Below are 121,896 nucleotides of genomic sequence, written 5' to 3'. Positions count from 1 at the left end.
AGTAGCAACAACAACAACAATAATGCTGATGAAGCAAGGAGTTTGTTGCTGCTCTCTCACTCGCGCTCACACACGCCATGCTTAATTGAGGCACATATACACATGCACGCACTAACTCAGCAACAACAACAACAAATATGGTACTAATAAAACAACAACAACAACAATCATATGCTGAGTCTATGAGTCAATGCAGCAGAAATGTTGGTTGTGCGGCGGCCAGCAGCAGAGCGGAAACGGAGGTGTAGGCAAAGCGGATTTGAGGAAACAAAACGCCTCAACTCTGCGCTGTTTGTCTCTGAGTGTGTGTGTTAGTGTAAATGTGTGCGTGCTGCTGTGCTGGGATTTCAATTTCTTTGCTGAGCAGTTTTTGGCTTATTGGTCTCTTTGTTGTTTGCCTGCCGAGTTACAGTGCTGCCGTTGCGAACACCGATACAGCGACGGACCAGCGCGCCAGCTCAGTCGACACAACGACGGTAGTCAATTTGGAAATCATTCTGTAGTCTTAGGCCTAATCATTCGGACGGTAAATGGTAACGCGCACGGAAGTGTGAAGAAAATCGCTCAAATCATAATTATTTTTGTGAAAATATCAAATCAAAAAACGGGTTTTGAATACTATTCGATTCGAAAGAAAATATTCTCACATCGTCGGTTGAGTACGCATAACGACGATATGTCGAACGGGTGAACTCTCGTCAAGTGTACGTGGTTTTTAATAAAAGTGAAGTGAAATTTTTGAAAAATTTTAACTTTTCGAAAATGATTTGAAAACAAAAAATTAAATTAAAACTAAGTTTAACAATTTTAGTTAAAATTATTAAGCCTGACTGCGATCCACACTGTTTGAAACTCATTGAAAATATTAAAATTTATAAAATCGAAGAAAAGCGATTTAAAAAAATTAATCAGTTTAAATGTTAATAAAAACATATTATTTTCTATAAAGTTCATTATTGGATTCGAATTCGACTTGGAAACTAATTTCCTAATAATAAAGATTTAATACAATTAAAGTGTTTTCCGTTCGAAGAAGTGAAAAGTTCGCGGAAACTCAGAAGGAATACGACTTCATTATCAATTCCTTAGCAAGTTTGTGATTTCGATCTGAAGGACGTGAAACCCCCTAAATAACAACCAAATCTAATATTCCCCCGCCAACTGGCTCCCAACATCCACACTGGGTAGCCCTTATTTGCCAACAACGCCCGCGGGCTCCGAAAGCCCGAATGCAACAACCGCCGTTGCACATATAACCGCCGTGCAGCCGCTACCGCCTACGCTGCATGCCTACAACAGCAATCACAGCGACGTACCGCACAACAACAACCAACATCCGCTGCTGCCGCAGAAACATTTCCAGCTTTCGGAGAACTCCGCTTTCAATTTAGCCGCTACAGCCATCGCTGGTGCCGCGGGCTTCCCGACCAGCGCGGCCGCTTTCTATCATCGCCTCAATAGCTTTGCCGGCGCTAGTGAGAGCACGAGCACCTCATCAACCGACTATTGTCTGCCAGCGTACAGTAGTGGACACGGCAGTGAACAACAGTTAATTGGAGCAACAAACACAGACAACATGGATCTCATAAATCCCTACATGCGCCATCACAGCTTTGCCACGAGCCAGAGCAGTTCACCGTCGGCTATGGCCATGGCTTCGATGGCAAGTCGCAGTCCACCAACGGGCGCTGCCGCCTTGCATCATCACCTCCCAAATGCCGCCGGCTTGACGAACGGTTTCGCCGAAGCGGCCGCCGCGGCTGCTGCGGCGCATCACGACTATCAAAATTTAGCCGCCGTAGCGGCGAGTCGCGATCACTTGCTGGACTATCACAATGCGGCCGCTGCTGCCGCTTATGCCGCCAACAACAATAATCTTACCAGCCCACTCATGCTTTTGAAGGCGCCGTCGAAGCAACTGCACAGCCACGAAGCTGGTGGCACAAAGTCGACGCGTTCGGCTGAGGATTCCTCCACGCCGCCGCCATTGCTCTCGGCGAGCAGCGGCGGTGGCGCCGGTGCTGATCACTCCTCCGTCGCTTCATCGTCCCGCCTGCAATCCGAGTCGCCCGACAACTGCGCCAACTCGCTGCATCACCGCAACCGCTACGACAATAACTCCAGCCCCGGCGTAGATAGCTCCAAATCGTATCCGGTGAGTCAGCGCAGCGGCAGTGGTGGCGATGAGGCGGGCAATAACAGTGAATCGAGTCCGCCACCGCCTGACTATAGTCCCGAAAATCTCTCCGCTAATCGCGCCAAATACGCAGCACATCACAACAATAATAATAACAACAACATCGGCGCTATGCATCCACTGGGCGTGCATCACAATAACAATAACAATATGCTGGAACATAAGCTGCCATTGAGCTTTCTGGGGCCACCGCTGGCCGCGCTACACTCAATGACCGAAATGAAGACTGGCGGCGGTGCGTCGAGCATGATGAACGGCTATGCGAATAATCAGCAGACGCACTTGATCAGTGATGGACGCGGTGGTGTGGTGAGCAGCGGTATGTCCGGGTCCATTACAACCACAACAACAACACACACACAAGGTGCGGCCAATCCGCACGGCATCGATACGATATTGTCGAAACCGCCGCCGGTCACATCGGCGGGTCTAAGTGCTTTAACGGGAGGTGAGTGCGATCTACATAAATCCTTGTGAATCAAAAACAAAGTGTGGGAGGTGATCTCTGCCTTTATGGTAGAGCTAGTTTGGAGGTTTTCGAGGGAATAGAATTCTAATCAAAATGGTTGAGGTTATGGGAGTTTGGTTAAATATGGAAAAAAGCCTTAAAATTGATGTTAAAGAAATGTAAGGATATCGTATGCTGCCTTTGAGCCGAAAATACTAAATTTCATATCCATAAGCTTCAGAAAGTTGGTACATTATCACAATATAAAGTCAAAACAAGGTCGAGGGTTGGTCTTGAAATTATTTTTGCTTTCAATTTCGGAAAATAGAGGAAGAGGGTCCGTTTAGTACCTCCGTCTTAGAAGCTAGCTACAGTTTGAGTTCCTAAAACTTGTCCGAGGTCCATATTTCCAAATTGAGAAGTGTTTCCAGACTTAGGCGACCAACTTCTTTCTCAGTGTAGACAATCGCCTCTCGATTTTAACTTACAAAACCTCACATATTTCTCTAAGTGCAGAGATGTACTCATTTTGATGCTACTCATAGAGGCGCTCGCGGTCTGAATCCGGTTTTAGCAACAAAAAAAAAAAAACAAAAATCGTAGAAGACACATGAAATTTGCTGACAAATATTTTATGAGCAATCATTTTAAACGTTCAATTACCGACATTTGTGTTGCTAGCTTAAATTATTTAACATTTTTTTCAAATTGTACAACAACAACAACCATGAGTCATTAAATCTTTTCACGATTTATTATCTAATATTTATTGTTGTCACATTTCCAAAAAAATTGTCAAACAAGTTCGTTATATTCACTAAATTATTGTAGCTTAATTAAGTGGAGTTATTGAGTGACAACGGCCAAGTAGACGAAGAAGAAGGGGACGCGGCAAGCAAGCGGAGCGAATATTTTGTTTGTTTTTATTGTCTTCGTGTCTCGATGGCTGGATGACCGTGCGTTGACAATATTTATTTTCAATATTATATTGACTACAACTCATAACTAATTAAATAAATGACAACAAATTCAATTACAACAAAAATCGAAATGAGACGAATCGAAAAGCAGATCAAATCGATTACATCAAGGCGTTAACTATCATACTTACATATATTTGTGGTTATAAAAATAGTGTTAATTGACGAGCTGGAGACAGATATTTTTGGAACGAATGAAGGCCTAAAAGATACTACAGAGACCGCCATGTAGGGTATACCGATATAACAGTAATGTATGCTAGGGACTTTCACGCGAAGGAAAGGAAATAATTTATCTCGAAAATTTCCGATGTCAATCTCACATTCAATACCATTTGAATCTGTTGTATTCAAAGCCCTATCTCCAAGACTGAAATAATCTCTTACAATTTATCAATATACATACTCCAATTTTAGGTCTTTAGCCTGCTAGTTTGTGTTTTTATAATATCAAATCTTATTTTTAAATAAAATTGGTTTCTAATAAACCTCTCTGATCCCATATCAAATAACCCTTATATATAATTTTTTTGTAGAAAGCTTCTCTTACTCTTACTAATCCATTCTTCTTCCTTCCAGGTGGCATACCGCGTTTCTCGATTGCCGCCGCCGCTGCTGGTATGGCCCAATATTTGTCGCAAAGTCAAGGTGGTCCCTTGAAGACACACGCTGGCCATATTGTAGAACGAACGCATCTGTATTGGCCGGGACTGCAAGGATTGGTCGCGAATCCAATAGCGTGGCGTGAAAGGCTGTCGAATACAAGTAAGTTTAAAATAGTATTACGTTACAAAAAAAGTGAGGTTTCGGTGAATTTTAGGTTTATTTTGAAACAAATATTCTGATATAATTTGTATTAACCTGGATATGGCAACAGTCCCAGACGGGATACAATTTTTTGTTGTTTTAAAATTATCTGAATTTTCAATGGATTTTAAAGTTCTCTAGTAATATGACGACGAAAGTTCAAACTATTTTTTTTTTTTTAATTTGGGATACTTTGGAACTCCTAATTATGGAAGTTATTCTGGGAGAGATTATAACTGACTAGTTTTTATGATAAGTCTGATGAACTTTTGACTTTGATATGATATATACAGATATCGGCCTTAATAGCCTATTAAGCCCATATTTAATTTTGCTATTGTTGTTGTAAAGCGCTTTGATCGTTCTTAAAAAATGCAAAAGCAGCGAAATAGCAAAAAATAGTGTATTAGTCGCAAACTAATAGTTAACTGTTATAATAACTTAACAGAGTATTTGCTAAATTCGCTTGCTTAAGCGAGTTGTTACCTGCCAAGCTGTGCGTAGTGTTCTTTTGGGATTTGACAGCAAAATCATGTAGCCAGTATATAAGAGCACAGAATTGCTTACTCAAAACCTTTAAGATAGTTCGAATATGTACATATGTGATCAGCATACTGAAGCAATGTTAGTCAGCTTAGCAGTAGTTTCTTACAATTGTACCAAAAATACATTCCAAATGTTTTTAAAGCAACAGAGTGTAAAATGTGCACTTAACAACAATCAAAATACTCTTGATACCAAAAACAACAAAAATATCGCTCACAAAATTAATGAGTTAACCAGCGAGAGCCACTTGAGAATCGCTTCTGCACTTCAGTTACTGCTGCTCACAGCTTCACTGCCTACACAGTTCATTAACAAGTGTGTTGTTGTACGATTTCGATTTGCTTTTATTATTATTTTTTCAATGTGTATTATTGTTGTTGTTGTTGATTTTACACTTTTGTCATTGATTACCTACGTTGGCAGGAGTAAATTAATATTTCATATGCCTCCGAGCAAAGGCGAAGTAGAAGTGAAATCTGGAAGAGAGTGGATCGTGCATAAGTGCAGCCAACAACAACAACAGCAAAGGCAGCAACACAGGAATGCATTGCGGACAAATGTTCAGCTCAATGTGTATTCAAGTCTCCACGTTATTGCGGAGCAAGTGCTGAGGCATCTTCTGGAGTTGTTGTTGTTGCTCTTGTTATTGTTACTTTTGCTGCTGCTGTTGATCTTACTTGCGCTGAAAAGCAAACAAGTGCGCAATGATGATCTGCACAAATTTCGAGCTGCTCCCGTTGCAGTTGTTGTTGTTTGTTTTAGTTTTGGTGGTCGCGCATGTCTAAGTTGTTGACAATGGTCCGTTACGTGTGCTCAACAGTTTGTATGTGTGTGTTTGTGTGACAGTGCTGCGTTTTTAATGAGTTTGACAATGCAGCAGATGCGTCAGTCGCACATTGTTGTTGTTGTTGCTGCTGCTCGAACGGTTATTAATGTTATTTCAGTTATTTATTTATTAATTTGACTGATTTTCATATGCAGCGAGCGTTGAAAATTTCTTGCTGGATAAATGTACATCCAAAATGACAAGTCATCGTATCGGCCACAGCTCGTCAACGCATTAACGAATCAATGCAAGGCGAATGCGTGAATAAATAATAATAATAACAGCAACAACAATATGGGTTATTAATACAATTTCACTGTTTGTTGTTGACAGGTGTTGATCATTAGCAGCATCCAATTGTCATCGCGGTGTGTCAGGTTAATATTGCAGACACACATACAGATACACACATATGTACATGGAATGCCACGCTTACGTATACATATAGACATGCATTTAATATTGTGCAATGCTTTTAAAAATCATTGTTGTTTTTGCTACACATTTTTTTCTTGTTTACTTTAAATGCATTTTTTTTTGTTTTTGTTTATTTTTTTCACACTCGCATTACTCAAACATCATTAACTAGTTCGTTGCTGCAATTGTTCCCTACATATTTTGGAGCGGAAATACCTTTAAGCTTTCTTGTTTACTTTTTTTATGCCTGTAATTATCTTGATATCTCTTTGTGTGACTCTGAGTTTTGTGTCTTTTTTGCTGAAAAATGCTGAAATTACCATTTGATTGCATCGATTTTCAACCTTTGATTGATCTTCAGTTTTTTTTCTTCCTTGTACGAGGAGATTTTACAACTTATAATTAATTTGAAGCTTGGAAGCTACTTGAAAGGGACCTTATTTTACTCAGAAGAGTTTTTTTTCTATGATGTATGTAGATATCTTCAATGAATATAATTGAGTCTTTCAAGAGTTTTCTTTGCGGTTCCGAAGGTCTTAACCATCGACTTAATCGGAAAACTAGCCTCTCAAGCCAAATATTTAATTTGTTGTTGTTTTTGTAGTAGGATAAAATATTTCCGATACAATTTGTATTAAGGCAGTAGTCTGCTTTACAGGCTTCAAAAAATTGATTTTTTTGTTTTGTTTTAAATCCCTTCCAAAACTCTCCAAGAATATGTCTTTAAAACTCCAGAGGCCAATTCGACATATTTTCGAAGTTAGAGCAGTTTTAGTGGCCGAGCGTCGAGCAGGTGTGAATGCTCAGGCAGACCTTCATTTTCACAAGTGTTAGAAAACGGTGCCGGCGATAGCAAAAAGAATATATTTCCGATCGAAAAAAACCAAAATGATCTAGCTTCAGTATTAAATTATCTTCTAAATGAACTAAAAAAGTTGGACTAAAGTATTATTTAAACTACTTGTTTTGTAACTTAAAGTCAATTTTTTTTTTCTTAAAAAAGTGATTTTTTTTCAAACTTCGAAAAAATTTGCAATTTTATAACTTCTTCGGTATTTATTTAATTCATAAAGAAAAGAAACCTATAAAAATTAAAAAAAAAAAAATGGTTCGACTGTTTCAGATGCATCGCACGACCCCCATTACCGACACCGATTTACATGTGCAGACTAAAGGCGCTCCAGAAAAATACTTACAACTTTGAAATAATTTCAATATTTTTTAATAATAAATATTGTTTTTAAAGCCTTAAATTTAGTACACTATCGTCTTAAAATTCCGTTTACCGCAATCATTTCCTTCCCTTTCAAAAAAAATGGTTGAAAAAACGCTCTTTGTCGACTTCTAAAGCAGACTACTGCCTTAACGTGGATATGGTAACAGACTCGCACCGGATGAAATGTTTTGTTGTTTTAAAATTATATTAATTTTCAATGGATTGTAAAGTTCTGTAGTAATAAGACGACGAAAGTTCAAATTATTCTTTATTGATTGTGGGTATTTTGGGACTCCTAATTATGGAAGTGATCCTGAAGAGATTCTAACTGATTAGTTTTTATGTTTAGTCAATATTACCTTTGCCTGGATTCATAAGATCCCCTTTTCTAATTATTTTCTTTTTATTACTAATATATATAGTTCCTGTTACTCCTGCAAGGAGCATAGGGCCACTTTATTACTAATATGTGATATTTTTACCAGAACCAAAAATATATTAATTTACGTTATTATTTTCGCATATTCTATAGAGGTCAAACATAATATTTCTGACTCAAAATTTTTTTTTACTTTTTTCAATTTTTCAACAAATACTAAAATCAAAATTTAACAAATTTCCTAAAAATAAATCCAAACGCTCTTCATTTCCACTTCACATACATAATTTTCCTATGTACCCCATTTTTCTCCCTAGTTGGGGTTGCTCCACATTACACATAATACATTACATGCAAGCTAGTAATCATCGTCAACAGCAATATACAATTTACATTTAAACAAATTGATAAACGTTTATGCGATAGTGTGTTCGTATCGTGTAGAACATGACAAGCAACATGCGCATAAACAATGACAGCAGAAGCAGCCAACAACAACAATATAGTAACTGAACAGCCTCCATGTGACACCATAGACACACCGCCCTCTCACTGTATGGGTGTGTGTGTGTGTGTGTGGGACATGTACCGTTTGCGGATTTATTATACGAAAATGGCATTAAGAATAAGAAGGACTAACTTGCTGACTGACAGGCGAGCGGACGGACGGACGGACGGACGAACGAGCAAAGCAAAGCTGTAAGCTGCAAACTTTTCGAATGTGGCAGGTGGCTGTTAGTGGGAGAACGGGAGTTAGGAAGCGTACAGCAACCCCTAAAAGCAGACTACAGCAGCAGCAGTATGAAGTGAAAATGTCTGCTCCGAGTACCGAGTGGAGCAAATAAATGGGGCTTTATGAGCATAGTACAAACGGGGGACAACTACAACAATAAAACTAAAATGTTGTTGTTTTTGTATGTATGAGTGTGTGTGTTTCTATAACGAGAACATATGTATAAATATGTTCTGCTGTATAATAATGTGGCAGCGAATTTCACTTCATCGCTTCACGTAACGGCACACCGGCTGCCTTAGCAAGCGCTTGCTCTTATTATTGTTGTTGTTGTGCATGTTTTACTGTTATTTTTTATGCAAAATGGCACTGCTTTAAATGTCTGCGTTGCCAACGCAACCGACGTCTTTCGGGCTGAGCAGAGCTGAGCTGGGTTGTACTGACTGTCTGTCTGTCTGGCTGGCGAATGAAAAATGCGAAAATAACAGTAAACTGTGGCGATAAAACGGAAACGGATGCGAAAAACGAAAAATAAAGTGTTGCATATGCACAAACATACATATATACAGACAGACATGTGGTAAATAAGCATGGCGCAAACATTTCAAATCAGATTTTTCATTGTTGTTGTTGTTGTTATTTTCAAAAGCTGCCTTTCTTTTCACATTTATTTGCTTTTATTTTTTGATTTTGTTTATTAAAAAGGCGAAAAGCTGCAAGTTGCGAGTATGAAATTCGTTTGGCAAAGACAAAAATAAGTTGTGCCGTAAGCATTTGTAACGGTAAATAGAATATGTAAAATATAATTTAGTATGTGTGTATTTGTTTTTTTTTATCACATTTATGGCAGCACAGCTGACGCGCATGAATTGCGAAATTTCGATAGAAAAATAGGGAAATATTGCTTGAGAAGTGGTTGAGCATATTTACATACATACATACAGACATACAGACACGTATAAATAATGAATATGTGTTACTGAAATTGAGCACATATTTATTTATTTACATATACTCATATGTAGATTGGTATGTTGTTGTTGTTGTTAAGTGCGCTAGAATGTGGGTCGCCCAATCGATTTGCTGCAAAATGATGTGGAAACAATGATGAAATCTTCTAACAGCAAATAAAACATTGTTTTTTGTTTATTTTTGTTGTTTGTATTTTCACGTGATTTGCATAGAAAACATAGACAAATAATAATCAAATGCAATGAGTTGGAAAGTGAAGGTCGCAAATTTAGAATTGCGAAATTTAATTTTGACAACATAAATTGCGCTTAAAGTGTTGTATTAAATATAAAATTTATTTCAAATAATTTAAAAAATATTAGTATAGTTTGTTAAAAAATAAGGGAATTCAAGAAATACAAAATTTTGAAAATGATGATTTAATGTTAAAAAAAATATATAAAATAAAATAATATTTTATTTTTATAAAAATAAAATTGATTATTAATTAATATTAAAATATTTAATTTTTTTTTATTTTTATATATTTTTTATTATAATTTTTAATAAAAATTAAATATTTTATTATTTTATTTTTTGATTATGATTTAATGTTAAAAAAGTATATATACAAAATTAAATAGAAATAATATTTTATTATTATAAAAAAAATTGATTATTAATTAATATTAAAATATTTATTTTTTTTATTTCTCATCGTTTTTAATAAAAAAAATAATTATTAATTATTATAATTAAAAAATGATGATTTAATATTATAAAAAAATATATAAAATAAAATAGAAATAAGATTTTATTTTTATAAAGAAAAAATTGATTATAAATTAATATTAAAATATTTATTTTTTTTATTTCTTATCATTTTTAATAAAAAAAAATATTAATTAATATTAAAATATTTAATTTTTTTTATTTTTATATATTTTTTTTATTATCATTTTTAATAAAAAATAAATTTTTTATTATTTTATTTTTTTTTTTATTCATTATTTTTTATTTTTTTATTATAAAATATTTGAAAATGCCATTTTTGCTTTTTTTATATAACAAAATTACGAAATTTGTTTGTTCAAAAAATTTTGATATGGCAACCCTACATTATTATTTTTTTTATTATAATAATTTACAAATCAACGCTAATTTCAGTTTAGCATTTCACTTATTAATTTATTTTAAATTTCACTGGAACTTTCTCAACCACTTACTCAGTCTTCAGCACTCCCCCCTCCCAACAAAAGCAATATTCACTTCATAATGCTGCTCATCAATAGATAACAAATGTGCTTTTAATATTTTCACCGCTATGCCAGAGGAGTGTCCCAGCTGAAGGATGTGAGGTGTTAATATACCACCACCAAGTGAAATACAGTTGCTTTTGCTTACAGCATAGGCATACTTACAGGCGCCAAACCATTTGTTTACACACATTTATAATACGCGCTTAAATATTATACAAAAATATATGTGTATGTGTGTATGTGTGCCGTTACAATATAAAAAGACAATATTTCAAATAGAACTACGTACATTTGAGAGCCATTAAAAGGCGGAAAATTGTGAGGACGCAAAGTAGAAATGAAATGAAAAAACGGCAGTGCAGGACTCGTTTGTTTTTGGAGGCTATGGTGAGGGTGACTTATGCGATTATGCGAGCCAACTGTGCGTATAGACACAAAGACAGATAGACGGACAGACATACATAGACATAGACACAGTTTGAATAACTGGAGAAGCAGATGAAACTGATGAAGCGCCCAGAAACGCGTTACTTCCGAGCGGCCAACCAAAATTTTCGTGCAGAGTGAGCTCATGAGCTCAGCTTTGTGCTGCTGCTGAGGTGGTAAACACAAATAAACGCTTCATATTTGTCATAATTTATGAGGGTATTGGGACACAGGCGAAGTCAAGCGCACACATACAATGCCACCTTCAGCTATGTATGTATGTATAGTATATACATATGTATGTTTGCCTCCTAGATTGCGTTGAGCCTCAGCTGTACGTCGCTAAACAATATTTTCATTCATAAAAAATAATAAAAATGCTGACGAAAATGAGAATAGCGGTGCATTACACTGTGTTCCGGTCTTTTTCTTCATTTTTTCCGCATCCCCCGCTCTTATTTGCTGCTGCTGCACCGTATTAGCGCAGGATTAGCCTTGTTAAAGCGTTTATTTTGTTGTTTTTTTTATTTTTTTTTTGTTTCTTTGGACGCACGAAACAATGTAGCGCGCGCCAAAGGACAATTGAGTGCTGCACTTGCTACGGCTGTGCCTGTACACTTGTATGGTTGGCTATCTATTGATGAAGCGTTTGGCCGTTTGGCGACTTAGCGCCAGCTCATTTTGTCAATGCCATGGCTTTTTACATCATGCACATAATATTTTCATTATTTTTTATTTTTCTTTTTTTTTATACACACATACAACATTTGTGAATACACAAACACATTTCATTAGCAAATATGCGCATTCTTAGCAAAGCGGTAGTGAATTATTGATTTCCTTTTGTTTGTGTATTGTTGTACCTTGTTTGTGTGGGCGTGTGTAACATGTTTTTATGTTTCAGTTTTTTTTATTGCACACTGTTGTCGTGTAAATGGAATCATAAATTTTATGTCCTTACACTTTTATGAGCTGTTGCATGCGCCGTAATTGAAATCTTCATAATAGACAAGCGGAATTTGTCGTAAAATAATGATGATATTGAATATTTAAAGTAAATATGTTAAAATATTGTTTTATATTGCGACGTTTTCCAATAGATGTCTTTAGGGTGAAGAACTGGTCGATTAAATCGATTAAATCGTTTTATATCGATCTAGGACATTTGTGTCAACATTAACCCAACAAAATATGTGTAGAGATCTGTTTGCATCCCAAACTTATTCTCAACTGAAAATGTCACTTTTTGAGCCGAATTCTCGACATTTGCACGGAATACGCATGCTGCCAGAAAGATGGTCAAAAGTAGTAGCCTTAAATTTACAAAGAAACGGCGGAAGCAAAGTAGGCCAATACATAAACGTGTATGAGGTGTGTTCAAAAAATAACGGGAATTTTCGAATTATGAAAATATAATTTAAAAATTTTTTTTTGTCAATTGGACTCTCTAAACCTTTAAAAATTCCCGTTATTTTTTGAACACATACATTGTATACTATACCTTCATGTAAGTCCTCACTTTTTCGAAATTATGTTTCATTATTCAATTATATTCCGTGTTTAATAAAATCTGTTGAACTTGTGTCACAGATTTCTGCATCAGCTTTCATAAGCCCCTAGACGCGTGCAACATTTCAACGATAAAACTGATTGAATTGCCCTTACAATGATTTTATATATTTATTTGTTGTTATATTGTATGCGAGTGTGTTTGTATGTATGTATGTATGTACATATATTTGTATGTATATGGGTGTAATATAATTAATCAGACTGCAATGAAATCTGCAATGCAAACATGCAATTATACGGACAATTTTTGCGTAAAATGCAAATTAACGGCTCGCTTGATGAACAGCAACCACACCACGCACACACTTGCACCTACACACTCAAATGTACAGTAGTTGTTGCTGTTTGGTGCCCTTTCCCCAAGCGCATTGCACTTCATTTTTATTACAATGCAATTAATTGCAATTTTTTGCAATGAGATTAAGCAACATATATTCACACATATAAAACTACTACCATATATTTTCACATATGTGTGTATGTATGTTTGCGGCAGTGGTCAGCACGTGCCGACGCGTGCGCGAAATCCACACAACCGTCAGGGTGTTAAAAGGCCACCAATAACCGGTGGCTGCATTTATGTAAATATATTTATGAAAATGTGTGTGTGTAGGTGTGAAAATTATGCGTTTTTTGAATATTCAGCCATTCGTTACAGGTGGGAAAGTCAATCAAAGCGTTGTCTGTCTACAAAAAGCGGTGGCTTAAATAAATAAATATGCCTGTGGTTGGCATATTAATAAACAGTCTTTATTATTATTATTATTATGCAATTTAATTGAATTTTATTATCAGCACTTTTGTGGATATCACAAGTAAATAAAACCATAATTATTGCAATAAAAAGATAAACAATAATGGATCGACTGTGGTGGCAGTTGCAATTAAAATGCAGCAAAGCGATTATTATACAATGCAGATATATAAATCTGTCAAACTTAATAGATAATTCAATTATATATAGTGCGAGAATTGATATTAATTGTGGTTAAATATTAGTAAAAGTGATATTGATTAAAAGTGTAGCAGATTTGATTTGTAGATAACTGTGAAGATAATTTTTGTCGTTTATAAAAAATCTGAGCAATAATTTTTACTTTATTAAGCTGGCAACTACTCATAGTTTATTTGAAATTTAAATTTTTTTTATAATATTATTAAAAATTTATTTCACTCAAATGCAACCCTGTTGCGTAGAATAATATTTCGATAAATATTTTTCAAAAAATTATAATAATATTGGGTCTACAACTTTGCTTCCGCCGTTTTTTTGTGTAAATTTAAGTTTTTTTTGTATAAAAACGGTTACAAATGTCGATGAGCCTCAGCCGCACTTTTCTTGGAATTAAAACAGAAAAACAAAATTTCCCGCAAATGTCGAGAATTCGGCTCAAAAAGTGACATTTTCAGTTGAGAATAAGTTTGGGATGCAAACAGATCTGTACAAATATTTTGTTGGGTTAATGTTGACACAAATGTTCAATATCGATATAAAACGATTTAATCGATTTAATCGACCAGTGCTTGACCCTAAGACATCTATTCGAAAACGGCGGAAGCAAAGCTGTAGATTATTATTATACATAAAAATTGTAATAATATTACCAAAATTTATTTCACTGAAATGCAACTCGGTTGCGTATATGGAACTTTTATATTTTCATATATTTATATATATATTTTATCGATAAATATTTAAAAATTTTTTTTTAAATATATCTCTCTTTATTTTCACCATTTATTTTGTTAGGTAAAAATTAAATTTTTTCACATTTAGTCGTAAATAACCGTTAAATAAATTTTTTTAAATTCAAAAATTTCACTAAAATCAATTATAACCTCAAAAGTTCGATATAACACGACTTACATGCAACCCTGCACTATAACACACGCTCCCAATGAACCTTTGTGCTCTACTCTATAAAAGAGATAAATAATAAAACAAAGAATATTTATTTCATTACCCCCAGCAAAGAGCGCACCAATTCAATCATGAGAGTCCCAAAGCAATCCAATTAAATATTTAACACACTTAACATTCCACCAGCCATGAACTCCTTGATTTGCCTTTGAATTCACACAATTAAATTTAAAACATTTACGATATGCAAAGTAACCTACACACACATACACGCATGCAATGCCCCCGTAAGACAGTCGTGGCGCATATAGCAGCTATAAACCATAAACCATAAGCTTGAAGTGCTTGAAGTGCCACATGAAAATGAGCCAAACACACGAAGAGTGAAAAAAACATATGCGAGCGAGTGGCAAGAGAAAATGCATGTTCACATGTCGTTTGGTGAAATGATTTTTATCTTTTTATTAGCCATGTTGGTGATAATAAAATTTGCGAAAATTATAATGAAAGTGTAACACGTAAACGTAATAAAATTTTCAAATGCCGCTTGAAAGGAGTAGACAAATGATGGAGAGGTAGCGGAGAGGGAATGGCGTGAGTGAAAGGCACGTTGTTGGAGGCTAATAAGTGGAAAAAGTAACAAGAAGTGGCACTTCTTATATATGTATGCATGTGTAAATATGTATGAATATATATATATATATTATATATAAGTATATGCTCCCATGTAGCCACATACTGCACTCAAATCATCAGCTTATGCTCGCCTTCATAGGCTCATTTACTTGCTTATCTGGGAACGTGCTTTTAGCCTAACCTTAAGCGTGGAATTGTTCTTGTATTTTGTATTTGTAGACGCTAAGCATTTTCTATATGCATAATTAACCCTTTAAGCGCCACATGAGTCTCATTTTCATTCATGTGAGAGGCAACTTAGTTGTCTTCTTCTATTTTATAATTAATTAAGATACTTCTTCTAAAACCGTCCCACTTCTGCTCGCTCATTATACTTAATTTCATTATTATACTTGGCAATTAGCTTTAAGATTATGTCAAACGTATGCGGATCTACATTTCTAGATACGTTTCTTCTACATATGTATCCACTAAAAGCATATTTATAATAGCTGCTGGTAAACATGAATCCTTGTCCACTCAGATATACATATATACCTATCAGTGGCGGATCCAGAAATTTTATTTTGGGGGGGGGGGGGGTTTACGAAAAGTTTTATTACTCAAGTTTTATTACTTAGCAGTTCCTTCGCGGAAATTCAGTTATTATAGGACACGTTTTGTGTTTTTTTTTGTGTATTTTTCCCAAAGTATCTACGAATTTGACGCTAAAAAAGCTCGAGAAATACTTTATTTTTATGAAAGGGTGATCAACTGTTCAGAACAAAACTTTCTAGCGGAGGTGAAAATGTGGAAACAGCGAACTTCAGGCAAGCATTTTCGGAATGCTCTCGAAGCTTTAGAAGCAGTGAACAAAACGTCCTTTGGGAATGTTTTCAAGATTTTACGCATATTGGCGTTATTGCCTGTTTCAATAGCATCACCGGACAGAAGTTTTTCAAGTTTAAAGAGAATTAAAACCTATTTACGTAATACGACAGGTCAAGATAGGCTCAATGGTCTAGCATCAATGAATATTCATAGGGATATTGATCTGTCAGTTGATGAAATACCTGAAGAATTCTTCGAAAACCAAGGACAATATAACATGGAATGTGAGATCCCGTGTAATCCTCAATTAATCACTGAGCATCAGCGATACTGCTTATACAAATGTAGAGAAAGTTCGAATTATATGAATAACAACAAAAATCTTGTAACTTCTTATGATTGCTTATAATTTGACGTGATTTTTTTATCAATAACCTCATTCCAAACCCATATCAACACATATATATTTTTCTCAGAGTTTAGGGGGTGTTTTAACACCAAAAACCCCCCCGTGGATCCGCCACTGCATACATACATATATGTACATGTATGCTGTAGCTGTTGGAGTGAGAGGAGAGTAGAAACATTTATTGTACGCACTTAAGTCGATTTACCTTTTTAACCACATTTACGTAACTCAAGCTCCTTCAAGCTCACGCTCCCATCGTTATTCTCATTATATAAGTATGTATGTATGTCTATATGTAAGCTTGTGGCCCAACAATTTTAATGAGCCCTTTTCAAATGTGGGTCGCTCGCTTCACATTCTTTGTTTTTTGCAGATTTTGATGTTGTTGTTGGTTTTTTATTATTTGCGCATATACCTTTTGGAATTTTAATTAATTGCGCGGTCTGGCTCCACCTTAGCTCAGCGCTTGGCTGGATTTTGATTGCTTTGAGTAAGCGAAAGGATTAAATGGCGTTCTTTCAGCGGAATTATATAATATCTGCAGCTCACAATATTATTTTTATATGCTGGTATAATTGCTGGCATGGTCTTCATTACTCAGTCTTTTGACTTTGTTGTTTTAATGAAGTGGAAAAGATGTGCATGAGAATGGTACATTGTTTTGGACTTATGGTACATTTTTGAAAGGGTTTTAACTACTCTTGACTATCATGAATTTTTGTAGAATTGAATAACTTCAGTTGTGATATTAAATTGTGTAAATCATTTATGTTTTTTTATTGAAAAAAAGAAAATATTTCAATACAATTTTTGAAAACCTCTTTCCAGTCATAACTGTTTGCCACGTATTCTAACATATATTCACTCAAATATTCACAATTTTCCTGAAACTCATTTAGCGTCCAACTTCGCAAAACATTTCCAATATTGTCATGTTCGAGCGCACTTTAAAGGCCATGTTTACAAGCTACTTAAAAACTTTTCGAAAATTCTCACAAAGTCATTATTTCATTATAAATTTTATTATGCGAAATTTGTACGCAGCGCAAGCGGAACGGATGGCGGCATAAAAGACACGTCTATAGCTACAACTTGATAGTTGTTGTTGTCAAGCGAGGTTACAAATACAGGCAACAACAACAGCAACCAAGCAATGCGAGCAAAAACTTTGTCGTTTGTTTTGTCATTTATTAATTGTTTATAAATGCGAAGCACAGCTGCTAATTTAAGCGGGGTGGCGTACCAGAGGGGGGACTCGCATAGTTGAAGTGTATGAAGTTGTCGAAATTCTCTGTGTCTTTTCTCAGAGGGTTGAGTGAGTGCGACGGACGGAGACAATAAAGTTGAAAACAAGTTTCGAAGCGCTCGTGGCGTCGAATCTCTAGTGCTGGCATGAGGTTAAACGAAGTGGTAGAAAACTCTGAAACTGGTTGCTACATTTTGTTAGCCTTCCACGTCCAATTCTGATATGCTAATGAGGTGAAAGACAGCCATTTTAAAATTATGACAATTAAGTGGGAATGGCACTAAAGCAACTGCAGATTTTAATGGTGTTTTCATGTAACATTAATGGCAGTGTGCCGACTAAAAAGTAGAATTGATTAAAGTTGATGATTTGTTTATACGATTTTTATTACTTGTTAGTCATTACTTAGCTAAGAGGGCTGTCCAATGAGCTGCGTTTAAGAGATGGCGCCATTTAAGACCGTAAACAAATGATTTTAAATATTTTTTATGGTTTTTAAAAGTGCGTTGAACCTTGTAGAAACCGTAAAATACTGAAAGCACTAACGCACATTTTCAGAGTACCGTTATTTAGTATAACACGTCACAATGGTCCCCCTAAAGGCCTAGGTGTGTCATCTTACATTCATTATATTTATCTACTATATCCCGTACGCCAACTTCACTCAGATAAATTCATTTTAATATTTCATCTAACCTTTGACCTCTTCACAACATTTATTGATATCAAAATAATTAGTTACAATTCTTGCAACCCATATCCATCTACGATAAGTCTTTTTTGCTATTTAAATACAAATGCTGACAATCTAATATCAATATCAAAGCTTCTACCTACAAAGCAGCCCGCCACCTCTTCTCGGTCTACAAAATTTATCGAAAACCCATACACATAAATTCCATTGTTTTTGCTTGCGCTGATCACCCAAAATAATAATTACATACTAATTAGGCATTTAAAGTAAAAAATTACATGCAGTAAATCGAATCAATGCAAATGGAGCCGTCCAACCAACAGAACCACATTTGGTAGCGCAAAAATAACAATACAGGCAATTACAACCAACAGCTCCCTTAATGAGGCCCAAAAGCAGGAGCAATTGGAGCCAATTGCCTGAGAAATGCGGACATTTAGTGCCGCCGCCCAATGGCCATCAAATTAACAAACGCAAATTGTCCGCAAATTAATTACGTCGCTCGCATAGAGAATAAACATTTTACTGCAGGAGACCCACCAGCGCACATTCACTCACACGTATATATATCCTATTTACAACAAATGAGATTACAACAAATTCTGTATATAAATATGCATGTGCGCTGTAATTTGTAAAAGCGAGCGCCCTCTGGCGTCATTTTCATTTTCATTCTCGTTTTCATGAAAATAACATGAGAATCAATTAGCCAAACAGGCGACGTACAAATTCGCACGAGCCCTCTCCACCCCCAGAGCAGGTGGAGTGCCGTTTGAGTGTTGTAAGCCCACTTTTATACGAGTGTAAGCCAATAAAACGAGTATAAATAAAACGCCCGTCGTGCCTTTGTCATGGCCGGCTCCCTCATCGCACGTCGTACATAAATCCAACGACCTGTGCGGCTCCCTGGTGTGAGTTGGCGGGCAATCATTACAAGTGAGCGCTACCTTGTTGGCAAGCGTCCGGAGTTGTCTGTGTGTGTGTGTGTGTGTCCTGGTGGTGGCGGCTATCGCCCACAATGCCGCAGCCAAATCTCGAAGGTCTGCTTCGATTGCCTTACAGCGGCGCTAAACCGCACTCATAAAGCTGTGACAACGGGGGTTGTCCTACGCTCTCCAACTGGTTGACGGTCCGTACGGTCTCATACCCACGACGCTTTGCTGCCTCCGTTGCTTCGGTCCGTGCTTCGGGCCAATTAATGTCACCCCATTATTAAATGATCCCTAATTATGTGAAATGATTTTAGTTGGCAGTAAATGCTCAACACAGTTATTTAAATTGCCAGCACAGAGGGTTGCTGGGCGCTGGAGTTGGGTGGGATATTTTTATAGCTCAAGTATTTATGTTTGGCTTCCGATTTCTTTGTTGTCGTAAACAATTAAATAAAACTAGTTTACGACTTCAAATTGGAGGGGGTTGAGATTAAGGTTACCGTTTTCTCAGAGAAAATAAAGGATTTCTCGATATTCTAAACCTTTTTAAATATGCTCCGTCTAGAGCTTAGCAGAAGTGATAGCTCAATGGGTAAGAAGGAATGCTATATAGGAATAGACTGGAACAGCTAGAGTTCAAGAAAAGAAGCTACGAAGGAATACTAATACTAGGAGTAGGTTGAGTATGGCAATAAATTGACTCTAGGAGCTCGAGTTTGAGAGAAAAAGCTTCTGGATTCCAGAAATCGCCGTTTCCTACAAATTTTTAGATTCCAGCGAACAATAAATTAAAAACTCTGAGCCAAAAGCTATCGTATTTCTGAATAGTTCTTTCCTCTGGACCAGGTTTAGCCTTTTCGATTTGATCAGAGCCTCATATGTGTAAGTTAAGGTGTAATAGGTCCCATATTTTCACTTCAAAAAGATCGTTATTGGACCGGAGCTCCCTAAGATGGACTTCGAGACCACTTTATTATTAAAATAAGTTTAATTCCATGTTATATAAGCTCACATTTTATATTCTCTTCTCTCTTCCAGTGTCCGCGAGTCTCTCACAAGCGCATCAGCATCATCAAAGCAACGACAAGGATGGCAAGAAGAAGCACACCCGCCCAACATTCAGTGGCCAGCAAATATTCGCGCTGGAAAAGACATTCGAACAGACCAAATATCTGGCAGGACCAGAACGGGCGAAACTCGCCTATGCCTTAGGGATGACCGAATCGCAAGTGAAGGTGAGTCACAGTATATATACATACATACATATAAGGGGTATATATTAAATTAAATTTGGGCACTCAGAGGGTTAAGCACTGCTAAGCTTCGGCTGTATATAAAATAAAATATGAAAACTAAAAATGCGGACCGTTACTATCTACAAAAGGCAGCACATTAAAATATTCGAAACTTTTTTATTGTTTTTGTACACGAGCGTTTCTTTTTTTGGAAAGAAATGCAGTTTAAAGCTTTAAAAGAGATAAGACACAGATAAAACGGTATATTCACCAACAGCCACAACAACAAAAAAACTCTAGATTCATACATATGTACATAGTAGTGCTATCTCGTAAGCGCCGTTAAAAGTGCTCAAAGAAATGCAAGTGAAAAGGAAATGCGCGAAGAAAGGCGTTGAAAAATTTGCATTTTTATTGAAAGGCAAATCCGAGTGGATTTCGTTTGGGAATAAAGCGAATGAAGTATGGCTAGCGAAAGTTTTGGCGGTTAGCAGGGGGGGACGGCGCGGAGGATGAGGTGGAATATTGTGAGCACACACACTCACTCGAACCTCGAGTATTTGGCGCAAAATGGCGGTCATAACAACAAAGCGCCCACACATACTCATTTGAATGGTTGTACTCTTGCCACTCAAGTCCCACCTTCTCCTCGGTGGTTGCCTGTCGGCTGGCGGCTTCATCGTTTTCGAGCGCTTCATTTTGTGCGCTAACCTTTTATGTGCATTTTATTACATTCTTCATTTGTTCATTTCACTTTTTGCTGTTGTTGTTGTTGCTGGCTTTCAACTTGTATTTGGTTCGCCATCGCTGTCGCCTGGGATTATGCGGGTCGGCTGTGGCTATGGCTGTTGCGGGTGCGCGCTTTAGTCCCGTAATACCCCATAATACGCGCCGCATGTCTAACTTTACAAAATACTTTTTTCTCCGTTATTTTTTTTTCTTTTTATTTTGTTTAAAATCTAAAATCTATGCAGACAGCGCCGTCGCTGTTGCTACTTAATGTTGAAATCCACAAGCTTCGGCTCGGTTTAAAGCGCTTCAATGTATTTTCCATTTTATTTCATTTTTTCGATTTATTTGCGGTGAAGGGGGTGGGGGGATATGTGTGTTGTCGCATTTTATACCGTTAAACACAAATCCTTTTGTCGTCAAATTTGTTGGGCATTATTGTGAGCATGTCAGGGCGCTTTATAAATGCTGCTGATTTGTGAGACTTGTCAGTGATACTGGTGTGTCTCTAACGGTGTATGAGTGAGAGTGTGTGTGTTTGACACACGTGCGCGGGCTTTGCTGCGGTTGTGTGCTGCTATTGTTGCACTCTCTTGATTGTTGGTGGTGTTATTGTTGTTGTTGGCGGTAACTATTTACCGACTTTTTCTTTTTCCCCACCGCGCGTGTACAGTTATTTAAATGAGTACTAATCCTCGCATTTAATTGGTGTCGCTTTCGATGCAGGTATTTCATATACACTCACATACAAGTCATTTGATTACATATATAACTGTAATATTGACTGAATGCGCTTAGTGACTTCAATTGTGCTGCAATTATGTGATTTTTGCTTATATGTAGGTGTTATTGTACGTAAATTGAGTACAATTGCTAGCCATACACCTTTAAAGCGGAATTTCAATTAATTGTTGTGCCCACCAATTGCCAGTTTTCTGCATAAATCATTGGTAATTGCATCTGGTGTAGGCGTTTTCTGCGATTCAAATTCAAGAAATCAACGCTTCAAGAGGTGCTAGTTTAGGTGTAAAGCATTAGGGTGTGCCTATAGATTGGGCACCGTAGAAAGGCATATACACTGATGGATAACACAAAGCCTCTTCATAAATAATAAATTAATGAAAAATTAAATAAAATATGATAGATTCAAAATAAATCCGAAATTCCTTCGTAACACCAGACGAATTAAAATATTTTATCCTAAAATAAACTACTTTATTTAAAAAACAAGAAAAAACGTTGACTTCGGCTGTACCGAAGCTAATATACCCTTCACAGGTGCATCTCTTTTAGTAACTATGTGTTTAAGCAAATCTAAAGACGTAAGAAAAAGTAAGTAAAAAAAAGGAAAAATTTTACTAATTATTTTTAGCCGGGTGTTTTGCTAGAAACATTAAGGTTATATAGTTAAACGATCTATTTATATATATTATTATATATTATTTCTATGAACAATAACTCACACCAAATTTCGTGAACATATGTAGTAAAATGCGGAAGTTTTCCATACAAGCCCTTGATTCCGATCGTTCAGTTTGTATGGCAGCTATATGCTATAGTGGTCCGATATCGGCAGTTCCGACAAATGAGCAGCTTCTTGAAGAGAAAATAACATCTGCAAAATTTTAATACGATATCTTAAAAACTGAAGGACTAGTTCGTATATATACTGACAGACAGACGGACAGACAGACAGACGGACAAGGCTAAATCGACTCAGTTCAACATACTGATCATTTATATAACTATATATTTTATAGGGTCTCCGACGCTTCTTTCTGGGAGTTACAAACTTCGTGACCAACTTAATATACCCTGTTCAGGATATAAAAATGACATACCATTTATTCTACCATTTAGTTGCTGAATTAGTATTATTTACTTAGAAATATGTATAGGAAATTTCGAAAAAACATTGAAAATTTTTATTCTATGATTTCCTTAAGAAATAAAGGGATATAATTCAATACACAGAAGGAATTTATCGGATAAATTTTGAATTTTCATCAATTAAAATAATTTGTGTTTATAAAAATCTGGCAGATTTCTGCAGCATTTAAACAGACTTTCGGTCGCGGTGCGTTTCTCAAATCTCATAATAGTATAATCCAAAGCCTTTAAATATTAAAAAAAATGTCAATTTTTTTTTATGTCACCATTGTCTATCATGCAAATATTAATTGAGCCTTTTCCCAAAATATATAATATTTTTATAAAACTCGAAACAAGCATATTTATTAAAATCACTTAATTTACAAACACTTCCGCCGCCACAGCAGTGAAAAGCTAAACAATCGCAAATTTCATATTTTACAAACGAGCTATTCAAGTTAAAAAGCTGCACGGCGGTGGCTAACGGTTGTTTTGTGTATTCAAAACGTGCTCGAGAATTCATATCATCAACACAACTCCCTACAGTCATTAATAATAACGGCAGCTAAAACAAGGCAAAAAGCTACAAATGGCAAGCAATTATACACAGAAATACATAGATACATACTGAAGTATATATATATACATTCATAAGTATGTATATTTATAGATATGTCAAATCTCAGCGCCAACAACAACAATGAAATCACAACATTATGACCATCATTATTTTCATTGCATAGCGCTTTGCTGTATAATCATAATTGTTGTTCTTGTTATTGTTTGTGGCGAAACAACTGCTGTCCGTGCGTATGTATGTTTGTATGTATGTGTTTGTGCGCTTACAAATGCTTTTAATTATGCGAACATGCAATTATTCTTGTCAAGATCATTTCTCATATTATGAAAGGCTGTCACACAACGGTTAGTTGCATTGGCAGTTTATGTTGTTGTTGTTGGTGGTGGTGGTGCTAGTGAGCTCTTTGAGGCTGCCACCCACACGAGTTCACTGAATATGCTCAACAAGCGCCCATTTGAACATGATATTGCTTGTTTTTTGTTGTTCACATTGTTGTTGTTTTTGTTTTTGTTAGTATACAAGTATTTGTGTGTGTTTGCTCGTCACGCTGCCATATTAACTAATTTGCATATGCAAGCTGTCTATATCCGGGGCAATAGCCAGACGATTGATGCGCCACCCAATTGCTGCTGTTTTGCTATTGTTTTTGCCACAATTTGCATACTAACGCATGCGAGCATGATACCGTTATACAGGCAAGCAATCTGAGCGGCACAAAACACGCAGAAACATCATTTGCCGTTGCAACATTTTTTCTTTGTTTATATGTGTCTGTGTGTCGATTTTCATTGTGTTTCCGCCTTCCACTCGCATCCATTCGCTTGCTAATTGAATATGTATGAAGCGTCTCGTTTGGGTTACGCAAGAATGGATAATAGATAAACCCACACATATACACATCCAATACTTATATGGACTATATAGCAGGATGCGGTCATTTGCCATTGCCGAATTTTTAATTTACCGCCAAATTGTTGCCATCGTCCTTTAGCCCTCATTATGTCGGGAGACACCCAAACACACTCTCACTCTTAAGCTTATTTGCACGCATCAATGAGCTCCATTTGTCGTTGCAGTTGTCGCACTCAAGCCAGCTTCGTCATTTGCCTCGCCTGCCGCTGTCTCTCTATGCTCATCCATGGCAGCCATTTAGTCGTTCATCCATTAGCTCAAACACACAGACACACTCATATACGCATATATACTCAATTTCACTTGCTTTGCATTCACTCGGAGTGTCGCAACTGTGCAACTGTCGCTTCGATTCAATTCCTCATAAAATCATAAACATTTGTCCGCCTCATTCTTCGGCAATTAATCATTTCCTCGTCATAATCGGCAAATGTTTGTTTCTTTGAGTGTGTATGAGTGTGTCTCACTGCATTAGTGCTTCAATTGTTGTCGTCTTTTAGGCGTGGATGCACTGCGTTTTAAATGTTAACTGTCTAAAAGCACAAAATTTATATGGAATTTAATTTTCATAATTTCAATAAATTTGAAAAACATTATTACTTTGATTTCATAATTAGATTAGTGGCTTCGCCCAAAAAATTTAAAAAAAAATTATTAAAAAAAATTATTAAAAAATTTTGTTAAAAAAAAATTTATTAAAAAAATTATTAAAAAATATATTATTTAAAAAAAATTATTAAAACAAATTATTTAAAAAAAAAATTATTTAAAAAAAAAATATTAAAAAAAATATTAAATAAAAAAATTATTACAAAAAAATTATTAAAAAACAAATTATTAAAAAAAAAATATTAAGTAAAAAAATTTTAATTATTGAAAAATCGAGTTCATTAAAAATACGAAATGTTAAGCAGTTCAGTGATTTAAGAAATGGTTTAAAATTAAAAATAAGAAATAAAAAAATTTAAAAATAAAAATAAAAGTTTAATGAAAAAATAGAAAAAACCTGAATTTAAATGGCCTCTCAACAACAACAACAACATAGCAATTGTCAAAACGTAAAATTTAGTCAATTTAAATTATAAAGTAATAAAATAATTCTTTTTTTTTAATTTATTCTTCTCACAAAAAAGCTTTTAGTCAAATGTCAAGTGCCATTATTATGATTCATTTAAAAAAAAATTAACATAATTAACAACAAAAGCGCAATTTCGTTGTCAAATCTTTTGTTATTGTTGTTTTTGTTATTGCTGTTTAAATGAGTCTGGCTCAACCCCCAACTGTAACATTCATCCACACTCACTAAGCATCAACATACCACACTGGCACACAACATTTATCCAAATCCACACCACTGATACATAACATTCACCACACTCACCACAGAACAGAAGAAAACTGTCACATCAACACACCCACACACATAACAACACCGTACACCACACAAAAAGGAATAGAAAGGATCGTCAATGATACCCGCGATTTCTTCTTTTTCGACCTGCGTTCCGATTCACGTATCTTCATTCGTTTTTCACCATCCATCCGCAGCAAGCAGTTGATTAAATCGACAACCTTTGTATAAAACTAACATTTAAAATATAAAATTAGCTAAACCATATAAAATCGAATAAAGACAAATATTATAAATTGTATTAGCACAATATACGTCTTTCATTGTTTTTCGGACATATGTACATATATGGATATTAACAGAGTGCGTCCAAAACTAGTGAGAGGCTATGCACCCTATTATTCATTGCTGTTCGAAGTTATAATTTGCTATTCCAATAATGAATTGCTTTATGTTCACATTTTCATTTGTTTATGACTTCCTTTTACCTCCGGCAAGCAAGCCAGCTCACGCCCTGTCTTCGGTCGCAGCTACAAGCAATAATGGAAATCTGTTGCATTAATAGCTAATGAATGCCTATTATAAATTCTGTTTAATTTGTTTTCAGTTTCAGTTTCATAAGCAAAGTTTTCACGAAATTATTGTATTGTGGCACAGCTGAACTGTAAAATTATATGGCAATCAAAGATTTATTGTTTATATCGACAGCCATTAACAGTTGAATATTACCGTTGTTTAATGGATGTTTTGTGAATTGTTGAAAAGCTATCTTGTGGAGGGTGGGGCAAAATATATTCAAAGTAAGAGGATTGTCAATAATACATACTTACTTCTATTGGCCAATTCTCTACTGATGATAACTTATTAAAATTGTATTTCCAAAGTTTCAGTCTCTATTTGGCTATGCCAATTTTTGGATTTATGCCAATTGCCTGGTCGATTCGCCAATTTTCATTGAAGACATATAAAGTGTTGCTTGTTTCATTCGTCTGAGGCAGCCTTTCCTCAAAGAAGTCCAGCGATGTTCATTCCTTAAATTATACTACCAATGATGGTTGACTTGATGGATGCCAAATAGATTCTACTATGGACTAACCATAATTTCTATAAAATATTGATTTAATTGAAATCCAAACACACCTTTTCTACCTTTTAAGTTTCATAACCAGCCCCACTGCCTTTCAATTAGCCACTCATCATATTTTATAACCAATTTTTCAGCTTAATAACTGCATGACCAAACTTAGTGCCCCACACGCTCGTAAAATTAAACTTAACTGCGCTTTTATTTAACAGCATTTAGCAGCAGTTACGCCGCAAAATTTATCTCTATCGCCTACTGAGCAACTTTCTGTTCGAAATTAGTCAACTGCTGTCAATCTTTACGATTTTTCCATGAAGTTTATTACCAACAAAACCGACAATAAATCAGTCAAGAACACAATTTGAGGTATACTTTATTTGGATGTTTGTATGTATATTAGGTGCATGAGTGTGTATATTTAAGTAAAAATTACGCTGAGAGAGTAAAGGGTGAAGTTATATGTATATCCTATAGAAAAGTGTTTTTTACCTGCATGTACTGCATATATGGACATAAATAATGTATATATATGGCTATATATAAAATAAATTAATTGCCTTTATCAAGCAACATAACTCTGTCATATACTCTTACTAGCACGCATGCAAAGCTGTATAAATGTATAAATAAAGACTGAAGGCTTAGGCTAGGAACATAGTGTAGCGGAGAGTGAAGGAAAATAAACATTTTTTATTATATACAGTGGCGGATCCAGAAAAATTTTTTTTGGGGGGGTTTACGAAAAGTTTTATTACTCAACGTAATTTCAATATAGCAGTTCCCTCGCGAAAATTCAGTTATTATAGGACACGTTTTTTTTTTTTTTTTTGTATTTTGCCCAAAGTCCGAATTTGACGCTTAAAAACCTCGAGATATATTTTATTTTTATGAAAGGGTGATCAACTGTTCAGAACAAAACTTTCTTGCGGAGGTGAAAATGTGGAACCAGCGAATTTCAGGCAAGCATTTTCGGAATGCTCTCGAAGCTTTAGAAGCAGTGAACAAGACGTCTTTTGGGAATGTTTTCGAGATTTTACGCATATTGGCGTTATTGCCTGTTTCAATAGCATCACCGGAAAGAAGTTTTCAAGTTTAAAGAGAATTAAAACCTATTTACGAAATACGACAGGTCAAGATAGGCTTAATGATCTAGCATCAATGAATATTCATAGGGATATTGATCTGTCAGTTGATGAAATACCTGAAGAATTCTTCAAAAACCAAGGAAAATATAACATGGAATGTGAGATTCCGTGTAATCCTCAATTAATCACTGAGCATCAGCGATACTGCTTATACAAATGTAGAGAAAGTTCGAATTATATGAATAACAACAAAAATCTTATTATAATTGCTTATAATTTGATGTGATTTTTTTGATCAATAACCTCATTCCAAACCCATATCAACAAACATATATTTTTCTCTGAGTTTAGGGGGTGTTTTAACACCAAAAACCCCCCGTGGATCCGCCACTGATTATATATATTTTTAATATGGTGAATTTTTGTTTTTGTTGTAATGTCCAACATTTTGAAATGCTCTTCTCTGCTCTAAACTCTTAACTAATCCTCACTCTACCTTTAGCATCCACATTACATAATTCGTGCGAATGTTTTTATCATATCCCGATATATCTGTTTATATTCGCACCACACAGGGGGGTAAGGATAAGGATATAAATTTAAAATTTTATTTGGTGCTCCAGCGACATATTCACACACTCGTATACACGTTGGCATGTCGCTTTCAAGCGAATTTACATATCAGTATGTTCCTTTGTGTGGGCGTGAGAGCGATATCCTTTTAACTGCACACAACAAACATATAACAAACGTAACACCACCACCAACAAAATAAAAGATAACAAGAAAAAAAGTACAAAAACATTTTATTGGCCACACTACCCGATACTCGTACCACCTGGCGACATTCCGTCAGCAGCCATTACGTTTGTGTTGACGGATTTCTCAGCTTTGGCTTTGTGCGCCTGCTGTTTTGCGACGCATGCGCGCTACACAGGAAAGCCAACAATATTTTGACTCTATTTCTTACGCCTTTTTGACATAACATGGCGTCCATTGCCACCACCACTAACACCACGCCAACCACAACAACTCGTCAACACCACCGAAAAGCCATAAAAATTTGAATACTTGACTTTTTGGTTTTATTGCACCCTTTTCTGCCTTTTGCTCTGGCTCTGCTCTGCTATTGTTGGCCATTTCGTCGGTTATTCCAGGTATATCCACCGGTCCATACATTCACTATTAACTGCCAGCTAGACATGTGGTCCTGCGCCGCTTTGTTCGTTTTCGGTTTTTCGTATGCCATGGTCATAAATCTATCGAAATTCGTTCGTTTGATGCGGCTCAAATGGCAGCGCAGCGAATTGATTGCAGCCGGCGACAATGTTTGATTGACTTTGACATGTTGCTGTCATAAAATTGACCTTTTTGGACTTTTGGAAACGGTGCGTCGATTCTGCAATTCGGTACATAAATAGTGACAGATAATACACGGGAGGTATTGAGTATATAATACCCCTATGATATATTTGAATCTTATTATATTGTATTCGGCCATATCTTACTATTTTTGTTCGTCGAATTAAATATTCTATTTTTTCCTATAAACAGGTTACCAATACTCACAATATTTTTGAACAAAAAGGTTCGATTTTGATTTGTTTTCAAACTTTTTTCCCTTTGTCAGCGGATCTGAGTTAGCTTATGGTTCGAATTTGAAGCTCCATTCATCAAATTCATTGGCTGAGTAGCATTTCAAACTGTTTCCAATAGCGTTCTTCCAGAAGAAAAAGTTACAATTTTGTATCTAAAGCAAGAGATCTTCAGACTTAGTTGATTATGAGACTTCATCCAAAGCAATTTCGTATAGACTAACGCATACATTATCCCCAATAATACAAAAATCCTCGAACTGCATATAAAATCCTTGCAACCTGCGTGTAATTAGCCATTGCACAGCACATTCATTGCATAATTTACAACTTCATTTGCACATTCGGGTAATTATTATAGGCGGCATTATGTGCAAATAAAAATGTAATTATTTTATCTTTATGACAACAACAAAATGAAGTGAGAAAGGCATATTGCAATTTGGGATTAACTAGAAATCATAAACTCATACAGACATATGTGCCACAAAAGATGCGAAAAAGAGTGTGAAGCAGCCACAAAGTATTGCTTCTTCGGCATATCGTACTCACACATACATATATACATCTATTGTATATTGCAAAGATTTTACGCTGAGTGAAAATATTTCATAAGCAAAGCTCAAGCAGACCGTCACAACACCCACCCACCAGAATTCTGATGCAGCAGCTGTAAGCTTTAGTGGAGTATAGCAACGGCATTGGCAGCAACAACACTGCTCGCAGACAACACACCATTAGATGGCATCATTAAGGCTGCTTTTCATGGTCATTATTTTGTAGCAACAGCTGTGGTCAAAAGATCCCTGAGTTGGCAGAAAAAAAGCTATGTTATTATACAGATAGACCACAGTGGTGTTAAAGAACTGATTTTTTCACTATTTTCGTTGAAATGATTTGTTGTTACATAAGTAAATATTGGTGTTGTCGTATAGATATATATTGACGAAGAAGCCTGTTCTTCAAAGCTTAGCTCTCATATCAAACGTGACTACTACTACTGGTGACTGATTGTTGTTGTTTTTTTCAACTTTATGCGCTCCCATTTTCAGACACCGTAGTTTATCTCTCGACATTTTCTCTCTGACATTAAGCTATGTGTGATTTCTGCCTTGGAAATGTGTCCAAATACACTTCCATTGTTTTGGACACGACTCTAGATGCTGTCTGTATGATTTCTTGTTATTTTCTTACGCCTGTGTTAGCCATACATTGCGTCTAATAGAAATAAAGATTACTCTTTCTTTCAGTTCAGTCAGTATTGCAGATATTGAGTAACAGAAGAACTAGAATGAAGATTACTAAAGACTGGTCTGAGCCCATTAGAAGTCCATAAAATAGTAAAGATCTAAACATGCTTTCTTCGCTTGAAAAGTCATGTGAAGAGGTCACAAAATGTTGTAAAAATTCCGAGGAACCACTCCTTGAAACCATTTCACTTGAACTTGCTGGAAGCAGAACCGCCCCCTAGGTGTATAAAGAGATTATTCCTACAACACGTCGACGAACTGAATTCATATACCGACAAGACTGCGGACGCAGGCAGTTTTAGGTACGCTCTAAACGCCATTCACAGCTATTAACACCTTCATTGACTCCCTTCCGGTACTTGGAACCAAACCACCACCTATAGCAGACGAAGAGCTCGAGTTGCCACGTGAAACCAGAGTGAGCCTTGCGCAACTTTGATCTGGATATTGTAGCAGGTTAAACTCCTACTTATCCAGACTGAACCCTGACATACAAAATACATGTCCTGCATGCAATGAGTCCCCGCATGATACTAACCACCTCTTTGCGTGCCCAACGAACCCTACTCATCTAACCCTGTCGAAACGTTTCCTGGGCCTCCCGATAGATGATTTCGACGACAACTAGATCTATTATTTTCTTTTCAGGCAGGGATAGATAACCGCTACAACAACAACAACCATTTCACTTGCACAACCCAAAGAAACCTAAAGCACCAAGCCAAGAGCTTGCCACAGAATTAAAAAAAAAAGAACTTGAAAAGTAATTAACCGTTGCATTGTAACCACATCACAACCGGCAACAGCTGTCGGCCATAAACTCGTAAGTAAGCAGCAAAGGGGCAGCCAAAGAACCGTCGAATCTCGAGATTTAAGTGGCATGAGCCAGCGGCACAGCAACTGGAGCGGCTGTGTGGCTAATGACGCAAGGGCAGTGAATTGTCTGGCGCAAAAGTGTGTTAATGACCGCCAAAAGCAGTAGCCAGCAGCAAAGCGACTCTCCACAACACAATACAGACGGCATGAATGTATCGTCCACATGGAGCATACGAAGCAAAAAAAAAAAATTTTGGTTAGGTCCACTGGCTCGTCCTTTACTAAGCAAATTATGTCGTCAACGCTGTCATTCGAAGCGCGCTCAATGAGCTCGAAAATGTGCTGTGCACACGCTGCTGCTTGAGTTACTGTTTTGCGAGCTCATTGTGGCTGCCACACAAAAACAACGCCTGAGGCAATGAGACATGCCTTTCGAAGGCAAGCTCGATTTTTGGCTGCTACAGGTTTTTCTCCTCTTCACACACACACACAAGTATGCATGTATGTATGTTTTGGGTGGCAGCATATGTTGCATGCCACACTATTAAGATCCTCAGTGATTTTTGCGCTTGCAAAATGAAGCTACACTCCGCACGTCGCCAAAGCGCAACCAAATTCGTTAGTCATGGTTTTGCGCTCAGGCCTCCCACCCACCCACTTTGCCACATTCCATTCCACGTGCTGCTGCCTCCTTTTGTCGCACCGCATGCCGGTTCGTTTGGTGCTTTATTTTCTCTTAATTGAGGGTTAACCGGCGTTGATGATGCTGCTTATGGGGTGGTGACTGTGTCTGTGCCTGCCGCACGGCCAACTGTGCCACTTGCCACAGCGCTGCATGCGTGCCACGGCTGCTGTGTTTTGAATTTCAGGGTATTATTTGGGCATATACCGTTGTTTCTGTGTGTGTGAGCGCCTTAATGCCAACAGCGACTTAATGACTTTACACATGTTACCATCAGCGACGGCGTCAACATGTGAGCTCGTGTGGGCGAGCGTAGCACGAAGCGTCATCAACGCGTTTGTCACTTGTGTGGCATTAAAGTTGGAGCTGCGCCTTGTAAAGGTTGAGACGTCACTTAGACGCGCAATAAATGCCAGTTATGGGCCCGCCCGGCCCACTTTTAATTAATTGCACACATAGAAAAGTTTAAATTTGTGACTTTTGAGTTTTTCGAGCTGACCCCAACCCCCGTATCCCTTACATATATGTAGTAATTAAGTGAAAATTAAATGCGAACCACACATCTACCTTTCCACTTTCCATACAACTTTTACTAATTTCCTTCTTTTCCTGTTGCTTGCAGGTTTGGTTCCAGAATCGACGCACCAAATGGCGCAAGAAACATGCTGCGGAAATGGCCACCGCCAAGCGGAAACAGGATATTATGGGTGGCGGTGGCGGTGAACCCGATGGCGACTGCAGTGAGACGATGGACAGTGACAACGAGAGCTTGGACATGGGCGAGAATCCGGCGCAGAGTAAACGCTGTCGCATGGGTGATAATTACCGTTAAATGCCGAAAGTCGCGCATATAAATTTATAAATACAAGAAATATATAAATTTAATAGTTAATGAACTAAAACGGTTTAATTATTTTCCTAACGGCATATATGTATGTATTTACTTAACGACGCCAAATGGTGATAGCAGCAAATCTCTGAGTTTTAAAGCAGTCTTCTGAAGGCCTACCTAAGTTAGTCTCACTTAATATAATATAATTTACAACAACAATGCAAATCTTCAATTTTATATTTTTAATTACTAAATTAAGTGTAAATTAGCAGTTTTTAAGCATTTTTCTTTTTTTTTTTTGGAATTGTAAATATATGTGTGCGTACTTTTAAACTACTTTTTAATCATGTAAATTGTGTATTTGTATAGCTAATTATGCATAAAGATTTTAGAAATTAACACTTTATTGACTTAAAAATGAAAAAATTAATGAATTTAAATAAATAGCAGCAATGCGGCTTCGTAGTTAGTAACTAAGTTAAGGCAAATCATAGCGATAAATAACAGTTTTTTTGAAAGAAAATTACTTCCAACGAATTACGGCAGTGTGTGCAACGCCATTTTGTATAAATTTCAATGATTTTCTACATTAAATTTTATAATTTATCGGTTCAATTAAGGTTAAGGCAATGTGAATAGTGAAGCGATGAGCTAAGCAAAGAGGAGTCTCATTTTCTTCCTGATGAACTTAGCCTTAGCCTTGTAAAGTTGTTGTGGCTAAGTTTAAGCCCTCATCCGCCCTTTGTTATATATATATTTCGATTAATATGTTATATATATATATATATATATTTTGTTCTAATCCTGTATTATATATTTCTTTATTTCATATTTGAATAGCTATGCTAAGGAACTTTACTTGACTTTTATGTAATATACAACTTAATTAAATTTATGCGTATGTGTAACTACTTAAAGTAATTAAAATTTAATCGATATACAAAAACTGAAAATTATGTATTTAATGCGAATACACGTAAATAAATATAATTAAATAAATCAATAAAATACGAATATAAAAATATAAAAAAAATGTATTAATTTTTTGCATAAACTCGACTTAAAGTAATAACTTGAAATGTTACGGAGACATCAACGAACAGCCGATTTAGACGAGTTATCGATACAGTCAACAGATTTTACATCATACATCTAGATCCAATTATCATAATACTTGCAGAAATTCATCGTGCAATTGAACACGAGCTCATCATACCCCTAATTAGGGTTGCATCTCTACAGACTGACAAGTACTTACTTTAATTTCTAAGCCGAATAATGTCGTGAGATCGTGACAAGTAAGAATCTTTCTATATCGACATCTGAGATATGAGTTAGTCGAATAGGTATTTGAACTTTCCCAAGAAGATCTCAGTTTCCTACTTCATCTTTTAGATCTCTTTGTTCCATCACATCCATAGAGCATTGATAGATATTTGGACTTCTTCTTCTTCTTGACTGGCGTAGACACAGCTTACGCGGCTCTCTCTCCTTTTGGCAGTTTGGCGCCAACTGGTAATACCAAGGGAAGACAGGTCCTTCTCCACCTGGTCCTCCCATCGGAGTGGAGGTCTCCCTCTTCCTTGGCTTCCACCAGCGGGTATTGCATCGAACACTTTCAGAGCTGGAGTGTTTTCGTCCATTCGGACAACATGACCTAGCCATTGATATAGCCGCTGTTTTTTTATTCGCGGTACTATATCAATGTCGTCGTATAACTCGTACAGCTCTTTGTTCCATCGTCTGCGGAATTCGCCAATGCCAATGTTCTGAGAACCATAAATCTTGCGCAAAACCTTTCTCTCGAAAACTCCTAGTGTCGTCTCAAGGGATGTTGACATCGTCCATAAAGTAGGACGGAATGATGAGTTGTTTAGACTTAGTAAAACTTAATAAACACATCGCATCAGCATTAAGTAGTCAGTGCTTGACGAGCAGAAACAGATAGAAAGTAAATATTTGTTGTATTTGTATCGAATCTATAGTGATCTTTGTCGGATTAATCCAAAAGTCTCTATTGAAAACCTTCAAATAACTGTGTAGAATAGAACCATGTTTCTTAAGCTCAAACGTATCAGCTGCTTCCACCAAAAGCAGTTTCCAGCAAAGCCCATATTCTTATTTACCAAAAAATTTCCTCAACAAAGTAAGGGTTAACAGGTGAAGTCATCGAACAAGTGAAGCACAGTGAATAATTTGTAGTCTAGCACTGTATTTATACAAGCAAGTATATATGTATAACTTCTAATAATACGTTTTTAATATAAGTTGATCTGATATCTCAGAACACATATCTATTTACACACATACATATATATACACACACCTGTGACTTCAACACATATTTGTATATTCAACATAACTGCCTACGCATTAGTCACTTTTCGGTGAAACATGCTCATCGGCGATCGCCCTCAATTACCACAAACACGCTAATGGCATGCGCATTTGAATGCCGAACATTGAAAACAGTAGTTGGAAGCAATGAAAACATTAGACGACGGAATGAAAAGAAAAGAAAAGAAAAGACACCGGGTCTGATGAGTTGTCTGCATATTTGCCAGTTTCTCGTTGTCTGATGGCATTAGGCAAATATTTCACAAAAAAAAAAAACACAGAAAAAGAACAACAACAACTGCGCGCAGCAGCAACCATTAACATTCGACCACCATTCGGCCATTGTGTGCCACTATATCGTGACATGATTAATGTCCATCAAATGTGCGCGATCGCTCGTTCGTCAGCTTCAACTACAGCAGTGGTAGTATATGCAGCAACAACAATGCATGTAGGTAGCATTAGCCCTTTCAGTTGTTAGATCTGAGACCATTAGCCAATAGCTTTATGCTACCAGCAAATGACTACGAATTTATATATTCTTGAAAAGTTTCTTTCTTTTCTGCTTAAGAGCTGCCAAAGTTACTTAATCATATGCACAAGTATTTGCTTACTGACAGCGTCTGACTTAAGTTTGACAAATAAAGTGAGCATATGAATATGAATATGCGGTTAGTTAGCTAATCCCGAAATTTTGGTATTCAAACATAATAATTTCGAGATCCCGAAAGTTTTTTAACTCAACAAGTAACAGTCGAACTTCATATTCTATCACTATTTGTATTGATGCTTGGGATCTTGACTGGTTTCTCCTTTATCTCAAACCTAACCTCGTCGGATCCCTAGCTTTGCACACGCTTGATTCTTAGCTTGACCTCACTTGACCCACAGTCTGAACGCGGTGGCGCTGAGTTTGACCGCGTAATTCCCCTTGGACTCTTAGTTTTGACCACGCTTGACCCTTAGATCTTACGAGACACATAGCTTGATCTTGTTCGTCCTCATTTGACTCCCAATTTGAAAGCACATGTCGTGAGCTTGACCTCGTTAGTCCCCAAGACCTCGTGGGCGTGGTTATTATTCGATATTCTCTATAGTTTTCTCTCCTATCTGTACAACTCTGAAATGCGAGTTTGGGAGCCAATTAAATTTTAATTTCTTCTAAAACATTTTCAGTAATTATTGTTGTTTTTATACCCTGTACAGGGTATATTAAGTTTGTCACGAAGTTTATAACACCCAGAAAGAAGCGTCGGAGGCCCTATAAAGTATATATATAAATGATCAGTATGTTGAACTGAGTCGATTTAGCCATGCCCGTCTGTCTGTCTGTCCGACCGTCCGCCTGTCTGTCTGTATATATACGAACTAGTCCTTCAGTTTTTCAGATATCGTTTTGAAATTTTGTAGCTGTTATTTTCTCTTCAAGAAGCGCTCATTTGTCGGAACTGCCGATATCGGACCACTATATCATATAGCTGCCATATAAACTGAACGATCGGAATCAAGGGCTTGTATGAAAAACTTCCCCATTTTACTACATATCTTCACGAAATTTCTTCATAGAAATAATTTAATCTCCGAAAAAATTGTTCAGATCGGTTCACTTAGCATATAGCTGCCATACAAACCGAACGATCCGAATCAAGGGCTTGTATGTAAAACTTCCGCATTTGACGTGGTATCTTCAAGTAATTTGACATGGATTACTGCTTAAGCTAATAATATAATCTCCGAAGAAATTGTTTTGATCGTTTAACTATATAACCTTAATGTTTCTAGCAAACAACCCGGCTAAAAAGAATTAGTAAAATGTTTTCTTTTTTTTACTTACTTTTTCTTACGTCTTTAGATTTGCTTAAACACATAGTTACTAAAAGAAATGCACCTGTGAAGGGTATATTAGCTTCGGCACAGCCGAAGTTAACGTTTTTTCTTGTTTCAACTATTTCTTCTAAACCAAAAAAAAAAAAACGCTTTCCAACAACTTTGGTGGCACAATAATAGGCGACTTTCAGACCTTTTCACTCGACGACTTTGACATAGCTGCTGTTTGACAGGCGTAACCCCCGTGCGTCATGCGCATTAACAGTTTGATGATTATGTTTGTTGTTATTATTATTTGATTATTATACTTGTTGTTATTTCAGTTATTATTGCGCAGATATACGCAATGCTGCTGTTGCTACTTAAGGTGATTCCAAAGTGTCTGCAGCGGGCGATACCCACACACCTATATAAGTAATTATTTCTATAAAGAATGTTCACCAAAGTTATTGATGAACGTCTGACACCAGACACATACATATATACAAACATATTGACGCATTGTAAACTCATTCATAGATTTCTAAATCCATGCTTATATGCTCGTACTTGTATGTTCAAATGTACATTCATTCATTACAATTCATTTGATCCATTCTTCTCGGCATATTCATTGCTCGCTCGAAAGCCATTCATTCATTCATTGCGCATTGACTCGCCTTCGCTCGTTCGTTCTTTCATTGCCTCACTTGATTGACATTCAATCAATCTTCGGCCGGTGTGCGAGACTTACGCACTCGCTGCTCATTCAACTATTTGTTGGGAAATCCCTTACACCACATAGATTTCACTGTTGCATTTCTTTTTGCTTTTGTATTTGTTGTCGTCTAAGGATTAACTCGCCTTTGGCTGCCTTTTGTGTGGAGTTTTCTCTTTACTTTTGTCTTAATCCTTTTGACTTTACCAAAGCAGATTTCCGGTACTTAATTGTTGGAACAGGTATTTCGAGGACCTGTAAGTGATATGCGTCCAAGGAATTATGCAACCTTTCATTCATATATAGGTTATACACAAATCTTTTAATTAAAAGATTTCTTTTGGGATTCACTATATAATAGGCAGAGATTTAGAATTTGAAATTTGCAAAATTTAATTTATTTGAAATATGTTAGACAAAGATGATGGAACTCTGCACTTTACGCAAACTACGATCGTGATAGATTTGTCACCACTTTAGAGAAATGTGAAGAAACCGCTTCTCTGTGACTGAAGAGAGCAACATTCGAAGTCGCTTTCAAATGATATCACACTATGGAACCATCAATGTACATCTATTTGATTAGAGGTTTGAATGGGTTCTGACGCTGGATTTCGCAACGGAATCACGCATGGACCGCTGAAACAACGGCCTTTCCTTCGAATCAGAAGTCTAATGTTATTTCACCAAGCGGTTTGTTCGATCGTGATAGATTTGTCACCACTTTAGAGAAATGTGAAGAAACCGCTTCTCTGTGACTGAAGAGAGCAACATTCGAAGTCGCTATCAAATGATATGGACTTTCAATGTACATCTGTTTGATTAGAGGTTTGAATGGGTTCTGACGCTGGATTTCGCAACGGAATCACGCATGGACCGCTGAAACAACGGCCTTTCCTTCGAATCAGAAGTCTAATGTTATTTGACCAAGCGGTTTGTTCGATCGTGATAGATTTGTCACCACTTTAGAGAAATGTGAAGAAACCGCTTCTCTGTGACTGAAGAGAGCAACATTCGAAGTCGCTATCAAATGATATGGACTTTCAATGTACATCTGTTTGATTAGAGGTTTGAATGGGTTCTGACGCTGGATTTCGCAACGGAATCACGCATGGACCGCTGAAACAACGGTCTTTCCTTTGAATCAGAAGTCCACTGTTATTCGACCAAGCGGTTTGGATTAACACAAATCTGTTGAGTCGGCTAACCTTGCTTAGAACTAGAAGCTCAATGGATCTCTAGGGTTCTACCTAACAATCCCAGCAAAGAGTATTTTTCGATACGAACGGAATCTCACATGGACCGTGGAAACAACGGTCTTTCCTTTGAATCAGAAGTCCACCGACCAAGCGGTTTGGATTAACACAAATCTGTTGAGTCGGCTAACCTTGCTTAGAACTAGAAGCTCAATGGATCTCTAGGGTTCTACCTCACAATCCCAGCAAAGAGTACGGATTTCAGTAGTTCGAAATTCCGTTCTTTCTTTTGTGGAACTTTTGGTCTTCTCCTCGTTTAAACTTTACGAAATTGAATTTGGTCTCGATAGTAAGTGAGGAGACTTAGTTAAAATATAACTTTCGGTATAAAGTTAGTTCTTGGGGTAGATGAGTATGTAGAATCTATGAAGTTCAGAAGCCATTCGGATGACAAATTGTCGACAGATGCAGTTTCGTATATATATGACAACTATTTCGGAACCAAATTACAAATCAATGTTAAACACACATTCTCTCTCATGTATAAATATATATACATATGTAAGTATGTATGTCTGTCCATAATTGGGTTTCAAAAATCGATCACGTCATTCAATCGAGAATCGTCATTCAATTCGTATTTGAAAGTCATTTGAAAAGCAATTAATCCAATTCTTCAAATTGTAGAGCACGTTGCGCCTAAGCAAGAAAAGATTCTACCCAGAAAACCATAACAAATCGCTTATAATGCTCTAAGAATATGTAATCTCTTTTCACTAGGCGCATTTTAACTGCTGCGACGTGATGTTCCAATGATTTTGCACAAATTTCCAACCAACACCGAACAGGCATTAGAGCTCATAGGTGCTAGTTAAATAGAGTGTTTGTGAAATGGTTCTACTATTAGGCATTTCCTGTGCTTCCTTCTTCCTGGACACATTCGACGCAGCAGGACGCCAAATAGCAGCACAAACACGTTGTCGCTGCGAGCGTGTAATGAACTGGAGAAATGCGCCGAACAAATGAGCTACACGCAGACGGACAGACAGACGGACGGACAGCTCAAACAAATGCAATTCACAGCCGCGTGTAAATCCGTTGGAAAATTGCCAATACTCACTTTGGCCAGCTGCGTCACTCGTTCGCCACTCACCGCAAAGGTGCGAATTCTCTCTGTGCGTCTCATCGCAAGCGTTCGTGCGTGCCTCCCGAGAGATTTGCAGCGCACAATGACACATTGAAGCCATCAATGAGGATTGTGAAAAGTCAGAAAGTCGCTTGCGAGTAGCCATACAACAACACAACAGCAATTTTTGCCTAAACTCAGCTCATCTTCTGCCCGCCAGCTTACCTGAGCGCGTGTGTTGTGTGTGCGAATTCCAATTAACTGCCGCAAAATGCAGTTCCGATTTGAGGATTTATTCTATTCTGCTGTTCAGATTCTTCTGTGTATGTATATATGTATGTATGTGTGTGTTTGTCTGCTGTGTGCTTTGTGCGTTTATTGTCCAGCTCAGCTGGTTGTCTTGCTCTGTTGTGCCTCTTTTGGGTTTAATTTGGATTAGTTAGTTTTTAGTACTTTGAATGGTATGCATGTGTGTTGTTGTTGTATGTTGCTATTTTACGTGTGAGTTCATGCGAAAAATGTTGATTAATTGCTTTTAATTGTTTTATTGTTCATTTGCATTCTCTGTTGACACTAATCTGTATGGATCAGCACAAAGTCAAAAGATTATACAAACAATCATACATTCGAATATGCAGAAGAATAGGAGATTTGGCAATATGCTAAGCGGATTTAGGAGTTGCATAAAATTTTAGTGAACACGTCTCGAGGTAGACGAATTTGATAGTAAAAATTATATATTCAAAACTGTTTTTTATATATAGTAGAACTCATACAAAACCAAACACCTTTTTGAGAATTAAAGAATCGCATTCTTGTACTTTCTGTCTGTTATCTCTCGGTAACCACTTTGAATTCCATGATGTCTTTTAGGAGTGTTGAAAAATTATTATTTTTTATTCCGCAGATCATTTATGATTATGACTCCGTCTATTTTGATTATTATAAAAATGAGTTCTTATACAAATTTCCAAAATCTGCCGCACTCTATCTGGTTATATTGTCTGCAGTTAAAGATGTGGTATATACGTGGTGTTGTGTTCAAAAAATAACGGGAATTTTCGTTTTTTTTAAAAAAAAAAAAACCTATTCATGCGTCTATATTAATGTTGTGTTCTTCAAAATAGTTCCCATTCGATGTTATGCACTTGTGCCAGCGCTTTTTCAAATCGTCCACCCATTTCTTAAACTCCATGTCTGGCGAATATGTTGGATGGGACGTTTCGGTATTGTCTTTGAGCAAAAATCCACGAACAAGCAACGAAGTGTGAGTCCAAAAATCAAAAATACGAGATGACCTTGTGGTTTGTTGTTTTTTATTGTGCTGATCTCTCTTTAAAATTTGGGAAGGCATTAAAGGCAACATATTGGTCTCCCTTAAGTCTTTTTGTCTTTTGAATTTCGCGGCTATGTATAAAGCGCTACAGAGCTTGTATCTGGCAATATTATACATCTTTGAAAGGTCTTGACATAACCTACAAAACGAAGCTTTGCATGTTTAGTTTGGATATTGCGTTCAACAGTTATAGACGTGTCAACATGGTGAACACTATCGCCGAAATTCGCGATATTTTAAAGTTTTCCTTCGTTAAAGGCAAATCCGCTAGAGAAACGTTCCGTGTGATTAATGGTGTTTTGGGGGAGGGTACTCTATCACGTCGAACAGCGGAGAAATGGTTTCGATGATTCAGAGCGGTTGAAAACGATACCATGGATAAGCCAGCCTCGACGAATACCGATCAAATCATGGAAAACATTGAGTTAGACCGGCCGGTGACTGACGACGAAATGCATTGTCCCAAACAGGGGCCAAGCCGGGATTGACGGCCAGGAAGGTTTTGCTGTGCGTTTGGTGGGATTGGAAGGCCAGACGCTTAATTCTACCATCTGCTGCGAACAACTGGATTGCTTGAAGCAGACGATCAACCAGAAGCGTCCAAAATTAGCCAGCAGGAAGGGTGTAGTATTCCACCAGGACAACGTCAGACCACACACTTTGTTAATGACTCGTCAGAAGCTAAGGGAGTTCGGATGGGAGATTTTATCGCATCCACCATATAGCCCCGACATAGCGCCAAGTGAATACCACCTGTTCCTGTCCATGGCGAACGTCCTTGGCGGTGTAAAGTGGAACTCAAACAAGAGGCTTGTGAAAAATGGCTGTCCGAGTTCTTCGCAAATAAGGAGGAGAGCTTCTACGAGGAGAGCTTCTATGAAGTTGTCGTCTATATAGAACAGATTATCGAACGAAATGGCGCACATTTGAACTAAATCCGTTCACTGTAACATTTTTTATAAAGCATTGAAAGATTTCGATTATGAAGATAGTCAGGAATTAAAGTTGTTCTCGGTCGAGCAGGTTTTACTAGCGTTATTTCAAATTCAGGACCACACAATAGCATTTGAGTAAAAGTACTTGAAGCCAAATAGTCTATATTATATAGAGAACACTACTTATGAAGTCTAATTCGGTTTTTTTAAGAAACCAGGAGCTTAAACAGCAATGTTTTGTGTGAGGTTTTGTGGAGTAATCAAAATGTAGTACCTGAGATACGTATTATTCATTATCATCTCCATATTTTTATCAAAATCCCTCAAATATCCTGTGTACACAACATAAAATCTACAAATTATTTCAACCATAACTGCTTGACTCTCAACAAAATTATTAAATAATACAAGGCAATATAAATTCGCTTCCATAACAATTCGAGAGAAATGAATGTAAATTACCAAATTTGTCGAATGTCGAAATCAATGCGTAACAAAATCGATAATCCAAATAAAAACTACAAATGAAAGCGCAAAAAGCCTACAACATCCTACAAACCAATATGAGTGGTAAAATGAGCAAAAAAGACATTTCATACGTTCAATGATCCACACCACCCAACTCGACAAAAACAACACAAGCCGTACAACAACCATAGCAGAGCTGAAAATAGCTTCGAACAGAGCGACTATATTCGCTAGTGAGTCTATTAGCATTTTGCCAGTTAGACAGGCAGACAGTGCGAGTATTAGGATAGGCATGTGCCCATGAGCGTCACAAAGATTGAGGAAGTGAAGTGAAGTGGCATTTTCATCGTAAATTCCCGTTGCTAACATATACTACACTTTCGAAGCGATTGAGCTGAATTTATCTGACAATGACAAGCGATTGGCTGCCAGGCTAACAGACAGACATACATACATATTTACTAGTAAGAATATATAATATATGTGTAAGCTGAGGCACCTAATGGCTGAGCTGATTGCTCGAACCAGCAGGAAATTGAAGGCAAAATGGACTGTGTGGTGCTGAGGGACTCTCTAGCCTCGCCTAACAAGCCTTTCGAATTGATGGAGCAGAACTGCTTAGCGTGGCAATAATTTTTTTGCAAGTTAATTACGCACACGGACACACAGACAGAGGAACACACTTCACGAGTGTGAATGCCCCATTGAAGAAGACCTCACTGTCTCCATCAGTTGTTGATGACAAAACTCCAGTTTCAATGTTGTCAGCGTTGATGAGACAGCGCGCAATGCCTTGACAATAGCAACATTTACAACAATAGCAACAACAACAGCAATAATTGCAACACTCATCAACAGCAAATAGAACGCGTGCGAGTTCATACATACATATCTACATACGTATGTGTGTCATCAGTAGATGTTGCCATTTGGAGAGTGTGGCAGCAGCTCACAGCCAAAGCGCAGGGCACAAAATTGGTTGGCGGTGAAGAAACGGCAAATTCGAAATCGATAAATGATAAAAATCAACAAAACTTCATGGTTGGCTGGTGCGCGCGTTCATGAAGCGTTTTATAGTCTCTAGCAAATACATCAACAACAACAACGAGATAGTAACGAATGGCTGCCGTGCCACTTCATATACTCGCAAAGCACTCTGGCACACACACACATACACGCACACTCTCATACAAAAGCTCACTCATATAACTGCATGTAGTCCGGGTATATCCCCAATCGCCTTACTTACCGTTACAATTTATCTGCCTTCGATTTGTGTGGGGAAGAGTGTGTGTATGTTTAAATGCGCTCAGTGCTTTTAGGGCGCTTTTGACGCCATTTTCTATGCTGCGCCAAATGTTCAAACAATCGAACAATTCAACTTCGTGTTGTTGTTGCTGTTGCCCGCTACTGCCACTGCCACTGCTGTTGTAATAGCTTTTAGCCCCACTTCATGCTCATACATTGTACATTGGCCATTGGCAGTCGGGCTGCCGTGCCGCCGCCGCCGCTTTTAACTCGTTCGGGGTGGATAACTTTTGAAATATTGAGTATGGATGCCATATATTCGGATAAAGTAGCGCAGATAGCCAAGTCCAAAAGGAAGTTACAACAACATGAAGTGAATGGTGTGTCCTTTAGCTGGTCTGTGACAACTGTATGTGTGTGTGCTTGCAAAGCTCTGATAGTTTCTGCTGCCGTTTTAAGTGAGCACTCGTTCCATTGATTAGATTGCGCTTGTTCAACGGCTTGTCTATGCACCACTAAGAGCTGTGTGTGTGCTTGTATGTAAGTATGTCGGACAGCTCGTTCATTGTGCCACTATATGATTGTATTTTATAAAACGGATTTTTATGGCATTCGATTTTATGTTTGTCTGCCATTGCGAGAATCGTATGTTTTCGTAATCGATTGGTTCATTTGTATTTTATTATCCTATCAGCGTTTTATTACATTTCAAGAGGATCATAAATTTCTGTCCTAGCATTTTAATGCCTATATTATGAAAGAAAGTAGTGAATTTAATGTTTTTATATCTTTAAAGCTTGGATTTTATCATTTTTTTATAGTATACTACTATTATAAAGCGGAAATATTTGTATGTATGTTTGTAATGAATAAGCTCAAAAACTACTGTGCTGATTTCAAAAATTCTTTCACCATTCGAAAGCTGCATTCACCTCGAGTGACACAGGCTATATCTATTACTATAATCTAAACTTTCTGGAAATAGTTCCCAGGTGAGGGTAGCAAAAAGAATCCGGAGAATCTTAATCTGAAACTGAAAATCGTCAAAATATTAGAAATATACAAGCTCACTTCATAATTCGAGAGAAAGACATCGGACACCAAAACAACACTCAAAAATGTTAACAAAAATATCACGTGACCTTGGAATGACTTCACGTGATCTGGGCGGGGTCAATGACCAGTAAACAAAAATATCACGTGACCTTGAAACGACCTCAGGTGATCAGGGTGGGGTCATTGACCTCACTCAAAATTGTAAACAAAAATATCACGTGACCTTGAATTGACATCACGTGATCAGGGTGGGGTCAATGACCTGAAAACAAAAATATCACGTGATCTTGTAACTACATCACGTGATCAGGGTGGGGTCAATGACCTCAATCTAAAATGTAAACAAAAATATCACGTGGCATTAAATTGAGTGCACGTGATCTGGACGGGGTCAATGACCTGTAAACAAAAATATCACGTGACCTTGATATGACATCACGTGATCTTGAAATGTCATCACGTGAGAGAGTGGGGTCATTGACCTCATGGGGTAACCGGATATGATGTTACCGGAACCGGAAATGGGGCACGAAAACGAATATGGATAACGATATCGCCGGAACCGGAAATGGGATGGCTGAATATTGGTTACTGAAACTGGAAGTGGGGCATCCGGAAACGGAATGAGCCAACTGAAACAAGATAACCGATGGAACCAGATATGGGAATGATGTGCCGGAACCGGAAATGAAGCAACCGAAAATATTTTACCGGAAACATTACTATATTTTTCCGTTTGAAGGTGGTCGAAATACATCTAGATGACATCGGAAGTTTCTTAAGATTTGTGGGGGTCAAGGGATATTTGTTCATCGGTCAAACACTTTATTGAAAGTACTCAGGAACCCAACGGAAATAACAAAATATGACGAGATATTAAATTATTTTAAACCAATAATTATTTTCGCTACTCCGTCAGGTGAGTATTTATTGCCGGAATGAGCTCCTAATGGGAATTCAAAATGCTCAAAGTCGACTTTCTAAAGTCTTTGTACTTAAAAGTAGGCTTATTGGTTTAATCCATATTGCATACATAATTCTTATAAAAATTGTTAAACTTCCTAACTCTTTTCAAGTAATATTGAACAAATATAAAGAAATAATCATCGTTTTATATGTAATATACACACACAAACAAACAAAGCAACCAACAACGTCCCTTAGAATCACTTGCCCATCCTCCAATCTCTCCCAGTTACCAATATCTATCTATAAAATGTGTATGACTATAATTATTATGTCCATATGTATGTTTGTATGCATGCGCAACCTTCCACTTCCCCTCCGCACCTTCATAGCGAGACAAGTGGCATTAAAAGTGCTGACAATAAGTTCAAAATGAAACACTCCAAAGAGCCCCGGCCACACAGCCGAAGCGAGTCCATAACTACCAAGGAAATCGCCGGCAGCCATGAACTGTTTGGAGTAACCAGAAGGCCATAAAATAATTCACCACACCACAGTGGCAGTGGATTGAGAAACAGCGGGACACAAAGCAAGCAAGCAAAGAAGAGTACACACAACCGTTGGCCACACAAACGTAAACAAGCAGCCGCCTGCAGTCGCAACAAACGGACCAAAAAACACGCTGCAGCACATTTTGAGTGAGTGCTTGAGCTGCTGAGTGACTCACGTGAGTTGAGTGTGTTAAGTAAGTGAGCGTGACCACGCCTTCCTGTGCAAACGTCATGGCCGCTCTTGAAAGATGGAAACATTTTGCTTAAAAAAATGCTTACAAAATCAAGTTGTTGTTGTTGGTTGAAATGCGCAGGTCGCAGCAGTGTTCCATTGCCACTGCATTCCTATCGCTTATTTGAATAAAAGTTGTTGTAGCAATGCTTTCGTGGCAATTGAGTTGGTGCTATTGCGCATGGCTTGGTAAGTTCTTGTTGCTGTTGTTGTTATCGCTTGTAAGCATATTGTTGTTTTAATCGCATAATTTTTTAATGGAAGGGGAATGTGCGGTCGTCGTGCTTGAGAATGTTGAGAATGAAAATGAGCATAAAATTTACGCAACAACAACAACAAAAACAATTACAACAAAAGCCACAAGCAATAACCGCACAGCAAGCTTTGCATGTGAGTGTATAAGTAATAGCAACGAGCTAAGTTAGCAGTAGTAGTAGCAGCAACCGCGCACTGCAGCTACATCAACAACAACAACAGTAACAAGAGCAACAACAACAGCAATAATATCAACGTCGGCGACGATGGAGTCCATTTTGAGTTTATTGTTTGATGATTTGAACATTTTATATGTTTTCGTGTTGCTTTGTTGCTATTGCTGTTATTGCTGTTGCTGTTATTTCATGCTTGCTTGCGTGTTGTTGCTGTTTTTGTTTTATATAGTATTTGCTTACTTTTCTTTTTGTATAAGTATGTATTTGTTTTATGTAGTTTTTAATAACTCTTTTCTACCGTTATTATTTTGGTTTGTATGTTTATGGCATCTTTCTTTCATGGTATTTGTTTAGGTGGTCTTCAATACAGACATACATATAAATACAGATCTACATATACATACATATATATGTGTTAAGCTCTAATGCTAAAGTATTTATGTGGAAGAAGAAGATTTTCGGTTAAATTATAATTAATTTTCTTCCATTAAATTTACTTAAATTAAAGCTGTATTGAAAATGATCTTGCCTGGATGAGAGAACTTGCTTCAGATCAAGCCTATATGAGTCAGTAATCGAATATTTGGCTTCTTTAGAGTCAAGTTAGGTTAGGTTGTATGGCTGTTCCTAAAAAGGAAACTCACTGAGACTGTAAGAGACGGTCCTTTATGAAGCCAGATTCACCACCTTTGATTAGATATTAAAACTCTACAAAATGTTCTGAATCTTCTACAAATGAGCAGAGATTTTTCACTTCTATATTCGCTAGTTCGCTCGGTTGTTCATAAAAATGAGATCCATGAAATTTTTGATTCTGAAGAATCAAGAAGAAAGTAATGAGATGATTCTACCTTCTCCTCTTCCAAGTCTTTTTAATGGATTAAGGCAGTAGTCTGCTTTAGAAGTCGACAAAGAGCGTTTTTTCAGCCATTTTTTTGAAAGGGAAGGAAATGATTGCGGTAAACGGAATTTTAAGACGATAGCGTACTATATTTAAGGCTTAAAAAACAATATTTATTATTAAAAAATATTGAAATTTTTTCAAAGTTGTAAGTATTTTTTTGGAGCGCCTGGAGTCTGCACTTGTAATCATCGGTGCCGATGATGGAGGTCGTGCGATGCATCTGAAACAGTCGAACGAATTTTTTTTTTTAATTTAAGGTTAATAAGGTTTAAGTTTCTTTTCTTTATGAACTAAAAAAATACCGAAGAAATTATAAAATTTCAAATTATTTCGAAGTTTGAAAAAAAAATTCACTTTTTTAAGAAAAAAAATTTACTTTAAGTTGCAAAACAAGTTGTTTAAATAATACTTTTGTCCAACTTTTTTAGTTCAAATAGAAGATAATTTAATACTAAAGCTAGATCGCTTTTTTCGATCGGACATATATTATTTTTGCTATCGCCGGCACCGTTTTCTAACACTTGTGAAAATGAAAACTCGAGAACACGCGCTTTAAAGTTTCTGCCAGAGCATTCGCACCTGCTCGACGCTCGGCCACTAAAACTGCTCTTGCTTCAAAAATATGTCGAATTGGCCTCTGGAATTTTAAAGACATATTCTTGGATAGTTTTGGAAGAGATCTAAAACAAAACAAAAAAAATCGATTTTTTGAAGCCTGTAAAGCAGACTACTGCCTTAAATAGATTTTACTTCAAGTAATTTATATTTTTACACTTTGTTACTTCTTTTTCGAGGGATTTCTTCAAATTATTAGCATGCGTCTTGACTTCGTGGAGGTTACTAAAAATATAGTATCAACGGCGAAGACTCGTGGGTGCAATACAGATTTTTTCCACTCAACGACAAATTTTTTTGCATTCATTTCATGAATTCGCAATCATACGAGTTCATTTAGCTAAAATAATATGAACAAATGCACGGAATTTCACCATAAAATCGCTGAAAATTATAAAGTCAAAGCCAAATGAAGCGTAAAACATTTTGCGAATCTTCTTTGTGTGCAATTTTCAGCACTGTCAGACAACGTAATAAACAGCAAAGTCGCAAAAAATTGACATTCATACATCATTACACATACAAATAACTGTATATCTGTGTATGTTTGTTTCCAATACGTATGGAGTGCATTGACTGGCAAGCCAACCATGTAAGCATAAAAATTCGAACATCTGCAATTAATCCGCGTATGAACAACGCGTCACAAAGGAAGGAAAAGCAAAAGAGCAGCAATTTTCCAACTTTCAAATAGAAAACACAAACAAACACACATACATAGGAATTTGTGTGTGTGTGTGTGTGTGTGTACAAATATAATTTGCCCTTATTTGCTGTAGAAGACCCATCAATTGTAGCGCAAGCAATAAAAAGTGTCGCATTTATGAAAATCAATTGAATTTTATGCATTCGCTTTTTGCTTGGCTTTCACGCTGTTTACTGCAGATTAACCGTTATAATTTTGGGGTGCATTTTTTATGATAAAATGTGGCAAATTTGCTGGCAAAAAATTGCAAAACATTCAGAAAAAAAAGTTAATTGAATGTGAAGAAACTATATTTGTGTAATATTAAAGTGAGTAAGGCGGTCATAAAACGCTTAAAACACACACATATGTACATATTTACATAGATACAGATACCCATGAGAGATTTAGTAACTTATAAAGAAGTGTTCTATTAATTTTGCATACATAGTGGTATTTTCATAGCATTTTCGTAAGATATTTTAGGCTCAAACACACAAACATACCAACATAGTATGTGAAGACACATATGTATATTCTTTCAAGTATTTACAGAATTTTTATTAGTCTGCTCCCGGTGGTTAACTGCGCCAGCGTGTCTAATATAATGAACTGTGCGTTTGCCACCGTTAAGCCAACATATCAGCGTGTAACGAGTCTCTCTTAGAGATGCAATTAAAAGGAAACTCACTACTTCAATGGCCTGCCTAGCTACCTACTTACCGACCACCTTCCCGCTTCCTTTACAGTCCCTTTGCCATTGTCTTTTCGCAGCATTCACTTTTATGAGTTTACCATTCGAAGGGAAATTGCAACTGAAACGCAATAATTCGCCGAATGTGCCATCATTTGCTTTCTGTTCCATGACAACACTGTGTCATTTACTCATATTTGTGTATGTCCATATATGTATATGTGTGTGTATGGCTGTGTTTATATGGGGCGTTAATTCTCGAGCACTTTTTGCATGGTTCTTTGCATGTTTGTTTGTCTGTCTGTGACTTTTCCCCCAACCGAAATGCGTATGAGCCGAATGTCATGTCCAGAAGTATCACAGCCCAACCCATTAAATTAAAAGTCCATAAACTAAATGGTTTTAATGTCATTGCTTATTATCGCTTTTCGTTCAGTTTTTCCCATATAAGCGCTTACTTGCTTGTTACTGTATATAGGGTATATGTAAGTGACTTTGAAGAAGTACTTATATGAGCTAGATCCGATCGGTGTTAAATACGTCGAGTCATTTAAAGTAGGTCTCCCTTACAAACTATGAGGGATATATACCTCATGATACCCACAAAGAGATATGGATGAATAAACCACCGGTTTTACGCCCATCTTCTTTTGTGGAAGTGTCAGGATACCCATTACTGATGCCTGAATGGTCAGCGAGTGGCTATGACTACGACATATCGGAATTCTGAACAACTAACGGAATCCGACGAAGACGACCTCTTTGCCTCCAGTTATGAGATGAAAAGTAGTACCGGAAGTCATAGTATGTCGATGACAGCAGTGAGAACCTACCAAGCTTCCAGAAATAAAACATGGAACCCTCCACCTCTAAGCTGAGTACCAACCAAAGTACACTGCCATCTAAAGGTGATAAAATTCTAAAGAAAAGGAGAAAATCTCTAAATCAAGGGAAGAAAGGCCGGCACCAGAGGACCGGAGGTCTTTGTATTAGAAAAGATAGCCAAGGTTGATGAAGAAGAAATCTACGACATATCGGAATTCGGAACAACTAACGGAATCCGACGAAGACAACCTCCTCGCCTCCAGTAATGAGATGAAAAGTAGTACTGGAAGTCATAGTACGCCGATAATGACAGCAGCGAGAACCTACCAAGCTTCTCAGAAATTAAACATGGACTCCTCCACCTCTAAGCTGAGTACCAACCAAACTACACTGCCATCTAAAGGTGATAAAAATCTAAAGAAAAGGAGAAAATCTCTAAATCAAGTGAGGAAAGGCCGGCACCAGAGGACCGGAGGTCTTTGTATTAGAAAAGATAGCCAAGGTTGATGAAGAAGAAATCTACGACATATCGGAATTCTGAACAACTAACGGAATCCGACGAAGACAACCTCTTTGCCTCCAGTTATGAGCTGAAAAGTAGTACCGGAAGTCATAGTATGCCGATAATGACACCAGCAAGAACATACCAAGCTTCCAGAAATAAAACATGGAACCCTCCACCTCTAAGCTGAGTACTAACCAAAGTACACTGTCATCTAAAGGTGATACAAATCTAAAGAAAAGGAGAAAATCTCTAAATCAAGTGAGGAAAGGCCGGCACCACAGGGCCGGAGGTCTTTGTATTAGAAAAGATAGCCAAGGTTGATGAAGAAGAAATCTACGACATATCGGAATTCAGAACAACTAACGGAATCCGACGAAGTCAACCTCCTCGCCTCCAGTTATGAGATGAAAAGTAGTACCGGAAATCATAGTATGCCGATAATGACAGCAGCGAGAACCAACCAAGCTTCCCAGAAATAAAACATGGAACCCTCCAACTCTATACTGCCAACCAACCAAAGTACACTGTCATTTAAAAAAAGCTCAAGAAAAGGAGAACATTTCTAAATCAAGTGCGTAAAGACCGGCACCAGAGTACCGGAGGTCTTTGTATTAGAAAAAAATAGCCAAGGTTGATGAAGAAGAAATCAAGCGCGAAAACGAGATAGTGGAGGAATACGAAAGCTTCTTATAAAAGATGAAATCCGAAACTGCCGCAGAGACTATTGAGCTATGCGGTTCCCAGAGAAAAGGAATCGCTTCCTTAATGAACCGCAGGAAATTCTGCCTAACAAACCCAGGCTGGAAGGAACCAAGCGGAACTGCATACAACCAACAGCAAGACATTTCAGCGCTGAAGCCAGAGACGGCCTACGTGTACATCATCCTTAGTTTGTATTTCAACTAGATGAACTAAACTAGATGAGAACTAAACACCTATAACCGTCCCCCGATTCAACTGAACTTCATAACTCATCTTTCGCTTAAAAACCCGACAGTATGACATTGAAATTCATGACAAAAAAATGTAATTATTGAAAGTAAACTAGGACAGCTGCTTTAACGGTATATCAAAATCCATAATGCAAACAAAAAAGTTCATAATTCCAAACACAATTAATCCGCAAAGTCAACAAACAGACGCAATCGAAATTGGAATCTGCAAAATGTGTGTGTGTTCGTCTCATCAACACTCGGCCACCCCAGGCACCTAACGGGAGACCGTAGAACGGCCGAATAGTGCCGAATGTACTATGTAATGCGAAAGATGGCAACAAAAGATAAATAAAATATCAATTACTCAAATCATTTGCGACAAAATTAATTACAATAATAGCAGTTAAATAATTGAGCGGCAATTGAAAATGTGGAAAATCATTATAAAAAAGGAAAAAGAGTGGAGGGGATGAGAACTGAGACATTTAGAGTAGCAAATTACCAGTCGTTTTGTAGTCAAATGCTTTGCTTTTAAAAACGCATATATCACATGTGAGGCAGAAATCACATATAGAGAATTTAGAGCGCAGCGAACAACAGTTCGGCGCTTGAGGATAACACAAAAGCCGATTGTCAGGACTCACTATCTATCGGTGTGTGTGTCACTCATTCCCTCGGTTCATGAACAAAAAGCCATTGAGGTGCGAAATTACCAAGGGATAAAGCCAATTAAGCGAAGCTGGCAAAGTAGAGCGCGCGCGCAGGCGCACAACAAACGCTGCAGAAGGTCGCCGTACACTGTCCGCCCTACCCTCCAGACCATTCTTCCGACACACACACACACTCGTGAGTCCATCTTTTGTGCTTCATTCAGGCAATAAAATCCAATTGTTTGTCGAAATATGTGAATTATGCGGAAATAAAAGACCAAACTGCGCAGCGAGCCGAGCAATCTGGTTCAATTACGAGCGAGCAGAACTCGATGGGTGAAAACCGGATGCAAAGTCACACGCGCAGACAGAGAAGAGAGGCAGTACGCTGTGAGAGTGTGTAGAAATGCCAGTCTCTGCAAAAAAGGTGTTGCTGCAACAAGAGTGCTGTTGGATGGCTCTGGCTAAATGCCCTAGCAATCACCGCTTTAGTGACAGTAGCAGCGGTTGCTGCGTTTTTGATGGATCACCATCAACTAATTAGGTTGCCCGACTGACTGCCGTTCATGTTTGTTATAAGTATGTAGATCCTGCAATGAGCTGCCTGAAGTGAGTAGCAGTTGGCAATGAGCTACCGTCCAATGCGACTGATGAGCAGAAAGGTGGAAAGTGTGTGCATAATGAAAATGCAGTTAATTCTATTTGGTGACAAAAATATGAAAACAGACAATTGCTGAGAGTACACTGTAAATAAATGTAAGCTTGGAAGTCGAAGAAGTAAGGATAAGGAATATGTTATAGAACTTGGACTGATTTCAAAATCTCAGTTGGCAGAGATAACGCTGATATAATGGTATGATATAACGCTGATATTCCCACAGATCGTCTGGGTTGAACCCGGAAAATCCTTCAAGTCCCTCGACAGAAAATTCCGAGACCTAGATCTTCTGGCTTGAACCCGGAAAATCCTTCCTGTCCCTCGACAGAAAATTCCGAGACCTAGATCTTCTGGCTTGAACCCGGAGAAAGAACTAACTACCTTAAAAATTGTACGAAAACTCATCAAAATCCAACATCTATCGTCATTTATATTCCGATCATCATTTTCTCTCAGTGCATTTCCGATTTCCCACCCTTAATTAGTAATCAAACCCAATTATGCTTTTGGATTCCACCGTGAAATGCGTATGTATCTTCCTCCGTAACCATATTCGGTATTCGTTCACCTCCCCTAATGACATCGGCAACAATGCGAATTAGCTGGCACAAATTGCCTTTCATGCACTGTCAGTCCCTCATCAACGAACCAGGGCATAGAAACAACGAAGCTCATTCGCTGCCAGCGCATGCAACAATGCTGAAGCGAATATCCTTTCGGTTAACTAGTAGGATTTCATTGTTTGCTTCGGAAATTAATTTCCCCAATTGACTTTTGCAAATCAAACACTTTGAAAGGCAACAAAACAATGGGAAGTCAAGAAAGACCGTTGCGCATGCGCAGTTGTCACTGCTTCTTACACTTCATTTTCAGTCGCTGCATTGTTGTTGTTGTACACTTTCACGTTTCCATTTTGAGCGCTTTACGCATGCAGATCATTTCATGTTCATCATTAACCGATCACAAGGATATCAAAAGCGTGAAGAAGTAGAATTGAAATGCGAATGAATTGTGGATATATAATTAGGGGTTGTTGAATGGCAGACAGTAGCGGTAGCGAAGGAAAGTCGTTAAACGCTTGTCATTTCAGTTTTTAATAACCAAATCCCGGTCGTTCTGGGCAATAATTAATTAATGAAAGACCTTCAACAGATGGCTGTGCGTAGAAGCCATTTGTTTGTGGTCGTTTTGACTCGTTGGAAAGTGTCTAAGCGGATTATGAAGATCTATTAAATAAGATAATAAAATGTGATTTTTTGATTTAGCAAAAACTTCTTGATTGCACTCGGTCAACCAATTTCATCTTCTGCCGATGATCGTTAACAAAATTCGGATCTTTCTTCAAAATTCCTTGATCGTATTCTGTTATTAGATGAGATCTATTTTGCTCTCATTTTATCATTAATGGAAGACAGGTCCAAGTAAACCATACCAAGCTTATACCAATTCAAAGTTGAAGAGTCCAGGTCCGTTCCCACTGTCCATTTCCTTTCTCATCGAGAAAGCCTTCATAAATTTTGATCTGATTCGCTGACTTCATCGTTTCTTACACCTAGAAATCCATAGTCCTTCCAAAAAATATGGTGGCATTGCCGAGAGTGGCCATCATATATAGCGAAAGACAAAAGAAGAAGAACTTATAGGACATATTTTAATAGCAAATGTGGATCCAGAAGAATTTTACTTGAAATAATTTGGTGAATATATCGATTTAAATTACTTTTGGAAGAGGTCTTTACATCTAGATTACCCAGTTCAGGCCTGTTCTTCGATCATTACAGAGCCCTCACGCTACCGGGATAGGTCTTTAAATCTAGATTACCCAATTTAGGTCTGTTCTTCGATCATCATAGAGCCGTCTCTTTACCGGGAGAGGTCTTTACATCTAGATTACCCAGTTCAGGTCTGTTCTTCGATCAGATCTTTACATATAGATAACCCAGTTCATGTCTATTCTTCGATCTTATAGAGCCATCTCGCTGCCGGGAGGGGTCTTTAGATCTGAATAATTCAGTTCAGGTCTGTTCTTCGATCTTTATAGAGCCATCTCGCTGCCGGGAGAGGTCTTTACATCTAGATTACACAGTTCAGGTCTGTTCTTCGAGTATTATAGAGCCATCTCGCTGCCGGGAGAGGTCTTTACATCTATATAACCCAGTTCAGGTCTGTTCTTCGACTATTAGAGAGACCTCTCATTTCAGTAGAAGCTCCTAGTGTCTGAACTACTTTTTAACTACTATTTCCCATTTCATGTATTTAAAAACTATAAAAATCTATAAATATTTCACTTCTGTTCCCAAATAGCGCCAATGATTCTCCGTTTAATCGCCGTGGCCTGTCACAATTTTTCATTTCATTCGCTTTGCATTTCTTTTTCAACCCAAAAAAAAGAAAAGAAAGCAGAATCACGCATATACTCGTACATATTCGCAATTGAATTTTTCGTTTATGATTTATGTAACTTTCAATATTTTTTCCCCACACAACGCCATAGCCGCCGTACCTTCGAAGCTGGTTGCGTTGCGTTGATTTCTTTGCTTTCTTACGGAATATATTTCGGATGCCTTGGCATTTCATAAGGAAATTTACATACTGTTGTTGCATGGAATATGGAAATGCTTATCTCTGAAAGCTACTGTGTCCTGCGGAACGAACGTCTACTGGGTGCCGCCGAATGCCGCTCTTGGTGGGTTGGACGGTTGGCCTGGCTCATTGTTTGGCCGCCACCAACATAGTTACCGCCGATTCCAAGTGAGGTGAGGAGATGGGGATAGTGCTGGTAAATTGAATTCTTTGCATATGGATGCGAATGTGGTGATGGGTTATGGAGACTGCTGGCTGGTGGCTTGTAATTCGTGCGCTGCTCCACCCTGAGCAATTGCGTATCGGCGGCCTGGGTAGTTATCAGCGTCGAGTCGACGTATGGCAGCAGTTCAAATAAATCATACAAAACGATGATGAAATCATGCGATACCACAGCCAATGTGCGGCGGTGAGGAGTGCGGGGGCGAGGAGCTTGGTCTCTCATACAATGATGAGGTTATTCATGTGGGTATTCAGCATTGATGTGGAGTAATTTTGGCAATAAAATAATATACATAAATAAATAATATATAAGTACATATATTGGTGTGTGCGGAGAGTGGGAAATATGTAAATAAAGATTTGGTACGAGAAGACTTATTTATAAATACGGAGAATATTCGAATTGAAAAGATTTCTCTTGAAACTAAGCCATCGGACAAAAGTTGAATCCGTCCTCACTGCCTACGAAGTGGAAAGGTGCGAGGAGTAGAAAGGTATTTGCCCTCGGTTTTTTAAGAGTACTTTGGACTTGAAGTCAGAGAGTCAGAGTCAGGGAATCTATAATACAACATTAAGTTAATGAACTATCCGTAAACAGTGGCGACTGGTAATCTAGAACCCGTATCTCTTTTTGTTCGGGATCTATTAATGATTATAGAGGAAAAGAAGCTGTAGCTCTAACTAGAACTAAATGCCCAAGAAGTCTAACTATGTCCCTAAACGAATTAAGCTTATTTAAATCGAACCACAGATACCATGTTAAGGAGAATCTAATATGTTCTGGGATCCATTAGATGCAACTCTTTCTTTAGAACCTAGTTTATTTACTAGAATGAACTCAAAATCTTGGAAACGGTCTGAGAAGCCCCCTTATTGGAATACAATTTTGCTTTGAAGAACGTATTCAATGGAATCAAATAGCAATGCAGAGAAGGCAATACCACACACCTTTCATCAACCTTACCGACACCTGTAGCTCGGCTATCACACCTCACCCACGCGTTCCGCCGTTTGCGCGCCCGATGAGAAAAACCTGTGTCTATAATTCATGCATTGCTTTCGCGAATCCGCCGAATCTGGCGCATATACAAGCCCGCCGGTCCAATCACCTGCCAGTCGACTGATTTATAGCGCTATTTAGATTGCGTATGGAACTCGATGCGAAGCGCAACAACAACATTTCACAGGCATGAAATACAGCCATTTGTGCTGTGACGCGGATAAATCGCAGCCCAAAATGATATTCATAAAAATTGCATAAAAAAGTGGTCGGGGCAAAAAAAAAAGAAAATAGAAAACTATAAAATACCGTCAAGGTTATATAACTCAAACCGGCTACGCGCTGAATTATTGCCGCTTATGGTAACGGTAAATTGCATGAAAATGAATAAAAAAAGAGCGGGAAAACTTAAAACCTCATGTGATCACATCCACATATGTAGAAATCAGTAGAAAGGCTTTTACCGTTAAATTTCGCCAGCGTCGCTTGCGCCGCCCAAGCAATTGACATCGGCTCAAGCCATTAAACGAATTCGACACACTTTTATGCGAATTCAAAATTAAAAATAATTTTATCTATTTCGCATTTTTTGCAACTCAATTGCTCGATGCCGCACACACGCACATACACTCACTCACTCATCCATTGAGGGAGGTTAGGACATGCAAATTGACACTGTAAAATTGCAATTGCGCGCCTTGTTAGGTGAATGTGCCATTAAGTGCGTCAATTTGCATGCAAACATGCCGCCTCCGCGCGCTGCCTCCAACCCAATCGCCAACCACCAACTCTCATCCTAGGCATTGGTACACAATTGTAATCCCTGATTGACTTCTGTTCGCCTAAGCGCAGTGATGTCCTTTCGCTTGCATATCCTTTGAATATTATCTGCGCCACCTGCAATTGACAGCCGCGCATAATGGCGCTAAGCTTCACGGCTTAGTGCCTCTGCGCTCTCACCCACTCCGACTCCCGCTCACCGCCATTTCGATTGCATCGATTGTGTGCGGCGCGCAGCTGTGGCGTAACGTTTTTAAATATGTAATTCATAATGTTTATCGCTGTTCCATTTGCATTGATTCCAACTGTTCGACATAGATTTATGTAGATCGCTTTGACAGCGCCCCCGAGTGAGTGTGAGTGTGTGTGTCTGTTTGAGCGCCTGTGCGCAGTTAATATCGCAAATACGCAGTGAATAGGCTAAATTTAGCATTAAGCGCTTGTCGAAGAGAAAGTGGGAGAGGATGGAAGGGAGAGTGTAGGATTTGTATTTGTCTTCATCTTCATGTTGCGCAGCTCAAATTGATTTGATAAATGGATATGTGTCGTGGCATTTGATGTCGTGACGCCACTCGTCCTCCTCCCCCGACCAACATCGGTACACATATGAAATTTCATTGTCCCCCATTAGTGTTAATTGTTTGTATGGCAAACTCATATTTCACAGCTTATTGTCGACCCTCAACATGCGTTTACCCTTCGGCTATTTGTGTGGAGCGGTGATTCTGCGTGCTTCGTGTGTTAATATTAATTAATCCGATTAAAGCTGCGTCGCTTCATTCGCGTAAAGTTAATTAATTTAAAACATATTTGCATTACCAGAATATTGCTAGAACAATATTAAAAATTAAGCAAATAACGGTAATTTTTTTTAACACTGAATTTGAGATTATGAAATTAAAATGAATTTAAAACGCCTTTAGCCACTATTACACTAGTAAATTTTGGGCTGAAGGAAAGTCACATTTGGGCGGAATCCTATGTTGTTGTGTTGATGTAGCGGCATAAAACATTCCGCAAAAGATTTTGAGATTCGACAGGCCTTGATCGGATAAAAATCGGGTGCGTTCCGGTTACATAGAACCGACCGTAGAACGGGGCGGACCTCCCAAACATTTATGTGGTACCAAACTAAAGGAAAGTTTCTCTATCTATTGTCCGAAACTGTCTTTGAAAGCGCTTTTGAAGATGAAAAGCTTTATTAAATCTTTATGCTAAATCTTGAACATTTTGAGCTAGTCTCAGTCCCATTTTGAGAAGTCATAACGATTTCTATGTCAATTGGTCTTATAGGACAAGAAAAGACGGAATTTGCGATCTCATTCCCACCAGGGCGCCAAAGCTCGTCTTAGATCTTCAAACCCTCTGAGAAAAAATGTCGAGTTTCTCTATTCATAATTCAAAGAATAAATCTATATAGATAGATAATATTACGAGGTGTGCACTGCGATTCATGGTCTACACATAACCCCATCGCATGAAGGTATCTTAACAGATCCCATGGGCTGATAGTTGTAATATGATCCCTCCTAAGAACTCCTACTCCTGTTCCGAGAGTTTGACTCCTTCTTCCAGGGAGTGCTGATCTAGCAGTATATGCTCTGGTGTCTCCGCTTCCAACGCGCAGAATGTGAATAGTTCAGTCGCATTGATTGTATAAGTGACACCTTAACCTGCAGTGTTCAATCTGCACTACCAACAGTTGCCTCAATTTGTCTGTGATTTGTTGTGTAGGATGATAATTTCTTTGAATTTTTTCAGTTTGTACTCGACCAAGAACTACTTTCCGTGGAGAAGTCCAGACGATTGTATCCATTGCCAATGCCTAATTCGCTTGTCTACTACTATGAGCATTTCTTTAATGGTGGACCTACCGCAAAAGAATGGCTCAGGTCCAATAAGCTTGATTATGACTGCTACTTTCGCCAAATTTCATTGCCTCCTATGTCATTATGTCCAGGAATATATACTAGTAGCATTAGATTCCTCAAGGCTATATTCTTAAGTTGTATCAGTGATGATCTAACAGATATACAGGAAAAGTAAAGAAATAAATTAATTTCTACAGCAAAGGCTACACGAACCCTGTTACACAAGTGGGGTGAATAAAAGACGAGAGGTGGCAAGTGGAGGAAAGGGCCTGGTATTATACAGTTAAGTAAATTTATCGAAAAATCTAATTTCATTAGAATATCTGATTTCGTAAATTCATTGCATTATACCGCAAGTCTACGTCAGCATTTCTAAATAATTTTCGCTTGCCTAGTCAATAATTAATTTCGGAAGGAAATCAGCTACACAACTAGGAATATAGTATTCCTTTAATTAATAAAATACAATCTAATACACTCATACATACATGTATGTGAACGAATATGACTGTGTGATAGGAGTACAGTATTCAACGAATCATAAGCCATTCGATCACTGCCAATGAAATCAATAAACTCAGGCAGCGGGCATACATACGCACTTACTATATGCTGGCATATATGTATATAAGGCTCATACATAATTACATTTTGGCTCATACGTGTATATATGAATGTATGTATATGGCTTTATATTAACACAACTGCGAGATTTCGAAATGGCTGAGGCTATAATAATATTGCCACGAATTTGCTAATCGGCTCAATCTTTATTGATATGACCAAACCAACACACCCAAACACACGCACACACACTCGCGTGCATAAATGGTCACATATTTATTCGTATTAGAACTTGTGTAATCAGATTAATTATGCGACTTTTGCGCCAATCGCCTTTCAGTTTAATTGGCTACGGTGGAAAGTGGTTGCCGCGCTACATACATGCTGGTTGTTGTTGCCGCACCCGCGGAAGGCAGAAAGCAAGGAAGGAAGGTAGGGGGATGAAAGCGGTTACGTGGTCTGCTAGATGAGCATTAATATTTTTATTGCCACTGTGGTTCCATTGTGCGCTCTGATTGTAATTGTGATTATGGCGCAATATTCTATGCCAGCGTGTGTGTGTGTCTGTGTATGGAGAACATGAGGATTACACGCACACATACAGTAGTAATGTAAGGGTAATATGAGTATGTGTGTGTGTATGGGCGCTTGGACTTAATTTCATATGCACATTTGTAAAACATTTGTGAAATGCTCATTACATGTAAATATGGACCGTGTGCACGGGTGTCTAATTATATCATAAAACATTTTCAGCTAAATTAACCAGACCATGGTCCTTTGTGAACTTTGCACTAATAATACATACATATATGCAGATTTATGTATATGGTGTAGTCAAGCATGGAGATTTTTGCTTTGTTGACAAATTTAATATTTGTTGATTGGGCCTAAAGTGTATGCTGCTGTTTCCTGAATTGTTTTTAGTTATAGATGGGAAATACACGTGGAATTATGCTTTGAGAGATGCCATCGTTGAAAATATATCAAAAAAGGTCTCTAGTGGCGTCCAAATTTAGGTTCTTTTTGTATATGGAGTAGGTATACGCTTTGAAGCTTGATACAGAATCTAATCCAATTCACAAGAAAATTATAATATTTAATGATCCTTAAGTGGGGCAGATATAAAAAAGAAGTTTTGGTGTCTTAAGCTCAAGACGTATAATTATTCAAGAAAATCGTATTAAAAGGTTTCTTCTTTCTTTGGTACAACAATGATGGGACGATCTGAGCCGAGGACAAAACATACCCCAGTTTCATTTATCCTTTGCGAAGTCACGGCACTCTTAAGTGGGACGATCTGGGCCGAGGACAAAACATACCCCAGTTTCATTTATCCTTTGCGAAATCACGCCAGTCTTAAGTGGGACGATCTGAGCCGAGGACAAAACATACCCCAGTTTCATTTATCCTTTGCGAAGTCACGCCAGTCTTAAGTGAGACGATCTGGGCCGAGGACACAAACATACCCCAGTTTCATTTATCCTTTGCGAAGTCACGCCAGTCTTAAGTGGGACGATCTGGGTCGAGGACAAAACATACCCCAGTTTCATTTATCCTTTGCGAAGTCACGCCAGTCTTCAGTGAGACGATCTGGGTCGAGGACAAAACATACCCCAGTTTCATTTATCCTTTGGGAAGTCACGCCAGTCTTAAGTGCAGACAGATTCCTATTCACTTGGTCCTTGGATGCTCGGGCTCCCTTGTTTCCGTTTTCCACCCTCAGCTCCCGAATCAAAGAAATTTCTCACTGGATCAACGTCTTCCATGCATAGGACATGGGCCAACCAGCACACTCGTTGGATTTTTATGCGCTTAACCTATGCCTGGTTCCGCGATAGACAAAGTTCTTCGCATTTTCAAATGTGTAACTGCCAATGCCGTAGATCGAAAGACTGGTGGAATCTTTGTGTGTGGCCTTCATATACTATGTCTTGACCTCGTCCTCAACAAGGCCAACGTCGTTCGCTTCTTTTTCTAGGCTGGAAAAGGCTTCGATGAGTTTCGCCATGCAAAATAACCACTCAGATGAGAAAGGTGAATAGAATGGTAGGTAAGGTAGATATATATATATATAATGACATAACGAGATTGCAAATAACTCGAGCTCATTTCATCTATAATCTCATGTTGAACTAACTAACTAACCCGATCTAACTGTCAGAACAACCTATAAATCTCTCTGAGAGCAAACATTAAAATTTCAAATTTTCTAAATATTTCTCGGAAAATGGGTAACTGCAGAACTTCATAAAGAGAATAAATACTTTTCTGGTGTGGTTGTGAAACTTCCGAAAGGGAAAAGAACTCTTCATGAAGTTTTCCACTAAACTTTCAATTATATTTAGTATGGTCTTTGTTGAAGAGGAGACGTTTTTCTAGATAATTCTTAAAATTCATCAAGTATCTTTTTTATCTTCTGATTTTCGCCTTAATAACTATCCAGTTTCAAAATGAAAAATCACTATTTTCTTACAAAAATATGTCTCCCAGCAACCGAATTCATCATTTGACGAAAATAGTATTTTATAATTCATAAATTATGTATATTCCCGTCAACCACTCCCAAAACAATTAAAAAGTTAGTTGCAACAAAGAATAATGTGCTTGTTTACTATTTGAAAGAGGATAACCCACACACACACCTCCACACATTTTCACAACTTTTAAGTGCCGTAGTGGTGTGAGTTATGAGTCTCCGTTGATGGAAAGGACAAATTAATTAGCATATAGGGATACGTATACGTATGTGTCTTCGAAATTACCCACCTCCACCACACTCACACACCACTCGCCTGCCTTGCCACACATGTAATTAGTAAAGTGTCGTAAAACTTCATGTGAGTATGGGGGGGGGCAAGGAAAACTCGGAACCTGCTGCTTTTATTTCCAGTTTACCGTAAGTTGGGATATTTACGCCAAAAAGCAATTCACCAATTTACCGCTTTGGCAACACTTGGACTGCCTGCTCAGCACCGCCAATCGTTAGCCAACTCAGTAAATTAGCTGAAAATTCAAATGTAAATGTAACCAAGGATATCCTCCGCACTCCACAAGCGCACTCTAACCACATTTTACTTTAGACAACTTTGAAAGCTTACAAATTATCATAGGAACATATTACAGTTATATGCATTTATTACAAATGCAAATGTATGTATCTGTGTCTCTCTGTGTGTGTGCTGAAATTGGCAATTCATTCCTTGAGAAATAATTAAGATCTATGCGTATGAAAGTGGTGAGTATTTCAAATGTATGTTGGATTTGTTAAAAGCATAATAATTCTTGGTCACATTCTCATTCTCATTCGCTTGTGTGTGTGTGTGTGTTTGTGTGGCAGTCATGTGCTAATGCTGTTGCCACATAAGTTTTGCCAGTTACAGTTCAGTCTCCAGCTCTTCCTCCGTTTTAATGTTAGTAGTGGGTAGCGGGCACTCAAACTGTTGGCAAGCCGAGACGCCAATGCGCTTTGTATGCGCTCTTTTTGGTCTATTTGTCGTTGTTGCCATTCTAATTCAATTATCACTTACATACATACATACATATGTACATACAATGCCTCTTCACTTCCATTAACACAGTGTAGAATATGCTTAGTCTAATATAAAATATGTAGTATATAGCATGTATGTGTATGTGTGTGTTTGTGTTGGTTATAAATATATTTGGTGACATTAAATGACACTAAAAGCCTTGTCACCAAGCAAAACTCAAACCTCGATGTACTTAAGATGTCTTTATGGAAGAGCTGCTACAGCTACAATGTACAAAAATAACAAAAAATTGCTATGGAACTAGGTAGCACACAGAACAGAGTTGGAGGAATTGTATGTTCTTTTAGAAAAAATAGCTTCAATTCTCACTTTTTCGAAGAATTTTTTTATTTATTTTATTTTGGTTAAAATATTTTCCATTTTTAAAGTCTCAACGAACTCACTTTTACAAAAAAAGCCTTTGTTACTTCACCCTCGACTATATAATTCGCAAATTGACACGACAAAACCAATAAGTCGATTTTTATAAATTTTAAAATTGGATAATTGAAATGTTTTCTTATTTATAAAATGCTTACTTGGAAATATTAAGCGTTTTGGTCGAACTTAAAGCATTATTTAAGCTTTAAGCAACTTCATTTAAGCTTTAAGCTTCAATTAAGCTCCAAGCCACTGAAATGTTCTTTAACGGTATTAAATTCACGAAAAAAAAATTATTTTCAAAATAACGGCGATTTCTCAATAATAATGAAATTCACCCCAACTTCTGAAGAACTCTTTGAAAAAAATGACAAAGAAAGCTTAAAACTTAGAAAGCCCACGAACAAACTAATATGTACATACTTCATAATCTGCTTTCTGGGCTTCACGAAAAAAATTATATTCAAAATAACGGCGATTTTTCAATAATAATGAAATTCACCGCAACTTCTGAAGAACTCTTAAAAAAAATGACAAAGAAAGCTTAAAGCTTACTTCTGAAGAATTCTTAAAAAAATGACAAAGAAAGCTTAAAGCTTAGAAAACTAACCAACACACCAGATGTTTCAAAACTTACTTTCTGGACTTATGCGCTTTCAAAGCTAATTACTAATTCACAGCTAAGAGATAAAATTGTCAAAATGCTACACCACAAAAACCGCAAAGCGCAAGTAAAACAAAAAGCACAATTTAGTGAAGAGCAGCAAAAATAAAATACACACATACAGCTAAATTTCGAAAGCTTCCTTGGTCCACTTCACTCGCTGCCAATTTCTAGATGATTTAGTTAATTTGTTTACTTTGTGGTGTCGTAATTTTGTCGTCGTCGTCGACTGTTGACATATGAAAACTGAGACGGTGGCAGAGACGGCAGAAGAGTAAGGACAATTTGAGCGATCTTTTTAGCAGCAATAAGGAAGACTTCATTTTAAGAGTGTGTGAGTGTATGTATGTGTACATTAAAACGCTTAGTTTTGGTTTCGAAAATATAGTGTTGGCAAACAACTTTTGGGCATTTGTGGTTTAAGCTAAAATTGAATTTAAAATGCTTTTTGGCATGAACTGGAGATGAACTAAAAATATATTTGTTTGATGGCAATATATTAGCAGCCAATTGGGGATGTCCGATTGCTTTGCTAATTAGAAAACATTTTGAGTGATTAGAGAGAATGGATGGGAAGGTGGCAGTGTTGGGTAAGGGTAACAGCCATACAAACGATTTCAATATTTAAATAATAAAAAAAAACAGTAAATTCTGAATGGAATGATAATTTTTGTTAGATATTTGATTCAATTTTATAGGTTAGGTTAGGTTAGGTTACTCTGGTAGGCTATAAAGCCACACATAGACCAGTTTTGGTCCTTTGTGATAGCAGATGGAGTGCCGTCACGTAGTTAATGAGGAGTAATCATTCTTTATGATGGAATTTTATAAATTTTGAACACTTTTGTAAGCATTTGGGCATACCACTGAGCCTAAGAACTATTGAAAATAATTCCTTAGGCCCTGCCTTTTAATATTCTAAACAGTATTGTGTATAATGTGTTGTATTTAAAAGCAATAAAAAAACTTAAGTACATACCAAGTAATTACCAACTATTCTTTCTAACTTTTCTACTAAATTTTCAACCAATTTATAAAACCGGTGGCAACACTGGTGGCAACACTGGTGGCAAAACGGACGACCTAATCAATTTATAGCTCTCTGGATCATCAATAGTCACCGTAAGCTCCTTCAAAATATCACTATCCACGCGCACTTCTTGATCGATGTGGAAATAAGGACCCGCCTCAGCTGTAATAACAACAGTAAATAAACTAAAAACAGTTATTATTTAGCTCCACATACTCTCCAGTGGTTTAAGAGTGAGTTCCGGTTGTTCGCCAACCTTTGGCACACCATCCGCTGCGAAGGAGTACCACAGATCCACCATTTTCTTTGCGATTAGCGTGTCGTTCGCATTCAGTTTGTGTGTGGCAAACAGGTATATGTTATCGTTCGAGTGATGTACGCCGCCCTCGAAGGGATATTGCGAATTGCCGAACTCATAGCCGAAGCGTGTGTGTGCGCCGGCATAATCGAAAGTGTACAAGTAGACTGGAGCGGCGCTGCGACGCTGCAATTCATTCGCATAGGCAACCACAGGCGACTTCATATAAACACTATTGGCGATCTGCAAGGAGACGGATATGTTAGAGAAATTATAGAAATTAGTAGTTTATGCAAGCTCACATCAAAATATGCGGGCCAAGCTGCGGTGTGATTGTTGCTGTCCAAAATTTTCGACTTGAAGAGCATGCGCAAGAGTAAATTGTTAGAGAGACTCGTGGTATCTTTGGCTAGATCGATCAAGGTATTCGCTAACTGGCGCACAGTGAATTTAGCAAGGCTGCCGTACTGCGCGATCAGTGTGTCGTAGAGCGCTTTAATGTTTTGGGAGAATATGGTTCTTGTATTACTTGAGAACAATTATTTAATTGAAACCTTACTTGCTAGCACAAAAGAGCCATCGTGCTTGGTGAAACCCGTCATTAGCGGCACTGTGCGCTTGAGATTTCTTAAAAGCATTTGCGGTTCTTGCGGCAGCACGCCCTGCTCATCACCTATCACTGGACTGAAGCTCTCCTAAAACTCAAAATATTTAAGAAACTCACTTTTATATAAACTGTTATGAGTCAAACCCACCTCAGTGGTCACCCTCAACAGCTGCAGCACATCAACCTTCCGCAGGCATTCGTATTGCTCACGCTTATCTTCACATTTCTCGCATTGCAGCGCCTCACAGATGCGTTTAACTTGCTGCAATGGCGTGCGATTTATGGCCCACGGTGCCGTTATGGCGCCCGACTGCACAATTGAACGCTTAAAATAGTGCTCTGGTGTTTTAGGACTCAGCAGCAGCGCACCGGACATAGCCGCACCCGCGCTTTGTCCAAATATCGATACGCGCGTGGGATCGCCGCCAAATGCATGAATGTGACTTTGCACCCAACTCAAGGCCAATAGCAGATCCAACACGGGCGCATTGCCGGGCATGTCGTCGGTGAGTGTCGTCAACCAGCCGAGCGCGCCGACGCGATATTGCGGCACCACCAGCACCACGTCCTTTTCGAGCAGATGGTGTGGTGGGTGATCGGAGGCGGAGCCATTGGTGAAGCCGCCGCCATAAATGTAGAACATGACCGGTTGTTTGGCCGAGAGCTATAGTTATAGTATATAAAAATTATATATAGCTATTGAAAATATATAACGGTAATTTACATTTTTGGTGTAGACGTTCAAGTTTAGACAGTCCTCCCAGTCTTCCTCCTCCAGCTGCTTAGCGTTTAACTTGCTGATGCTTGTTATGACCGGACAGCGTTTGCCAAAGCTACGTGCGTCGAATGTTCCATTCCAAGGGCTGCGACTCACGGGGGCCTGTAAATGTGTGTGAATTGAGATGAGTGTGGGAGTAAAGGCCACCAAAATATTCTCTGATCTTTATCTTTATCTTTAATATGGTCAGTCATCAAAATGATCACGACATTTTATGTTTACGAAAAAGTGTATGAATTCTTGGACTTTGCCAAACTGCTCACTTCGTTGAGATAAGACACTTAGGCGTCTACTGTTAACTGTTGACTTTGCTGAGATAAGACACTTAGTCTGGTTGCGTGGCGTACAAAGTACTCACAGATTTTGTTTTATGAGACTCTTAAATTGTAATCAGAGATCTGTAGAGATTCTAGATATGGAAGCAAGGCAATCAAATGTATGGTGTTAAGTGTGTTGAGAAGAGTATGAGAGTGAAGAAGAGAGAGAAACAGAGAGAGAGAGAGAGTGATCTCAATGTGATCATAGCAAAAATAAGCCGACGATTTGTGATAAGAACAAGCTGCAGACCGTGTAAAATCGCAATTTAATTCATAAAACCGCATTAGAGATACACGAACAACTGAAACTCGAGAATATCAATGACAATTTACTAGACAGTATAAAAATACACCAGAGAGCTGATTAGGTATGCAAATAGAAACAACAAACGCAGATTTAATACTGGTTCCACAAATAGGTAAATTATTCACTTATTCAAAATAGGTTTTGGTGAAATACGCCGTTGATTAGTCAGGAATATCTAAAAAAGAACCCAAAATTCTTCCCTATCAATAAACACTCGTTACTCAAAACAAACCTTGAAACGCCGCTCGCCGCTGGGCGATTCCGCAAACGGTATTCCACGGAATGCGTAAAACTTCTGTCGCGTCCATAATGTTTCATCGACGCTGCCGAGCACTGCACCTTGACCGGCTATATTGACTTGTGGCGAATCAGCTGTGTTGGACTTTGATGTCACCAATGCGACAACAACTACGACGAATGTGACCAAAACTAAAAGGCCCAGCAGTAGCTTCATGATCTAGCCTCTAAGCGGAACGAACAACGACTGAATGCCTTCACATTAATGAGCGATATTATTGTGTGCAAATTAGCGGTAATAAAATGCTAAAATAAAATGCTCAGCGATGCTCCGCTAATTATGTGTGTTTTAGTGAGAGATTAAAGAGGCTCGTTTCTAGTATTTTATTAGCTTGCAAAAAGTAAACAAACTTGTTGATAGTGTTTGATATGAAATCAGTTTCTGCTCTTTCTTAATCTTCCTTTTTTCATTTCATTAAGATTTTATATATGTAAGTATTTGTACAGCGGTGGTCAAAACAATGGGATCAAGACAAGTGGTTCTAAGAGACTTTCTTATTAAAAAAAAGGATTTCCAAGGGTCTGAAGTACATTTCGTCCATATTTTAAGAATACATTGGCTATAATTTCTAAATATCCATCATCAACTTTCTCTAAGGAGCTGCGGAGGGCATCATACGGAAACTTAAAAAATCCTACAGTGGCCGGTTGAAGATATATCGACCAGATCACTATAATATGACATGTCATAGTTCTAAAGTGGTTCAAGTTGATCGATAGACCCACAGATATGCCTGAAATCAACCTTGAAACTTCAAAGATCGGTTGTTCAAAATCATAAAACCCAAATATAATTTTTCAGTTCAGCTCATTTTTCAGAGTTCATTTCTCAGATAAAACGTGTTTCGCTTTTCAATGAAGCTTTTTAGTCCCACCCTGTTAAAAAAAAACTACAACAACAATGACAACTTCGTTTTTTTACTCGTGTGAGATAAGTTTTATAATCAGCGAGCGATCGCTGAAAAATAAAAAAAACTGTAAAAGTCAATGCGAACGCAGTTGAGGAGGGTAGTTGACGCGAAGCAAACGTTGGTTGTGCTAAATAACGGCTGATAGCGACTCTTATCGCGCAATCATTTTAAAATTTGCTCATAATTTATAAAACCCAAACACAATGAGAGGGCGATTCCGCAACAGCAACAGCACAGAAATCAAAGGGAAACACATGGGAAAGTTCTCTAAGCATAGGCCTTTGAAGCAGACCTCTTGGCGGTTGGATGAGTGATGAGCCGAGTGACGCGTGTCACCCAAACCACAAAACACAAAACACAAACACAGGAACCACCACCGCATCCAACAACTACCAACAACAACCACGGATAGCGAGGACTTTATGCAACCGCGACGGTGAAAACCAGTTCGTTTAGATGTGTGTTCGAACGGCTGCCGGCGCCCATGAATGCTTGTACAAGCGCATGTAAGTCGGACTTGCCGACACGCCACTATTAAATGCTTAATGACTATTTTATAACTGTTGTTGTTGTTGTTGTTGCTAGTGATGCTGTTAGCTTTTATAATTTGTTGGTGCACCGCTGTTTTTGCCTATGATTACATGCACTTTACACGCGTTCACGCGCACAAATCACGAGCGGAATCAATTGGATGGGAAGTACAGTGGGCGAGCGAAGTAAAGCGGAGAGGTAAATCGTGGAATACATAAAATATCTGATAAAAACCGAGAAGTTTTCATCAAAAAATTTGTCTAATAGACTTCATCAAGGTTTATTGCCTTTCTTCTATCTCGCTGGGACTAAACAACCTTTTAGGAATCCACAAGTGGCTCACGAAGAGCTGACTTCCACATTCTCAAGCAATAGCCAGTCTAGGGTCACAAGGATCATGTCCCAAATGCAAAAATACTCACATAACACTGCTGTTTTCTGAACTCTCCGTTTTCTGAGACCACCTGAAGGCTAACACAAACGAGTCTTACTAGATTTCCTTTCTAAACCACATAGCTGAAATGCTTGGAAACGACAGCGATGAGACCAAGCTTTTCTTCAGCCATTCGGTCATAACGAAAATTATTAACCGTTACCAAAAAATATTAGCACACACTTTTCATTTCCATCAAAACACTGTGCAAAGTGAAGTCTCCCCCACCTTCCTCCTCTCAACAATATGTGTGATCAACTTGATGCGGTCAATTTGTTCATAGTTCGCCGAAAAGATGTGTTGCATAATAGGATAACATGCTGCGTATTAGATTGCCACTCTAACGGGATAACAAACTGTGAGCAGCAGCAGCGGCAGGAAAAGAGCAATCGTCAATCGGCTGTGTGGGAACGACGTTCGGACACGTGGCGGCAATACAACAAACCCACAATGATGATGAAAACAAAATTAAAACAGCAGAGACGACACGTTTTGGCAACTACAACAACAACAAATCGAGGATGAATATTGTGTTTAGGTATTTTTTAAATGACAAACAATGTTTACAACACGCTTCAGCAACACCCCCAGCGCACTCTTCCGCAGCTCACAACCCACAAGGGGCAGAGCATATTTCCTGTAATTGAGGGTAAATAATGAGATGAGTTACAAATTTGCGCAGTTAAAAGCAAATCATTATGTCTGTGAGTGCAACAATGAAACAGATAGACTTGTATGAAAACAACAACAACAACAATGTTGATTAAATATGAATACCACGTCGCTCTATTTATAGTAATTAAATATGATTACAACGGTTGTGATGTGAAACAAGTCATCTCAGCCCTCACCTCACTTGTCTCGGCTGCGTAAACCCGTGTTTTGCATATCCTTTCTCAACGTCCATCATTTGAGGTGGACATATCAGCCGCCACCTCATCTCCTCGTCGTGTCTGAGATGTGTAATCAGCAGCGGAAGATTGCGTGTCTCCTGTAATCTGCATGGCCGCTGCTGTGATTTAAATAAACGTCGTTGGTCACATAACTGCACCAGGTTCAATAGCAGCAACCCCTTTCGGACGGACAGTTCCACTTTACGCAGACCAGTAGTCGAGTTGCGACCACCAGCTCGCAGTCCTCAGTGGCTGTCAGTGTCGTCACCGCAATGCTGTCATGTTGCGCCACAAACAAATTACTTTTAAGCTCGCAAGTGACTTTTTCGCAGAGCGTCCCTCCTCACTTTTCTTCCTTACTTGCACTCTCCAGCCATCTTGCGTGGGGTTTCGGTAAGCGTTGTCTTTTGCACAGCCCAGCGTTGCGTTAGGCCTCAGTCCCGGCGGGGATTGCGTACAATTTCATCACTTGAGCCGCCGGTGTCGCTGTTGTTGTGGTGGCCGCTGTCAGACTCCCAGTGGCACGCAAAGTGTGATGAACCAAGCAACCACAACCGTCGCGCGTTCGACTTGAGTGCGTGTGTGTTTGTTGTCACAATCCAACTTTCCATACAAAAAGGCGCTTCAATTCTCATTTAATTTTGCCATATTTACTTTGCTTGGCAAATAAAAAGGTGATTCGCATGAACAAAGGGTTCTGTTATATTCGCTGCCTCCACCGTTTCTTAGGAACTCGGCTATCATGCGTAAGTGTGTAGCGCTCACCCTTGGAATTCGTGGGTTCTGCTTTTGTTTTTACTTTGAATCTGACACATCACGAACTTATTTAATTTGTTTATGATAATTTACGGATTACGCCGATTGCCTGTCACTGTGTTGAATGAATATATAAAATGTGAAAAAATTAGTTTTAAATTCCTCTTGTGTCGCGGATATCCCAAGGGTGCGTATGGAAATGCCTTTGAGGAGAGAAAATAATCAATAAGTACCTTTATTATTTCTATTTTAGAGCATTCATTCATATAATTATAGATATATTTTTTTGCTTAGTCTAACTAGACTCGTGATGGGATAGAATAAAATAAAGGACCTAACAGTTTATCGGTTCAAAATTTAACGAGAATGTGAAATACAGTTATCCTATCAAATAACAACCGCTAATTTTTTGAGCTCTGCAGCCCTAGAGGCGATTATTTGAGCGGCCGGAGCTTTCACTGGTGATTTTGAGATATGTAGTTGAATACTGGTCTTATATAATTGAAGATTTGTTAGTCCAACTCTCTTGACATATTTACATATTCAAATTACCTTACTGAGAATCGGTCTATGAAACCCTTGAGATCAGAAAAATGTAATAGGTTAGGTTAGGTTAGGTTGTGTGGCTGTTCCCCAAAACGAAAACACACGTAATCTATGAAATACAGTCCTTTGTGAAGTCAGGATCACTCTCTTAATTAGGATCTCTTAAGATTCGAAAAAGCACTCTGACTTTATTACAAATCTGCAGAGATTTTTCTGTGACAGCTAGTTTACGCGGTTGTTAACGACTTTGCCGGTGGATATATGAACACATGTAATTCGGGTCCGAGAAATCTTGGTCTTGATTTCGCAAAGGCGGGACATTTCAGAAGAAAGTGATGAGACGATTCCACCTCGTCCACCTACAGATATCTTCTACAACGGATAAATTAGTAAGACAAGTGAATTAATTTGCTACGAAAGATTTTAATTGCTGGTAGTCTTGCATAGGGACAAAAAGTGCCTGTCTTGAAGGCCTTTATGTGAGCCGCTGCATACCATTAGATGAACAGGATCTACAGCGAAGGTTTTTATCATTTAATGAGCTTGATCTCATCATTACAGATATTCCACAGCCGATTAAATCAAGATCCCTGCTTCGACGATAGGAGTCTATAAAAAGTTAGAAGATTATAGCCCGTGATTTTTCGATTGAGATTTGTTTAACTGCTGAGAGTTAAAAAAAAATATTCCCCTCGCCTGGAATTATAGAATATCAAAAATTGCAAATTCAGGATTAATTTGTTGTTGTTTTGCATGCTTCATTGCAATCTCGTATGCTCTAATGACATAATCTCAGCTTGTATTTGAAATAAATTTAAATAGCGCGTAAAAATATTGCAATAAACATGTTTTACAACAATAAACCAGTTTCACTTACATTTTATATCTGTACATATGTATGTATGTATGTACATAAGCAGACCCAGATTATGCTGATATGTGTTATTCTTCTTCGGTGGCATTCAACACATGTAAGAATTATAAAAATAAATTTTTATATCTGACCTGCAACAAAATAAGATTTTAAAATATATACTCATGAAAAAAGACAACAAAAAACAAAAACAAATTGTTGATTATGCAAAAACACCTTTACGAGGGCACAGCGGTTTGCCAGGCCGACACATATACAAGAACTCGCATAAACGAAATTCTTGAAAAAAAAGCAAAGGGTCGCTTACGTCGATTTTATAGGCCAAACAACTGCTTCAATGCTCAGCAACATAAAAGCATGCACTCACATATGTGCATATGTATTTGTAAGTAAGGTATGTATGTATGTGTGCGTGTCTTGTAATCTCAGGCTTCTGCACCTTCGGTCATTACCATGGCGAAATATGCTTGTATCGCACTGTATTGTTGCTATTTTGTGGCGGGCACACATCAAAAACAACAACAACAATAGCAAGGGCAGCGTTGTTGCCAATAATGTCAATAATATTGACGCAACATTTCGAATTGATTTTTATGCCTAATATGACATTTCGTGTCCTTTATGCGATTTTATATGTGGCAAACAGGTTGTGCCGCTCACTTTTGACTGCCGCAACACAACCCGCTGTGCGTGTGTATGTGTGTGTGTGTGTCTCGCATTCTTCTATTTGACATTAGGCAGCCAACCGCAAGGATATTAAACACACTTCGAGCGGCGAGGATATCAATAAACTTAAATATTCAAAGATTTCCATGCGATTTTATTTTACGATCGCACGGCAACGCTTTATTGCTTGTTAGGTGCGTTCTACTACTGCGTCTGCATTGGTGTTGGTGCAGCGTTGCATGTGTATTTACGAGGCTTGCAGCGGCAGCGTCGATTCTTATGAGCTCTAAATACACACATTTAGTGGCAATTCGACGACGCTTACCTAGCACTATACACGCACGCACCACATACACACCAACATGAAGCGCCTTCCTTCGTAAGAACTCAATTTGCTTGTGTTGGCTTTTATGACTCCGCATACATAAATGTTGATTACGAATTCCAGTGCTTTTATAGTTTTACAATATGTTGGCCTGATTTGTGGTTTGGCCTATTAAATTTTGATTTGGAATTGAGTTATATACACACATGAGGGGGGAAGGAGTGGAGATACATATTAGTAGTCTTCGAATTGTGAAACAATATTATTTTGGTAGAGCCGTTATGGTGATCTATATCATTCTTAAGTCTTCAACATTATTTTAAGCTCAATAACCAACGATACCGATCTCACAGAGAGCACAGGTCGATCTGCCTACTCAGTCCGTTTACTTTTAGTACAGGAAACATTCTCTAATTTCTATTATACATTTAACGGTACTAGGAGAAGGCTATCTTAACCACGCGGGATGCTCTCAACAAGGTTAGTGTTTATATAGTTATATGGGTTTTAATAAGTTACTGTCCGATATAAATTTATTCGATAAGGATACAACTTTTCTCAGTTACGTATACTTGTATTAGTTTGGAAGAAGACGAAGTCTTTGACTGTTCAGATTTTCAGAGATCAAGCTTATAGTAACTTAGAATACCTTCAGGCAGCTACCTTCATGTGCTCAAGACGCCCTGAGGATAGATCAAAAGCTTCTGTTACCAAAAGAAAAAGAAATCTGCCTGGAAATTATTATGGAATTATGAGGCTTTGTCGCTAGATCTGGTGTAAAATCCATTTTTGAGGCTTCTGTTACCACAAAGGTCCTATCTGCAACTAAAGGATCTCCCATCTCGTCGATCTGAATACCTAACCAAACCTAACCTAATACCTCACGAAAACTACGGTGTTTACCTCTCCAACCCCTGGACAGAGAAAGGTCTGACTGAAACAAAGGTTTCATCATCCGAAACACTAAGAGAAATACCACTAATATAGTTCTGCTTTCTTTTAGCCTGATCTACGGCAGAAAATATAATATTCATCTATAATTTGAATACAACATAACGCTTCCGAAGAAGATTGTGAATACGAAAATACATATGTTTGATAACTGAACATGGATGTCTCGGAAGAAGGTCTCAAGAAGAAAGAGGAGTCACTTAAATAAGCATAATTGATCCAAAAACAATCTCATTATCGATCGTTTCACCAGGCACTGCGAAAGCGAGCGATACTAACCTCTGCGAAAGTTACTGAACGATAATAACCGATTTCTGCAAGAGTACATGGAGAGATAATTGATTCAAAATAGCCTTAGGTGACACTCATTTGTCTACATACATCATGAAGCGAACGAATTCCAGGATCGAGCTCAGATTCTCTTCGGATTCGGATCTAAGCTGTTGAACCATTGAAAATTGAAGATTTCGAATTCAAGTCACCACGAGGAGATGCATTGGTAGCTTCAACAATGCAATATACAGATCTACATATTGTATTTTACCTATAAGCAAAGCATTATTTCAATCAGAATTTCTCACATTCTCAATCGGACTATAAACCATGAGCCATAAACACACGCTAAAAGCGATTTCACGTGCGTCATGTCCCAAGATTGACTGCATCAATTTGTCATTGTATAAATTCACGTAATTTCAACCTAAAAACTTCTCATTTCTCCCCACCAGCCATATTAAACATGTTCCTTTCGGATGCTGAGCATTGTTTTAGCAAAAGCGGCAACGCACCAAAAAAATGTAATTGAATTACAGATGTCAACGCGATGCTGTGTCAGGCTGGAGCGAGAATGGAGGCAGGCAATCATATCAAGCGCACCAACAACACCGTCGGAGGATATTTGCAAATTGAATGCTGGCAAACAATAGTCTCGTTTTAAGGTGGAAAATATGGCTGGAGACACATCTCTCATCAAGCAGCAACAACTGCGTGAGTCTGAGTGTGTGTGTGAGGTACAGAAGTGGCAAACAAATTGCGCTTAAATGATTCAATTACGCATCAGGTTGGTCTCCAATGAAGCCAGCACTCACACACGCCCCCTCACAATGACTGGCTGGCTGGCGAAGCGCCACAATGTATGACAACAAAAGCAAAGTAAAGCGCCGCCAACGATGACGATGATGATGAGTATGTGTATGCTCGCGCCAATGGCGCTGCGTGGCGACAATGACTCTGTACAACTGTAGACAGCTGCTACGGCTGTGCGCCTAAAAATATTTTTGCGTACACCTGCGCAGCGCTGACTACTGATGACTGAGTGCGTGTGTGCGTGCGTGCGTTAGCGCGTCTTGTTGAGAGTAGTAGTTGAGCGCCGAGTGCCTCGTAAGCCATGCATGCGCCGCAAGAAAGTAATGATGTGTTGGAATGAGTTGCGACAATTGCAGTTGGGAATTGCGAAAATTTACGCAAGTTACAAATTCGTAAAATGATTACCGCGACGATTCGCACGCACCGCAGCGCTCTCCTCCTCATCTCAAAGCTTATTCGCACGCAGCGTTAATCATATTACTCCGCGCGGCGTCGGCTGTGACTGTGTTGGCTGGGCGCATTTATTATCGGCGTTTGAATGACGCGCGCCGCCAGCTGAGTCCCCCTCGTTACCTTCAATAAGCGCCACTAAATACTGGGCGATGGAGCGCTGTGAGTAGCGCGTCGCTTGGCGCTGAGCTTTAAGTAATTGAAGCGCATTTCGTGCGCCGCGTAATAACAATTTAATTGGCCACTTTACAATGTGCGATGTGATTTTAATTTAATTTTATTTTTATTTGCCGCGCGTTAATAGCGCAATGCGGCACTTGGCACACCGTGGCCGCCAAAGTGCCGGAGGCGCATCATTCACACACACACACACACGAGCGCCCGAATTTAATTGAAGTGCGAAATTATTTGACGCAGACACTTAAGGTTGTTGGAGAGGAGAAGGGGAAATAATAAAAAAAAACTAAGTAATATGGGAACTAAGCAGCTCGTTTGCTGCAATATAAATCAGCGTTGATTTGTAGCTAATGTGAATAGAAGATGTACACATATGTGTGCCTACAGAGACGCATGTTTTAAGCAGACTGTCGCGGAATCTTTCTAATTTTATAATCATAATTTACCCCAACTGCCACTCTGTGTAGTTATACATACATATTCAGGAATCGAAGCCAGCTATGACATATGTTCTCCTAATGGCAACAGACCTTCAGCCCTGAAAGTATTTAAAACGATAAAAGCTGTAGATAATTGAGGCAGAGAAAGTGAAAATCGATTAAGTGATAACAGTGCTCTATATGTAGAACCATTGAAAGAACAAAATTTACCTTCTGTCGAAAAAGACCCTGTTTTAGAATTGTATTCCCGACTATTGTGCTCGATGGTCTCTTATAGATCCTAAATCGTCATTTGAAAGCATATTTCCCTACGAATATCTTCAATCCTAACTACGTGGTATGTTAAAAAAATAACGGGAATTTTTTTAATCTAGGTTTGGAGTGTCCAATTGTCAATTTTTTTATTATTAGTGGAAAAAGGTGAAAAACGAAAATTCCCGTTATTTTTTGAACACATCTCGTATTTCGGTTTTTTAAACATATCTCAATGATTGAATCATAACACGATTGAGTGCCTTAGATCTTCATAAAAATATCAGTTCAACAGCTGATTAGAACTACAGTTCATCGATTCCCAAACTAACATGGAATATTGACACATCAATTGCATGGCATTTAGTAAATAAGAGAGACCATTGTGTTCTCAGCGCTTTAATTAAAATGTTAATAAACATTTCTACATTTGTATTTGTGGACTAAATACCTCAGCAAAGCTAATATTTGTGCGCCAACCAAACAACAAGAAAACAATTTCATTACATTTCTGCTTGCCCCATTCGCTCTAATGACAAAGCTGTGATTTTATTTGAATTTATTTCTGCTTGATTGTCCAACGAACTCATACTTTTTCATTTAATCGAAATCATTTCTCATTTCCCGCCCGCACACACGCAGGCACTTCAGCAATTCAATATAGACACCCATACTAACATAATGAGACATCGAAATGCGCAAAATACTCACATTCACTTGATTACTTCACTTCTGCTGCCTCCACAAAACAACCAGCGCTTCCGCTCCCCTCTCGCTTTTGTTGTGTCGATTCCAGCTCCTCACTTCGTCTAATGTCTATATTTCATTATTTGTATTTACTCGTCGCTAACTTCTACCATTCCACCACTCCACACCATCCACCTACCTACTCGCCCAGCAGCTCTGCATTTGTCCTGCGTGTCCTGTGCCATTAATGTTATTATCCTGCCGCGTTGCCGCGTTGTTCCGCTTGGTTGCACGCCTAAGTGAGCGCATTCAAGTATCAATTGTATTAATTTAGAGTCAAATATACTCAGCGGGTTGGCTTTTATGTGCCGCTTGTTTTTGTTGTTGTTATTATTGTATCATCTTGTTCTTCTTCACACTTTAATTTAGTGTATGCTGTTGTTTATTGCTATTGTTGCAATTCTATTTATTTAATGTATGTTGCGCTGGTGTCATCACTCCAACGAAGCTGCCACCGGGGCTGCTGGAGCGCTGGTGTGCCTCTGCGTCTGTAGTTGAGTGTGTGTGTTTTTATGGAATCAGTGCATTGCCTCATCGCTGTTTATCACATTTGTAATGAAGGACCATAACTCTTTCTGCACACCCTCGCCAACTCTTCGCCAATATTTACTCAATTGCCAGCGCCTCCGTCCTCCGTTCTCCATCCTTGGTGTTAGTTGCATTTATTTATTTGCCATTAAGCGAATTAGTGTGTCTAATGTGTTAAATTTGGCTTGGCGTTGGATGGCACAAAAAGGGTTAAGCACGTTGGAAAAAAGTTTATTAGTCACGCGAAAAATCTATCTAAAGGGTGTAATTGGAAATGTGAAATGAAATATTACAAAATATTGAATTAGATGCGGAGTAATTAATAGTAGTTCCGACAAGGAATGGATAATTTCACTGATAATATTAGGTCTACAACTTTGCTTCCGCCGTTTCTTGTGTAAATTTCAGGATTTTTTTGTATAAAAACGATTACAAATGTCGATGAGCTTCAGCCGCACTTTCCATGAAATTAAAAAATAAAAGCAAAATTTCCCGCTAATGTCGAGAATTCGGCTCAAAAAGTGACATTTTCTCTTGAGAATAAGTTTGGGATGCAAACAGATCTCTACAAATATTTTGTTGGATTAATGTTGACACAAATGTCCAAGATCGATATAAAAAAAATCGAATTAATCGACCAGTGCTTGACCCTAGAGACATCTATTGGAAGCAAAGTTGTAGAACTAATATTAAAAAACAGTTTTTAATTACAAAATTCATTGTTAGAGACGAAAGCTAATAAAAAGCTGAGACTGGAGAACCGTTCAAAAATCTTAAGGAGTTTTTGAAAGCTTCGATTCGTAGATTTTTCGGATCTTTGGTGCATTTACCTTCATTTTATTTTTTAAATCCCATTTAAATTGACTGAGCTTTATCAGAAGCTTTTTCCTGTCGAGATTACATTCAATACGAGAGCAGAGGAAGTTCTCGAAGAAGAAGCTTTCGCCCCTGTTCATGTATAGTAAGCTTCTTACACTTTCTACACTTAATATTTAGCAACCCTAAGGGTGACTTGGAAGAAGGCGAAGAGTAATCATCAAAGCACTTATACATTAAATGTCCAGCATTCGCCAGATTTGGTAGGTAGACCTTCAGCGAACCCAGCGAAGTGACTAGAATCGACATTAGCCGACGTAAGAACTTTGTAATAGAGTCCAAATGCTTTGTCGAATGATAAAGGCCTTGGCAATCCGGTAAGAGTATTTGAGTGCCACAAAGGACGGTTGAAGCTGTCGAAGTGAGCCTCACTGCAGTTGCGGGGATCTATCCCTTGACCTAAATAAACCCTAAAAACGAAGAACGACTAGCTCGATAAACATAGAACCAAGGCATTTTGATTTCTCAAAAGAATCAATTTACAGAAAATCAACGCTTTTACTCTTGGACTCATATAACAAAGAAATAATTCTAATGAATCTAAAACTTGGAACTAAAATATCGAATTGTAGCGCATATTGAAAGAAACGTCCAAGTGTCTTGGCAATTCGGGTAGCTTTGTTTCTCGTACATCGTTGATATGTATTATTACACGCAATGAAAATAATCTTGCTATTGTTGTTGTTGCTTTGTAGGATTGCGATTACATATGCCAAGCATTATTTGCCAAAGTACAACACAGTCTTTGCCATTGTAGACACTATAGTGTTGTCACAATTGTTGTCAAACAAGGCATCCGACCACCCCACCACTATTCCACAACGCCTTGGCGGGTTAACTAGATGGGATGAGGGTGAAAGAAGCGGTGAACAAGTGGCTGACTGTGGCGTCACGGCTTATTTTTTGTTGTTGTTCCGGGCGTTTTGTTGTACTAGTTGTGGTGGAATCACTTCCGCTTTGCGTTCCGGTCTTTAGCAGCGGTTTGTTGTTGTTATCCTTCCGCATATGTATGTGTGGGGGGGTGTCACTTTGTGACTTTTAACAATATTTTTACCCTTGTTAAACATCTCCTTCTCTCGGGCGCAAACCTCAACTGCAAGTTTGTAACCATTTTACAGGCTTTTAGCCCCTGCCGCCGTGGCATCGCACAACTCCAACTCCTATGCAAGGGTAATAATGAAATAAATGCTTCGCTAAATGATTTCGTATTCTACATTTTCCGCCCTTTTTCGACTTATTTTTATTGCGTGCGTGCGGTCCTTTGTTTTGTAGTGTATTTTGACTGCTGACGCTGTTGCAAGTGCCGCTGCTTTGTTGGCAGTTTGGGCTTATCTCATCATGATGCATGATTTTCAATTAGTTTGATGCACTTTTCGAGCGTTCTCGCATTTATTTTTATATTAGGGTGTTCCAATGAAATTTTTATCGAGGGGATTTTAATAATTTAATTTTTTTTGAAGATAGTTGGAACATCGGTTTAGCTGAAGCAAGCGGAGAATGAGGTACATACAGAGAGAAAAACAATTTTTTTGACAACTTGGAATTAAATATATCTCAGTTTTTTGAATAATTGCCTCACCCTAATGCACAAGCAACCGTCCCTTGTAGTTTTTTCGGTATTTATTATGATTTTTGATTCAACTTAATATTGTCTCTCAATGAAGGGCGTTTAGATTTGACTTTGCTTTTGCTTTTGCGGGTGGAAAGTTAATTTTTTGAATAACATTTTTGACACTTTAAACCGTTGGAAATTTATATTTATTACTTCTTTTGTTGTAAATGTAATCTAGTAATGCGTTTGGTTAAAAAAAAATACTCTAAATAATAAGAATTAGAAATCACTGTCTTAACTGTAACTACTACATATGTATATCAAAAGTGTTATTCTTAAAGAGGGATCCGATTGCAAGAGCTGGCAATTATTTCCTCATTCCTTCTTTTATGTCTTCCCTCAGAAGTCGCAGTCCGGGATCTTAGCGGTCGTCCAGTGACTTGACTTATTTATACAGTCGTCTCTTAGAAGAAACAGTCGTAGATGTTTTGTATTTTATCAACCAATAACAATTTCAACCATCTGGAACGAGGGAATGCGAAAAGTACAGAATATCTTCTTTCAGTTTTTCTACCGAGCTCTTCGTCTTCAGTAAACTTCATCGCTCCTAAGTTTCTAACTGGCCGTTGTCCAATAGGGATCCACGCTGTAAGGTTAAAAGACCAGATGCTCATATGTAGAAGCTGCCTGGAGGAGAACGAGGTGCAATAGTCTCATCACCTTCTTCTGGAATATCCCGCCTCTGACCCCGATCAAGAAAAGATTTCTCGGATCTCACTCGCGAACAGTAGAACAGGCTCGGGAAATAGTGAAGAATCTCTGCAGATCCAGGACGCTTTGTCGAATCCTAATACCTAATAAAGGGGGGATTCTGGCTTCGCAAAGGACTGTCTTTCATAGTCTAGATGTCTTTCTCTCTGAGGAACAGCCATACACCCAGCTTAACTAGACGAAAGACACTTATCGACCTACAACCCGCTGAATTTGGGAATCCTTTGATAAAAATTGTATTTGGATGATATCGAACTTAAGTTTACAGACTTAGAATACACTTTAAGCATAGCTTAGTTAATTTTTCCACTTCTCCAACTTGTTTCCATTACATTTACAAATTTAATAACCCACCTTCGGGCCAAGACGCCAAACAACACCTGTTCGGCGTTGCTTTCATGATGGCAACGCTCCAGCAACACCAAACGAGAGCAATTGAGGAAAACGAACAAATGAAGCTTGGCGTAAATAAAGTGAAACCAATTGAAAGAACTCGTAAATTTCGAAGCAATTCTCAGTCATAAATCAAGCGACAATAAAAACCAAGTAAATGAGCGGGAAAAAATACAGAAAAGAAACCAAAATTTTACGCCAACGAACAAAAAGCGACGCGAAACTAAGGCGAAATCGCAAATGAAACAACGCGTCAAATGTCAGCAACATGTGGCAGCAACGTTGAGTAATTTTCAAGTAAATGCGCTAAAGGCAGCAACAAAAAAAAAACGTGAAACATTTGAAAGAAAAAATATAAAAAAAAATATAAAAAAAAATATAAAAAAAAATATAAAAAAAAAAATTAAAGCAAGTGGGAGTGCGAGGGCGCTGAGAGTAACTAACTAAAATTCTAAGACATCACAAGAAAGTTGCCGGCTGATCTTGACTGCTGCTGTTGGTGTTGCTGCTCGCCTTGACAGCGTCCAGTGAGGTCTACACAGAAAAGAAAAAGTGCAAATTAAAAAAACTTGAAACAACAAAAGCTGAAAATTTGTTGTGCAGAAAAAAAATTTAATTGAGGTGACATTTTCGCGACAGCGACAGCAGCAGCTGCGGCCAACTGCAGGCCACCGGTCACGGCAACACAACACCTCCCGAATATGGAAAATATGCGTCAGTTCAGTGCTTGTAACAACAAGAACAGCAAGGTCCGAAGGAAACTGAGCTGCTTTGACTGCAGAAAATTAGCGGCGACAAACGCAAAGATGTTTAATTGAAAAAATCTCCAATGCAGTCTTTTCCAGCGCCCCCTGCCCTGTCACCTAGGTGATTGAGAGTATAAGTGTGTTGTCCTATTTTTAATAAAGCACAAGTCGGTGAGGTAGAAAATTTTTAATTACTCATCCGAGGGGGGAAACGAATTTAATTTAATAACCGTATTTTTGTGTGTTTGAGAGAGGTACAGTTATACATTGGGTAGGGGGTGATATGCGCCACATGCGTACAAAATTTTTACATTTTTATTATCGAATTTCGCTTCATTTGCAGCGCCGCAAGCGCTGCACTCGCCTTACCACTTCCGGGCCGAGCGATTCTATCTGCTTTAACCCCAAAACTGTCGCATAACTTTTATCACATTCGGCTTTCAAATTCTACCTTGTTGCGACCGACGCACGTGTGCAACCTCCAGTTTATTTCACGCATAATTTTAGGTTGAAATTTCTGGTTTATCACTTAAAATTTGTTATCCTTTTCGGGCGCATTTTTTACTTTTCTTTGTCTCATCACGTGGTTGTGGGCTTTATGCCGGGAAAAGGGTTCAAATTATGCCGCTTTTATTAGCCACACTAAAATTGTGTGTGCTCAACCATATAATCGTGATAAAAGACTTTTCCCTTGCGGTCAACAGATAATCTCCATGTACCCCTTACTAAATTAATATACTCGAACTACCCTTTCGGTGAGGACCTATAATGCAGATTTTTTAATTAATAAATTTTAGCGACACTAAAACGCAATTTATTGTTGGGCTCATTTTGACTCATCTGTTATATTAATGTTAAGTAGAGAAGAAGAAGCAGAGAAAACATAACCTCAATAAAATCTGCTTGACATTTGTAACAGAGAAGATAAATATTCACCAAGAGACCTTAGTGCTACCACTTTGTAACAGAGAAGATAAATATGTACAGATATCGCTTGGAACACCATTTTAAAACACTAATTCACCAAGAGACCTTAGTGCTACCACAATTCTGGATAGACGATTTATCATTAGTCAGTTCGTTACCCATTATATCTCTCTATAGAGTAACCCAGTATCCGGTGTAGAGAATATAATCGATCGTTCTGACGACAGTAGTGTCCGTTCCTAAGAGAGTCGGTTCTACGTTACCGGAACGGAGCCGGTTTTTTATCCGGCCTAATATTGTCAAATCGGAAACATTCCGCAAAATTATTTGGGATATGTTTTATGCCGCTACAGTAGGGTTGATTGTAGCTTTCTGATCCAAACAGATTAACAGATTTAGATCGCCGAAGGAACAACTGTTGGCCAAAAAATTAAAAAAAAAAACTCCGGGCCAATTCCGGTACCGCAGAACCGGCAGAGCATAATGAAATGCTCTCCAAGCAGTTTCTGTTGGAATGCTTTCGCAGAAGCCATCCCTGCAGTCACCAAGAGCACTTTCCTGAAATACCTCGGCGACATACAACACGACCAGACTTCGAACACGTTTGTTTCACAGAAGATTTCCACCTTCCTTGATTCCCTCAGCGTGAATGGCGACTTTGGAGCCTAATCATCACCCTATGCAGACACCGAACTTGAGTTGCCTTACTAAATTAGAGTGCCATCCGTGCTAAATTTTTCTGGACACCTTAGCAGATTAAGCTCCTACTCAAACAAACTGGACCCCGACATACCCAACAATGGCCGGCATGCAAAGAGTCCCTGTATGCCATTCCCAATTAACCTCACCCATCTAACACTTCTTTGCTTTTGGTCTGACCCTGTCGAAGCAGCTAGTTTCTTTGATCTACCTTTAGATGACTTCGATGACAATTGATTGCTGCTTGCCGGCGTAAGCAGGTCTAGATGTCCGTAACAACAACAACGACAATCGGGTATGTATAAAGAAAAATTTATAGATTTATAGAGATCTATAAGGATGCCGTAGTCGATATATAATCCATTTTTCTATACTGTTTCAAATGATAGAGTCCAATTCAGTAGAAAGGGTCGACAAAGTTGAGATGTCCTAATTGCTAACCTCAATCTTCAAATATAATGCTCAGGAGAAAACGGAAAATCAAGATAACACCACCTATCGGCGAATAGGTGTAGTAAGCAAGGTAGTTGTATGGGATAGCTCAAGTGCTCTACGTTTATGAACAGTATCACTAGATGTCGCTAAGGAATATTTCCGCAGAAGATTTATCGATAACTACTTAATTGAAAAAACCTCTCTGGACATACATACATATATATATATATATATATATATAGGAAAATATAGCAATTTGACAATAAAAATATTAACAAAATTTAAGAATACTCTCTCAATAAGGAAAAGCCACCAATATTGCTCTCCTCATAATTTTCAACAAAATATTTTTGTGTCTATAAATATTGTTTTTATCGATTCAATTGCATATTATTAAAATTGCGTTCTTATTTTTTGGCAATTAATTAGACTATTTGAGAAAATCCGACGGAATATCAATCTTCCGGGCAGGAAATTCACTCAAAAGCATTTATTCTAATTGTAAACGAGACATTTGCGTATAAATACTTATCATGTTAGCACGATATAAATTGTTCTCATAATACCTACTAATTTCTAACTTATACCCTGATGAATTACTAGCACTAGTACATACATATATGTACTTTACTACTACAAAATGCATTTTTAATTCAATACCTTGTAAATAAATGTCCACAATAAATTACTTTCGCTTTTAGCCATCCGTTTTGCCTTGTTGCCGCCAACTATATTGCTGCAGTGTGGAGCGCACCTCCTTCAACTCCTCGAGTAAGGCCTCCACATTCGCACGCTCAATGTTCAACACATGTGTGGTGTCCTCCGGCAGCCCATCAATTAGCTCCTGTGCGATTTTTAATTCGAATTTGACGCAACCCACGGTGTTGTCGGGCTTTTCTGGCGAAGGTGGTAGGTAACGCACTGACGTGAGCTCATTAACTGGTTACGGCCGCGGACGCAAGCGAGAGAACATGAATATATAAAGTGAAATAGTATTCTCAATAAGCGTAAAATACTCACTTCTAAATGCTTTGTCCTGCAAGCGTTGACGTATTTGCGTCACATTAGCCGCTAAGACGCGACACATTGACGCAGCATGTTCCTTGGGTAAGCCCAACTGTTGAATCTCTTCACTGAAAACGGCCTCAGTAACGGCATGACGCGAGGCATTGATAAGCAGGAAATGTATGCAAGCCACAGCAGATTTGCCATCGTTCGACAAGTCAGCTGTTAGCGCTTTAATAGCAGTCTCCTATGGGTGTAGAATATTAGAGAAATGGAAAATATGAAGGATTGTTTAAGTGTAGAAATGCATACACCCACCTCAAACTGTTGTCCGACAATTCGCTTGGCAACCAGCCCAGCTAATGCCTCTAAATCCTTGGCGCTCAACGTGGATAGTGTGGATATAATCTCCGCCAACACCCAGTCGGGACAGTCGCCATCACCACAGAAGCGGAATTTCTGCAAAAGCAATTGGAAGTGATTAAATGAATTAACTGTGATTTCATTCGACACAATTAAATAATGATAACGAGAATCAATGAGTTGTAAGAATTAATACGACGAAAGATAGTTTACGCACCATTTTCAACAAGATTTGTTCATCAACTCGACCCACTCAAAGGATTCAATATGAGAGTAGATACTCCTATTTGACTTTGGGACTCATGCTTCACATAGGAGTGCACTAATTAAGTATATATTCTAAACACTCTTTATGTGCGTCCCATAGGCAAGTAAGTATATATGTATGTGTGTTTGTGCTTGTTTATTTGAGTTTTCATCTTTACAGTGAAAGTGTTGTTTGTTAGCTAACTCGTAGAGAAGCAATTAATAAAATTTCTCTATACTTGACTGTCAGCGTAAACGTTGAATTTATGACACTTGTTGCTTGTGATAATTTGTCGGAGAAAAGTGCATAGACATTAGACAACCGTCTGCCACCCCCGTATACAAACTGCCACTGCAGCTAGTAGCTTTTAGTACAAGCTTGTTGCCGACAACCCTTTCACTCACACACTCACTCACTCACTGAAGCGTGCGTTAACGCCAAAAAGCACACTACAATTATTTGTATATCATTTTGAAATGCATAAAGTGTAACGGTTTAGAAAAAGCACTCCCTCACACCACTACTTTATAATGTGCTAATCGTTGGTATTTACCGTTTTGTTAGCTGTAATTATTTAACTGTATGCCTTTCTTGTGAATGTAAATATGTGTTTAAATGCAAATAACATGTACACATGCTTACATACATACATATTTATTTAGCGCTCAGTATGCCTGCGAGTTCTTTGTATCCTTAGATCCCTTTCATAATTTTTGCTATAAATACGGGGAGAAGTTTTGAATCCTTCACAGTTTCTGCTCGGCAAAACGCGGATTAACTTCATTTAAATTACAATACGCCAGTGGTATTCGTACGGAATATAAGCTACCGGCAGCCTAATCGGTTGATACGCCTCTCACTGCGTTGTAACAAAACAATTTATATTTAATAACTTTGAAGGTAATTTAACGATTCGAAAGTAGTTCCAACAGAAGTGAACTCTAATATACAAATGTGTTTGAATTTGTGATCATATCAATTTAATAATTAATTGCGCATTTATTACATTCACATATGTACAGACCACTAAACTTCCAACAAACTTATTTTCGTTGCAGTGTTTTGGTTCGACATCTTCCTTCAACATGTACATGATACACTCTATATTTTCCATCACTTTGCTGATTTTTGTTTGTCAAAATGGTTATATATTGGCACAACCCGTTAGTGATGAGCTTAGCACATGTGAAGATCAGCTTACAAAATATCGCCGATTTTTACTACAAGCCATTTTAAGCTTTGAAGATGTCTGTGACGCATACGACACACATCCACTCAACCCACTTGAAGCTTTCTATAGACAGGAACAGCAAGACTCCGTTAACGCGCCCCTACTGCATGCACTACAATCCGGTAGCACAGCCAGCGAACAGCGTAGTGAGATTTGGGCTTTTTTCAAACTGTTGATGGCACAATTTAACGATATGGATTTTGTCAATATCATCAAGGAAGCTGTTATTGATCGTTGTCGTATCAAATCCCAACAGCAGCATGACGAGAAACGCAATTCCGTTGTATTGGGTAAGAAGCAGCGATTCCATTCGTGGGGTGGCAAACGTGCACATCTTGCCGCTGACGAAAGAAGCATGGACATGTTGTAAGCGCTAGAAGCTGGTTTATTAAACTAAATTTTCAACATTTTTCACGGGCTGGATATATTCGTTAATTGTATATAAAAACTATAATTCTTAACACAAACACAAAGCATGTAAATTTTCAAACTATCGTGTACTGTCCACACTGCAACTACATTAAAGTAAAAAAAAGTAATTTCTGTGTTATTTATTCAATTTCGCAGGAAAACTTACCATTTCAGTAAATTATTTAGACGCTAATTGATTTTGGCGGTGCTAAATGATTTTGTGACATCAAATAAGCAGAAAAATTAACAAATTGGCTCCAAACAACACAAAACAGCTGTTCTTGTGTTGCCAACGCAAGTGTATTTTGGCGTATGCGTCACTAGCGTTGCCAACTCATTTGCGGCAGTTGTCATTAATTTTTCCGCCGGAAAGGCAACAATTGACGCAAAATTTTATTTCTAAGAAAATTTATTAAATTAACAATCTTTTTAAACATTTAAAGAAGAATGTGCTGTATTTAAAGTATATTTAATTAGTAATTACCAAAGTGTATTGAGAATGTGTTTACTACGCGAAGTAAGTAACATGTAAGTAGGTGAGAGGTGCAGCTGCAGCGTTGGACTACATTTCTAATTATTGTATGCAAAATATGTTATATTTTCGTAAAACAACAACAGAAAAGCAAATTTGCGTTAATAGTAAGCTGTAATTAAGAGTAAACACAACTTCCGGACCAGTTATATAGAAAATCAAAGAAATGAGGCTGCTGAACGAAATCGACGCGAGCCCCGGGTGAGTGCATGTGTACTTTCTCTCACTGTGTATTTATGTATGTATGTATTTTGTATTAATGCCTTCGTGTATGTACTCGTATGTGTATAAACTTGGCAACATTAAGAAAATTGAATACTTTTTAGATTTTTGGGATGTGATTGCGTAGAATTTTTTACTAACTTTTAGCTGCAGATTTCCAACAAGCTATATTATGTAATTGGCAAATGCAGTTGCATGAATAATGCAAATTAATTATCCACCAAATGGCATTTACTGGTTTATTTGCATGTAAAACGTGAAAGCGTCTATTAAAACATAACCTAACCTCCAAATTAGTGGGAGTTGCACATAGAGGCAGTGCAAAAAAGTGCATTTTGTTAGCGTTTTTCGCATTTTCTACGTGTCAGTCACGCATGCTCCGCCGCTAAAGCGTTGTTCGAGCGAAAACCACAAGGAGATAAACGCGTTGCTTGTGAGATACGAGCATGCAGTCCAACGGCTGCGTGGGCGTGAATTACCGTCGTGTGCTCGTTACTTGGCATATGCATAGCTGCGTCAAAGCGTTACAGCTTTTCCAGTTTGTGCTCGATTTTAGGCTAAAAGTGCCTTAATAAAATATGTGTACAACACCGCTGCCGCATGCTTAACAAATATTGTTACTGTGGGCTTGCATTTGACTAGTTGACTGCCGTAGTTGCGCTCCCTTGGCTGATTTATTGCCATTTCCCACTAACAACAACCACAAGCCACTAACAACGGAGCACCGGTAACATTTGGGTCGCCTGCCGTACACGACCACGCATAAAAAAGAAGAAAATTTTTGCATATTTTTCATAAGCATGGCTGGGACCCGCGCGAATTCTCGCAACGTTGCAGTAATTGGAACTGTGTACGAGCGTAATGTGCATTAGTTGTGGGTGTCTCTGTTGATAGTCATATCTTCCACTTCCACTGCGTGCTCGTGTCTACTCTATTGCCCGGTCCGGTTTATTTATTATTTTTGCCGGGTTTATTTAGCGTTGTCGGCAAACGTCGTCGGCTTAACATTTACCAATCGATTACATTTCTTTTGTGTGTACAACTCGGTTCAATGTTTTTTCTGCACTCTGCCAGCCTGATAAGGTGTCCACAATGGAATGCCAATGCGCTGCCTGTGTGGTCGCCGAGATATGCTTGTGTGCCTACACTTAAGAAAATTTATATATATATATAAAATTTATTTTCTGCAATTTTTTAAATTAAATTTTTTACTTTAACACATTTCCGCTATAATTAATATAATTAACAGTTTAGTTAGAGACTATTCGCATTCAAAATTTATTTTATATACTATTCGCTGGTAAATATAAATTTTTAAATACAATTAAATATATTTGGGAACCTTCGCCTTCATTTCGATAGTGAGTTTTGAGTACATTTGTTTGTATGTACGCACGCCCTACTTTACTAATCTCTACGCCGTGAAATAAAAATACTCGAGTGCTATAAATGTAGATCGCTGATGTTTGCCGCCGCAACGTCGGATCAGAGGTCACATAAAAAATCGCCAATTTATTTCATTATTATTACTGGGTGTATTTTATTATTTTTACGTTGTTGTTGTTTTTTTTATTTTTATTTTCATTTCCATTTTTGTCGTGATTGATGGGTATTTTTGCTTTATTGTTGTTGCTGCCGTGTATGCTGTTACGGTATCTCAATCAATGGACGCAGAAAGCTGATAACGCCCAATGTAGGCAAGCTGGAGGGTACTAGGGTGCAACATTTTGAGTATACACATAAATCTGAACGCAAGGTGCGACAAAAAATATATTCTTTTTTGCTTATTTTCTCTTTTTTTCCGACGGCCTTAGCCATTTAATCATGAATTATAATTATATTCATTAAGATATTTCGCTCGTCTATTAAATTTCATATCAATGTGCATGGAATTAAAATTAAATTAAAATGTTGCAGAAATTTGCGTATCACAAAATGTATTTATTATTTATGATCTCGGCGATGGAAATCTGTAACACATATTCTTGACAATTGCATCGCCTGATTCTGAGAATTTGTTGTTTTGGGTTTTTTCCTCACACTGACTCTCTCTCGCTGTATGGAAGCGCTACGTAGAAGTCAATGGAATGAGATTTAAATTAAATAGGTATCGGAAAAAAGTAAATAGGTATCGGAAAAGTGAGAAGGTAATTTTCCCATCGTTTTTGTCTGTCCAAATTTTCCAAAATTTATATATTGTTCAAAACAAAGTAAAAGATTTCAGTTGAAGAACACTTTTACCGCTATTAAAGCGCTTCTACGGCACATATTCGATATTGACTAACTTATGATGTATATTTTTTCTTAAAAATAATATTTTTTTTAACTTTTAGCTTTTTTTTTGTGTTTTTACCTTCATTTCGCATTCTTGTGTTATGTTGTTTTTGCTATAATCGCGCATTTTCCACACATTTAAAGGAAACTGTGACAATCAGCTGTTTAATGAGCCACTGACGTCAATGACAACAGATAAGAGAAGCGTAGGCGAATAAGGACACTGTCAGCGCCTAAAAATAGCGCGACGTACGCAGTAGGGAAGATTAACGGCTTAAAAGAATTGATGTCCAAAAGGTTGATAGCTACAAAAGAAATGAAATCTGCCATTTTTGCAATAGAAGTTAATTCAACGGTTTACTATAATTTTTAATTTTGAAATCAGCAACTTTTTTACCGTTATCAGTTTAGATTTTTTTTAAGTTATTTTCTTATTATTTCTGCATTGTGTTTTATGATTTTCACAAATTGTAGTGCTCTAAAATATTTATTTATAAATTATTAAATTTATGCAAAAACCAAAAAACGCATAACTCACTTTAGCACCTTTCCATAAATTCAATTTAGAAATCTAGTATATTAAAAAAAAAAAAATTAATGCATATTATAGATTTCAATATAAACATATTTTTTTATTTATAGCGAGTGGTCGAGAAAACAAACTTCTTCTGAAGATTGCTGTTTTTTTTAGCAACGCATGCCATTGTTGATATAGTTTATTTCATAAACAATTTCGATAATTTATAAATAAATAGTGCATGCAAAAGGCGCATGCACTTTCCTGGGCACAACGTGTAGCTTAGTTGCTTTTGAGAAGACTTGCGAAATTTATGGCGGATAATTATGTTGACCACGCTACTATAAGACACCCATAAATAAGAAGAAAGTGACGACTCACCATGTTTACGAGCGTAGAAAGTATTCACTTAACTACCACATAAATTGCTAAATACGTCATCATTAGCTGCTGTGCTAGTCGTATTTCATGCTTGATAATTTTAGCAGAAACTTATTTCTGGCAAACGAAATTTTTTAGATACAGACAGGTATAGCATATAGATGAGTATTTTTAGAACCTTTTTGTTGCTTTCTGGGAATGACAGGGAATGGAGGAACCTTAAAATATTTTTCGAAATTGAATAAAATCATATAAACCTCTATTAGACGGACACCTCTATTAGACGGACACCTCTATTAGACGGCACAAATCGCTGAATGAAGAAAGTTCGACCAAGAGCGGTTTCTCTGTATTTTAGTAACGCGTCGTTGTAACTTCTATAGCTGCCATTGCAAAGTAATAAACGCTTTATCACAATTTTATGTAGTTTATCTAATCGATTGGGGTTTCACAAAACAATAACCTAATGAAAATTTACACAATTTTATTGTGCCAAGTTTTTATTAGTCCATTTGGACTACGAGTAAAACAAACATTAGTAATCGTTAGAGATTAAATCGTTCGCCAACACTCATGTTTCGATATCGAGGGGTTCCCAAGCTACATATGAGAGACATATGTGATAAGAATTAGAAAATATTTGTCATATATAAAAAGTAAGGCCATTTCATCAACCGTAAAGAATTGATTTGTTGCATTTAATGAATCCAGTTCAATGGTTCCTCACACCAACAACCCTTTCACAGCAGAATGAAGTGACACGCCTTCAAATTTCATGCAAATTTCAAATTATGATCCTTAGAAGCCTATAGTTTAACGCATTTACCTACTTTCGTCCACAGCTGCTCAAGGTCCACACATGTGTGGCTCATATGGCACTCAGTTTCTCATGCACCCACTAGTAGATATGTAAATTCACAAATCACAAATCACATGTCAAATCGTGCAACAAAATTCGCCTCCACAAGCAAATACAACAGTGTAACAGCCACTACAAAAGTACAACCCGCATTTCGAAACTAACCTTTGACCTCAGCAGTCGAGTATGAATTAAATTAGAAACAACAATAATAATATTATTGACATATCATGTAATCTAGAAATTATTTTCAGCGTATCAGTCAAGCATTTGATGTTCACACTAACATTTCGGAATTGTCAGCAATTTACAGTAATCTTTATCTGTCAAAACAATGATCATCTCTTTTTCCCCTGAGCAGCCACTTTATTTGTTGTCTAATAATTCGATTAATTATATATAGAAAGCCACAAACAGACGAGTATGTATGTTTGTAGGCTTGTCTTATTGAACTCGCTGAGTTTGAGAGATTAAGAAATCGTAGTGGCGCCGGTGTACTGACAACGACCGGATTCATATTTCACAGTTGGTTTAGTCAATATTATAGCGGCGCAAATAAGCAAATAAACAAATTTTCGTTTTAGATTTTTGTTAATTGCCACTTATTTTACTATTGATTAAAGAAATGTTGTTTAGTACACAAAGCCGTGGAGGTGGGTGGGCGGTTGTGGTTGTTCAAGCGGCTAAGCAAGCTTTATACATTATTTTATACTCTCGCAACAAAAGTTGCTAAGAGAATATCATAGTTTTGGTCACATAACGGTTGTTTGTAAGTCATAAAACTGAACGAGTTATATAGATATAGATCAAAATGATCAGGGTGACAAGATGAGTCAAAATCCGATTTGTCTGTCCGTCCGTCCCTGCATCCGTGCAACGGATAACTTGAGTAAAAATTGAGATATCTTAATGAGACTTGGAACACATGTTCCTTGGGACTCTGAGAGGGTTGCTTTCGCCCACAAAATGGCGATAACCGAAAACACATAAAGTGTCATAACTAAGCCATAAATAAAGTTATAAAATTTCGAACAAAGGATCGTACTGGGAAGGGTCATATTTGGATGTAATTTTTTTGGGGAAGTGGGCCTGGCCCCACCACAAATCGGTTATTTGTATATATCTCGCAGACCAATGGAGATATATAAACCAAACCTTCTGCAGTCGGTTCTCTGACGTACCGCACCACACATCATGAAAATAGTTGAAATCGGATAATAACCACGCCCACCTCCCATACAAAGGTTAGGTTGAAAATTACTAAAAATGGGTTAACTCACTAACGAAAAACGTCAGAAATACAAAATTTTACAGTAGGAAGCTGCATTCAGATTTTTTTACAAAATGAAAAATGGGCGTGGCATCGCCTACTTATGGGTCTAAAACCATATCTCAGGAATTACTCGACCGATTCGAATGAAACTCGATATATAATATTTTCTTGACACCCTGATGACACGTGTGGAATATGGATGAAATCGGTTCACAAACACGACAACTTCCCATGTAACTCAATTTTGAACTCCATCTTATTCCTTCACTTTATAATATATACATAAGGAACTAATGAGGATAGCGAAATAAAACTTTATACAAATACTGTATATGATCTGTGGCATCACTTGTGAAAAAATTGTCGAAATCGGACTATAACTTTTCAAATCCCCCAATATCGAATATGAAGAATTCAGTGCCCGTGGTAATTTTTCACTGAAAATTTCGGTAAATCTCTCAGGTATCTTAATTTAATTCAGAGGAAATATTTTTCATCTAATAGTGTGTGACTGTACCAGAAATGGTTAAAATCGGGTCATAACTTCCGCTAGCTCTCATATACCAAAATATAGGATTTTCAAATTGGGTCAAATTGTGTGTTATCTTAATAAAAATGTATCAATAAATTGCGAGAGTATAAAATGTTTGGTTGCACCCGAACTTAGCCTTTCCTTACCTGTTATTGTTTGAATTTGCGACTTAAACTTATTCACCAACGTTTCGGAAAAACAACTGTAAATATTATAATTAACAGTTTGTAACTGGAAAATAATCTAAATATTATACAATATTATTGTGGGTGTTGCGAAGGTCAATGGAATTCTCAGATTAGCAGACAAATTAGTTTTCTTATGAATAAATGAGTGCAGTTCTATGCAATCGAGAAGGCAATTCAAAGAAGTTGAAAATACACGTGTACTATAAAGTATTCTAGGAAATGGCGCCCTATCAAATATACGGATAGACAGTCTCCTTAGGTCACTTAAGGTGAAATGTGGAAGGATATACATATTGATAATCCGAAACACATCCTCAAATAATCATATTTACTTATGCATATATCTACTTTAGATATAGATACGCCCAGAAGACAACCCATGGATCACTTATCGATCAACTTTCTTCACACCAAAAAACACACGCCCCTTAATATACATATCTATGTACATATCTATAGTACCATAGCACTGCACATCACATCACATGTGCGTAACGCATGCGCATGCGCGATATCAAATGTCCAACAGATAGCAGCTACATAGTTTCACTTGGTGAAGCGTCTTTCTTCTGAAGTGGTGTTCAAATTGTGATTTTCTTACATTTCACTCTGCCATGAGAGTTATCTTTTTTCTTTTGTAAGATTTGTTTGCCTCTACTGTTGTTATTATTGTTGTATTATAGATACATATGTTTGTTTAATACTCAAGTGTGCTGAGGCAGCAATTAACACTTAATATAGAGAAGAATTCAAAGTAAATAGTACGAGTCTTCAGCGCGCTCGCTTATCGTTTAATGACCACTCGCTCGCCACTCAAAGCGTTCGCGCCCTTATCATATTTGCCCTCAATAGGCGAGCAGTTTTGTTGGTATTTCCTTTAATGCTCATTGTGGGGTAATATTTAATAAGAATGATTTACAGATACCGTTATGCTGAAATTATGTGAAGATGTGTGTGTATATCTATTTGTATTGGTAGAGCATTAATTCTAGAAATTAATTGATTTTACACTGGGAAAAAATTTAATGTGAAGTGAAAATATTACTTAAGATTACTAGGATTAATGCTGGAACATTTTTATACTCTTATTTGGATGTAATTTTTTTTTGGAAAGTGGGCGTGACCCCGCCCCTTCTAAGTGTTCTGTATATATCTCGTAAACTATAAAAGTTATATCAACGAAACTCTCAGTAGTCGTTTTTTACAGGCATTTCCTTATATAGTCCAAAAATGGAGGATGTCGGATTATAACCATGCCCACTTCCCATACAAAGGTTACGTTGAAAACTACTAAAAATTCTTTAATTCAGTAAAGAAAACCAACAGAAACCTTAAATTTCATTAAAAGGAAGGCACACAAGTGGTGCACTCAAAATGGTATACAAAATTTTATATGGGTGTGGTTCCACTCATCTATGGGTCAAAAACCATATATCCGAAACTACTCGACCAATTTCAATGAAATTCGGTTTGTAATATTTCCCTTGTATCCCCATGATATGTTGTGAAAATAGGCCAAATCGGTTCACAACCACGCCTACTTCCTATATACCAGAACTTTGAAGACGAGCTGAATCGTTTACTTTGCAATACATAAAGTAAACACTAGGGAAGATATCAGAACAGAACATTGCACAAATACTGCATTTATAGTGTGGCATCGCTCTTCTAAAAATCGCCAAAATCCGGACCATAACGAATATGAGGACTTCAGAGCTTCGAATACATTTTTTAACGAAAATATAGGTGGAATATTTTTCCTCTAATAATATGAGTCCGTGCCAAAAATGAATGAAATTGGGTCATAACTTCCCCTAGCTCCCATATACATATGTACCTAATATTAGGGTTTTGAAACTTTCAATGGATTTTATACCATATATATGACGAATATGTAGGTCAAATTGTGTGTTGTATTAGTAAAATTAAATAAATAAATTGCGAGAGTATAAAATGTTCGTGGTGATAACCGAACTTAGCTTTTCCTTACCTGTTAAATTAGGGTTGCCATTAGTTAAGTAATAGTATATATTATAAATATTACTGTATTAAAAGCATGAATTATGTCGTTTTCTCACTCTTTTAGCTTACTCACAAGTATTTTTTAACGTCTTTGTCAGGCCCCTGAAGTGGTCATAAAGCAGTTTATTGAAGAAAGGCACGTATGCAAGTATTAAATAATTTTTATTATAATTATTTTATTAACTTTGACATGCGATCGCTGAAGAGTCATAAATCCAATTATGCATTTATATGTGCACTTCACGTCAAAAGTGTGACTTTTCGAAGATTTTTTGTTTTATTTTGACTCCATAAAATTATAAATAATGTCGAAATTTCATAGAAACATTAATAAAAATCGCTTTATCTCAGTTTGCACTAACGTCAGCGCTTATATAGAGATGCATATTTGCAAGTACATATTTTTTTCAAATACCTCCGTAAGGTGCATTAGCCTCCATAATTGCTTTAGTGATAAGTTATTGCTATTATCAATGCCCAAAATTGCAGGCAGATATCGACTGAGCACTCGCATTTTTTATTGCCGCAGTCTCAAAAAAGCTTATCAAGTGATTGCTAATCTTTGCTAATTTCAGATTAACTAATTTTTTTAAATAATTTTTTAATGAATTTTTAACTTTTTTATGGCTACAGTATCTTGGTATATGAGTTCTTTTTTAGATTTTATTTGAGGTTAGGTTATGTCGAAGGAGTACATTTTCAATGTTAAAAATCGGAAATTTAATTAATCTCTGCTCCACCTTCCTATAATTGGGTTACCAAAAAGTATTTTAACATTTAAGGACGTTAGAAACTTTCCTAGAATTGGGTTAGCTAAGATTATTTAAACATTTAAGGCAGTAGTCTGCTTTACAGGCTTCAAAAAATCGATTTTTTTGTTTTGTTTTAAATCTCTTCCAAAACTATCCAAGAATATGTCTTTAAAAATCCAGAGGCCAATTCGACATATTTTCGAAGCTAGAGCAGTTTTAGTGGCCGAGCGTCGAGCAGGTGCGAATGCTCAGGCAGACTTTAAAGCGCGTTTTCTCGAGTTTTCATTTTCACAAGTGTTCGAAAACGGTGCCGGCGATAGCAAAAAGAATATATGTCCGATCGAAAAACACCAAAGTGATCAAGCTTCACTATTAAATTATCTGCTATTTGAACTAAAAAAGTTGGAAAAAAGTATTATTTAAACTACTTGTTTTGCAACTTAAAGTCAATTTTTTTCTTAAAAAAGTGATTTTTTTTTTTCAAACTTCGAAAAAATTTGGAATTTTATAACTTCTTCGGTATTTTTTTAGTTCATAAAGAAAAGAAACTTATAAAAATTAAAAAAAAAGTTTGGTTCGACTGTTTCAGATGCATCGCACGACCTCCATCACCGGCACCGATTTACAAGTGCAGACTCCAGGCGCTCCAGAAAAATACTTACAACTTTGAAAAAATTTCAATATTTTTTAATAATAAATATTGTTTTTTAAGCCTTAAATATAGTACACTATCGTCTTAAAATTCCGTTTATCGCAATCATTTCCTTTCCTTTCAAAAAAAAAATTGCTAAAAAACGCTTTTTTCGGTATCTAAAGCTGACTACTGCCTTAAGGATCTCAGAAATCGCTTCAAATTTTATAATACTAACGTCCTCTGGAATATACTTTATAAAGTGGCTGACTCTGAATTCTCATTTCATTTGAAGTTATTGTTGTATTGATTTTGTAATCAATTATTTTCTACATTTTCTCAAAGCCATTCACTTTTAATATTGCATTTTAGGTTATCTAAAAGTTGAGTATTGATAACTGCGCACATTTGCTCCGTTGATAAAAAATATTATTTAATTTTATTTTACTCATAATCAATATTACATATTATATTCAATATTAAATCATCTAGTTTCCTGCTGCTGTAGTATCAGATCTCTGCGGTTTGCCGAAGTGACTACGGGGCGCCATTGATTCATATAAGTAGAAAGTATGTACATACAATTGCTAGCAACTATAATGGGACCAATGTGGGGAAAGAATGAAAATAATTTTTATAAAAAAAAATAATTAAAAAAAAATATTTATAAAAATATATATTTTTTAGTAAAATATTTTATAAAATATTAATGTAAAAATTGTTTCAAAAAAATATTTTTTATAAAACATACAGTGGCCGCCAACTAAAATGGGACCAATGTGGGGAAAATTTAAAATTAATTTTTATAAAAAAAAAATAATTAAAAAAAAATATATTTATAAAAATATATATTTTTTAGTAAAATATTTTATAAAATATTAATGTAAAAATTGTTTCAAAAAAATATTTTTTATAAAACATACAGTGGCCGCCAACTAAAATGGGACCAATGTGGGGAAAATTTAAAATTAATTTTTATAAAAAAAAAATAATTAAAAAAAAATATATTTATAAAAATATATATTTTTTAGTAAAATATTTTATAAAATATTAATGTAAAAATTTTATTACAAAAAATATTTTTTATTTTTTAAAGAACATACGGTGGCCGCCAGCTAAAATGGGACCAATGTGGGAAAAATATTAAAATAATTTTTATAAAAAAAAAATATTTTTCACAAAAATATTTATTTACTGAAAAAAAATGTAAAAAAATAATAATTTAAAAATTTTATAAAAAAAATATTTTTTAGTAAAATTTATTTGTCATTATAATAGATTTATATAACTACTTGATGTCTATACAATTTCAAAATATTTTATTTGCTATACTAATTAGCATTCCAAATATATTATCTCTTATATAAGTGACAAATTAGTTATGTGAGTTTAGCTGATTTTATTCGGCGCCACCCACAAAAGCTGGCAAGTGCTCATGTAATACCTTCAACTACAAAAATATAAATAATTATATGTATTTGTATTTTTATTTTTCCACTGTAATATTTTTTTTTTTCAAATTTCTGCTTGCATTTGCACGTGTCAATCAAGCAGCTGCTGCTTTGCGCCGCTCCGTTGCATTCAATTCGATCGCCTATTGACATATGCACTCGTACATACATACATACATACATATAGCGACATGAATGATTACAAGCAATTGTACTTGTTTTTGTATATTATTTGAAATTATAAAATAATTCAATTAGAAATTCACGCGCGATAAGCGCGAACGCAATAAAAGCATTTGCGCAACATTAAAATTTTGATTATATGAAATGCTGTTTTGAGCTATTTTCAAAACATTTTTCAATAATTTGACAATCTTTTAATCGACAAAAGTGTCAAACATACATACACACACACAAACATAATAAGAAATTGCAATTAGAGCACAGTGCCGGTGAGGATTTGCAGCAGCTCGCTTCATACATTGTTGTTATTTTATACATTGTATTCTTCAAGATAACATTTGTATATATGTATGTATGACTCTATGTATATGTGTAAGTATGTCTGTTTGTATGTTTGCAGCAGCATTTCTGGCTTTTTAGCCTTAAGCAAATTTAGACCACAAAAGGCGCCACTCAGCACCTGCTCTTAGCTGCTCTTGCTTTGGTTGCTTTTGCTTTTGAGATTTCGTATTTTTTGCGCGAATTCGTTGAATGTCAACAGAGCATTTTTCAAAAATTGCGCACTTAATTTCTACTTCGGATTATTTTTTTGCATTGCTTTTGGCATATGGACATACAAACGCATTCATAAACATACAAACATACATACAGCTGTTCATATATACACAAGTTAGATATGAATATAGAGTGAGAAAGTGCGCCGCAGAGTTGGGCGGGGCGTATGATGCACATTTATACACATCAACACACTTTTCACATAATCATAGATACATACGATCATACATAAGGTGTGTTCAAAAAATAACGGGAATTTTAAAATTCAAAATTTCGCAGGTTTGAAGAGTCTAATTGTCAATACTTATTATCATGTTTTTTTTTATATTTTTATCATGTTTTTTTTTTATATTTTTATCATGTTTTATATTAAAAGTATACGAATCGCTGAGACAAAGGCTCTCCTAAAATCGAGCTTGAGAAATGTTCGACGACTGGAAGAAATATTGGATATTCGTGCATAATATCGAATGGATACTATTTTAAAGGCGACAACATTACTCTAGACGAATGAATAAATATTAAAAAAGCAAGTAAGGAAGGGCTAAGTTCGGGTGTAACCGAACATTTTATACTCTCGCAATTTATTTATTCCGATTTTGCTCATTTTCGAAAGCAACCTTCCTATGGTGCCAAGAAATAAGTGTGCCAAGTTTCATCAAGATATCTTAATTTTTACTCAAGTTACAGCTTGCACAGACGGACGGACGGATAGACAGACATTCGGATTTGAACTCCACTCTTCACCCTGATCACTTTGGTATATATAACCCTATATCTAACTCGTTTAGTTTTGGGTGTTACAGACAACAATTATGTGAACAAAACTATAATACTCTCTTTAGCAACTTTGTTGCGAGAGTATAAAAACGAGAATTCCCGTTATTTTTTGAACACACCTCGTACATGCGCTGAAAAAAATCTTTCGTCTATAAATAAATAAATGCACGCTTCGCCGTTTTTCTGCAAATCATATAGTAAATTTGACAATCTATAAATAAAACTGACTTTCGCATGAAAGCACTGCACACACAACCTCATATAAACAAATAGACACTATATAGTCGCATACAAATACAAACATGAAGGCAGCCAGCCAGTCAGCAAAGTGTGCGTATTTACTCAATAAAGGATGTAAAAGTCTCGCCTCACGGAGCAATCTCGACAGTCAGCCACCAGCCGTTGGCGGCTTCTTCAAACGCCTGCAGTGGCAAAACTCAGCATCTTCATAGCATTTTGTTTGCCTATTTAATATCTGAGAAATGTCAATATTAGCGCCCACAAACACACACACACACACGCGCGCGCGAAATGGAAAAGTCCATTCATTAGCGTTTAAATGTTTTACTTTGTTCGACTTTTTGTTTGGCGCTTTGTTTGGCTTACGCAGCTGGCTTGGCGCGCAACTGTTTGCTCCGCTTATTGTTGGGGAAATGCGGAGGTGTGGAGCGGCTGCTTATTGGCTTTGTCATAGCTAGCTAGAGAGCGCGCTGTCGTGGCACATCAATCAGGCTGCGTGCCAAAGGCTGTTGTCGCTGCATGTCGCCGTCGCGTGTGTGTAGTACTGCAGCAGCAACAGCAGCGGCGTGTTTAAAAATAAATCTCAAATTGCCAATTTAAAGTAAATTTATCAAAACGCTTTGTTTTACTTTGTGGCATGTCTCCTACAAATCGGGGCATTTTGTCTGCCTTGTGCCAAAACGACGCTCACCGCGATCGGCGAAGGGTTAATTGAATTAAATTAATTTCATTTCATTAGCTATTTACTTGAAAGTGTTTCAGGAAGATGTTTTTTAGTTAAATTGTTGTTGTTGTTGTAAACACAGCCGATGGGTTAAATCAAATTGTGGGTAAATCTCTACTAATTCAATTACTATGTCTTCTTTTAGATTTTTTTGTTGTTGTTTTTTTTGTGCACAAATGCTTGAGTTAGTAGGCGACCCAAAAAAGCTTTATACATATATATGTTAGTATGTACATATGTATGTACGTATTATGTTCCGGAAATGAGCTACGGGGCCCACATTGCTTGAAAGCAAGAACCAACCTGCAATGAGTTCAAACAAAAATTAGACAAATTTGCACATAGAAAATAGAAGATGATGAAATAGTGACTGAATTTAGATGAGATCTTAAGGATTCAACATTTTGTGTTGTTACCGACTTAATATTTTTGTTCTTGTTGTGTTCAAAAAATAACGGGAATTTTAAAATTTTCAATTGTAGACTTGTTTTTATGAGCCTGCTGATTGATATTTGTTAAAAGCTGACTCGTTCCTTGCTCGTTCGTGAATTCTTTGGCCAAAAACAATACTCTAACGATGCCCCAGTATCAATATTCACCAGATAAGGATCCGAGTGAGTTTTTCCTATTTCCAAAAATTAAAAAAACCTTAAAGTGATGTTTTAAGTTAGTTAAAAATTAGCTTGATCGCTTGATAATCCTGTTCTATTTTTGTTCCTATGGAAAAACTTTAAGCTTCTTTGACGCAAATCCATTTTTTGGTCTAATGGCCTAGAAGTTCTATAAGAAGCATATGCTTTAATGAGCACTATACGAAAAAAAAATGCTTAAATTAAGTAGAACAGATAGTTATTCCACATCAGATTTAGTTATTAGGTCTACAACTTTGCTTCCGCCGTTTTTTTGTAAATTTCAGGCTTTTTTTGTATAAAAACGGTTACAAATATCGACGAGCCTCAGCCGCACTTTTCTTTGAATTAAAAAAAGAAAAGCAAAATTTCCCGCAAATGTCGATAATTCGGCTCAAAAAGTGACATTTTCAGTTGGGAATAAGTTTGGGATGCAAATAGATCTCTACAAATATTTTGTTGGGTTAATGTGGACACAAATGTCCAAGATCGATATAAAACGATTTAATCGATTTAATCGACCAGTGCTTGACTCTAGAGACATCTATTGGAAAACTGCGGAAGCAAAGTTATAGACCTAATATAATGCTGAAAACCTTTCTGAATTATTGATTTGTCTACAAATAGTTGGTATTGAGGAGGTTCCAAGGCTACAAACTAGATAAGATCAGTCTGTATTTTGATGTTATATATTAATAACTCTTTAAAATTGGCACTCTGGTAGTAATAAATTGTCTGCATAGCACACAAAAAGACTAAAAATGGCCGTTTTATAAAAACACAAACGTGAATTCATGAAATAACTCGTTTTCTCAATTCTTAGAAAAGTAAATTTTTTGGGCCAATATTTACTTGCAGTGCATTTTCACAACAAAAGACTTACATATACAAACACATTTATACATTTACTATACATGTATGTATGTATATATTATATGCAGATTCGCCAACAACACAGTCGCTAATTCATTTAACAGCTTAAATAGCGCACAACCAATTCATTTTGTTAATTTCTCAACAATTTTGCGCTAATTGCCAAAGAGCAGTGTCTCTCACACACGCTGCCAGGTGGCATTCAGCTGCGCCACACGACTCCCCGTGAGCCGACCATGTTAACTGCAACATCACGCAAGACAGTTTCAATGCTCTCATGTGGTTGTTATTGTTGTGCATTTGGCACTTGTTACAGCGAAAATTCGCCTCTTTTTTACAGTTTTATTGACCGCGTACGAACACTCATACATACATACTTACATGGATGTTCATATGTGTGTTTTAGCTCTTCCGGTTTGCGCTTTTGTTTGGCAATGAAAAAGTTCATTCTATTGCTGCACATTCTGTTGACTCGATTCTGTTCTGTTCTATTCCATGTTATGTGTGTGCTACATATGTGGTGAACGCATTATTTCCATTTTATGTCAGCATCAGTTTGTTAATGCAGTTTTCGCTATTCAATTGCGTGCGTTGCACTCGTCTAACGGTTATAATAGCGTTCTAATGCTAGATAAAATAATGACAACAACAAGCATTTGTTAAACATATGTAATGCGTGTAGCTAGAATATTTGCATTGAGCAGAAAATTGCACAGCTCCGAGGAATTATAGAGGAATTACATGATTTTTATTTATTTTCTCGCGTGAGAGCATAAAAACTGCTTTTGTTGTTGGTGTAATTGTGAGGAGTGTGTGAGGTGTAGACGGAGCTCTATTCTACTCTACACTACTGAGGTTGACAGCTCGCATTGTGCGCGTTTGTTGACCGCAATGTTATCTAAGCTTAATATATACGCACAGCCATACATACATACATACATACATACATACTATATACATTATGCATTGAAGATTTTGCGCGTAGATTTCTAATGCTCATACATACATATATGTATACCTTATATATATTTCATATACATATTTACTTAATTTTATTCACAAACTCACTTTCATTGCGATATGTTGTAACAACTTGAATGCATGTATTATATATATATAAGAATCAATTGACTCAGACAGCGCGACGCATAAGGAAAACGTAAATAATATTGAAATAAAAAGGAATTTCTCAAATGATCGTGCGAGCTAGTCGATCGCGTAAGATTTGCGTAAGAAATGTGTTAATTCTAAGCTGATCGCAATGAGATTAACTGAATACAGCTGTTATAATTTCAATTGATTTCATTTTTTGCAGTCAATTAGCGTTGATATTGTGCTAAAGCTTTTCAAGAATAAAAAATTATTATTTTTTTTTGCTTTTAATATTTCAGAAAATATTAAAATTTAGTAACGTAATCTTTCAAAAAAATGGTTTATCAGTTACTAATTATAGCTCAGCGAATTATTATTCGAAAGATGTTGTACTTTGAAACGTAGGAAATATGGGATCAGGTTCATGTAGAGTTTTCTTAGATCATTTGTTTTTGACTAATTACTGCAGCAAATTCGGAAAATTCTGTTTCGAGAAAAACGCGTTTAAAGATAAAATGATCGTTTTTACTGTTACCGAGCGGCTGCTCTTTAAATTGCTATAACTCAAAAACTATTTGAGATATCGATTTGAAATTTTAATATGTTATTTTTAAAAGTGTAATCTACCTTTTTTTTGAAATGTCACACTAGGTGTGCCCCTTAAAACGCAATCAAAGTATCAGAATACACTATATTAATCTCTATCATAAGTCCAGTAGATACCCTTCCGACCTTACAATTATCCAATACAAAAAATAAATTACGGTTAATGTTTCACAATTGCTGAAAAAAGATTCTCTGAAAGATTCGATACATCTTTAACATAAGATACATAAGATCAACACGAAACTGGAGATTCCTATAGTCCGCATTTTGGATTTTCGGGTATGAAATCTTATCAAGAAGCTCCTACTGATCAATTGTTATCAAAATTATGTTAAAAAAGAATTCAATTCTTATAAATCTTGTCTGATTTTCTGACGCAAAAGTATACATAAATACTACATATTTTCCTTATTACGTCAGTGGGAATAACTGCAGCATTATTTATACACAATTGTTTTATATATTTTACTACGTGGGAGGTTCCGAGTTCTTTGAACTGCAAAAACAACAATCAACAATCAAAAATCTAGCAAAGAGAAATAGTTTCGGAACAAATTAAGGAAGAGGTAAATTCTAGAGAAGCCAAGTTTGGTTGTCACCATTTTAGCAGTTTATAAAATATTCATACATAATATGTGATACCACACATGACCCTTCCTACTGGGACCTCTTTAGCCAAGTATCTAATAACGTCCTTTCATAGGCGTGATAAAGTCGCGATTATATTCATATGTAATACCAATCTTCTCGGAGATTTCGTGCATCAATTTGCATAAAGACTTGCAAATACGGGCAACGAACAGTTGAATGAATCTACGGAGAGAGTAATTCGATATTCTGTTCATATTGATAAATTTACATCTCGATAACTATCTCTGTTAGTTTAAGTTGTTACAAACAAAATTATTCTACTCTGCGGGTATAAAAGTTCTGAGGGTATAAAAATAAAACAACATTTTTCAAAGAAATTTCAAAAAATAAATTTGTAAAAATATATAAGATATTTATATTAAATTTTTTATAAATAATCTAAGCAAAAACATATTTGGGGCATTATTAACATATATACATCTAATTTACTTCAAATTTATTTACTTTATATATTATAATACACATAGTATCTTCTAAAGCCGACTTGCCACCTCATCCCTACACAATTTTGAAGCAACAACAATTAAGAGCACCCAACATTTCTATGAATACAAATTTCAGGAATTGTGTGGAGACGTAGGCATTAATCTACAACATTATTAATATACTTATTTATAATAATCTCTTTTTTTTCGCTCATAAAAATCTACATGATGGATGAATGAGCTTGACGTCAACACCCATACGAGCCTTCCGACGCTTTGGCCCAATTGAAGGCATTAAGAACTCACAGAAAAGTACACACACATTACGGGTAGATACATTAATGACTTTATATTTTTGTATATATGTAGATGTGAGTAAGCTGTTGAGTGAAATTTGTAAATATAAATTTCAAGGGAAATGGAATGGGCGTGTGTGTTGGGAAAGCGACACACGCATTTCAGATTGAGATTGAGAAAATATGCAACAAACAATGTCGTTTATGCAATATGAATGTTTGAGGGTTGAGTATTTGAAACAAAAATAATAATAACAACAACATATAAATGCTATTTATAGAGCATATATTTTGAGTATTTTTTATTTACATTTACTGCTATGATGTCTTAATATTTAAGTATATAAATTTATTCATTGAAATGAATTCTAATGTTTGAAACTGTGTCACTGATTTCTGAATTTAATAACTCAATGCTTTCTTCCAAGTTTCTGTGAGAGATCCAGAGTGCTTGTTGTCGCTTTTGCAAACATAAATTCAAACATTTCCCACGTTTTGTCCAATTATATGCTTAATTTTTATCTATCAACATAGCCATCATTTATGCAAATTTTCCAATTCCCATTGTGTGTTGTGGTAAATTTCCCCAGGCATTCATCAGACAACTCATGACATCGATTGAAGTGTTCAGAGTCAACTACATAAAATTTGAGTGAGATGATTCGTAAAAATGCATAAAATACAGTAAATTGTGGATAAATTGAACCACAGTCGAAAACGAATTTTATTAAAATATTTTATTGAAATGATATTTGAGCTCTCGAGCTAGCATCCTTAAATCAGATGGGGTGAAGACTTGCCTCCTTCGTCGAAAATAAAATTATTTGAAAGCCAAATAATACTATTTTATTGATTTGAAATACATTTAGAACCAGTGGCGGATGCAGAAAAATTTTTCGAGGGGGGTTTTACGAAAAGTTGTGTTACGACGTATTTTTAATATAGCAGTTCCATCGCGAAAATTCAGTTATTATAGGACACGTTTTTTTTTTTTTTTGTTTTTTTTGCGTATTTTTCCCAAATTACGAATTTGACGCTAAAAAAGTTCGAAAGGGTGATCAACTGTGTGTGTGGAAACAGCGAACTTCAGGCAAGCGTTTTCGGAATGCTCTCGAAGCTTTAGAAGCAATGAACAAAACGTCTTTTGGGAATGTTTTCAAGATTTTACGCATATTGGCGTTATTGCCTGTTTCAATAGCATCACCGGAAAGAAGTTTTTCAAGTTTAAACAGAACCTATTTACGAAATACGACAGGTCAAGATAGGCTTAATGGTCTAGCATCAATGAATATTCATAGGAATACTGATGTGTCAGTTGATGAAATACTAGAAGAATTCTTTCAAAAACCAAGGAAAATATAACATGGAATGTGAGATCCCATGTAATCCTGAATTAATCACTGAGCTTCAGTGATACTGCTTGTACAAATGTAGAGGAAGTTCGAATTATATGAATAACAACAAAAATCTTGTAACTTATTATAATTGCTTATAATTTGATGTGATTTTTTTGATCAATAACCTCATTCCAAACCCATATCAACAAACATATATTTTTCTCTGAGTTTAGGGAGTGTTTTAACACCAAAAACCCCCCGTGGATCCGCCACTGCTTAGAACCATTTAAAAAAATTAAAAAAAAAAATTAAAAAATTTTACTATTAAAAATCAGTTCACATTATCAAGATCCCACTGTGCTTCACCATACATTATTAGCTTTGTATGTGCAACAAATATGTTTAATTCAACTATTCTCCAACAAAGTTTGCTTCGACGACATACAATTTATGTTTGTATTTACAATTAGCTTGTAGTGCGAGTAGACAAATTGAAATGACCTTAGCTAAGGTTGTGCGTCAGCTGAGAGGCGTGTTTACAAGCTGACGAACTGTCGAAATATTTATATTTATTTTGTTGGTTTTTGTTTGTAAAAAAATCAGAAATAATTGTAAATAGTGGAAACTCATTTCTTCTCCCAAAAATAGTGATTAATATCGCTAGAGTTCAGTCTCTTGGGAAAAATGAAGTTTCACTATCAATCTCATTTAATACCCAATAATTAAATAACTCAATTCTTTTAAATCCACTAAATTTTCACATTAACCGGGAAGATTGTTCCAAATTTTTAAATTCTATTTCAGTGTTAATTCTGTCTCCCTAGCGACAGAACCCGCAATTATAGTTTGCTTCATAATTATTATCAACCTCCAGGCATCATTGTGGAATTGAAATCGTATACGTTCAATTGAAATCACTCTATTATTTCTATTTCTGGCTGCAACAATTATTTTCAAGTACTCCATTTGAAAAAAATAAAACAAAAAAATGAATCCTCATTCCATAAAAAATAATATTTTTACTCACTAATCTGTGAAAGACCGGGAATAAAACACTAAAGTAAATAAAAGCGTACAGCTTGATTAAGGCAATTAAAAATCCAGAATGCGCACCGCACACAAAATTCATACAAACAAACAACCGTAAATACAACGGGAATACTTGTAGTATCAAGCGTTCCCTGCTCGAGCACTTGATCGCGTCGTTGGGTGCTCGAGTGTTTTTTTGTTTTTCACAAAAGCATACATCTAATCAGCTGCCTTATTTGCTATTTTTATACTCTATTATTTTATACCACTTGTCGCTTTTGAAAAGTCTGGTTTTTGGGGGGTAAATAACTCGATTTACGACGGGAGCGATAAGCTAAATTAAAAAATTAAATTTAAGATGATAACTAATGGCAGGCGACTACATATTCGTACAGGGTGGAGCATAACTGACAGTTTTGTTTGACAGCTGTCACTCAATGTGTCAAACGGTATTCATGTTGCAGCAGAAATATGTTGCATGACTTGCAGAATTGTGTACTCTCACAAGAATGCGTTAAAATCTTTTAGTTGTGTAAACAACAAATCAAATTAACTCGGTCAGGAGAAAGTAGAAGAAAATTACTTAGAGCGGAAATGGGTGATGGACTCATAGTGCTGCCTCAAGGCCTGATAGACAACGGCGAAAAAATGCATTAAGAGAAAAATGTTTCAAGATTTCAAGATGCTTTTGTACCAGTTTTTTCGTAAACCTAGTACAGAATATTTCTCATTATCTGTTAGCCAGTTAGAGAATAGTGTATAACTCTGAAAACTGAGTGAACTTCCCAAAATGAGATACCTCCAGATATCTTAGCATTTATACTTCTGTTATTAGGTCTACAACTTTGCATCCGCCGTTTTTTGTAAATTTAAGGCTTTTTTCACTTAGGACAGCCTCACCGTACGTATCCGAAAGCATTCGATAAGCCTCAGTCGCACTTTTCTTGAAATTAAAAAAGAAAAGCAAAATTTCCCGCAAATACCGAGAATTCGGCTCAAAAAGTGACATTTTCAGTTGAGAATAAGTTTAGGATGCAAACAGATCTCTACAAATATTTTGTTAGGTTAATGTTGATACAAATGTCCAAGATCGATATAAAACGATTTAATCGACCAGTGCTTGACCCTAGAGACATCTATTGGAAAACGGCGGAAGCAAAGTTGTAGACCTAACAGCTGCCTGCTTGAGCTTCTTCTTTCATTTACGGTACATTCCTTGATATTATCCGACAAAAGGCGAGACCTAAAGCTTATAAGTCGACTCCGATAAGCTAATGAATCTGTTGAAAAGCTTTTTCCGACCAAAAAATACGCTCGTCTACCGAGAGCTGCCATCAAAACCACATTTTGAGTGCAAAAAAGTGTTGTTTTCGTGCACAAACTCTGCTTAGAATGATAAAAAAAGTTCAATTTTAATAATTAGACCTGCCATTAACACAAATATTGCCAATAAAAAACTCTTTCAAAGCCATCTGTTTATACACGCTTCGCAATTTGTGTGCGAGGGCTGCCTAAAGACACCTACAAATATGTACATATGTTCGTGTGTGTGTTTGTATGTATGTATGGTAAATATTTATACACATTCTCATAGCTGAAGCAGTTGCCAAACTAGCAGCCGCCGAGCATACCGTAACTGACCTAGATCACCTGATCGAAGCGTGATCAGCAGCGGTAGCTGAAAGTACAGTGTGTTGCTTGTGCCAAAAAAGTGGTAACAAACTATTTTATAGTGTTGAATTCTAATTTGCTTTTTTTATTTCTAAATATTTTTTATCCATTTTTTGATTTTATCAGACAAACGGAGCATGTTGTACCTTTGCTTTGATATGTTTTATGAATTCTCATTGGCTTTTCGAATCTTCGCTATGATTGCGTCATGCATTCCCTGCCGTTTGCCGTTTGCCACTCATGCTCACTTACAGCAATAAAATCCAATGTCGCGCTGCCGATCTTATCGATGCCCGGTCTGAGTGTACTGAGTATACCCTTGGCGTTTGCGCTATTTTTAGCAAAAATAGAAACAAACAAAAATACAAAAAAATACTATAAATTTTAAATATAGCGACATCTGATGCATGTCAACCACATTATTGTTGTGGTTGTTGTGTTTTGGCGGATTTGTTTATAGCAAACACAAACACACGCACACATACATATATACATACATGCAAACACACGCCGGGTTGTGGGTGGCTCTAGTGGCGTGAGTAGAAATGTTTGTTGAGTAATTGGCGCCACGCTTGAGCATTTGACACACACACACACACACATACAGGCAAGCAAGCAAGCAAGTGAGCAGTTGACATATGTTAGTATAATACACCCTGAACATTATCCGCCCAATTGTTTTATTTTATTTATTTATTTATTATTATTTGGCTTTCAATTTATTAGGCGTTGATAAGCTGCGTTCGGCATTTTGGCATTTCAAAAATTTGCGCGTAGCTCGTGTACGGCGCGTGTCTCTGCGTGTTATGCGGCGCCAAACAGCTACGCCAACACACCAGTCAAGTGAAAGACTGTCTTATCAAAAATATTCAAATTGTTTGTGCGCTTTTGTGCTGAGTTGGCAGCATCTTCCGACCCACATCGCCTTTCACTTTAGCAACAGTTATTTCTTTTATGGCGCCCACCCAGCGCGCTGCATACAGCACAGTGCACATAGCGCACAGCTCACTTGCAGCGAAACGACCGTATCACACGCGCGCTTCGTGTAGTGCCTTTGTCAGTTGCTTTACGCGTCCGCCGCAGGGGCGTTATGTTACGCGCTAAAAAAAATAGAAAAATAGTAAAAATATGTACGTCTAATTCGATTGGCAAATAAATTAGTTTCAGAGTTCGTGAACCTTAAATCAATTTCATTGCAAAAATAACACCGTCGCCACCGATAGTGAAAATATATATTTTTCAAACCTATGTATGTTTGTATGTGGTTTACCACGAAAACATAAATACAGATGCACCTTTGGAAATAACCGAGAGTTAGTGTCTACATGCATATTAGCATGCGTTGGGAAAAGTCCGCTGTAAACAAAGATTTTATACCCAACGTACATCTATAAGACTTGGGTAACTCGGTAGTCCGAAGTTAGTCGGTTGGCTTCGATGTAAGTTCTCAAGATCATCTTTACTTCGAAAATATCGATCGTATATAAGACGAGGGTAACTCGGTAGTCATTTGGCTTCGATGTTAGTGCTCAAGATCATCTTTACTTCGAAAATATCAATTGTATATAAGACGAGGGTAACTCGGTAGTCCGAAGAAATCGGTTGGCTTCGATGTAAGTGCTCAAGATCATCTTTACATCGAAAAAATCGATTGTATATAAGCCGAGGGTAACTCGGTAGTCCGAAGGTAGTCGGTTGGTTTCGATGTAAGTTCTCAAGATCAACTTTACTTCGAAAATATCGATCGTATATAAGACTAGGGTAACTCGGTAGTCCGAAGAAATCGGTTGGCTTCCATGTAAGTGCTCAAGATCATCTTTACTTCGAAAATATCGATCGTATATAAGACCAGGATAACTCGGTAGTCCGAAGCTAGTCGGTTGACTTCGATGTAAGTGCTCAAGATCATCTTTACTTCGAAAATATCAATCGTATATAAGACGAGGGTAACTCGATAGTCCGAAGGTAGTCGGTTAGCTTCGATGTAAGTTCCTAAGATCATCTTTACTTCGAAAATATCGATCGTGTATAAAACGAGGGTAACTAGGTAATCCGAAGCTAGTCGGTTGGCTTCGATGTAAGTTCTTAAGATCATCTTTACTTCGAAAATATCGATCGTATATTAGACTAGGGTAACTCGGTAGTCCGAAGGTAGTCGGTTGGTTTCGATGTAAGTGCTCAAGATCATCTTTACTTCGAAAAATCGATCGTATATAAGACGAGGGTAACTCGGTAATCGGTTGGCTTCGATGTAAGTTCTTAAGATCATCTTTACTTCGAAAATATCGATCGTGTATAAAACGAGGGTAACTAGGGAATCCGAAGCTAGTCTGTTGGCTTCGATGTAAGTTCTGAAGATCATCTTTACTTCGAAAAAATCGATTGTATATAAGACGAGGGTAACTCGGTAGTCCGAAGTTAGTCGGTTGGCTTCGATGTAAGTTCTCAAGATCATCTTTACTTCGAAAATATCGATCGTATATAAGACCAGGATAACTCAGTAGTCCGAAGCTAGTCGGTTGACTTCGATGTAAGTGCTCAAGATCATCTTTACTTCGAAAATATCGATCGTATATAAGTCGAGGGTAACTCGGTAGTCCGAAGGTAGTCGGTTGGTTTCGATGTAAGTTCTTAAGATCATCTTTACTTCGTATATAGACGAGGGTAACTCGGTAGTCCGAAGAAATCGGTTGGCTTCGATGTAAGTTCTTAAGAAACTAACCTTAAGTCTTTTAGAAAGCTTCTGACCTCAACTAATCTGTGATTAGGTGTTTTAAAATCCAAATTTTCCAATAATTATGTTTTTGAACCCTTTCGTTAATCTAAATTTCTCCAAAATGAAATATTTTACAAGATCTGCAGCTCTAGTGGTAAGACATCAGCACTGTAACCTTTTCTTTCCTCACTGGAATATTATGTTATTGATAAGGTCTACTCAGAAACGACGATCCGCTTAAAAATACCTTGAGCCTATCTCGGAAACTTTTTTCTTCCCACTATTTATGACAGAAAATTCAATCAATAAAAATATTTACAACCTAGTTTCAAAGCATCTCCCATTATTTATGCACTGGGTCTAAAACGATTTGAAAATTTTCCATTCGCTTTGGCGTCACTGCAGCTCGCTTGATCCGCAATGCAAATGCCCCGTCCCACAGCTAGACTTACTATAGAGTTTTTCGGAATATTTACCAACAACAATATAATACTATATGTACATATTGATCTATATAATGACATATGTTTGTAATATATATGTATGTGAGAACTCAAAAGATTTAATTAATATTGAAATACTTGAGTGTTACAGGCAATTCACTTGTAACGATCGATCTATATTCAGAGATTAATATTTTTATTGCATAATATAGAGTATATTTAAATATTGTTTATATATTTGTACTTGTAATTAATTTGCCATGCGTTGACAGAGTGATGATAGTGTAATATGGCATAGGTTATTGAATGATTGCCGCCTTCAATGATGGGGCAACGGCAACACTCACATGATTATAGATTATGTGGGAACAATGTAATTAGTTACAACCATCTAGCTCTATATATAGACTATAGATTTTATTTGCTTGTTTACATACAGATTTAATTGTAATATAAGAAAAACAAGAGTGCTAGTGAACAAGATAAAGCTGGTAGCAGACGGTTGAGAGTGTTAATTGAGAGCGTTTAAGGCATGACGTCAAACTAGCGAGGCTATAGGAGAGGGCTAGTTTGAATCTTTGAGGATATACATAAAAGAGTTAGAGGATATTATTAAAAACATTAGGACCCTATAAGCGATAGTAACACTAAGCAACAAAACATTTTAAATTGCACTTCCATTATTTCATTAAGGCAGTAGTCTGCTTTAAAAGCCGAAAAAAAGCCTTTTTTCACCAATTTTTTTTTTTGAAAGGGAAGGAAATGATTGCGGTAAACGGAATTTTAAGACGATAGTGTACTATATTTAAGGCTTATAAAACAATGTTTATTATTAAAAAATATTGAAATTTTAAATTTCAAAGTTGTAAGTATTTTTCTGGAGCGCCTGGAGTCTGCACTTGTAAATCGGTGCCGGTGATGGAGGTCGTGCGATGCATCTGAAACAGTCAAACCAATTTTCTTTTTAATTTTTATAAATTTTTTTTCTTTATGAACTAAAAAAATACCGAAGAAGTTATAAAATTCCAAATTTTTTCGAAGTTTGAAAAAAAAGTCACTTTTTTAAGAAAAAAATTGCCTTTAAGTTGCAAAACAAGTAGTTTAAATAATACTTTTGTCCTACTTTTTTAGTTCAAATAGAAGATAATTTAATACTGAAGCTAGATCACTTTGTTTTTTTTTTCGATCGGACATATATTCTTTTTGCTATCGCCGGCACCGTTTTCTAACACTTGTGAAAATGAAAACTCGAGAAAACGCGCTTTAAAGTTTCTCCCTGAGCATTCACATCTGCTCAATGCTCGGCCACTAAAACTGCTCTAGCTTCGAAAATATGTCGAATTGGCCTCTGGAATTTTAAAGACATATTCTTGGACAGGTTTGGAAGAGATTTAAAACAAAACAAAAAAATCAATTTTTTGAAGCCTGTCAAGCAGACTACTGCCTTAAATATGATATGTATTCTTTAAATGATTTTCTGATTTTCTCTGCACATGACCCCATAGCTAGCAATGCTATTTGTTTGAGAATTAGATAACAATTGTGATGAAAATATTTGTTTAGAATGATAAAGACGCCTATCTTTAGTAAAGAGTTGTTTTTGTGACGTCAGCAAAACAGTTGATAATACTTAAGCCACCGATTAAGTAACCGATTAACGGTAGGTTATACTATGCATTACAGTAAATTGCATTTTCATTGTTTGAATGAGTTATTAAGCTGCCCCTGCATGACTTTCCTAACTCTTGTTAGAGATAATGCTCACAAACAAAATCAGTTCAACGAACATACAAGTGTTCAAAAAATAACGGGAATTTTCGTATTTTTTTTTTTAAATTATTCTTTCGTATACATTAGTATTGTCGCCTTCAAAATAGTTCTCACTCGATATTTACAGTTATGCCAGCGATTACTTCAATCATTGAAAAACTTCTCAAACTCGATTTTTGGGATAGCCTTTGCCTCTTTCAGCAATTATTTCTATAACGACGGCTCTTTAGGGTTCCATTTATTTTTGGAAATAGGAAAAAGTCACACCGAGCCATATCTTGAAATAAATGAAAAAAAAACACAATTGAAAATTTCAAAATTCCCGTTATTTTTTGAACACTCGTATGATACACCATAAAATGTGTGGATTTCTTACAGGGCACTAACTTGACTACTAACAGTAAGTTACAAATAAAATTGCTCCTCTGCCTAAAGCTTAAGTGAACGTCTTTGAGTTCTGTTGGCTAAAACTTTGATGAATTGAGTAATTGAAACTGTTTAAAGGTAAAATATCGAAAAAACAGCTACATTCCACATTATAGAAATCGGTGTATGTTTAATTGCGCACAATAATCTAACAACACAATCTAGACAAAAATTCGCAAGTTTGTCAACAAAATTGGTAGATACGCATGCTCACACATACAGATGATAAAATACCCGAAGCACCCATACATACACAGGCAAACATCATCAAACAGCACATCAGTCAAGCTAAAATATGGAATTTTCCTTAAAATTGTCGCGCAAGTTCTTCTATTGGCCACGCACAATTTTGGTGTTAGCTTTCTTCTGCTTCTTCCTCTGCTTCTGCCGTCTACCGCCATTATATGATATGGAATTTTCCTTGAAGACCACCGTCGCATGCCTAATTCTTGCGCTGTTCACGTACCTTGCATGTGATAACTCGAATGCTAATAATTTCCATTGAAATTCTATGCTCAGTTAGGCTCCATGTGTCGTCTGGTAGACCGCTTATGTTTCTATGTTTTGATACGTCAAACAGTTTTTAGTTGGTGAAACGAGCAGCGTGTGTACCAAACAAACATTAATTAATATTTATTTCTTTTTCGCCAAATCGCAAATCGCACAAAATCATAGATTATGCTGACATGCGCTGATATTTTTTTTTCTTATTTATATACCGTCGAAGTAGCAGAAGCAAGCCAACCACAATCTAATTGGCTGAAAACGCACTGTTGCGCTGCTGTTAAACAACTGTTGTGGTAACATTAAGCACAAACATTTATTATTTCTATTTTATTTAAAGTATTTGTTGTTGTAACAAAAAGAAAGAGCATGGAGTGGCAACTAGAAAAGTTTTTTTATTATGCATTCATTGCTTGCTAGCGCATGGGTGGCGCCATTTGCCTTTGAAATCGAAGCATAAAAATGCGAAAGCAAAAAAAAAATAAAATAATCTAAAGTTGTTTGCCAAAAGCAAGTTTATTTTTAAAATTTTGATATTTTTATCAAACAACAAAAACTGCAAATATGCAAATGATCGCACCATGCATTGGAGCGCATGACAAGCAGTGTCTTTAACACGCCATCGTCTGCGGTTCGTTTATATAATTAGATTTTGGGCAATGAGAACTGCGAAATACTCTTTTGAAATGCTGCTGAAGAATATTCTATAAAAAACATTTACTATTATTATAAATATGTACACAGATCTACTGAACATAAATAGAAATCTTTGAAGTGGATTTAATAACATGCTCATATATAACACTACTTAGGGCAATGAGTCAGACAAGCGAAATAGATCACAGACTAAATATCTATTAGCGATATTCTGATGCTGATTATATTTCACTCTTCATAAGAATATATAATTTTGAAACTCTCTGATTTCAAGTATTCGGAAAGATAACTGTCATAATCCCCATGTTAGGATTACGTTTGTAGACATATTTCTCAATACTTAGTCTTTGATGTTACCTTTTTATGTAGGATAAACGTAAGTTTAAGAGATCTCGATACAAGTGTCCCATTAAACAAGTATGTGGAATCGAAAATTGCCACTAGAGTCACTCATTTGAAGAAATCCAATCCAGTTTTGCTGTCTCTATGCTTCTTACAACATATTTGAATAATTCTAAAGTAGGTGTGGTGTGTTCAAAAAATAACGGGAATTTTCAAATGGTTAAATATGGTAGCAAGTCAGATGTGTTTTTATTAGTTTGGCGCTTTTCATTTGTTAAAAGTTCACATCTCGTTGCTTGTTCGTGAATTCTAGACCAAAGACAAGTAAGGAAGGGCTAAGTTCGGGTGTAACCGAACATTTTATACTCTCGCAATTTATTTATTTAACTTAACTAATATTATATAATACACAATTTGACCCACATATTCGTCATATATATTGTATAAAGTCCATTGAAAGTTGGAAACCCTAATATTAGGTTAGAAGCACCGAGGTCCTCATGTTCGATATATGGGGTCTTGAAAACCTATTGTCCGATTTTGGCGATTTTTAGAATGGGGCTGCCACAATGTAAACGTAGTATTTGTGCAAAGTTCTGCACCGATATCTTCACTAGTGCTTACTTTATATATTGTAAAGTAAACGAATCAGATCGTCTTCAAAGTTCTGGTAATAGGAAGTAGGCGTGGTTGTGAAGCGATTTGGCCTATTTTTACAACATATCATTGAGATGTAAGGAAACTATTACAAACCAAGTTTCATTGAAATCGGTCGAGTAGTTCCTGAGATATGGTTTTTGACCCATAAGTGGGCGACGGCACGCCCATTTTCCATTTTGTAAAAAAATCTGAGTGCAGCTTTCATCTGCCATTTCTTATGTGAAATTCATTGTTTCTGACGTTTTTCGTTAGTGAGTTAACCCTCTTTTAGTAATTTTCAACCTAACTTTTGTATGGGAGGTGGGTGTGGTTATGATCCAATTTCTTTCATTTTTGGACTGTATTAGGAAGTGGCTAAAAAAGACGACTGCAGAAAGTTTGCTTTATATAGCTCTATTGGTTTGCGAGATATGTACAAAAAACTTAGTAGGGGGCGGGGCCACGCCCACTTCCCCAAAAAAATTACATCCAAATATGACCCTGCTATAAGTGCTTCATATCGAATGGGTACTATTTTGAAGGCAACACCATTAATGTTGTCGAAGGAATATTTTTTTCAAAAAAAACGAAAATTCCCGTTATTTTTTGAACACACCACATTTATTGAAATCGTGCATTCTAATGGTTAGTGCCTTCATCACATCATCTGCAGATTTGACACGTGGTTTCAACAATCTTTCCAATAAACTCCCTTTTTAGCACGCACAAGCTGTTGAGATAGTTGTCTCTTGAATTTTTACCACCAGGTTCATTAGCTGTCATGTGACTTTTATCGAGTTCATCGGTTATTAAATCAAAACAAATATTTGTTAACCACTTTTCTTTAGGCTTTATAGACCTTATCGCCTGTGTTATTTATTGTTGTTTTGGATACTGAAGATGTCTGCTGTTGTTTAAGGTGTATATTTCCATTGATAATATTGAGTTTAATTTTAATTTTTACAAATGACTTTAATCTTATTGAGTGTCACTTAATTTCGTTCAATTAATTATGCATGTAAAATAGTGAATACTGGATATCGTTTAAATAATATGCATAAGCGAACAACTAAAGTGAAATCATTGAGCTTGTCAAAGCTTAAAGATAAAGCATTTCGTAATTTTCTTTTTCATATCGGGTCATTAATTAAATTCGTGGCGTTTTTGGAATTATTTAACACAACGAAAAATAATTTTCCATAACTTGAATAGTGAATATAATCACAACTGAGAGTATCTATTTTCAGTTCCTAATTATTTACGGTATATAATAAAAATAGCTGACTTTTCAAGAGCTTCACATTCACATCTATATATATAGTATAAAGACCTCGGATAAACTCACCCAATTTTTTGTGCGCTTTTTGTTTGTAATTGAAGAAAAGTCTTTCAATTAAATTAAAATTCAAGAGGAAATCCGGAGACACGCATCTACGCAAATGCGCCAGACTGCAACCAATTCGCCGGCATTCGTTCGTTCGTTCGTTGTTGTTTTTCATTGCTGAATGTTGAATGCTGTCGTCGAATGGCTACTAGTTGGCATCGCGCGATCACATTGCAACCCACGATGGAAATTTATGCAGACGAAGCAATTAATGCACCACAAAGCAAATTGCAATGCGCCATGCACAATTGCCAAGAGTCAGCCGCGGCGAAGTGAGGCTGAATGGGGACGATGCATTTGCCTCGAGCAAAAAATCTCTCGTTGATAATCGGAAAACGCAGTGTGCGAGCGCAAAAGAAATGCAAACTCAATTGAATATTTCGAAAGTTGTTGTTGGTATTCGTTGAATGTCGGGACCACGTTGACAATCTGTGCTGGATTTTTCGCGTACAGAAACTGGAATGTATGCGATGTGTGGAGTGGAGAGTATGAGGTGTGGAGTGCACAGTACATATGGACAGCTAGAAAGTAATGGAAACTTGTGCCAATCCGCTTGGACTAGATTCTTTAACGGAGATGTTCTCAAAAACTTCTCCAATAAGTAAACTAAAACAGTCATGTGAAGATTATAGGAACCCAGAGACTCCTCAA

The 121,896-nt window shown here is 37.0% G+C and overlaps 4 protein-coding genes across 7 annotated transcripts; 2 read left to right on the top strand and 2 right to left on the bottom strand.

Moving 5' to 3' along the window:
- Positions 1 to 921: 921 nt before the first annotated feature.
- On the top strand, positions 922 to 34,323 carry LOC105210576 (uncharacterized). Its single transcript, XM_029038514.2, has 4 exons — positions 922 to 2,645; positions 4,205 to 4,390; positions 20,384 to 20,580; positions 33,159 to 34,323. Exons 1-4 carry the CDS (start codon positions 1,577 to 1,579, stop codon positions 33,366 to 33,368), a joined length of 1,662 nt encoding a protein of 553 aa, XP_028894347.2. The 5' UTR covers positions 922 to 1,576; the 3' UTR covers positions 33,369 to 34,323.
- LOC105218166 (glutactin) lies at positions 16,846 to 69,618 on the bottom strand. 2 transcript variants are annotated; one of them, XM_054228879.1, is made up of 9 exons: positions 69,353 to 69,618; positions 68,443 to 68,598; positions 67,867 to 68,382; positions 67,671 to 67,806; positions 67,414 to 67,604; positions 67,030 to 67,354; positions 65,906 to 66,975; positions 26,855 to 27,066; positions 16,846 to 25,206 (listed from the first exon to the last, which is right to left on the bottom strand). In XM_054228879.1, exons 1-7 carry the CDS (start codon positions 69,572 to 69,574, stop codon positions 66,815 to 66,817), a joined length of 1,707 nt encoding a protein of 568 aa, XP_054084854.1. In that variant the 5' UTR covers positions 69,575 to 69,618; the 3' UTR covers positions 16,846 to 25,206; positions 26,855 to 27,066; positions 65,906 to 66,814. The 2 variants fall into 2 exon arrangements, with proteins under 2 accessions (XP_054084854.1, XP_054084855.1); XM_054228880.1 differs by having other exon boundaries at positions 66,763 to 66,975.
- Positions 69,619 to 80,103: 10,485 nt separating this feature from the next.
- Positions 80,104 to 90,023, bottom strand: LOC105218045 (COMM domain-containing protein 4). 3 transcript variants are annotated; one of them, XM_054229347.1, is made up of 5 exons: positions 89,806 to 90,023; positions 87,706 to 87,846; positions 87,403 to 87,634; positions 87,043 to 87,321; positions 80,104 to 80,238 (listed from the first exon to the last, which is right to left on the bottom strand). In XM_054229347.1, the coding sequence occupies exons 1-4, from the start codon at positions 89,806 to 89,808 to the stop codon at positions 87,080 to 87,082; spliced, it is 618 nt and encodes a 205-aa protein (XP_054085322.1). In that variant the 5' UTR covers positions 89,809 to 90,023; the 3' UTR covers positions 80,104 to 80,238; positions 87,043 to 87,079. The 3 variants fall into 3 exon arrangements, with proteins under 3 accessions (XP_054085322.1, XP_011191721.2, XP_054085323.1); XM_011193419.3 differs by lacking the exon at positions 80,104 to 80,238 and having other exon boundaries at positions 86,802 to 87,321; XM_054229348.1 differs by lacking the exons at positions 80,104 to 80,238; positions 89,806 to 90,023 and adding an exon at positions 87,968 to 88,766 and having other exon boundaries at positions 86,802 to 87,321.
- LOC105217969 (leucokinin) lies at positions 88,755 to 89,758 on the top strand. The gene is made up of 2 exons (XM_011193298.3): positions 88,755 to 88,897; positions 89,056 to 89,758. The coding sequence occupies exon 2, from the start codon at positions 89,083 to 89,085 to the stop codon at positions 89,596 to 89,598; it is 516 nt and encodes a 171-aa protein (XP_011191600.2). The 5' UTR covers positions 88,755 to 88,897; positions 89,056 to 89,082; the 3' UTR covers positions 89,599 to 89,758.
- Positions 90,024 to 121,896: the final 31,873 nt, after the last annotated feature.

The sequence above is a fragment of the Zeugodacus cucurbitae genome, chromosome 4, assembly GCF_028554725.1.
Source record: "Zeugodacus cucurbitae isolate PBARC_wt_2022May chromosome 4, idZeuCucr1.2, whole genome shotgun sequence".
NCBI classification, from domain to species: Eukaryota; Metazoa; Arthropoda; class Insecta; order Diptera; family Tephritidae; genus Zeugodacus; species Zeugodacus cucurbitae.
Note: the sequence above shows the minus strand (reverse complement) of the source record. Positions and strands in the feature narration are given on the sequence as shown.

Coding starts and splice junctions, on each gene's coding strand:
- LOC105210576 (XM_029038514.2), top strand. CDS start 1,577: ATGGATCTCATAAATCCCTACATGCGCCATCACAGCTTTGCCACGAGC. Junction 2,646..4,204: donor TCTAAGTGCTTTAACGGGAG/GTGAGTGCGATC, acceptor TCTTCCTTCCAG/GTGGCATACCGCGTTTCTCG. Junction 20,581..33,158: donor TGACCGAATCGCAAGTGAAG/GTGAGTCACAGT, acceptor TGTTGCTTGCAG/GTTTGGTTCCAGAATCGACG.
- LOC105218045 (XM_054229347.1), bottom strand. Junction 87,635..87,705: donor TTGTCGGACAACAGTTTGAG/GTGGGTGTATGC, acceptor CTACACCCATAG/GAGACTGCTATTAAAGCGCT. Junction 87,322..87,402: donor GCAGGACAAAGCATTTAGAA/GTGAGTATTTTA, acceptor GGCCGTAACCAG/TTAATGAGCTCACGTCAGTG.
- LOC105217969 (XM_011193298.3), top strand. CDS start 89,083: ATGTACATGATACACTCTATATTTTCCATCACTTTGCTGATTTTTGTT.
- LOC105218166 (XM_054228879.1), bottom strand. CDS start 69,574: ATGAAGCTACTGCTGGGCCTTTTAGTTTTGGTCACATTCGTCGTAGTT. Junction 67,807..67,866: donor TGTTGAGGGTGACCACTGAG/GTGGGTTTGACT, acceptor TTTGAGTTTTAG/GAGAGCTTCAGTCCAGTGAT. Junction 67,605..67,670: donor TGGCTCTTTTGTGCTAGCAA/GTAAGGTTTCAA, acceptor AAAACATTAAAG/CGCTCTACGACACACTGATC.